At 38.9% G+C, this 144,179-nt stretch overlaps 2 protein-coding genes across 3 annotated transcripts; one reads left to right on the forward strand and one right to left on the reverse strand.

Annotated features, from left to right (window-relative positions):
* Positions 1-26,581: 26,581 nt before the first annotated feature.
* LOC128648202 (structural maintenance of chromosomes protein 5-like) lies at positions 26,582-31,568 on the reverse strand. Its single transcript, XM_053700848.1, has 2 exons — positions 31,475-31,568; positions 26,582-26,926 (listed from the first exon to the last, which is right to left on the reverse strand). Exons 1-2 carry the CDS (start codon positions 31,532-31,534, stop codon positions 26,657-26,659), a joined length of 330 nt encoding a protein of 109 aa, XP_053556823.1. The 5' UTR covers positions 31,535-31,568; the 3' UTR covers positions 26,582-26,656.
* A 172-nt stretch (positions 31,569-31,740) lies between these two features.
* On the forward strand, positions 31,741-74,785 carry CDKN2AIP (CDKN2A interacting protein). Of its 2 annotated transcripts, none has more exons than XM_053703862.1 (3): positions 31,741-32,148; positions 50,962-51,092; positions 72,203-74,785. In XM_053703862.1, exons 1-3 carry the CDS (start codon positions 31,901-31,903, stop codon positions 73,066-73,068), a joined length of 1,245 nt encoding a protein of 414 aa, XP_053559837.1. In that variant the 5' UTR covers positions 31,741-31,900; the 3' UTR covers positions 73,069-74,785. The 2 variants fall into 2 exon arrangements, with proteins under 2 accessions (XP_053559837.1, XP_053559838.1); XM_053703863.1 differs by having other exon boundaries at positions 50,962-51,061; positions 72,203-72,333.
* The last annotated feature ends 69,394 nt before the right edge of the window (positions 74,786-144,179 follow it).

The raw sequence follows: 144,179 nt of genomic DNA on the forward strand, positions 1-144,179 counted from the left end.
TGGGTGTCCAATCATGGTTTTTTTTTCAATTTCCCGGTTCCTAAAAATTATCTCCGGGTTCCTAAAATCGATGCCATACCTGTACTCTATTGTGCAAAAGGATGGCATAGGTGGTGTTTCATGCTGTTGTGTCTGTTGAGGGTCCTGGACCCTCGTCTAAAAAGGCGGAAGGAGAACGACCTGTACTGGATGTCAAAGCATCTTTTTCCATCTCCCGGTTCCTAAAAATTATCTCCGGGTTCCTATAATCGATGCCATACCTGTACTCTATTGTGCTAAAGGATGGCATATGTTGTGTTTCATTATGTTGTTTCTGTTGAGGGTCTTGGACCCTCGCCTAAAAAGGCTGAAGGAGAAGGACCTGTACTGGGTGTACTGTCCAAGCATCTTTTTCCATCTCCCGGTTCCTAAAAATTATCTCCGGGTTTCTAAAATCAATGCCATACCGGTACTGGATTGTTCAAAAGGATGGCATATGTGGTGTTTCCTGCTGTTGTTTCTGTTGAGGGTCCGGGACCCTCGTATAAAAAGGCTGAAGGAGAACGAAGTGTACTGGGTGTCCAATCATGTTTTATTTTTAAATTTCCCGGTTCCTAAAAATTATCTCCGGGTTCCTAAAATCGATGCCATACCTGTACTCTATTGTGCAAAAGGATGGCATAGGTGGTGTTTCATGCTGTTGTGTCTGTTGAGGGTCCAGGACCCTCGTCTAAAAAGGCGGAAGGAGAACGACCTGTACTGGATGTCAAAGCATCTTTTTCCATCTCCCGGTTCCTAAAAATTATCTCCGGGTTCCTATAATCGATGCCATACCTGTACTCTATTGTGCTAAAGGATGGCATATGTTGTGTTTCATTATGTTGTTTCTGTTAAGGGTCCGGGACACTCGTATAAAAAGGCTGAAGGAGAATGACCTGTACTGGATGTCAAAGCATCTTTTTCCATCTCCCGGTTCCTAAAAATTATCCCCGGGTTCCTAAAATCGATGCTCCTTTCAGGCAGGCCAGCTCTTTCCATACCAGCCCAAAGATTCTGTAACAGATCTCTCTTGCAGGTAGAGTTGCAGCAAGAATGCAGGGTCAGAACCACTGCATTCTGGTATACCTGAAAGAATTAGACGGTCTCAGACCACATGTATGTCCTATTGTTGTACTTTGTTAGTATAATTATAGATCATGATGGCCATATAGACCTCCCCCGATAGGTGGGAGTAACAGGGATGAAAGTGCTAAGCATAGTACTACTTAACACAACCTTACCATGGGTCCCAGGACGCATGTTTGATTATTATAATTTGTAAGGGTAATCATGCAGGCCATATAGACCTCCCCCGATAGGGGAGTAAGAGGGATTAAACTGCTAAGAATAGTACTACTTAACACAACCTTGTTACCGTAGGTCCCAGACCACATGTCAGATTGTTGTACTTTGTTAGGCTAATTATATATCATGCCGGCCATATACACCTCCCCCGATAGGGGGAGTAACTTGTATTAAACTGCTAAGAATAGTACTACTTAACACAACCTTACCATGGGTCCCAGGCACATGTCTTATTGTTATACTTTGTAAGGGTAATTATATATCATGCAGGCCATATAGACCTCCCCTGATAGGTGGGAGTAAAAGGGATGAAAGTGCTAAGAATAGTACTACTTAACACAACCTAGTTACCCATGGGTCCCAGGCCCAGACCGCATGTCTTGTTGTTTTATTTGGTCCGGGTAATCATGCAGGCCATATAGACCTCCCACCATTAGGGGTTGTAATAGGTATTAAACTAATAAGAACAGTACTACTGAAATAAACCTAGTTACCATGGGTCCCAGACCGCATGTTTTATTGTTGTACTTTGTTAGGCTAATCATGATGGCCATATAGACCTCCCCCGATAGGTGGGAGTAACAGGGATGAAAGTGCTAAGAATAGTACTACTTAACACAACCTAGTTACCCATGGGTCCCAGTCCCAGACCGCATGTCTTGTTGTTTTATTTGGTCCGGGTAATCATGCAGGCCATATAGACCTCCCCCCATTAGGGGTTGTAACAGGTATTAAACTAATAAGAACAGTACTACTGAAATAAACCTAGTTACCATGGGTCCCAGACCGCATATTTTATTGTTGTACTTTGTTAGGCTAATCATGATGGCCATATAGACCTCCCCCGATAGGTGTGAGTAACAAGGATGAAAGTGCTAAGAATAGTACTACTTAACACAACCTAGTTACCCATGGGTCCCAGTCCCAGACCGCATGTCTTGTTGTTTTATTTGGTCCGGGTAATCATGCAGGCCATATAGACCTCCCACCATTAGGGGTTGTAACAGGTATTAAACTAATAAGAACAGTACTACTGAAATAAACCTAGTTACCATGGGTCCCAGACCGCATGTTTTATTGTTGTACTTTGTTAGGCTAATCATGATGGCCATATAGACCTCCCCCGATAGGTGTGAGTAACAGGGATGAAAGTGCTAAGAATAGTACTACTTAACACAACCTATTTACCCATGGGTCCCAGGCCCAGACCGCATGTCTTGTTGTTTTATTTGGTCCAGGTAATCATGCAGGCCATATAGACCTCCCACCATTAGGGGTTGTAACAGGTATTAAACTAATAAGAACAGGGGGGGCGGAGCCTGCTCTCAAAGCGGCAAGACATGTCTCTGTGAAGCTCTGTGAGGTTGAGAACATTTTTGCAGATTATCTACATCAAACTTACAAAATACTTTGCTATTTGGATATATCTGAATCTATATACTACTTTAGTTTGCATATACTCTAGGAGCTGATATTTTGATTCTGTTTTGGCCTATGTTCTCTGAGACGGCTGCGTGATAGTCCTCTTACAGGCCTGGAAGCCATTTTACTTCGGGTCTCGTGGAGATTACAGAACGCAGGACCGGGGCTGCCGCATAATACCCCCCCCCCATTGCCGGGGTTACGGTGTCCTATTCCAGGACTCTTATTGACAGACAAGAACATTGTAAGAAAATAATGGCGCGCACGCAACTGATCGCTGCATTGAGCTCGATTCTGGAGGCACACAGGATTCGCCTCTGTGGGGTTCTGGAGAGGGCCTTCCGCCCAGACTATAGGAGCTGCAAGGAACCGGAGGAGCAGCCACAAGAAACAAACCCTCCTGGTCTTTCCCAGGAGTCCTGCAAGACAGAGGGTAGGAGCGTAGAAGTTTGCAGAATTTCGACACAAGTAGGAGCACACGTCGCTCCTGACGGGATTATTACAAATGCTCAAGGAGAGGAGAATATGCAACGACGAGGACCGCATGGCCAGGACCTTGCTTTCACTTACCCTCCAAGACAGCACAGAGTTCCTGATCACGGCTCACACTTGACAGCGGCAAGCCATGTAGGAGGGGGCGTACGGAGTACAGTAGCTAGCCGAAACAAGAGAATGCCATGCCCGATATCGGAAGATGCCTCCCTGATAACATTGGCCCCATCTGGGTCGGCAGGTTATGTTCACCGCACTCAAAGTCTTGCTGGAGCTGGTAAATTTTCGGTGCATAACCCGTGCAGCATCATTGAACTCTGGTCTCCAGTACATGGCCCCCCTCCACCTGGGTCACTCCACATTAGGCTCCTTAGGGTGGGTCACCAAGAGAGATTGGACTGGCCACTAGATAGAATGGGGATAGGCTGAGGCATTCATCTTTAACAGTGCAAGAGGCAAGATCCTCTATAAATCTTCATCCCGATCTCTGCTATATACTGTTTGTTATTCAGTATTTTTTTTTTTATTTTGGGGCCAACAAGTTTATTTAAGTTTGGATGTTTAATCTTTTATCTGTGAACATTCAGACTTTTCACGGGATGTAGCAGCTCCAGCATCCAGGTTAAAAATGTTTTGTAGGTGCTCTGACTACTGGTGTACTGGTATCTCTATCCCCTAATGTTTAACCATATATGTATATACCCACCATGCATTTATCTATGATATTGGTACTCCCCTGTCCCATTGCAATTTGTTCAGTTTCTTAGTATGTAAACTAACTTTGGTGAGCTCACAGACTCTACAGGTTTGTCTATACATAAATGTATATACCTGATTTTCCTCATATGTCACAAAAAGAGTAGGACAGAAATTTTCACTATAATACACAGTAAGGTGCCTTAGCATATTTGTTAGGCTTTCAACGCTTGTTTTGAGGGACTTCTGTTAGAATGTAAATAATTAATATAGGCTGTTACTGCCCCTATTCAGCTTAGCAGAAGCCTCTACATTGTATCGCCATTAAATCACTCAGCCATACCAATCCTTTCATTATTTTTGCGTTGTGTACCCAGTTCAAATGGTATGACTTAGCCCATATATGAGTTTAATGTGTCGCCACACTTATTCCTACAACGCTAAGGTTATGCTTGATAGAACACCCCAAGTTTCTGTATTAGTAGTAAATTGGTCCGTTAAGCTCCTGCTTTATTTTTACATTATACCTAGCATGGTCATTAACATAATGGCAGCCTTACTTATTGGCTCTAGATGTTCTCAGGAGGCTCTTGTTTACAAGATTATGGGGAGCTTAACTTCTTTCTCTAAAATATTATATACTGCTGCTTACTGTTGAGATGTCTTATTATACTTTCTCATTCCTGCTCCCCCGAACGGCCATATAAGGTTCTATATTTATATTTGCTGCGATACACTGCTGCATACTGTTGAGATGGCATGTCTTATTATACTTCTCCATCCCTGCCCCCCCTGAATAGACATATAAGTTTCTATATTTATATTCACTGAGCCCTGAAATACAAGAGACCTACCTTTACAATGAGTTATATTGCTTCAGGGGCTCCTATAACATCTGGACTAATACCAAGCTGCTCATACACACACTCTACTTAACTTTTATGATATATGGGTTGCCCTCCATGTGCCATTATGATCACTTTGTTACTTAATTATTTGCACTTTAGCTACTCAAAAGTTTGCTTATTGGATCTTTGTATTGAGTTAGTTAGTTTGCTCTTTATGCTCTGTTCACTGTATATTATGTTGCACTGTATATTCTGTTGCACTGTATATTATGTTGATCAATTTTCATATGTACAATATCTTGGGTCCAAGAGTGGCCCGGTTTGTTATTTTATTTCTTCCCCACAGTCCCCCAGTTTGTCATTACTCCAGGGGGTCCAAGAGAGGCCTCTTTATATATTAGGGGGATATTATTTACTCGAATGTTTTATTATATTATAAGGGGAATCGCCTTAACAGAAAATATGAGGTTTACTTTTTCACTTGTTTTTTCAGGCATTATTTGTATAGTTGCTTTGATATATCTTTGGGGATTGTGTATATGTTAGTACTTTTTGTTACTGCTGACGCTGGGAATTTTGAGATATCAATTGCCTGTTATATATGTGTTATACCTCAATAAAAAAAAATTATTTAAAAAAAAAAAAAAAAAAAAGATGATTCTGCATGTGAATATTGTGAATATGATTTAATGTAATTAAATATACTAACATTAAAAAAAAAAAAAAAAAAAAAAAAAAAAAAAAAAAAAAAAAAAAAAAAAACTAATAAGAACAGTACTACTGAAATAAACCTAGTTACCATGGGTCCCAGACCGCATGTTTTATTGTTGTACTTTGTTAGGCTAATCATGATGGCCATATAGACCTCCCCCGATAGGTGTGAGTAACAGGGATGAAAGTGCTAAGAATAGTACTACTTAACACAACCTAGTTACCCATGGGTCCCAGGCCCAGACCGCATGTCTTGTTTTATTTGGTCCGGGTAATCATGCAGGCCATATAGACCTCCCACCATTAGGGGTTGTAACAGGTATTAAACTAATAAGAACAGTACTACTGAAATAAACCTAGTTACCATGGGTCCCAGACCGCATGTTTTATTGTTGTACTTTGTTAGGCTAATCATGATGGCCATATAGACCTCCCCCGATAGGTGTGAGTAACAGGGATGAAAGTGCTAAGAATAGTACTACTTAACACAACCTAGTTACCCATGGGTCCCAGGCCCAGACCGCATGTCTTGTTGTTTTATTTGGTCCGGGAAATCATACAGGCCATATAGACCTCCCACCATTAGGGGTTGTAACAGGTATTAAACTAATAAGAACAGTACTACTGAAATAAACCTAGTTACCATGGGTCCCAGACCGCATGTTTTATTGTTGTACTTTGTTAGGCTAATCATGATGGCCATATAGACCTCCCCCGATAGGTGGGAGTAACAGGGATGAAAGTGCTAAGAATAGTACTACTTAACACAACCTAGTTACCCATGGGTCCCAGGCCCAGACCGCATGTCTTGTTGTTTTATTTGGTCCGGGTAATCATGCAGGCCATATAGACCTCTCCCGATAGGGTGAGTAACAGGTATTAAAATGCTAAGAACAGTACTACTTAACACAACCTTACCATGGGTCCCAGACACATGTCTTATTGTTATACTTTGTAAGGGTAATTATATATCATGCAGGCCATATAGACCTCCCCTGATAGGTGGGAGTAACAGGGATGAAAGTGCTAAGAATAGTACTACTTAACACAACCTAGTTACCCATGGGTCCCAGTCCCAGACCGCATGTCTTGTTGTTTTATTTGGTCCGGGTAATCATGCAGGCCATATAGACCTCCCACCATTAGGGGTTGTAACAGGTATTAAACTAATAAGAACAGTACTACTGAAATAAACCTAGTTACTATGGGTCCCAGACCGCATGTTTTATTGTTGTACTTTGTTAGGCTAATCATGATGGCCATATAGACCTCCCCCGATAGGTGGGAGTAACAGGGATGAAAGTGCTAAGAATAGTACTACTTAACACAACCTAGTTACCCATGGGTCCCAGGCCCAGACCGCATGTCTTGTTGTTTTATTTGGTCCGGGTAATCATGCAGGCCATATAGACCTCTCCCGATAGGGTGAGTAACAGGTATTAAAATGCTAAGAACAGTACTACTTAACACAACCTTACCATGGGTCCCAGACACATGTCTTATTGTTATACTTTGTAAGGGTAATTATATATCATGCAGGCCATATAGACCTCCCCTGATAGGTGGGAGTAACAGGGATGAAAGTGCTAAGAATAGTACTACTTAACACAACCTAGTTACCCATGGGTCCCAGTCCCAGACCGCATGTCTTGTTGTTTTATTTGGTCCGGGTAATCATGCAGGCCATATAGACCTCCCACCATTAGGGGTTGTAACAGGTATTAAACTAATAAGAACAGTACTACTGAAATAAACCTAGTTACTATGGGTCCCAGACCGCATATTTTATTGTTGTACTTTGTTAGGCTAATCATGATGGCCATATAGACCTCCCCCGATAGGTGTGAGTAACAGGGATGAAAGTGCTAAGAATAGTACTACTTAACACAACCTAGTTACCCATGGGTCCCAGTCCCAGACCGCATGTCTTGTTGTTTTATTTGGTCCGGGTAATCATGCAGGCCATATAGACCTCCCACCATTAGGGGTTGTAACAGGTATTAAACTAATAAGAACAGTACTACTGAAATAAACCTAGTTACTATGGGTCCCAGACCGCATGTTTTATTGTTGTACTTTGTTAGGCTAATCATGATGGCCATATAGACCTCCCCCGATAGGTGTGAGTAACAGGGATGAAAGTGCAAAGAATAGTACTACTTAACACAACCTAGTTACCCATGGGTCCCAGGCCCAGACCGCATGTCTTGTTGTTTTATTTGGTCCGGGTAATCATGCAGGCCATATAGACCTCCCACCATTAGGGGTTGTAACAGGTATTAAACTAATAAGAACAGTACTACTGAAATAAACCTAGTTACCATGGGTCCCAGACCGCATGTTTTATTGTTGTACTTTGTTAGGCTAATCATGATGGCCATATAGACCTCCCCCGATAGGTGGGAGTAACAGGGATGAAAGTGCTAAGAATAGTACTACTTAACACAACCTAGTTACCCATGGGTCCCAGGCCCAGACCGCATGTCTTGTTTTATTTGGTCCGGGTAATCATGCAGGCCATATAGACCTCCCACCATTAGGGGTTGTAACAGGTATTAAACTAATAAGAACAATACTACTGAAATAAACCTAGTTACCATGGGTCCCAGACCGCATGTTTTATTGTTGTACTTTGTTAGGCTAATCATGATGGCCATATAGACCTCCCCTGATAGGTGGGAGTAACAGGGATGAAAGTGCTAAGAATAGTACTACTTAACACAACCTAGTTATCCATGGTTCCCAGGCCCAGACCGCATGTCTTGTTGTTTTATTTGGTCCGGGAAATCATACAGGCCATATAGACCTCCCACCATTAGGGGTTGTAACAGGTATTAAACTAATAAGAACAGTACTACTGAAATAAACCTAGTTACCATGGGTCCCAGACCGCATGTTTTATTGTTGTACTTTGTTAGGCTAATCATGATGGCCATATAGACCTCCCCCGATAGGTGGTAGTAACAGGGATGAAAGTGCTAAGAATAGTACTACTTAACACAACCTAGTTACCCATGGGTCCCAGGCCCAGACCGCATGTCTTGTTGTTTTATTTGGTCCGGGTAATCATGCAGGCCATATAGACCTCCCCCGATAGGGTGAGTAACAGGTATTAAAATGCTAAGAACAGTACTACTTAAGACAACCTTACCATGGGTCTCAGACACATGTCTTATTGTTATACTTTGTAAGGGTAATTATATATCATGCAGGCCATATAGACCTCCCCTGATAGGTGGGAGTAACAGGGATGAAAGTGCTAAGAATAGTACTACTTAACACAACCTAGTTACCCATGGGTCCCAGGCCCAGACCGCATGTCTTGTTGTTTTATTTGGTCCGGGTAATCATGCAGGCCATATAGACCTCCCACCATTAGGGGTTGTTACAGGTATTAAACTAATAAGAACAGTACTACTGAAATAAACCTAGTTACCATGGGTCCCAGACCGCATGTTTTATTGTTGTACTTTGTTAGGCTAATCATGATGGCCATATAGACCTCCCCCGATAGGTGGGAGTAACAGGGATGAAAGTGCTAAGAATAGTACTACTTAACACAACCTAGTTACCCATGGGTCCCAGGCCCAGACCGCATGTCTTGTTTTATTTGGTCCAGGTAATCATGCAGGCCATATAGACCTCCCACCATTAGGGGTTGTAAAAGGTATTAAACTAATAAGAACAGTACTACTGAAATAAACCTAGTTACCATGGGTCCCAGACCGCATGTTTTATTGTTGTACTTTGTTAGGCTAATCATGATGGCCATATAGACCTCCCCCGATAGGTGGGAGTAACAGGGATGAAAGTGCTAAGAATAGTACTACTTAACACAACCTAGTTACCTATGGGTCCCAGGCCCAGACCGCATGTCTTGTTGTTTTATTTGGTCCGGGTAATCATGCAGGCCATATAGACCTCCCCCGATAGGGTGAGTAACAGGTATTAAAATGCTAAGAACAGTACTACTTAACACAACCTTACCATGGGTCCCAGAGCGCATGTTTTATTATTATATTTTGTAAGGGTAATCATGCAGGCCATATAGACCTCCCCCGATAGGGTAACAGGTATTAAAATGCTAAGTACAGTACTACTTAACACAACCTTACCATGGGTCCCAGGGCGCATGTTTTATTATTATTTTTTTTTGTAAGGGTAATCATGCAGGCCATATAGACCTCCCACCATTAGGGGTTGTAACAGGTATTAAACTAATAAGAACAGTACTACTGAAATAAACCTAGTTACCATGGGTCCCAGCCCGCATGTTTTATTGTTGTACTTTGTTAGGCTAATCATGATGGCCATATAGACCTCCCCCGATAGGTGTGAGTAACAGGGATGAAAGTGCTAAGAATAGTACTACTTAACACAACCTAGTTACCCATGGGTCCCAGGCCCAGACCGCATGTCTTGTTGTTTTATTTGGTCCGGGTAATCATGCAGGCCATATAGACCTCCCACCATTAGGGGTTGTAACAGGTATTAAACTAATAAGAACAGTACTACTGAAATAAACCTAGTTACCATGGGTCCCAGACCGCATGTTTTATTGTTGTACTTTGTTAGGCTAATCATGATGGCCATATAGACCTCCCCTGATAGGTGGGAGTAACAGGGATTAAAGTGCTAAGAATAGTACTACTTAACACAACCTAGTTACCCATGGGTCCCAGGCCCAGACCGCATGTCTTGTTTTATTTGGTCCGGGTAATCATGCAGGCCATATAGACCTCCCACCATTAGGGGTTGTAAAAGGTATTAAACTAATAAGAACAGTACTACTGAAATAAACCTAGTTACCATGGGTCCCAGACCGCATGTTTTATTGTTGTACTTTGTTAGGCTAATCATGATGGCCATATAGACCTCCCCCGATAGGTGGGAGTAAAAGGGATGAAAGTGCTAAGAATAGTACTACTTAACACAACCTAGTTACCCATGGGTCCCAGGACCAGACCGCATGTCTTGTTGTTTTATTTGGTCCGGGAAATCATACAGGCCATATAGACCTCCCACCATTAGGGGTTGTAACAGGTATTAAACTAATAAGAACAGTACTACTGAAATAAACCTAGTTACTATGGGTCCCAGACCGCATGTTTTATTGTTGTACTTTGTTAGGCTAATCATGATGGCCATATAGACCTCCCCCGATAGGTGGGAGTAACAGGGATGAAAGTGCTAAGAATAGTACTACTTAACACAACCTAGTTACCCATGGGTCCCAGGCCCAGACCGCATGTCTTGTTGTTTTATTTGGTCCGGGTAATCATGCAGGCCATATAGACCTCCCCCGATAGGGTGAGTAACAGGTATTAAAATGCTAAGAACAGTACTACTTAACACAACCTTACCATGGGTCCCAGAGCGCATGTTTTATTATTATATTTTGTAAGGGTAATCATGCAGGCCATATAGACCTCCCCCGATAGGGTAACAGGTATTAAAATGCTAAGTACAGTTCTACTTAACACAACCTTACCATGGGTCCCAGGGCGCATGTTTTATTATTATATTTTGTAAGGGTAATCATGCAGGCCATATAGACCTCTACCGATAGGGTGAGTAACAGCTATTACAATGCTAAGAACAATACTACTTAACACAACCTTACCATGGGTCCCAGAGCGCATGTTTTATTATTATATTTTGTAAGGGTAATCATGCAGGCCATATAGACCTCCCCCGATAGGGTGAGTAACAGGTATTAAAATGCTAAGAACAGTACTACTTAACACAACCTTACCATGGGTCACAGACCGCATGTTTGGTTGTTATACTTTGTCAGGGTAATCATGCAGGCCATATAGACCTCCCCCGATAGGGTGAGTAACAGGTATTAAAATGCTAAGAACAGTACTACTTAATACAACCTTACAATGGGTCCCAGAACGCATGTTTTATTATTATATTTTGTCAGGGCAATCATGCAGGCCATATAGACCTCCCCCGATAGGGGGAGTAACAGGGATTAAAGTGCTAAGAATAGTACTACTTAACACAACCTAGTTACCATTGGTCCCAGACCGCATGTTTTGTTGTTATACTTTGTCAGGGTAATCATGCAGGCCATATAGACCTCCCCCGATAGGGGGAGTAAGAGGGATTAAACTGCTAAGAACAGTACTACTTAACACAACCTAGTTACCATGGGTCCCATACCGCATGTTTTATTATTATACTTTGTCAGGGTAATTATTTATCTATCAAATCGATCTATTTATCTTCTATCGATTCTATCTAACTATCAATCTATGTATATCTATCTATCAAATCTATCAATCTCGTGGCCGGACTGTTTTGAGACAGCCACTTGTGTTTAGGACAAATTTGAAGTAGGAGGACAGATCAATCATCTTCTTCCATCTCCCTGTTCCAAAAATGCAGGCCATATAGACCTCCCCCGATAGGGGGAGTAACAGGTAGTAGTAAACTGCTAAGAATAGTACTACTTAACACACCACGGGTCCCAGACCGCATGTCTTATTGTTATACTCTGTCAGGGAAATTATATATCTTTCAAATCTATCTATTTATCTATCGAATCTATCTAACTATCAATCGTATCTATCAAATGTATATTGCATCTATTGATCTATGTAATTTGTATCTATCAAATGTATATTGCATCTTTTGATCTATGTAATTCGTATCTATCAAATGTATATTGCATCTATTGATCTATGTAATTCGTATCTATCAAATGTATATTGCATCTATTGATCTATGTAATTCGTATCTATCATATGTATATTGCATCTATTGATCTATGTAATCTATGTATCTATCTATCAAATCTATCTCGTGGTTGTGCAAATGGACTGTTTGCGGTTGTTTGCGGTGCGTTACACAGAGAGTTTGGTCTGTCACTGTGAAGCGGGCGTAACCCTTACACTACCTGATCGATACAACATCATACCTGATGTTTTAAAGTACGTTATTCCAAACAATTTAGGAATGTTAGGTGATTTAGGCCCTTTATGGGTTAAAAGCAGACTCTGCATCAACTATGTAATTTTCCATGGGAGTTTTGACATGGATCCCCCTCCAGCATGCCACAGTCCAGGTGTTAGTACCCTTGAAACAACTTTTCCATCACTATTGTGGCCAGAAAGAGTCCTTGTGGGTTTTAAAGTTCGCCTGCCTATTGAAGTCAATGGCGGTTCGCGAACAATAGCGGAAGTTCGAGTCCGCAGTTCGCGAACCGAAATTTTTAAGTTTGCAACATCACTAATCGTGAAATGGTTAAGTATGAAAAGAGAACTACTACTTGGGTGTGACCTCATTAGTGAAATGTTTGGTAGTGTCTTAGGCAGGAAAAAATGGAAAATTGTATAGTTTATATGGATGTTATATATGATTCCCAAAGTTATTGCATCTGTGTGTATATATATCAATTTTTTTAATTTTCATTAAGCGAAACTCCTCTTATGATAGTGAGTGATGAATTTATTGGTGCCATTGTGTTATAGTGGGTATTTTATCGGATTTCCAATTTTTTGCTATCATTATTTTTAAACTGTTGCTTAAGATATTGAATAGCTTTTTTGTGGTATATTAAAATCTTTAGGGGTTTTACTAAAAAGGCATAGACATGGGTCAAGTGATATTGGTTTCTAAAATTTTTCTTATTTTGCGTGCTATCTGGGCCCAAATGTCTGAATTTTAGGGCATTGCCACCATATGTGAGCCATATGTCCTGTTGGTGAACCGCATCTCCAGCATTTTGCTGTATTAAAATTATATATTTTCTTACATCTTGCTGGTATCAAGTACCATCTATGGAAGATCTTGGTGTTGAGTTCTATGTATTTACATGAGATAGAGGATTTTTGATGCTGGTATAAATAGTAATGCATCTGCATATGAGATGTCTATTCCAAGTTCTGTATTCCACCTGTCTATATAATAAGGTGTATTTCCGGGAAGTGTTTTTTGTAGTATATTATATATTATTGATAGAGTGTGTCTAGTTGGAGTGGATTTAGTACATAGGGATTCGTAGGGAGTCAATGATCTGATCATATTCCTATTTTGTGGGTAGGTTGATATGTATGAAAGGCATTTTCTGTAAAAAATAAAGTAAATTGTTAAATGCTGAGAAGCCCATTGTAACTAAATCGGTAGGTACAGCTAATTGTTGGTCATTTCCCAAATGGAAGACCTGTAGTGATCTATTATTCTGACCTAAATTTTTGGGGGGTTTGATAGTCCTGGCATTAATTCTGGATTGTGAGTTAAGGGTGTGAGTGGAAATATTTTAGAGGAGATGTGGGGATAAGCAATGATAATTTTATCCCAAACAGAGATTTATTTTATAATTTTTGTAGAGTCTTTTAGTAATTTATCTCTCTCGCACAGTGCTCCTAAATGGGTGGATTGTGTTATGTCATGTTCCAGTTGGACCCAGATTTTGTTTTGTATGTTAGTGAACCAGTCTATGATGTGCTGGAGGAAAATCGCCTGTCTGTTTTTATGAAGGTCAGGAACTCCTACGCCAGCCATTGTTGTTGGGAGAAGCATAATTTTCTTATTAATCCGGGCTCTGGAGTTTCTCTAGTAGTTTTTTCTGTGATGAACCTATGAAAGTGTTTGGGAGTGGGATGGGGAGGGTCTGAAATATGTAAAGCAGTCTAGCAGTCTAGGATGTTCATTTTGATCAGATTGATTCTGCCCAATCAAGATATACATTGCAGCTTTTATCTGAAGCATCTTTGATACAGCATTTTTTAACCCGGGTTAATCGACAAACTGCTTCATTGGAAGTGAGGAAGAATCTGCATATTCTATCCTATGCTGTAAGCCCATAATATACCTCTAAAGGGCCGAACATACACCTCTTTGGATAACAGAGTTACAAAGTAGAAATTTCCAAACAGCTGTTGGAATACGCGCAGCAACACCTCTTTGATTTCGAGGAGTGAGGTGTGACGTCAGACGCCGTCCGACACGTGAGCAGGTTTGCAGAGAACAGCTTGGGAGAGCGGCTGTTAGCCGCAACAACGGTCCAAGATTTGACCGAGACCTACCATCGGAATCCGGTAAAGTACCACTTACTAATCCCTGAAGGGCTGTCCGCACACGGTCACCATATATGAACTAGATGCCGTATATGAACTCTGGTTATTATATTGCATATATTACCTAAGTGTTTTTACCTACGAGTGTTCCTCCTTGTCTTCATACCATTGCCGCCCTGTGTAAGATATACACGCTGCACAAACAGGACACTGTGCACGATTACCAGACCCATGATCTAGCAATGATCTAGCAAGGATTGTGCAAGATTGCTTGGCTCTTAATCCTTTAAAGCTTTATTAACGTCTAAGAAATAACTTGCTATTTGCTCATTTTTTCTAAATCGCTTTTTAATAGCTATAATCCATTTGTTTGCATTTACAGTATAGGGAGACGTCCCTTTTTATTTTGTATCTACATTGTATTTTATTAAATATATATGTTTATTTTTATATTGGTGTTGTGATACTTTTAGCCTTTACAGGCGCACTTCTCTATCTTTAAGCTTAGCTTAACTTTTGTGTGTACAATCAAGATATATGTTTTCTCATCCATGAAGAAAGGTCTGTGGTTATGGCTGTAAGGAGTGGTTTGCAATTAAGGTTAAAAAAGTCCTCTGGGTTGGAGGTTAGTTGTATTCCTAGGTATTTGAGGGGTGTTTGTTGCCATTTAAATGGGCATATTTTTTTAACTGCCTTTTCTTTATTGAGAGGTAGGTTAATCTTTAGTATTTCGGATTTGCTTTTGTTGATTAGAAAGTTAGATATTTGGCCAATTTCTTCTAATTGCTGTAAAATATGAGGTATAGTAGTTAGGGGGTTAGTAATTAAGAATAATATGTCGTCTGCGTATAGCATTAGTTTGTGTTGTGTGTTTGCTATCTTCAATCCTGTGATGTCAGGGTGGTTTCTTATTTTCAGGGCAAGTATTTCGATAACACATGCGAATAATATTGGGAACAAGGGGCAGTCTTGTCTAGTGCCATTTAATATATTAAAGGGGGCTGACAGTGAACCATTAACTCTTACACGGCGGTAGGGGTGTACACTGCAAAAACTTTGGCTAAAAAATTAGATCCTATTCCCATTTTGAATAACACATTCTTCAGGAACTGCCAACCAACGCGGTTGAAGGCTTTCTCCATGTCAGTCGCAGAACCAGGAGAGGTATGTGGTGTGTTGTGGCGTGTTCTATTCATTGAGTAGCTCGAATTGTGTTGTCTTTTGCTTCCCTGGAAGGGACAAAGCCAACTTGATCCTTATGGATTAGTTCTTGGAGGACCATGTTTAATCGGTTAGCTAAGAGTTTGGCGAAAACTTTAAGATCAGTGTTTAATAGGGAAATTGGTCTATAATTTTCCACATTTAAGGGGTGTTTGCCAAGTTTGGGAATGATGGAGATATGTGCTTCTATCGCTTGTGGGGAGAATGACTCGGTATCAGTTATAGAGTTAAAGAGGGTTAATAGATAAGGGGATAGTACATTTAAATATATTTTGTAATAGAAATTTGTATAGCCGTCTGGGCCAGGAGCCTTGTCGGTGGGTAGGTCTTTGATAACTCTTTGTATTTCCTCAAGGGAAAAGGGGCTATCTAAGAGGTTCTGTTGTTCTTGAGTTATTTTTGGAATGTTAATGTCTGATAGATATTGGTCTATGGGAGTCTTGTTTTTCTTAGGGTTTGGTGATTGGTTATTGTAGTATGTGCTCAGGAGGTTGTATAAGGTTTGATAGTAATTTAGAAAGGTTTCTGCGATTGATGTAGTGTTATTTGTGTGTAGTGTGACGGTGAGATTTGATCGAGAGAATGTGTGATCTATTTATTCTACGTTTTATTTTTCTCGCAAAGACTTTTCTACACTTATTGTTACCTTCATAATAGGTTTGACGGAGTTTAAAAGCTAATTGTTTGCATTCTCTTCCCAAAAAGTGGTTGGATTTGTGTCTTTCTGTTTTGAGGTTTTTATTTGTAGGATCTAATTTAAGTTTAGATTCTAAGTCTGAAATTTTATTGAGGGAATCATGTAGTGCTATTCTTTGTTGTTTATGATAATGCGAGTGGGTACTTATCAGTTCCCCTCTCATGTTGCTTTTGTGGGCTTCCCATATTGTTTGAAAATCGGATGTAGAACCTATGTTGATGGAAAAGCATTCTATTAATGATTTTTCTAATTTTTCACTATAAAGTGGGTGGTTCAAAAGCTCTTCATTAATCCTCCATATATATGGTGTTGTGTTGGTGATGCTGAAGGCCATCTTATCGTGCATAAAACCATTGAGTGGTCTGACCATGTAGTGGGTTGGATGGTGATGTGGGTTGCTAATGCTAGAGTATTGACATCTAAAAGAAATTAGTCAGTTCGGGAGAATCGTGCATCGGGCTGGGGAAAAAATAATAATCCCTAGAATCAGGGTGATTAATTCTCCAGGTATCATGGACGGCAAGGTCTTTTAGTTGACGTTTAATTTTGTTAATTATTCTATGAGGAGTGGAGGTGCCTAGTTAGCTATTAAGGGTTCTAAAGTTGTATTGAGATCACCTCCTATAATCAGTAGGCATTTTGTCATTTCTAGTATTTTGTCTGAAAAGGTAGTAATAAAATGTATCTTGGTTTGTGTTTGGGGCATAGATACATGCCAGTGTATTGATTGTGTTATATAGTTTCCCGATTAGGATCAGGTATCTGCCTTCATTATCTCTAGGAGCATTGTGTAGTTGAAAAGGGATTCCTTTTTTAATAAGTATTCCTACTCTGTTAGTTTTAACGGCGTTTGAGGCGTAAAATGCAGTGCCAAATTTATATAGAAAAGTCTTGGGTTCTTTACCCTTTATGAAATGTGATTCTTGCAAGAAGATTATATCTCCTTTTTTATTGGCAAAATCTCTAATAGCTACGTTTCTTTTACATGGGCTGTTTAAACCCTTTGAGTTAACTGTAAGGATTTTTTTTTTTAATCTAATGCGGCCATAGGGTTATTGTGTTTAGTTGAAGTGTAGTAGTAGTGTTAAATATGTCATGTGCTTGTTTTAGGTTATATGAAAGTTTAGCGGATATATGTTGCCATACAATACGAAAAGTTAAACAGATAATACAACAAATAAAACAGTAACAATAAAACAGTGGTTCTTGAATAAGAACCGTAAAATGATTTATAACAACAATTATTTAAAGGGGTGAGGTCCGACAACTATTGGGACCTTTAATAATATTTTTAGCAGGTAACATTATTAATTTAACTCTGTAGCTACTAAACATATTAACCCCTAAACCGCCGCCCTCCTGCATTGCAAACACTAGTTAAATATTATTAACCCCTAATCTGCTGCCCCCAATGTTGTCGCCATCTACATACACTTATTAGCCCTAATCTGCTGTCCCTAACATCGCCGCAACCTAGATTACTGTTATTAACCCCTAATAACTACACTTATTAACCCCTAATCTGCTGCCCCCAATGTCGCCGCCACTATACTAAAGTTATCAACCCCTAAACCTAACCCTAAGTCTAACCCTAACGTATCCCTAACCCTAACACCCACTAACTTTAACCTAATTAAAATAATTCCAAATAAAAATTACAATTAACACCTAAATTATTCATATTTAAAACTAAATAAATACCTGTAAAATAACACCTAAGCTAGCTACAATATAACTAATAGTTATATTGTATCTAGCTTATGTTTTATGTTTATGTTTTTAACTAGGTTGATTAGTTAGTAAATAGTTATTAACTATTTACTAACTACCTAGTAAAAATAAATACAAATTTACCTGTGAAATAAAACATAACCTGTCTTACAGTTAAACCTAACATTACAGTAAAATTAAATAAATTACATTAATGAAATACAATTAACTAAATTACAAAAAAAACACTAAGTTACACAAAATAAATTATCAAATATTTAAACTAATTACACCTAATTTAATAGCTGTATCAAAATAAAAAAAGCCCCCCAAAATAATAAAACCCCTAGCCTACACTAAACTGCCAATAGCCCTTAAAAGGGCCTTTTGCGGGGCATTGCCCCAAAGAAATCAGCTCTTTTACCTGTATAAAAAAATACAAACAACCCCCCAACAGTATAACCCACCACCCACACAACCAACCCCCCAAATAAAATCCTATCTAAATAAACCAAAGCTCCCCATTGCCCTGAAAAGGGCATTTGGATGGGCATTGCCCTTAAAAGGGCATTTAGCTCTTTTACATTGCCCAAAACCCTAAGCTAAAAATAAAACCCACCCAATAAACCCTTAAAAAAACCTAACACTAACCCCCGAAGATCCACTTACAGTTTTTGAAGACATCCATCCTCATTCAGCCGGGAGAAGTCTTCATCCAAGCGGCAAGAAGTCCTCAACAAAGCCGGAAGAAGTCTTCATCAAAGCGGCAAGAAATCATTATCCAGGCGGGCAATAGTCTTCATCCAGATGATATCTTCTATCTTCATCCTTCTGGCGCGGAGCGGGTCCATCTTCAAGACATCCGGCGTGGAGCATCCTCTTCATACGGTCCCAGCCGTGCACCGAAGGTTACCTTTAAGTTCCCACAGTGCTCTGATGACTTATGTCCCAGCGTTTCAAGCATGTTGGAAAAGCTGGGACTTTTCAGAGCAAGCTCAGACGCTTGTAAACATGGAAGCCTCCACAAGCAACACGTGTATGTGTGTATATTTATATACAGTATATATATATATATATATATGCACACATACACACATGTTGCTCGTGGAGGCTGTAATGTTTAATATATATATATATATATATATATATATATATATATATATATATATATATATATGTTCAAGAGAGCACTCTCACCTCCAAAGACAAATGCCAGGGTGCCAGCAGGTAAGTATATAGAAAAAGGGAAGGCACTCTCTGGTCTTTTTAGTGAGTAACTTTAATGAATAAAGTGTGACGTTTCGGGGACACACTCCCCTTCCTCTGAGGACCATGTGCGCAACGGCATTACCTGTCACCCGTGACATGTGCAAGGAGGTGGGCTGTGAGCGACGGTGTTGTAAATAAGGGAGCTTATAATAAACGTTTGAATGCGCAAATCCATTATTATGCAGCAGATCCCTTTGTGCATGCAAACTTTTTTTTTCTAAGCTCCCTTGCTTGTGACGTCTCCTAGCGCCACATCATCGCTGGAGAGAAGTAGAAGTGCCTCCGCTGGCTCCTGAGCGCTTACAGAACGCGGCTTAAGAGACCTGGAGCAGTTGGCGAAAGAAGAGTAGTCCAAAATTCCAGGGTGCTGTCACATTATAAGGTCTGAAACGTAAATCAATGAACTAACTTTACAAAAATAGATTTTATAAAAAGTATTTTATTTTACCTATAAAATACTATATTTTTTAGAGAAAAACAAGTATAACATACAATGCAAAATTAAATAAATATTTTATTATCTAACGATACTATAATTACAATAATTTGGTCAGATAACAAATTCCTGCTTTGCCCACATTTGGAGAAGGGTCCAACTGCAGAGTGGAGCTCCACTCTAGACAGGAAGCATGTGACCTCCACTCAAAGCTTTTTTTTTTTTTTTTTTAATCAACTTTAATGTAACAAACAAGCTATAGATTGTGACAATGATTATGAAAACGAAACATTTTGTAGCTTTCTTGTTCTTCTTGTTGTTCATTCACAGTGTTTTATGCAGATTGTGATTTATAAGGTAACCACTGTGAATGAACATTAACCCCTTAGTGACCAGACCATTGTTACATTTTCTTACCCTTAAAGGGACACTAAACCCAACAATTTTATTTCAGGATTCAAGTAGATAATACAATTTTAAACAACACTCCTATTTACTTTTATTATCTAATTTGCTTCATTCTTCAGATATCCTTTGTTGAAGAAATAGCAATGCACATGGGTGAGCCAATAACAGGAGGCATCAATGTGCAGCAACCAATCAGCAGCTACTGAGCCTATCTAGATATGCTTTTCAGCAAAGTATACCAAGAAAGTGAAGCAAATTAGATAATACAAGTAAATTAGAAAGTTGTTTAAAATTGCATGCTCTTTCTAAATCATGAAATAAAAAATTTGGGTTTCATGTCCCTTTAAGGACCAGGGCTATATTTTCCTCTTACTCATTTACTGTACCCACACATATTATATACCATTTTTCTCACCACTAAATGGACTTTCTAAAGATACCATTATTTTCATCATATCTTATAATTTACTATAAATTTTTTAATAAAATATGAGGAAAAAATGAAAAAAACACACTTTTTCTTACTTTGACCCCCAAAATCTGTTACTCACCTACAACCACCAAAAAACACCCATGCTAAATAGTTTCTAAATTTTGTCCTGAGTTCTTTGCTTTATTTGCAAGTTATAGGGAAATAAATACAAGTAGCACTTTGCTATTTCCAAACCACTTTTTTTTTTTAAATTAACGCTAGTTACATTGGGACACTGATATCTGTCAGGAATACCTGAATATCCCTTCACATGTATATTTTTTTGTTTGAAGACACCCCAAAGTATTGATCTAGGCCCATTTTGGTATATTTCATGCCACCATTTCACCGCCAAATGCGATCAAATAAAAAAAAATTGTTCACTTTTTCACAAACTTTAGGTTTCTCACAGAAATTATTTACAAACAACTTATGCAATTATGGCATAAATGGTTGTAAATGCTTCTCTGGGATCCCCTTTGTTCAGAAATAGCAGACTTATATGGCTTTGGCGTTGCTTTTTGGTAATTAGAAGGCTGCTAAATGCCACTGCGCACCACATGTGTTTTATGCCCAGCAGTGAAGGGGTTAATTAGGGAGCATGTAGGGAGCTTTTAGAGTTAATTTTAGCTTAAGTGTAGTGTAGTAGACAACAAACAGCTTATGCAATTATGGCACAAATGGTTGTAAATGCTTCTCTGGGATCCCCTTTGTTCAGAAATAGCAGACATTTATTGCTTTGGGATTGCTTTTTGGTAATTAGAAGGCCGCTAAATGCTGCTGCGCACCACACTTGTATTATGCCCAGCAGTTAAGGTGTTAATTCATTAGCTTGTAGGGAGCTTGTACGTTTAATTTTCACTTTAGTGTAGTAGACAACCCAAAGTATTGATCTAGGCCCATTTTGCTATATTTCATGCTACCATTTCACCGCCAAATGCGATCAAATAAAAAACATGTTTTACTTTTTCACAAACTTTGGGTTTATCACTGAACAAACAGCTTGTGCAATTATAGCACAAATGGTTGTAAATGGTTCTCTGGGATCTCCTTTGTTCAGACCCCCCCCCCCCCCTTCTACCTTTTAGCGTACATGTTATGTACTTTCAGATGTCTGCCAGTAGCTAATATTTATTTGCTTTTATTTTTTATATACAGTGGATATATAAAATAAAATCTGTAGTGTATTTGCCCACCCTCATTCCCCTACCACTCTACCCTCTCCCAGTTTATTTTACTAATCTATTATCCCCCTCTCCCTCCTTCCAGCTTCCAACTTTTTCCGTAGTATAAGCGTTCCCACCCGCTCCTGCCCCTCTCACACACCCTACTGCCTTCTTCCTCCTACCGCCAGTGATGGGCCACCCACCTGCCTCCCTCCTATCCTTCGCATGCCACCAACGATCGGCACCATCACTGGCCCTCTCTGCAACGGTTGCTTAGAAAATGGTAATGCACTATGCCTCAATATTGAGGCATTTCTGCAATCTGTGTCCCTTTCTGTATTGTGCAGCGGTGGCGTGGGAGGGTAAGGAGGGAGGCAGGTGGGAGCCCCATCGCTGGAGGGGCTGGAGAGGCTGGGACCACTGTGCTGCATAAAAAAAATATGTTAAGATAGGGATAGAAGGATAGTGATAGATGGATAGAGATAAATGGATATAGGTATAGGGAGATAGGGATAGAGATAGAGGAATAGAGATAGAGGGATAGATGGATAGGGATAGATGGACACAGCAATAGAGGGATAGAGGGATATATGGATAGTGATAGAGATAGAGGGATTGGTGATAGATATAGACGGGAGCGGGTGGTACCTCTGCACTGCAGAAAATTAGATGTTGAAAGTGGCAGGGAGGGTGAAGGAGGGAGGGGGGATAAGAGAGAGGAGATCTGAGTGGATGGGGGGGTCAGATGGTAGGCAAAGGTTCTTGGAGGGAGAGGTGGGTAAATAAGGGAATGGTTAGTAAGTTGGACACATTTTTGACCGTCTACACGGACTTTAACACTAGTATTGCAATAAACAGATAGCAAATGTGGAACAAATTTGGTTATGTTTTCAAAAAGTAACTGTTATTTTAAAAAGAGTTAAAATCCTTTGAGCCACTTATTTATTTGTGGATATATACACGGCATGAACCCCATCATATGACAGACATGTTATCAGACTTGCCCAACGCTCTTTATGGAAAACATTGGTGACAACCTTGCTACTTCATATATTTTACCTTTTATGAATAATAAACAGTTATTTTAAAAGGGTTAAAATCCTTTTGGGTCACTCATTTCTGTGATGATAAATACTCGGCATGAACTTCATCATAGAATAGACAAATATTGTCAGCATGGCCCAATGCAAACAATCTGGTGCCAACTTTGCAACTTCATATATTTTATCTTATCAAGTAAAGGTATTTAAAAAGGGTTAAAATCATTTGGCCCACTAATTTATGTGTGGATATATACAGGGCATGAACCCCATTATAGAATAGACATGTTATCAACCTGGCCCAACGCTTTTTAGAGCAAAAAAATTGCAGGCAACCTTGCCATTTCATATATTTTACCTTTTCTAAATAAGTAATTGGTATTTAATAACTTTTAAAATCCTTTGGAACGCTCATTAATGTGTGCTTATATACATGGCATAAGCCTCTCTATAGGACATACATGTTTTCAGCCTGTCAGAATGCTTTTTATATCAAACAATCTGGTGCCAACCTTGCCACTTCATATATTTTACCTTTTCTGAATAAGTAACTGGTATTTTAAGTGTTAAAATCCTTTTGGTCACTTATTTCTGTGATGATATATACTCGGCATGAACATCTTCATAGAATATACATATTTTCAGCCGTGCCCAATGCTTTTTATAGCAATTTTTTTGTGCCAACCTGGCCACTTCATATATTTTACCTTTTCTGAATAAGTAACTGGTATTTAAACTGGTATTTAAAAAGGGTTGAAATCCGATGAGTCACTCATTTCTGTGTGCATATATACAGGGCATGAACCACTTCATATTTTTAAGTTCTAAGCCTGACCCAATGCTTTATATGGCAAACAAACTTGTGCCAACCTTGCCACTGAATATATTTTACCTTTTTTAAAAGTAACTTGTATTTAAAAAGGTTTAAAATTATTTGCGACACTCATTTCTGTGTGGATATATGTTCTAAGCCTGAACCAACGCTTTATATGGCAAACAAACTTGTGCCAAACTGGAGCTCCACTCAAGATAGGAAACATTTGACCTCCACTCAATATTTTTTTTTTTAAATGGACTTTAACGTAACAATCAATAGACACAATAATTCAGAAAACTAAATATTTTGCTTTCCTGTTCTTAATGTTCATTGACAGTGGTTTATGCTGATTGTTATTAATAAGGTTAAATAAGCACATTCTTTACATTAACTTATGTTCTGTTAGGGCAAAAGTATAAGCAAAAGTAATGATAATTGTAAGTTATAAATACATCATCTCCGTAAATCACACCTGGGTGCCATCAGGGGGTTACAGGGGTGACTCCTGTCAGGGGCCAAATGGGCCAGGGTTCCCCATGAGGCAAGAACAACTATTATTTTCTTTAAACAATTTTGGCAGCCACCAGAGGGTATTACAGCAGAGTGCTACTGAGTGTGGTCAATTTTATTAAAATGAGTAAAGCATTAGCATTTGAGAGGATTTTTGAGTGTGCACTAAACCACTATGCGTAGTGAGACAGACTTGGCACTTAAAAGGATACTAAACACAATTTTTTTTCATTCTAGATTCAGATAGAGCATGCAATTTTAAGCAGCTTTTTAATTTACTTCTATTATCAAATTTTCTTCGTTCTCTTCCTATATTTATCTGAAAAAGAAGAAATAAAAGCGTTTGAGCCGGCCCATGTTAGTTTGAGAACCTGGGTTACGCTTGCTTATTGGATGGCTAAATGCAGGCACCTATTAGCAAACTCTATCCAGGGTACTGAACAAAAAATAGTCATGCTCCAAAGCTTCCATTCCTAACTTTTCAAATAAAGATAGCAAGAGAACAAATAAAAAATTATAATAGGAATAAATGATAAAGCTGCTTAAAATTGCATGCTCTATCTGAATCATGAAAGAAAAAATGTGGGTCCAGTAGCCCTTTAAGTTTGTACAGTGTGTGTCTGAGTCAGATGGCAGAGCACTTTCATTTGCAGAGGAGGTAGGACTTACATAGTAATTTTTTTTATTTCTTTGTGCAATTTTGGATTGTAACTTCAGTGTGGTAGTAGTATGGTGGGGCCAGGGGTCCATAAAAAACATTTATTTTTTTTAGCAATCTGCAGCAGTGTATTTATGATTATTTGACAATGCTGTAGAAATTCTATATTTAAAGCCATGCATAAAGGTTTCCTCCTTAATACACAAATGGTAGTTGCCCTTTTGAAAGATATTTTTTTTGTAATATATACATTTTAACTACATTTTCAGTTTACTGCCCCTTTATGCAAGGACTTTACAGATGCAAGGAGGCATTTTATCTATGATTTTTACATATGCATAAAAAGTTATACTTTCAAACTAAGATTTCTCAGTGTTTCAAATGATACAGGTTAACTTAACACTGTTCATTTTACAATACAGCTGACTTAATTTTGAAATACATACAAACGAGCCTAAATCATGCATTTAACCATATCTAATGGTATGAGACCTAGTGCCACGGCTTATGGTTCCACCAAGACCATATAGAGTACAGCATTTTCAAATCCATAAGTACAGCTGACAGATGGGAACATGTTTACACCATAATTGAAGTGTTGATCTTGTTTGGGGGAAAAAACACAAACATATGTCAACCTTTTAAAAGTACTTTTCTTCATCTAACCATCTACTGATAACATTAATCTACAATTTTGAATTCATAGAGTTTAATTTTTGTTTGCACATTTGCAAATCTGATTGTTTAAAAAGTGATCTCTTAATTTCTGCAATTTTTTTTATCATGCATGTCACACACTGTTTTGTTGTTGTTGTTGGTCTCTCTGTGAGAGTGGGTGTATATGTCTTTGTGCATTATCGATGTATGTCTGTGAGGGTGTGTGAGTATGTCTTTGTGCTTTTTCTATTTGTGTCCCTGTGAGGGTGTGTGTATGTATGTCTTTGTGTATTTCCTCTTGATGCCTCTGTGAGGGTGGATGCGTATGACTTTTTTTATAAATGTGGATGTCTATTTGAGGGTGGGTGAGTATGTCTGTGTGTTTTCTTTGGTTGTCTCTGTGAGGGTGTGTGTATGTATATGCAGTTTCTGTGGGTGTCTCTCTGAGAGTGTATGTCTCTCTGTTTTCTCTGGATGTCTCAGTGAGGGTGTGTGTGTGTCTCTATGTCTTTGTGTGTTTTATGTGTCTGTGTGTTGATGGGTATATTATGTTAGTGGGTGACTTGTAATCGACACATGAGGGCATTTTGAAACTCATATGATTGTCTGTAATACAGCAAACAACACCCACAACTTCCTTTAACATGTTTCTTAGATAGACATATATGGACATTTTATTTTACTCCTCTAACTGCATTTCCTGTAGCCTCATGATGCGAGACTGCTATATAACTGCTGTGTATACTTACAGTAAACGGAACTAGTGAGAAACACTCTCTGTTCTTGTGTGCTTTCTTGCTGTTCCCCGGAGCTCTGGAGAATCGTGTTCAATCAAGGTCAGAAACCATTTGAACTTATAACCCTAACCTTATACTATGAAAGCAGAAGCAACAATAGGCTACTGCTATATATATATATATATATATATATACTGTTACCTATAATTATCTTGTACCTTCATACTTGTGGTAGTGTGTTATTAAAGCACTGACTCAGAAATGGTGTTAATTATCTTATTTTTTTATTATTATCAATAATTTAAACAGAAACACACCACCACCCCTTGTCCATCAGTCATTTGTTGAACATGGCATTAACTTGGAGGCCCTGTTGGTCAAGACATGCCTGCAAAAACAACTCCATATCTTCTCTGTGCTGAAATACAAAGAGGAATGGCTCCCTTGCTTCTGGTTCTTCTCTTTGCATCACGTTATCTATGGGCTTCTGGCGGTCATCTTCATTCATTGACACATAACTTGGCATGGTTATGCACCCACAGAACAGTGCCTCATTCTTGACAACCCATTGTATAGCAATGTGTAGATCTTTAATGATTGCTGGCTCCTGTGTCAAGCACATGGGAGGAAACTTAGTCATAGTCAGAATCAAAATTGTTATTTTCATAATAAAAAAAAAATCATTTAAGGGACACTCAAGTCAAAAACAGACTTTTATAAATCAGAAAGAACATGCAGTTTCCAATTTACTTCCATTATAAAATCTGCTTCGTTCTCTTGTTATCCTTTGCTGAAGGAACAACATTGCACTACTGGCAGCAAGATGAACACATATAGGTCGCGTTCGGGCAGCGCTCAGGAGCTAGTGGAGGCGCTTCACTTCCAGCGATGACGTGGCGCTAGGTGACGTCACAAGCAAGGGAGCTTAGAGAAAACTATTGCATGCGCAAAGGGATCTGCTGCACAATAATGAACGTTTTTAAATAAGCTCCCTTGTAGCTGACTGTAAAAAATTTTAAATTGTGTCTCTCTTTATTAGTGGAGGATTATTTTTATTTAAGCTGTTTACACAACACCGTTGTTCGAGAATGGTTTCCCCTGCCTCTCGGCAAACATTGGAACTCTGACCCACCTTCATTCAGCTGTTCTCAGCTCAGCCCCTGTAGCTTATCCTGCCCCATTCAGCTAATAATACTACAGGTGCTGAGCTGAGAGCAGCTGAATGGAGGTGGGTCAGAGTTCCGATGTTTGCCGAGAGGCAGGGGAAACCAGAGACACTGGGGAAACAATTCTCAGCATAACACCGGATAATCATGACAGCAGCATTTAGTACAGGGCAAATTGGAGATAGGTTACTTAGCCTATCTCCAATTTGCCCTGTACTAAATGCTGCTGTCAGACTTATCCGCCTCACCTGTCCCTCCTCTGCTGCTTATAAAAACATGGCAGCCTCCACAGCAAAACGTGTGTGGAGGCTGCCATGTTGCCAAGCGTCTGAGCTTGCTCTCAAAAGTGACAGCTTTTCCAGTATGATGGAAGCGCTGGGACTTATATCATCAGAGCACTCAAAAACGCCAGGCATCTCACTTGCAAATGTGAGGAAAACGCTACAAGCGAGTCCCAGTTTGCTTGGAGCGCTGCCCGAACGGAGCCATAGTCATCCAATCGCAAAAGACAAACGAGTGCAGGCAAAAATCAGCAGCTAGCTCCCACTAGTGTTGAATATGTGTGTATTCTCTTTCAGCAAGGGATAACAAGAGAACAAAGCACATTTAAAAATAGATGTGAAATTATAAGTGTCTTAAAATGACATGTTCTATCTGAATCATGCAAGTTAAATTTTGAATTTACTATCCCTTTATCTCCTTAAGGACCGCAGTTGTAACAGATGAAAAAAAATTAAATAGTAAAAATAATAAAAATAAATAGTTATGTAGGGTTAGGGTTAGATCTAGGCTTAGTGGTAGATCTAGGGGAAGGGTTAGATCTAGGGGGAGGGTTAGATCTAGGGGAAGGGTTTGATCTAGGCTTAGTGGTAGATCTAGGGGAAGGGTTAGATCTAGAGGTAGGGTTAGATCTAGGCTTAGTGGTAGATCTAGGGGAAGGGTTAGATCTAGGGGGAGGGTTAGATCTAGGGGGAGGGTTAGATCTAGGGGGAGGGTTAGATCTAGGGTGAGGGTTAGATCTAGGGGGAGGGTTGGGGTTAAAAGGTCACTGAAGGAGAAAAAGGTTAATCGTAAAAATTGAAAATTGGGTATTTCAAAACTCAGGACAAAATGAAGAAACTGTTTAGCCATCTTGTTTTCTTGCGGGTTGTAGATGCGTAACAGATTTTGGGGGTAAAAGTAAAAAAAAAAAGTGTGGTTTTTAATATTTTTTAATCATAATTTATAAAAATATTTATTAAAAATTATAAGATATGATGAAAATAATGGTATCTGTAGAAAGTCAATCTTATGGCGAGAAAAACGGTATATAATATGTGTGGGTACAGTAATGAGTATATAATATGTGTGGGTACAGTAATGAGTATATAATATGTGTGAGTACAGTAAAGGAGTAAGAGGAAAATTACAGCTAAACGCAAACACCGCAGCAATGTAAAAACAGCCTTGGTCGCTAACGCTAAAAAATTGGTACAACAGTCAGGTCACTAAGGGGTTAAACATGGTAAAAAAAAAAATAAGTAAGAGGGAAATTACAGATAAACGCAAACACTGCAGCAATGTAAAAAGAGCCCTGGTCGCTAACGCTAAAAAATTGGTACAACAGTCAGGTCACTAAGGGGTTAAATATGGTAAAAAAAAAAGAAAGCAGCAAACCTTCTTCTTGTTTAACCCCTTAACGACCGAGGACGTGCAGGGTACGTCCTCAGAAAAAAGGCAGTTAATGCCTGAGAACGTACCCTGCACGTCCTCGGTGTGGAAAGCAGCTGGAAGCGATCCTGCTCGCTTCCAGCTGCTTTCCGGTTATTGCAGTGATGCCTCGATATGGAGGCATCCTGCAATAACCTTAAATGGCCATCCGGTGCAGAGAGAGCCACTCTGTGGCCCTCTGTGCACCGGACATCGGTGGCCGGTAACGTTGGTGGGTGGGAGCTGACTTGGGAGGCGGGTGGGCGGCCATCGATGGGCCGGGTAATGTAGAGGGGGGCGGGATCGGGGGCGGGGGCGATGGGGGCGCGCACAGGCGCGCGCGCGTGCACGCCGGGTGGCGGGCGGGCGCGTGCACGGGGCGGGAGCGGGTGGGAACCGCTACACTACAGAAAAGTTTCAGGTACAGCTTTTTATTAAAAACAAACAAAACAACAGTAAAGGTATCTAGGAGGGGGTGGGGGTTTGTTCTTTGGTGGGTAGGGGAGCTACACTACAGAAAATGGGGAAAAAATGAAAAAGCAACTGTTTTTTTTTTATAAACTGGGTACTGGCAGACAGCTGCCAGTACCCAAGATGGCGGCCATTAAGGCAGAGGGGGAGGGTTAGACAGCTGTTTGGTGGGGGATCAGCCAGGTTGGGGGCTAAGGGGGGCTCCTACACAGCAGCATATGTAAATATGCTTTAAAAAAAAAAAAAGCCTAAATATATATTTTATTTTAGTACTGGCAGAGTTGCTGCCAGTACTTAAGATGGCGGGGACAATTGTGGGGTGGGGGAGGGAAGGGAGCTGTTTGGGAGGGATCAGGGGGTCTGATGTGTCAGGTGGGAGGCTGATCTCTACACTAAAGCTAAAATTAACCCTGCAAGCTCCCTACAAACTTCCTAATTAACCCCTTCACTGCTAGCTATAATACACGTGTGATGCGCAGCGGCATTTAGCGGCCTTCTAAGTACCAAAAAGCAACGCCAAAGCCATATATGTCTGCTATTTCTGAACAAAGGGGATCCCAGAGAAGCATTTAGAACAATTTGTGCCATAATTGCACAAGCTGTTTGTAAATGATTTCAGTGAGAAACCTAAAATTGTGAAAAATTTAACTTTTTTTTTAATTTGATCGCAATTGGCGGTGAAATGGTGGCATGAAATATACCAAAATGGGCCTAGATCATTACTTGGGGTTGTCTACTACACTACACTAAAGCTAAAATTACCCCAAAAAGCTCCCTACATGCTCCCTAATTAACCCCTTTACTGCTGGGCATAATACACGTGTGGTGCACAGTGGCATTTAGCATCCTTCTAATTACCAAAAAGCAACACCAAAGCCATATAAGTCTGCTATTTCTGAACAAAGGGGATCCGAAAGAAAAATTTACAATCATTTATGCCATAATTGCACAAGCTGTTTGTAAATAATTTCAGTGAGAAACCAAAAGTTTGTGAACAAATTTGTGAAAAAGTGAACGATTTTTTGTATTTGATCGCATTTGGCGGTGAAATGGTGGCATGAAATTTACCAAAATTGGCCTAGATCAATACTTTGGGATGTTTACTAAAAAAAAATATATACATGTCATGGGATATTCAGGGATTCCTGAAAGATATCAGTGTCCCAATGTAACTAGCGCTAATCTTGAAAAAATAATGGTTTGGAAATAGCAAAGTGCTACTTGTATTTATGGCCCTATAACTTGCAAAAAAAGCAAAGAACATGTAAACATTGGGTATTTCTAAACTCAGGACAAAATTTAGAAACTATTTAGCATGGGTGTTTTTTGGTGGTTGCAGATGTATAACAGATTTTGGGGGTCAAAGTTAGAAAAAGTGTGTTTTTTTCCATTTTTTTCTCATATTTTATAATTTTTTTTAAAGTAAATTATAAGATATGATGAAAATAATGGTATCTTTGGAAAGTCCATTTAATGGCGAGAAAAACTGTATATAATATGTGTGGGTACAGTAAATGAGTAAGAGGAAAATTACAGCTAAACACAAACACCGCAAAAATGTAAAAATAGCCTTGGTCCCAAACGGACAGAAAATGGAAAAGTGCTGTGGTCATTAAGGGGTTAAAGAGAACTGGAGGTTGTGGATGTCACATTTTTGTTGTGTAGAGTGGAGCTTTAAATAGTTCAGTATTGTTCATATAAAACAGTAGATAATACATAAAAAAAAACTAAAGAATTACTCCTGTGATTTCCTGAGATGATCTATTTATAACTTAGAATAATCATTACATTTGCTTATACTTTGCCTTAACCTTATAAATGTCACTCACCATAAACCAAAATAATGCAATTGTGTTTTCAGAATTGTGCCTATTGGTTGTTTGATACATTAAAGTTTATTTAAAAAAAAACGTTTTCTGAATGATTGTGCATATTCGTTGTTTGATACATTAAAGTTTTATTGAAATAGAAAAAAAAATTGCAGTGGAGGTCACATGTTTCCTGTCTAGAGTGGAGCTCCACTCTGCAGATAGACTACTTTGCACATTTGCGATGTCTGTCAACCCAAGTACTTCCGCTGAGCACGTCTGTTGATTCCGGTCACGTGGATACGGAAGTGCGTAGTGATCTCACATTCAGTGGCGTGCGTACCGGTTTGCTTCTTGTTGTTGTTCGGTGTACGAGAGTGCTGGAGCGGTACCGGGCGTGCGATTTCCACAGGTGTCAGAGGTCTGTGCCCTACAGCAAATCAGGAAATGGCATCTGAGGACGCTGTGTCGGATTATCTGAACCAGAACCCCCAGACTGCCGACTGGGTAGAGAGTGTCCGCGGAATGTGCGAGTCAGACAAGTTGTGGAGGCACCGCAGGGAATTTATCTTGCGAAACTTGAATGAAGTGTGCGAAGACAAAGAGCCGCCTCTACCAGAGACTGATCACCCGGGCCTAGACCGGTTGATCGCATACTCCATGGTGTGGGCAAACCACGTCTTCACGGGCTGCCGGTGAGTGGGATGTCATGCGCATGGTATCTAAGTTGTCAGAGAGGACTTGTTGCGATGCGAGATCACTCTATGGCACCAAGAGACGTGTTGTAACAGGTGGCTGAATTAATTTTGAAAAAATCTTATATATTTTGCAGCATGTGAAGCTTTAAAACACGTTTGCAAAGAAAATGAAAACTATCTTTGTGTTTGCACAACCTATTGAGAGAGAGCACACAGAGTAAAATTCATATGAAGTTTATTGCCTGGATGTGGAAAATACAGATTTTAGCACCTTGCTGCAAACAACTGTTGCTACATGGTTTTATCAATGAAGGTTTATTATAATTCGTTTACACTAATGCACCAAAATATTATGCAGTTGTGACATTGCGTATAATTTTGCAAAGTAAAATAATCAAGGTATTTACATAAGCAGCAAAGGGTAGAGGGTACTTGCTGCATGATTCACTGCTAGCTGTCAACCACTTTTTATGAGATGGGCCAGATGAACTTATGAGCTTGTATTTTTAACTGTTTCACTGTTTAATGCATGATTTTGCAGTTTTGCCAGATCCTAATCAGGTGTTATAACATACAACAATGGCAACATTGGTTACCTGGCAGAACCATATAAATGTAGAATAAAATCATGGCAGACACAGCTAGCCCTAAGTTGTACCCCCTCTGAAATGTATACATGAAAATGGTTCTCCTTTTTGAAACCAGCAATTCTATTCTTGTATCCTTACATCCATCAAGTTGCCAGGTATTTGTTACACTGACAGATATTTCACAACATTAGCCCTATTTGGACGACAAGGAAGTTGGTTTCTTATTCAAGCTGTTTCTTATTCGTGAAATTCTGTTTCTTATTCATGGAAGTTGGTTTCTTATTCAATTTTTTTGTCAGACTGCTTTAAATTGACTTTAAAATAAAAAAATAGGTTTTATTAAAATAATAATATGATTCATATAATGTAGTTACACAGAGGTGGAATCTCTTTATATAACAATTAGATATACAAACTTGAAAAAAGGGCATACGTTGGCACCACTACAAATATTACTATTTTGAATAAGTAACATAAATTTTCAAAGGGTTAATAGCCATTGGGCCACTGATTTCACTATGCATATATACAGGATAGATCCCCCTCCATGCCATGCAATTGTTTTTAGCCTGGCCCAATGGTGTTTTTGGCACAGAAATTGATGCCAACCCTGGCATAGATAACATAATTCTCATTTTTGAATAAGTAACAGATATTTTCAAAGGGTTAATAACCATTGAGCCACTGATTTCACTATGAATATACACAGGAAAGATCCTCCTCCATGACTTGCATTTGTTTTTAGCCTGGCCCAATGGTGTTTTTGGCACAGAAATTGATGCCAACCCTGGCATATATAACATAATTCTCATTTTTCAATAAGTAACAGATATTTTCAAAGGGTTAATAACCATTGGGCCACTGATTTCATTATGAATATCTACAGGGTAGATCCCCCTCCACGCCATGCAATTGTTTTTAGCCTGGCCCAATGGTGTTTTTGGCACAGAAATTGATGCCAACCCTGGCATAGGTGACATAATTCTCATTTTTGAATAAGTAACAGATATTTTCAAAGGGTTAATAACCACTGGGCCACTGATTTCACTATGAATATATACAGGGTAGATCCCCTTCCATGACATGCAATTGTTTCTAGCCTGGCCCAATTGTGTTTCGGGCACAGAAATTGATGCCAACACTGGCATAGGTGACATAATTCTCATTTTTGAATAAGTAACAGATATTTTCAAAGGGTTAATAACCATTGGGCCACTGATTTCACTATGCATATATACAGGGCAGATCCCCCTCCATGACATGCAAATGTTTTTAGCCTGGCCCATTGGTGTTTTTGGCATAGAAATTGAAGCCAACCCTGGTATTGGTGTTGTAATTCTCACTTTTGAATAAGTAACTGATATTTTCAAAGGGTTAATAACCATTGGGCCACTTATTTCACTTTAAATATATACAGGGCAGATCCCCTTCCATGCCATGCAATTGTTTTTAGCCTGGCACAATGGTGTTTTGGCACAGAAATTGATGCCAACCCTGGCATAGGTGACATAATTCTCATTTTTGAATAAGTAACAGATCATTTCAAAGGGTTAATAACCATTGGGCCACTGATTTCACTATGAATATATACAGGTCAGATCCCCTTCCATTACATGCAATTGTTTTTGCCTGGCCCAATTGTGTTTCGGGCACAGAAATTGATGCCAACACTGGCATAGGTGACATAATTCTCATTTTTGAATAAGTAACAGATATTTTCAAAGGGTTAATAACCATTGGGCCACTGATTTCACTATGAATTTATACAGGGTAGATCCCCCTCCATGTCATGCAATTGTTTTTAGCCTGGCACAATGGTGTTTTTGGCACAGAAATTGATGCCAACACTGGCATAGGTGCTCTAATTCTCATTTTTGAATAAGTAACATATATTTTTAAAGGGTTAATAACCATTGGGCCACTGATTTCACTATGAATATATACAGGGTAGATCCCCCTCCATGCCATGCAATTGTTTTTAGCCTGGCCCAATGGTGTTTTTGGCACATAAATTGATGCCAACCCTGGCATAGGTGACATCATTCTCATTTTTGAATAAGTAACAGATATTTTCGAAGGGTTTATAATTAGAATTAGAGCACCTATGCCAGTGTTGACATCAATTTCTGTGCCCAAAACACCATTGGGCCAGGCTAAAAACAATTGCATGTCATGGAGGGAGATCTAACCTCTATATATTTATATTGAAATCAGTGGCCCAATGGTTATTAACCCTTTGAAAATATCTGTTACTTATTCAAAACAAGAAATATTCACCTGTGCCAGGGTTGGCATCAATTTCTGTGCCAAAAACACCATTGGGCCAGGCTAAAAACAATTGCATGACATGGAGGGGGATCTACTCTGTATAAATTCATAGTGAAATCAGTGGCCCAATGGTTATTAACCCTTTGAAAATATCTGTTACTTATTCAAAAATTAGAATTATGTTATCTATGCCAGGGTTGGCATCAATTTCTGTGCCAAAAACATTGGCCCAGGCTAAAAACAATTGCATGACATGGAAGGGGATCTACCCTGTATAAATTCATAGTGAAATCAGTGGTCCAATGGTTATTAACCTTTTGAAAATATCTGTTACTTATTCAAAAATGAGAATTAGAGCACCTATGCCAGTGTTGGCATCAATTTATGTGCCCAAAACAACATTGGGCCAGGCTAAAAATAATTGCATGTCATGGAGGGAGATCTAACCTGTATATATTTATATTGAAATCAGTGGCCCAATGGTTATTAACCCTTTGAAAATATCTGTTACTTTTTCAAAAATGAGAATTATGTCACCTATGCCAGGGTTGGCATCAATTTCTGTGCCAAAAACACCATTGGGCCAGGCTAAAAACAATTGCATGGCATGGAGGGGGATCTACCCTGTAGATATTCATAGTGAAATCAGTGGCCCAATGGTTATTAACCCTTTGAAAGTGTCTGTTACTTATTCAAAAATGAGAATTATGTCACCTATGCCAGGGTTGGCATCAATTTCTGTGCCAAAAACACCATTGGGCCAGGCTAAAAACAATTGCATGGCATGGAGGGGGATCTACCCTGTATATATGCATAGTGAAATCAGTGGCCCAATGGTTATTAACCCTTTGAAAATTTATGTTACTTATTCAAAATAGTAATATTTGTAGTGGTGCCAACGTATGCCCTTTTTTCAAGTTTGTATATCTAATTGTTATATAAAGAGATTCCACCTCTGTGTAACTACATTATATGAATCATATTATTATTTTAATAAAACCTATTTTTTTTATTTTAAAGTCAATTTAAAGCAGTCTGACAAAAAAATTGAATAAGAAACCAACTTCCATGAATAAGAAACAGAATTTCACGAATAAGAAACAGCTTGAATAAGAAACCAACTTCCTTGTCGTCCTATTTGGGGAGTTTTGTTTACTGTAAAGAAACCATTAACACCACCTCATTCTAAATATATATCACAAGACTCTATATTTCCACCATTCAGATAGGTGTCAGCTGATCCTGTCAGCAACCACTGGCTTTCCTTTTTTTGTTTATGATAGATCCTTGTTTCTTTGAACTAAAACAAAAATGCAGGTTAAATAAGTTATGTTTTGAATGGGTAAAAAGCCAAATAAAGCAAATTAATGGAATCAATGTGTAAATGCAATGAGTACAAAGTATTTAAAATAGCTCCATCACATGGGTGAGATATGGCTCAGCAGAGGGAGAAAAGAAAAATAGAAAGCCACATCAGCTCTTCTGGTTGGGTCTTTTGTTCTTTATTTATACTTACGTTTTAATTAGTAAGAGCCTATGTAATTTGTTGGTGTCTACACATCCCATAAAGCAGGGTATGGCAAATTATATATGCTAGAATTGTTTGCATTGTAAATATATCTACAGACATCATCTGGAAGATGTGTTGTAGGCTATTGAATATTGTTGGCCTGTAAATTTGAAAAACATTTGTTAGTGTCATAAAAATTATCAGGTATTTGTAGAGCGCCAACAGGTTCCGCAGCGCTATAAACATGGGTGGTATATAAAAAAAACTATTACAGGGATCAAATGGGGAGAGAGGGTCCTGCCGAGAGTTGCACTGTTGTAGTCGGCTCTTATGAAGGTGAACTACAAACAGCTGGGTTCATAGGCTTACATGCTATGGGGTTTTGGGTAGCAGTGGAGATAGGAAGGTTAGTGTAGGTTGTAAGTGTCTCTGAATAGTAGAGTCTTCAGGGAGCACTTGAAGCTTTTAAAACTAGGGGAGATTCTTGTGGAGGTGAGGCAGAGAGTTCCATAAGATGGGAGCCAGTCTTGAGAAATCTTGTAGAAGGGAATGTGAGGAGCTAACAAGAGAGGAGAGTAGGAGATCATGAGAAGAGCGAAGGGGATGGGAGGGAGAGTATCTGAAGACAAGGTCTGAGATGTAGGGGGAGCAGTGCAATTGGGGGCTTTGTGTGTCAGAGTGAGAAGGTTGTGTTTAATCCTGGAGGCAAGAGGAAGCCAGTGAAGGGATTGGCAGAGAGGTGCTGCAGATGAAGAACAACATGCAAGGAAGATGAGCCTGCCAGAGGCATTCATTATGGACTGTAAAGGAGCTAGGCGGCAGCTAGGGAGGCCAGAGAGGATAGAGTTGCAGTAGTCAAGGCGGGAAAGGATGAGATAATTAATTAAAATCTTTGTTGTGTCTTTTGTAAGAAAATGTCTAATTTTAGCGATGTTTTTAAGGTGGAAGCTGCAGGCTGTAGCCAAGGACTGAATGTGAGGAGTGAAAGAAAGATCTGAGTCAATTGTGACCCAAGACATCAGGCATGTGAGGTTGGGGTAATGATGGAATTGTCAACAGTTATAGAGACATGGGGGGTGGAGATTTTGGAAGAAAGGGGGAAAATAAGGAGCTCAGTTTTGGAGAGATTTAGCATGAGGTAGTAAGAGGACATCCAAGATGAGATATGAAAGAGACAGTGACACGGGTTAGCAAGGAAGGGGATAGTTCTGGTGCAGAGAGGTAGATTTGGGTATTGTCTACATACAAATAATGAAACCCGTTGGGCTTTATTAAGGAACCTAGTGAGGACGTGTAGATTGAGAAGAGAAGGGGACCGAGGACATTGCCTTGCGGTACCCCAACAGAAAGAGGTAACAGGGCAGAGGATACCCCAGAGACTGCTACACTAAAGGTACAGTTAGACAGATAGGAAGAGAACCAAAAGAGAGCTGTGTCACAGATGTGGGGGTGGGTGTGATTATGGTGTATACACTGGCTGTACATGAACCTGCCCTCATGCACACTGAGTAAGGGCAACAAACACAGCAACACCAGCTTCTTAAAGACACTGCTGAAAAATTTTCACTAAAAAAAAAATCTCATTGCAGAAAATGAAAATAATTTCTGCCTCTGGGCTTTTTGGATAATTTCTCTGCATATGAGGACAATGTCAAGGCATATATCTGCACTATCTTAGGAAATTATGGGTTAGTACAAATTCTAACATTCAATGATAAATTGTATCTTCAATGTTGCAGAACAGCGATGGGGGCGAGATTCGCTCCCTGTTTCGCTAATTTGTATGTAGGATTCTGGTAAATGAAGTATATGTACAACAATGAGTACAGAAAACATACTAATAAGATTCTTTATTACAAGAGGTTAATTAATGATCTTATCATGATCATAGATGAGCCTCTAGATAAAGTTGGATTTGAATTGTTTCTTGCTTTCCTAAATGGAAATAACATGTGTTTGGAATTTGTTGGAGGACATGATTCCAAACAAACTGACTTCCTGGATGTGACACTGGAAGGAGATATTGTAAATGGAAAAATAGTGTCAAAAACTTTTAGGAAACCCACAGCGGGGAACACTATTCTTCATGCGAGTTCATGTCATCCTCCTCACCTTATCCATGCCATACCGAGAGATCAGTATATCAGATTGAGGCGTAATACCAATGATGATTTGATATACTTACAGCAGACTGATGAACTCACTAAAAGATTGTTTGTAAGGGGTTATGATCCAATAAAATTAGAAAAAAACAAGTCGGAAATCAGCACCATGGTTAAAAGAAAAGACTGAAAGTAGTACTCTTAGTTCTTTTAGTGATAGCATTGTATTCACGACTGAATACACTAATCAATTTCCGCAGATAGTTAAAGGGACATAATACTCATATGCTAAATCACTTGAAACTGATGCAGTATAACTGTAAAAAGCTGACAGGAAAATATCACCTGAGCATCTCTATGTAAAAAAGGAAGATATTTTACCTCACAATCTCGTCAGCTCAGCAGAGTAAGTTCTGTGTAAAAAGTTATACTTCACCTGCTCCCAGCTGCAGGTAAAAATAAAAAAAAATGAAGAAATGAACAGCAGCCAATTGGCATCAGCAGTGCTGAGGTCATGAACTCTTACTGTGATCTCATGAGATTTGACTTAACTCTTATGAGATTTCATAGTAAGCTTCCTTTACCTGATTGGTGAAATAATATGAGAGTTCACGAGGCTCATCCCCTAAGCTGTCCCAGGACAGACACACTAAAATGCTGCTTAGAAATCCTTTACAATGGGAGGTGGCTACTGAGGAACTTTTGAGGTAAAATATCTTTCTTTTTTACATAGAGATGTTCAGGAGATATTTTCTAGTCAGCTTTTTACAGCTATGCTGCATCACTTTCAAGTGTTTAAACATTTGGGTATTATGGCCCTTTAAGATTCTTAAGAAAAATTTGCCAATACTTAGGGGTGACAATATTTTACAAGGTCATATTAAAAAATGCAAATTTGTACCAAAAAAAAACATTAACCCTGGCATCCAAATTAGCTCTTAGTCTGGTTCCAAATGCAATGGTTACCAGGGGTGATAATTGGTTGAGAAGGAGAGGGAACTTCAAATGTGGAGTAAAAACATGCCTAACATGTAGCATGATGGAGGTAACTAATATAATATAATACATTTAGATCATTTGTTGATGAAGCGACTTATGAAATTGTTTTTTACTCCAATTGTAAGACTTCATTTGCAGTCTTATTTGTTAGTGTAACATTTGCTATGTCCAATATGTTGGGAAAACGACAGAGGTCAATGTAAGGGTAAGGGAACATGTCAACAATGTCAAAAACTACTGCGAAGATTCAACAGTGGCGAGACACTTTAACCTCACACACTTTACTAGTATTGGGGACTTTTCTGTAAAAATCATTGATGTGGCAAAAATTCCACCCAGAGGTGGAAATAAATACAAGATACTGGGAAAAAAGGAATTGTATTGGGATATACCGACTCAAAACTAGAGTTCCCAATGGCCTAAACTTAGAATGGGATATTAGTTATTTTGTTTTGAATATTTTTGTTTATATTCAATTTACATATCAGTTCACATGCCTCTGATTTAATCAAATGCATGTTTTTTGGTTTTTTTTGTTTTTGAGAAAATGCCATGCACTTATATGCGCACAAGTACATATTTTATGTACATCAGTGTACAATTAAGCATATGTTTGGTTCATCAAGTTTTTTCATATGAATTATGTCAATGTATTAACACCATGAGTCATGTATCCACTAAGTGGTGAATGAGAAATGTTGACTGTAGACGCAAAGTCGGGGGCTGATATTGTTTGCCTCCTTAATTGGTTATGATAATATTAGCGAGAACATTGTCATTTTGTTTATTAATTATTATTTATTTAATTTTTTTGCCTTGTGATATTATGATGCGGTATAGGAATTATTTGAACCTTTATTGTACCAGGTTTTGTGTGGTACCAATACCTCGTCTTTGCCGCATGATGATATACATACACATTCTAGGCAGTGTAGTGTGTTCCTGCTATATGGGATTTAGTTGATGATTTGTGCAGTATAAAGCAAAGCAATAAATATGAATATAAGTATACTTAAATTATTAGTTTGTCATTCTGCATATTGAGAACATACTAATAACCGTGGCATATTTTATTTCAAATATATTCTTTTAATGTTTTTGTTGTAATTAAGTTTGACATTAAAGCGATGGTAAACCCCAAAATTTTATTTTATGATTCAGATAGAACTTACAATTTTTTTTTTTTTTTTATATCATTTATTTTATTACCGACAATGAGTACAAGTTTCATGAAAACAAGGATCACAATATTATGATTCATAGACAAAAAATCAAAAGGAAAAAGAACCATTAACAGTCAAAACCAAACATTGCATATTACCCGTCATATACCTAATCGGCTGAGCTTAAACCATCTGTCTATCCTCTCTTTACTCATTGTTGGAGTGTTTTTATTTATATATTTAAAAAACAAAAAAAAAAACAAAGCAACAAAACAAAACAAAAAAAGAAAGAGGAAAAAAAAGGGGGGGAGGGGGGTTTTTCCTAAGGGAAAAGGAACGATAAGGAGATAAAGGAAAAGATAAGGGGTGGGGGAAAATCCCGGTTCTCTCAAAGTACCTTTAAGTCACCAGATACCCAATAATATTATCTCGGAATTCTTAAAAGGGGAAATCAAGTAGTCAATTTCTCTTTCAGGGAAGATCTTAATAAATGGCGCCCATTTATCAAAACATTTCTTAACATCAAGTTCCTTATCTATATTGGTATTTTTCTGATCTAAGGAGAAATAAAGGATTGAAGCTCACCAATATGCCAAAAAGTAATTCACTTTATTGTAGAGACAGGCAGGGTCCAAATACCACGACGTTTCGGAGCCGTATGCCCCTTATTGGTGAGCTTCAATCCTTTATTTCTCCTATTGATATATAGGAGGTTGGTAGTTACTCCCTGGAGCCTGCACCATTGGCCTGATTGCTGGATAACACTGACTTTCTATTTTTCTGATCTAAGACACATTGTTTCTTTAAGTGATCCCTGATTTCGGCAATGGTTGGTACCGTCCTCAGTTTCCATTTCTTGCATACCAGATACCTGGTAGCTAAGATAGATAGGTTAACTAACTTCTCGTTAGGCTGTTGCCCATCTTCAGGTTTTAAGCAAAATATGATCTGGAACAGTGAAAGAGCTATTTGCTCAATTTTAAGTTTATTCTTTAACCAGTACTCCAACTTGCTCCATAAATTTCTCAGTCTAGGGCACTGCCAAAACATATGAATTAAATCCGCAGCTGGAAAAGAACATTTATTCCGGGGTGAAATATGCCCTATGTAAAAGTTTTATGTGAGCATCTCGCCAGTTAGAAGAGAGTGTCGTTTTTATTACTTTATTCACTGAAAGTTGAATAATTTCAGAATCGATATTGCTATGTGGAATTAAACTATTCCAGGTCAGGGCCATTTTTTCCAACATTGGAGTAGCTCTGTTAAGGTTCAATGTATAATAGCACGGAGCAATGGACATGGAGGAATTCTTAGTTATTGTTAACCAGGTTTCTAAACTACCCAAAGTCCAGTTCCACCCAAACTTATGAGTGAGATCTGCAATATAGTGTCTTATCTGTAAGTATGCGTAAAAATCTTTACTTGGCAAATTAAATTCAATCCGCAGCTCCTCAAAATATTTAACACATTTTCTTTCCTGGTTAATTTAAATGAATAACTCTATCCAACCCATTGTTGTGCCATCTATTAAAAACAACGGAGTCCAGTCCTGGTTGGAAATTTGGATTTCTGATTAAAGGGAGGTATTTTGATACCATAGGGCATATTGAGAGAGATTTAAATAATTTAAACCATGCTTTAAGCGGGTTCAAAATGAATTTAAATTCCTTTATAGTTGTTGGGAGATCTCTGAGATCCATAGGTGCCAGGGCTATTAGAGTACGGTTCACAGATATTGAGTTCAAGATCATTGTTTAGAACATAGTTCTTGGTAGAAAACCAATCTGCCAATATGCGGGCTAAGAAGCAGAGATTATAATATTTTAAGTTTGGCAAAGCCCATCCTCCCAATTCTCTTGACGCTGTTAGTTTAGAAAGAGCTATCTTAGCTTTTTTCCCCTGCCATATGAATTGCCCAATTGATGAATTCATTGACCGTATATCTTTCTCAAATAAGATCAGTGGGACATTTTGTAAAATATATAGCAATTTAGGGAGGAGTACCATTTTAAATAGGGCTATTCGACCAGATATTGAAAGTGGTAAATTTTGCCAGGCCCTAAGCCTTTCTTTAATGTATCCTATCATTGGGGTTATGTTCACCCTATAGAGATCTTTTAGATTAATTGGTATTTTAATTCCTAAGTATTTCATTGAGTCCGACACCACTCTCAAAGGTAAATCTGTCTTACTAGTCGCATTTTTCCTAAGCCAGATTAGTTCGGATTTTGTAGCATTTACTCTATAACCCGCGAACACCCCAAAATTATCGGTAATCTGCAGGAGCTTTGGGATGTTTTGTGCTGTATTAGATAAATATATAAGTAAATCATCCGCATATAAACAGACTCTCATTACATGGTTTCTAATTTTTATACCCTCCAATGAGCTCCTGATCCTAATTGCTAAAGGTTCTATGGCTAAATCAAAAAGAAGGGGAGAAAGAGGACAGCCCTGCCGAGTGCCCCTCTTTAATGCGATTGGGGGGGAGATGTCATTATTAACAATCAAGCTTGTGAAAGAATGATTATATAGATTCTCCACAAATTTGGGGAAATTACCTTTAATCCCAAACCTTGCTAAAGAAAAGATTAAATGTTTATGAATTACTAAATCAAAAGCTTTTTCTGCGTCAATTGACAGAACGGCCAAGTCTGGGAGATCTTCCTCCCCCGCCCCCAGTATAGATTTTTCCTGAGTATATTCCATAGTGACAAGTAGCTCCCGAATCTTTGCTGACTAATTGCGATTATTAAGAAATCCAGCTTGGTCCGGATGGATTACAATAGACAAAATAGACTGAAGCCTTGTTGCTAAGATGGAGGTCAGGATTTTATAATCTGAGTTTAACAATGCAATTGGTCTGTAGGACTCCTTATATGTAGGATCCTTCCCCTATTTTAGAATCAAGGTGGTAAGTGAAGATGCAAAAGAAGGCGTAGGCTGTTTGTGGTAAATGAATATATCATTGTATAAATTAGCTAAATAAGAAACAATCTCTGATAAGATTTTATAAAATTCATTGGGCAATCCATCCGGTCCAGCTGCCTTGTTTAGAGAAAGTTTTGTGATTACTTTTTCAATCTCTTCCTTTGTAATAGGAGCATTAAGTCTAACAACCTCCTCAGGAGAAACCATAGGAAAGATGATTTTACTATAGAATTCAGTCGCTTTGTCTATATCAAATTCCGAATTAGAATAAAGTTGTTGGTAGTATTGATGAAACATATTTGTAATTTCTTCAGACTTCGCTAAATATTTCCCATTATGTTGGATTTTATCAATATTGGGTTTTTTATTCTCGTTCTTAATTAATTTAGTTAGCATTTTACCAGATTTATGTCTAAGCTCGCTAAATATTTCCTGAGTTAGAAAAAAAAGTATCTCTTTCAGCTTTAGCTCGGATGTATCTAGCCCAATTTAGGGGAGTTCTTTCTAGTAAATAGAGATTATAAGAGTTAATCAACGAGTTGTAGACTTCCCTTTCCCTTTTCTTCTCTTATTTTGAATAACGGAGTATGCAATAATTTCCCCTCTGAGGACTGCTTTAGCAGTTTCCCAGAAGATATCTGTATGGTCCATATAGTTAATATTAAATTGAGCATATTCCGTGAATTTATTCCTAAGCCACTGTTTGAACTTCAGATCAGTGAAAAGGTAACGAGGAAAAAAGAATCGCAAGATATTGGATCTAGATTGAGCCAAATTAAATTCAAGAGATATAGGTCCGTGGTCCGATTAAAAAAAATGGGCATTATCTCAGATTTGATCATTGTGGAGCTCATATGATCGCTAATTAAAAACAAATCAATCCTTGACAAAGTTTTGTGAGCCTTAGATAGGCAAGTAAAATCCTGAGTATCAGGATTCTGATATCTCCAGATGTCTCGTAAAGAAAAGGGCCTGTTTTATATTCTTTATTATTTTAAAGTCAAGATTATCCTTCTTATGTTTCAGGAGCTTAGAGTCTTTTCTAAGCCTGTCTATAGGACATTGAGGGGACATATTGAAGTCCCCCCCCCCCCCCCCAAAATTAGATGACCTTCCGCACTAGATAGGAGTCTGACTTGTAATGAGTCCCAAAATTCAGGATCAGTTTTATTCGGGCCATAAACATTACAGATTGTGTATTATTCCTGACCTATTTTCATTTTAACTAAGACATACCTCCCCCCGGGGTCAGCCTCAGAGTGTAGAATCTCCACTTGGATTCTTTTGCCTATAAGTAATGCGACTCCCCTTTTCTTCCCTACACTCGGAGACGCGTAAACTTCTTTTACCCAGGTTGATTTTAATTTTAATGACTCCTCTAAGTTTAAGTGAGTTTCCTGTAGTAAACCAATATCTGTCTGAGCTTTCCGCAGATGTGATAAAATTGCCTTGCGCTTAATGGTGGAAGAGATTCCTCCTACATTCCAGGATACAATTTTAAAATTATTAGCTTTATGTGTCATATAACTCTAAATATGAGTGCAAGATAAAAATAATCAAAATATTGGGGAAAATGAGTGAGAGGAGAGAACCGGGCGGGAAAAAAAAGAGTGGGAAGAGGGAGGAAAAAAAAAAGGGGGGGGGGGAGGGAAAGAGTGGGGATTCCAATTCCCCTTTTTTTATATCTGTCATCTCCATATTAGTGCTTTCAGAAGATGCAACGTTATGGGCTGTGTTTATGTGTCTATGGTCTTAAAAAGATTTTCAGCTACATGGACATCTTCAGTAATATGTGTTGTCCCCTTTATTACCACTTTCAATTTTGAGGGGTATATCAGGGCCGCCCTATATCCTTGTTGTATGAATTTAGAGCAGATCAGAGCTAGCTCCCTTCTCTTTAAGGCTGTGTCTGCCAAAAAGTCCTGAAAAATCATAATTCTATTATCCTCTATCATAATTGGTTGGTTCTTGCGAAAATATTGGAGTAACAGATCTTTATCTTTATAATTAAGAAATCTTGCGATTATAGGTCGAGGTCTACTGATATTATTACTGTCTAGGCGTGGAGAACCTATTCTGTGGACTCTTTCGACTATAATCAATGGATGGGTAGAAGGGATTTTTAGAGCTTTAGTGAGTGTCATTTATAAAGGTATCAAGATTTTCAAATTTTTTTACTTTCAGGAAGGCCAATTATTCTTAGATTATTCCGTCGAACGGTTTTCAAGGTCTTCTACCCTGTCCAGCATTTTTTGTAGTTTTTTAATTGATGTCTCAATTTTAGTACTATGTGTAGTAGCTTGATCTTCTAGGTCCGAGACCCTCTGTTCTACTTCTTGCAGTCTGCTCGAGAACTGCCTCACCTCATGAGTTAAGGAGGAGATGTCCTGCTTAATTTCAGTTTTAAGTATTTCAAATTTAGGGGCAAGTGCCTCCGAGATACTGGTCACTAGTGTCTGCATGTTAAAAGTTTCTGGTATTGATGTCACATTGATGGGATTTATTTGTTCGACAAGTGGGTCCAGCGTATTTTTAAGTTTCCTATCTCTGTGCCTTCCTGTCATATTTGGGGAAGGAAGTTTAGGGGAGTTAGAAAGGAATTTATCCATGTACCGCGTGGTGGTGAGTGAGTTTAAGTGCTACACAAGTTGGGGAGGGGAAGTGGAGTGTGAGTGATTAATTTAGTTGTGAAGGGAGGTGAGGATGTGGCGGTGATGGGAAGGTGACGGAGTAAGGGGGTGTTCGGGGGCTCCCAGAGCCCAGAAGTGCAAGGAGCTCAAGGCCCGTTTGGGAAAAAAAAAAAAAACAGCAGAAAAATAGTGAAAATGACAACAATTTATTGCAGCAACATGGGGTTGTTCCTCTCCAAATCTCCTGGGTCCAAGCCACGCTTCTACCAGTATTTAGTTTTACTATGTTTTTAATCTTCTATTAAAATTAGCCAGTAGTCCTGGTATTTACCAGGGCAAGTGGTTATTCCTCAGGAGGAAAAAAGGGGCCAGAAATTAAGTACCTCTCCTTCAGAGTCTCAGATGTGTACTATACACTTATAGTATACCTAGTGATATTTCTTTAGGGGTTTCAGCCTTTTAGAGTGAGAGCTTCAAAGGATACGCCTTTCTCCAGTATGTAAGAAGAAAAAATCAATATGAAATAAAATCTACTTCTTTTCTTTTTATAGGATATTGATTTTGAACCTAATAAACCTACATAGTAATGTACCCCAATATTCTATTTTTAAAGGTGATGAGAGTATAATTAAATTTTTTGATTATATCAGATTATGTTTTTAAAGCAACCAATTTAGCTTCAGATTTTCAAATTTGACCACCGACACAATAGGTGCAAGGAAAAAGGGAATAAAGTACAAAGATGCGTCAAGATCCTTACACTTTTACTAACAATAAGGAGGAGACATTTTGATACCTCCAAGTTTTACCCAGGTTAATAGTAGATTACTTTGACAAATATCTTGGTTTTAGAATAATTGTGTCTGTGAATTAAAACTACCAATAAATTTAATTATTTAGGGAATTATATGTCAAACAGATAAAGACTATGTATAGCTTCCTGGGACTGGTTAAGTGTTTGCAGCTGTTTGCAGCTTTAGTTTTTAATTAAGATACCTAGTATTATTAATGGTTACATCTACTTTATATTAGCCTAAGAAGACTTTAGTAACTTCTTCTATATTAATCAAACTGCCCAGGTAATGTCTAAGTATGAAAAGACTCAAAACAAAAAAAAACATCAAGGTCATTTCTTAGATCACTACTAGATATCTAACAATATGCCTCAAAACATTTTTACCCATATCTTTTGAATTTTTATGTTTACATTTTTATAATTAGGCCGAGATCCTTGAAAACGTAAAAAAGTCTGGGAACTAATGGGTCATAACTTATGGTATAGTTTTTCAGCAATCACTCTTCTCCTTAAACTCAGAAGAAAGAGTTATAGGTTTAAGCCTACCAAACAATAAAAAATCTTGGTGTGGAAAATTATACTGTATACAACCAAGGCTAAATCCACCAGACCCTTTACATATCAATTGCAGTAATGAACCTTAGGAGTCCGAGATACATAGATTTTGTAGCCCAGCAAGGACAAAGAGAGGTAACCTTCAAAAATCTCTTATATAAGATCAGAAACAAACCCAGAACATTAGGCTCAGTATGCCAGGTAATTTTACAACAAATCTGCAACTATATAAAATAAATGGTTATTGGTAGATCTGTAAATATTATAACAATAGAAACAGTGTTATCCATAATAGTCCAGAGAAAAAAAAAAGTCCTAAGGGAAAATGCTGTAGCTTGTAAATCCACTGCTTAAATGTGCTTGTCCCTTTCAATACTTTTTGCTGTTGGTATTAGGACTTAAGGACTTCTTAGCATCTTTTATGACCAGAGATGTATACAGGGATCTTTTACATAGACATATTGTAGGCGAAATTGTAACGCCAGCAGTGAGGAAAAAACAATCTTAAAGACCAATGTAACAACTGAGAATCCAAAAAAAATAACGTTCTTGATGTTATTTTCCTTATTCTCTCTCCCCCTTCTCCTTTTCCTGGAAACGGATTGTTTAATTGCTGAAAGCCCAGCTCCAGATTCTAGAAAGAGATTTATACTAACACAGGATCCTTTAGTAGTAGAAAAAAAGAGTTTTTCTGCGCTGTTAGCACCTTTTCAGTTTGTGTTATCAAAAAGAGAAACGCTCTTATTTTTCTCTGAAGTCCCTTAGTGGATAGTAGTATTGAGTTTTACCCCTTCTGTATGTATCTAGCAATGAGGCTCCAGGCCGGCAATTAACAAACCTTCAGACCTATATTTCCCAGCTTAGTCTCCCACTCAAAGGTACAAGTCTCTACTTTTCCCCTTAGCCGAGTATGAATTTAAAACCATAGATGATATGGCAGAACTCACCCCTACTCCCGCAGTCTGGCCACTCACCGCTCCCGCCGTCTTGGTTCAAACCCCTGCCAAGGGGAGTCAATCACAGAGGCAAATTTTCTTCAGGAGCTCCTGCTCCACAGCGGTATGTGTCAGTCAGCTTGCAACTCCCCTCACGCAGCAACGATGGGAGGGGAGAGAACAGCGCTTCACTCGGAGCCCACGTCGGCAAAGGAGGGACCTCCAGCAGGTCGCCAACAAGGGAGGTCGAACCCGTCTCCCTCCCACGCAGCACCGGTGGGGGAGGGGGCGGGGCAGCCACCGAACAACGGACCGAGCCAACCGGGGAACACCACTCCCGGACAATGCAGCAGGTGAGGCTGTAAAAGGTCCTAATAGATTCGAGACTTGAGAGTGTGTGTGCTGGGGGAGCGGGAGGCAGACCCGGGGAGAGGGGGCCAAACCAGAAAGCCGGTCGCCTCGGGGGGAGTAGGGGGAGCACGTATCTTAAACCTCGCTTTATTTAGGTTAGTTAATCTGTAGGCACACTGGAGATAAGTCGAGGCAGGTGATAACAAATATACCCAGTGGGATGGCAGACCACTGGTAAGGGTTCCAGAGGCGATTTTGTTGTCTGTCCAAGGCAGCAGCCTCAAGGGTTGAGGCTAGGCGCAAGGGGTTTCTCCGCCAGAAGCTGTGGGACTGGAGGTGCGAGCTGAGCAACACCTGTCTAGCTCCTCCTCCACCGGAACCAGAGCATGTAATTTTAAACAACTTTCCAATTTACTCTAGAACTTACAATTTTAAACAACTTTCCAATTTAATCCTATTATCAAATTTTCTTCATTCTCTTGTTATCCATTGCTGAAGGGACAGCATTGCACTACTGACAGGAAGCTGAAAATATCTATTTAGCCAATCACAGGAGACCAATTAGCAGCAGCTCCCACTAGTGTATGATATGTGCATATTCATTTTTTAACACGGGATACTAAGAGAACGAAGCACATTTGAAAAAAGAAGTGAATTTTAAAGTGTCTTAAAATGACATGCTCTATCTGAATCATGCAAGTTTAATTTTGACCTTCCTATCCCTTTAAATAGTTAATATGTGATCACCTATGACTAGTATATAAGAGGGTCATATGTGTACTATCCTCAGTCTATGAGGAAGCGCCACTAGGGGGCGCGAAACGCGTCCATGTTTGTACGTTTTGCCATCCTGTTGAATAAATTCTTTTTTTTTTTATTGTGCTGCTGGACTTTTTTGATAAGGTTATTCTCCATATATCTATATACATGTCCAACTGTCTGGCTCCTAAAAATATGCCTGGCAGATTTGTCAAGCACTGATCTAGAAGTAAAAGTTTAGTATAAAAAAGTTTTTTCACATATAGATCTACCTAGTGCCCATGATGTAAAAATTAGAGAGCACATCAACAAAAATAAATCCTAATAGGGAATATAAAGATTGTGAGATTCCTGTATCCTCTTATATTTTAAAGATGGTACATTCTATTGTTCATTGGAGCACTTAGAGTTGTGGTGCTGCTAGTGTTATAATTGCATGTTCCTAGAGCATTTCAAGTTTCATTATTATTATGATCATTTAGTTCCTGTATCAATGTTCAAGGGACATTATACACTCATTTTTTCTTTGCATAAATGTTTTGTAAATGATCTATTTATAAAGCCCATAAAGTGTGTGTTTTTTTTTTTTTTTTTAATAAATGTATAGTTTTGCTTATTTTTAAATAACATTGCTCTGATTTTCAGACTCCTAACCAAGCCCCAAAGCTTTATGTGAATACCGTCAGCTACCTTCTCCAGCTTGCTCCTGTTTGTGTAAAGCAGGGGTGTCCAAACTTTGCTCTCCAGAGGTTTTGGAACTAAATTTCCCATGATGCTCAGCTAGATAAAATGCTGGCTGAGCATCATCGGAAATGTAGTTCCAAAACCTCTGGAGAGCAAAGTTTGGACACCCCTGGTGTAAAGGGTCTTTTCATATGCAAAAGAAGGGGGAGGGGGAGAGTGTCTTATTTGCCACTTGCAGTGGGCTTTCCAGCTACCTTTTCAACAGAGCCAAACTGACAGCTTCTAAGTAAGTTTTTAAACAGTTTTATACTGGATTTTTATATCAGTATCCATGCATCTTATTCTTTATAGTAGTGTCTATTACATGCAGTTATATGAAAATGAGTGTATACTGTCCCTTTCACTGTACCCTTTTTGATTGAAAACTTTTTAGTAAAAAAATAGTCGTACAAATCCTGTTGAGTCACACAGTTGAGTTTTTTTCGTAAAATAAAAAAAATACTCTTAATAGCTTGTTTTTTCTTTTAATAATTTTAGGTATCCAAATCCAGTGATGGAAAAAGCCCTTAAAATGGCAGAACACATTAAGGTGACAGATGCTCCCGTTCATACTACACGAGATGATCTGGTTTCCAAGGTGAAGAAAAGAGGGATTTCAAGTAGCAATGGTTAGCAAACACACATGCAAACCCTTAGGGTTTTATTGTGACAAATTCTTCAATGTGATAGTAATGTGCGTAGCCGATATCTGTTATCTCTTTATACAACTTCGTAACTAGAAACTTTTTTTTTCTTTCTGTAATTACAAAGCTTTGCAAAAACAAATTGTGTTATCATGTATTTAACCCCTTGCACCATATGGATGCCACACAGTACTTTTCCAAGCGTACTGTGCAACCAGGTTCCAGAAGGCATCTGCCTTCATATGGTAAGGGAGCACTGATCATGCTTCTTTACCAAATGAAGCCAAATCGCTGATAGGTACAGAGTCTGTATCACTCTCTATAATCTTCCATTGGTGCCGAGTTGGAGCGGTCAGAGGGAATGAGGGAGGCGGGTGGGTGACCCAGCGGACGAGGAAGGCGGGTGGGTGACCAGCGGACGAGGGTGGGGCGGAACACTACAGAAAACGGTTATGAAGGAAGAGGGAGGGACAGAGGTTATACTTCAGAAAACTGTCAGCTGTGAATAGAGAGTCGGGGTCCCTACAATATAGACTGGCTGCCAGTAACAAACATGGCATGGAGCAGTGGTGGGTTAGAGAGCTATTTCTGGGGGTATCGGGGAGGTGTGAGGGTGAGGAGGGATGCCTACACTGCAGAGATTAAAAAAATAAATACATCAAAAGCCCTAAAATGCAAACTGTCAGACTGTCAGCACCTAAAATTGTGGTGACCATTGGGAGTTGGGGAAGAAAACTGTTTTGGATCTATCAGGGTGGTAGGTGCCAGATTGAAGGGTAATCCCTACACTACAGCAAATATTAACCTTACAAGCTTGCTGATTAACCCATTCACTGCCAGGGATTTCAGAAGTGTGGTGCACAGCTGCAATTAGTGATCTTCTAATTGCCAAAAAACAATGGGAAAACCATGCATGTCTGCTGCTTCTGAACAAAAGGGATCCAAGAGAAGTTTTTACAACCATTTTTCTTATGACTGCAGTAGTTGTGTGTGGGTAATTTTATAGTGAGAAACCCAAAGTTTGTAAAGATGTTTTTTTTTTTTTTTTCTTTTTTGTTATTTTTAAATGATTAGCAGCCAAAAAGTGGCATCAAATATACCAAAAATGGTCTTAGGAAAATAAAAAAACAAAGGCTCTATATATTTTTTTTGTTTTTTTAAAGGAGTGATAGCAAAAATGCTAAAAAAATTCTCTGATACTTTGGGCAAGTTGTTGTTGTTATTATCCGATATTTGTAGAGCGGCAACAGATTAAGCAGCGCTATAAACATAGGCGGTATACAAGATAACATTTATAGGGATCAAATGGGTAGAGGGCCCTGCCGAGAGTTGCACTGTTGTAGCCGTTTCTTATGAATGCGATCTACAAGCAGAAGGGCTCATAGGCTTACATTCTAAGGAGTTCAAGGGGAAAGCAATGGAGTTAGGAAATGTTAGTGTAGGTTGTATGCATCCCTGAGTAGTAGAGTCTTTAGGGAGCACTTGAAGCTGTTAAAACTAGAGGAGTCTTGTGGAGCGAGGCAGGGAGTTCCACAAGATGGTAGCCAGTCTAGAGAAGTCCTGTAAACGGCTACACTAAAGGTACGGTTAGATAGATGGGAAGAGAACCACAAGAGAGCCGTGTAGCAAATGCAGAAGGATTGGAGGGTCTTGAGCAAAAGAGGGTGGACGACAGTATCAAAGGCTGCAGACAGGGGAACTTCCGGGCAGCGGCCATGATCAGTCGCATAGCTGCATGCTCCCACAGCTTTTCTTTACTTATCTTGAAACATCTCCTTTTAGCTCCTTAATTTATATGACTTTTTATAGAAATTGTTCTATACTCTGAAAGCCTCAACTTTTATACACATAATTATTGGAATAGCTGCTAGCATCGGCGCCCGGAGCCATTTCAAGACCTTGGCCTCTACTATACCCCCCAGCAGGGCGTCTTGGCCCTGTCATAAGGCAGCACTGTGTGTGCTTTAAACATATATCTCGTTACTTATTGCCGCTATATTTCTTGAAGGATCGGGGGATTTCCCCACCATCTTCTACAATATGGAGCCCTTCGCAAGAGATTTAGTTGATGCCATGGCGCACTTACTAGATCAACATTTTCAACATCTTGCGGACAGCGTATCTACAGCTCTGAATACCATAACTGTGTGCAAGCCACAAAGAGAGGAGCTACCAGGTCGGATAAACAAACAGATCCAGGTGACCGCAAAAGATTGCAGTAAGCTAGACCACTCAAAAGAGCTACGCGTGAACGTTCACCCATCTCGAGGAGGAGAGGAGCGAACACACTCGAAGCTGCAGACAAGTAATACTGGAGATCACGCTCCTGTCTCAGAGACTTACCCTGTTTTAGATCTCTTTGAGATTACAACAGCGCTAACGAAGGCTCTTGAAGTAAGGCGCAGCACTCTCCCCATTTCATGGAGTGATACCCTTTTTGTTTTGAAGACTCCAGCCTCCGTGACTGGTCTAAGGGCAGCTAATTTTGTTGACTTGGGGACATCAGAAATCGCTGGAGACGCTGGCAAGTTGCTACCTTCTAGTCCCTATTACCAGACTTTACCACCTCACCTTGGAGCCTATCATTTGAAAACAGAAGTTGGGTAAATAGGACTTTTAACCAAGTGCTCTTACCATCCTCTGCTTTAACTTTTATGGCGATGGTGAGCTTTGTTGGCGGAGAGAGAGGAGGGGGGGGAAATAAAAAAATACAAAGGAACTGTGACTGTTCATCTCCCTTGCACCCAACAGGGGATTTCCCTTCTGATATCTGCGTTCGCCAGCCCTGTGTTGCCATTACTGTCTATTGCTTATGTTTTCTTTATTTTTTTCCATCTTGGCAGGCTGATCGCAAGACCTATATATATGTGTGTGTGTGTATTTTTAATAGCATTGCCATTGTTATTTAAGTTCAGACTTGTTAAACATTATGTTTGTCAGTGTTATACCGATATAGTTAATATTTACGTTGCTGCCCCACAATTACAGTAATCACACTTCTTTCTCCCTGCTGTGCGGCCATATGACTGTACAGTTTATAGTTCAGAATGCTCTTAGTGGCTCCCTATTATATGATTTTTACCCTATAGGGTTGCGTTTTGGTGTGCTGTCTTGTCGGCGGCCGGGCACTATGTATATCCTAAAATAAGATCGAGGTGGGAGCTCACTTTACTTTTGTTATTTCCTCCTCTGGGGAACTACTCTCATATTAATACATATAGCCATGTATGTGCGCTATGCTAAGTCGGCATGTTTATAGTCAGCGAGCTGCAACCTAACCTTTGCAGATTATACCCTAATTTATCTATTCTCCCATCAGTTTTCCTAGTTGCACTGTCCCATAATCTTTTTAGAGGCTGTGGGGATATCCTTACACTTCCTGATGGCTTGACCAGATAGATTTTACAGTTACAGGTTTATATGTTAAAGGGGTGTCATAGGACTGGTGTACACACATCAAATAGCGTTCTAAAATTCATAAAGCTGCCTTTTGTTTATATATGCTATTACCCAGTTTGCTCCCTTTAAACTGTGATTTTTCCACTGCTCTATTTCCATATTGGAGGGGATTGCTGTGATTCCTGAGCAGATAGATTGTATAGCCTAAGGGTTATTCCCCGTAACCCATCTAACTGCTATAGGCTTATGTGTTAAAGGGATGCTATAAGACTTTATTTGCCCATATCAAAAGCTGTTCTAGAATCTATGCAGCTGCCTTTTATCTTTATATGAAAATACCCGGTTTGCTCCCTCTATACTCTGAATAAGCAATACTCCACTGCTCTATATCTAAAACAGTAGGGATTACTTCAATAGCTACACTGATAGACTAGATAACTCATAAGATTACTCCCTGCAATCCTTCCCTTGTCTTAAGCCCTTAACCTTTAACAGCGGCTTCATATACCATCAATCCTGTCCCTTTAGCTTATTTTTACAATAAAGCGATGTAATTAGTAACATTAGAATATCAACATACTCACTAAAGCATTAATCTAGTCTTATAAAATTAAAACCGAGGTTCCTGTTTGGAGACCCAAAAGTGGTTTCCTCCATTAACAATAGTCTCCTATGTTTTTTCTTATACACACATCTGGGGTCCAAGAGTGGCCTCTGGTATCAATTGGGAGACACCTATGAATTCTAGGCATTCTACCTGCATATTATATTTTTCAAATGTATTTTTGAAACATACTATGTATCTATGGTTTATACTATGTGAAGTTTACATGACACTGTTATTCTGTTTGGGTTTCTTATTGTCCCATGTATGCCTTGCTTTAAACCTCAATAAAAAAAAAAAAAAAAGCTGCAGACAGATCAAGGAGGATAAGCAGAGAAGTGGCCTTTGGATTTTGCTGTAAATAGGGTCGTTGGTAACCTTAACAATTGCTCTCTCTGTGGAGTGATGGGGACAAAATCCAGATTGCAGTGGATCAAGGAAGGAAGGAGGGAGTTTAGTGTAAGGAAATGGGATAGACGTGCATATACTAGCTTTTCAATTAGTTTTGAGGCAAGAGGGAGTAGGGCAATAGGGCGGTAGTTGGATGGGGACATTGGATCGAGAGAAGGTTTTTGAGGATAGTTGTGACCAGTGCATGTTTTAGAGATGAGGGAAATATTGCAGTGCTGAGGGAGAGGTTGAAGATGTTTAAATATAGGGGTAAGGGTAGAAGAGATGGAGTGGAGTAGCTGTGAGGGGATGGGGTCAAGGGGACAGGTAGTGAGGTGGGAGGACAGTATAAGGTCAAATACTTCTTCCTCTGTAACGGGCAAAAGACCTAAATTTATGGCTATTTGGGTTTTGGATGATTGTGAGCTTTTTGGTAAATATGTTGAGAGCTGATTTCATTTCTTATGGAGTCAATTTTGTTATTGATGTGGCTGGCAGAATCTTGAGCTGAGAAAGAAGTTGTATTAGGAGGTGGGGGTGGGCCGAAAAGAGTATTGAACGTGGAGAACAGACTTTTTGGGTTAGAGTAAAGAGTAGAGATGAGTAGAGAAGTATTTATTTCATGTAATTAGCAAGAGTCCATGAGCTAGTGACGTATGGGATATACATTCCTACCAGGAGGGGCAAAGTTTCCCAAACCTCAAAATGCCTATAAATACACCCCTCACCACACCCACAAATCAGTTTTTACAAACTTTGCCTCCTATGGAGGTGGTGAAGTAAGTTTGTGCTAGATTCTACGTTGATATGCGCTCCGCAGCAGGTTGGAGCCCGGTTTTCCTCTTAGCGTGCAGTGAATGTCAGAGGGATGTGAGGAGAGTATTGCCTATTTGAATTCAATGATCTCCTTCTACGGGGTCTATTTCATAGGTTCTCTGTTATCGGTCGTAGAGATTCATCTCTTACCTCCCTTTTCAGATCGACGATATACTCTTATATATACCATTACCTCTGCTGATTTTCGTTTCAGTACTGGTTTGGCTTTCTACAACATGTAGATGAGTGTCCTGGGGTAAGTAAGTCTTATTTTCTGTGACACTCTAAGCTATGGTTGGGCACTTTTTTTATAAAGTTCTAAATATATGTATTCAAACATTTATTTGCCTTGACTCAGGATGTTCAACATTCCTTATTTCAGACAGTCAGTTTCATATTTGGGATAATGCATTTGAATCAATCAATTTTTTCTTACTTTAAAATTTGACTTTTCCCTGTGGGCTGTTAGGCTCGCGGGGGCTGAAAATGCTTCATTTTATTGCGACATTCTTGGCGCTGACTTTTTTGGTGCAAAATTTTTTTTCTGTTTCCGGCGTCATACGTGTCGCCGGAAGTTGCGTCATTTTTGACGGGGTTTTTTGCGCCAAAAGTGTCGGCGTTCCGGATGTGGCGTCATTTTGGCGCCAAAAGCATTTAGGCGCCAAATAATGTGGGCGTCTTTTTTTGGCACTAAAAAAATATGGGCGTCACTATTGTCTCCACATTATTTGTCTCATTTATTGCTTCTGGTTGCTAGAAGCTTGTTAACTGGCATTTTTTCCCATTCCTGAAACTGTCATTTAAGGAATTTGATCTATTTTGCTTTATATGTTGTTTTTTCTATTACATATTGCAAGATGTCCCACGTTGCAACTGAGTCAGAAGATACTTCTGGAAAATCGCTGCCTGGTGCTGGAACTACCAAAGCTAAGTGTATCTGCTGTAAATTTTTGGTAGCTGTTCCTCCAGCTGTTGTTTGTATTGAATGTCATGACAAACTTGTTAATGCAGATAATATTTCCTTTAGTAAAGTTACATTACCTGTTGTTGTTCCATCAACATCTAATACTCAGAGTGTTCCTGATAACATAAGAGATTTTGTTTCTAAATCTATTAAGGAGGCTATCTATGTCTGTTATTCCTCCTTCTAGTAAACGTAAAAAGTCTTTTAAAACTTCACTTTTTTCAGATGAATTTTTAAATGAACATCATCATTCTGATTCTGATAATAGTTCTTCTGGTTCAGAGGATTCTGTCTCAGAGGTTGATGCTGTTAAATCTTCATATTTATTTAAAATGGAATTTATTCGTTCTTTACTTAAAGAAGTCCTAATTGCTTTAGAAATAGAGGATTCTGGTCCTCTTGATACTAAATCTAAACGTTTAGATAAGGTTTTTAAATCTCCTGTAGTTATTCCAGAAGTTTTTCCTGTTCCTGGTGCTATTTCTGAAGTAATTTCCAGGGAATGGAATAATTTGGGTAATTCATTTACTCCTTCTAAACGTTTTAAGCAATTATATCCTGTGCCATCTGACAGATTGGAGTTTTGGGACAAAATCCCTAAGGTTGATGGGGCTGTCTCTACTCTTGCTAAGCGTACCACTATTCCTACGGCAGATGGTACTTCCTTTAAGGATCCTTTAGATAGGAAAATTGAATCCTTTCTAAGAAAAGCTTACTTATGTTCAGGTAATCTTCTTAGACCTGCTATATCTTTAGCGGATGTTGCTGCAGCTTCAACTTTTTGGTTAGAAGCTTTAGCTCAACAAGTAACAGATCATAATTCTCATAACATTATTATTCTTCTTCAACATGCTAATAATTTTGTTTGTGATGCCATCTTTGATATTAGAGTTGATGTCAGGTATATGTCCCTAGCTATTTTAGCTAGAAGAGCTTTATGGCTTAAAACTTGGAATGCTGATATGTCTTCTAAGTCTACTCTGCTTTCCCTTTCTTTCCAGGGTAATAAATTATTTAGTTCTCAGTTGGATTCTATTATCTCAACTGTTACTGGAGGGAAAGGAACTTTTTTACCACAGGATAAAAAATCTAAAGGGAAATTTAGGTCTAATAATCGTTTTCGTTCCTTTCGTCACAACAAGGAGCAAAAGCCTGATCCTTCATCCTCAGGAGCGGTATCAGTTTGGAAACCATCTCCAGTCTGGAATAAATCCAAGCCTTTTGGAAAATCAAAGCCAGCTCCTAAGTCCACATGAAGGTGCGGCCCTCATTCCAGCTCAGCTGGTAGGGGGCAGATTACGTTTTTTCAAAGAAATTTGGATCAATTCCATTCACAATCTTTGGATTCAGAACATTGTTTCAGAAGGGTACAGAATTGGCTTCAAGATAAGGCCTCCTGCAAAGAGATTTTTTCTTTCCCGTGTCCCAGTAAATCCAGCGAAGGTTCAAGCATTTCTGAAATGTGTTTCAGATCTAGAGTTGGCTGGAGTAATTATGCCAGTTCCAGTTCTGGAACAGGGGCTGGGGTTTTATTCAAATCTCTTCATTGTACCAAAGAAGGAGAATTCCTTCAGACCAGTTCTGGATCTAAAAATATTGAATCGTTATGTAAGGATACCAACATTCAAAATGGTAACTGTAAGGACTATCCTGCCTTTTGTTCAGCAAGGGCATTATATGTCTACAATAGATTTACAGGATGCATATCTGCATATTCCGATTCATCCAGATCACTATCAGTTTCTGAGATTCTCTTTCCTAGACAAGCATTACCAGTTTGTGGCTCTGCCGTTTGGCTTAGCAACAGCTCCAAGAATTTTTACAAAGGTTCTCGGTGCCCTTCTGTCTGTAATCAGAGAACAGGGTATTGTGGTATTTCCTTATTTGGACGATATCTTGGTACTTGCTCAGTCTTCACATTTAGCAGAATCTCATACGAATCAACTTATGTTGTTTCTTCAAAATCATGGTTGGAGGATCAATTTACCAAAAAGTTCATTGATTCCTCAGACAAGGGTAACCTTTTTAGGTTTCCAGATAGATTCAGTGTCCATGACTCTGTCTTTGACAGACAAGAGACGTCTAAAATTGATATCAGCTTGTCGAAACCTTCAGTCACAATCATTCCCTTCGGTAGCCTTATGCATGGAAATTCTAGGTCTTATGACTGCTGCATCGGGCGCTATCCCCTTTGCTCGTTTTCACATGCGACCTCTTCAGCTCTGTATGCTGAACCAGTGGTGCAGGGATTACACAAAGATATCTCAATTAATATCTTTAAAACCGATTGTACGACACTCTCTGACGTGGTGGACAGATCACCATCGTTTAGTTCAGGGGGCTTCTTTTGTTCTTCCGACCTGGACTGTCATTTCAACAGATGCAAGTCTGACAGGTTGGGGAGCTGTTTGGGGGTCTCTGACAGCACAAGGAGTTTGGGAATCTCAGGAGGTGAGATTACCGATCAATATTTTGGAACTCCGTGCAATTTTCAGAGCTCTTCAGTCTTGGCCTCTTCTAAAGAGAGAATCGTTCATTTGTTTTCAGACAGACAATGTCACAACTGTGGCATATATCAATCATCAAGGAGGGACTCACAGTCCTCTGGCTATGAAAGAAGTATCTCGAATTCTGGTTTGGGCGGAATCCAGCTCCTGTCTAGTTTCTGCGGTTCATATCCCAGGTATAGACAATTGGGAAGCGGATTATCTCAGTCGCCAAACATTGCATCCGGGCGAATGGTCTCTTCACCCAGAGGTATTTCTTCAGATTGTTCAAATGTGGGGACTTCCAGAAATAGATCTGATGGCCTCTCATCTAAACAAGAAGCTTCCCAGGTATCTGTCCAGATCCAGGGATCCTCTAGCGGAAGCAGTGGATGCATTGTCACTTCCTTGGAAGTATCATCCTGCCTATATCTTTCCGCCTTTAGTTCTTCTTCCAAGAGTAATCTCCAAGATTCTGAAGGAATGCTCGTTTGTTCTGCTGGTAGCTCCAGCATGGCCTCACAGGTTTTGGTATGCGGATCTTGTCCGGATGGCCTCTTGCCAACCGTGGACTCTTCCGTTAAGACCAGACCTTCTGTCACAAGGTCCTTTTTTCCATCAGGATCTCAAATCCTTAAATTTAAAGGTATGGAGATTGAACGCTTGATTCTTAGTCAAAGAGGTTTCTCTGACTCTGTGATTAATACTATGTTACAGGCTCGTAAATCTGTATCTAGGGAGATATATTATAGAGTCTGGAAGACTTACATTTCTTGGTGTCTTTCTCATCATTTTTCCTGACATTCTTTTAGAATTCCGAGAATTTTACAGTTTCTTCAGGATGGTTTGGATAAAGGTTTGTCTGCAAGTTCCTTGAAAGGACAAATCTCTGCTCTTTCTGTTCTTTTTCACAGAAAGATTGCTAACCTTCCTGATATTCATTGTTTTGTACAAGCTTTGGTTCGTATAAAACCTGTCATTAAGTCAATTTCTCCTCCTTGGAGTTTTAATTTGGTTCTGGGGGCTCTTCAAGCTCCTCCGTTTGAACCTATGCATTCATTGGACATTAAATTACTTTCTTGGAAAGTTTTGTTCCTTTTGGCCATCTCTTCTGCTAGAAGAGTCTCTGAATTATCTGCTCTTTCTTGTGAGTCTCCTTTTCTGATTTTCTTCTTCTGAAGCTGTTTTTGGTAGAAAAGTACTTCAGGCAGCTGTTTCAGTTTGAATCTTCTGCTTATATTTTCAATTTAAATTTTATTTTGGGTGTGGATTATTTTCAGCGGAATTGGCTGTCTTTATTTTATCCCTCCCTCTCTAGTGACTCTTGCGTGGCAAGATCCACATCTTGGGTAGTCATTATCCCATACGTCACTAGCTCATGGACTCTTGCTAATTACATGAAAGAAAACCTAATTTATGTAAGAACTTACCTGATAAATTCATTTCTTTCATATTAGCAAGAGTCCATGAGGCCCACCCTTTTTTGTGGTGGTTATGATTTTTTTGTATAAAGCACAATTATTCCAATTCCTTATTTTTTATGCTTTCACACTTTTTCTTATCACCCCACTTCTTGGCTATTCGTTAAACTGATTTGTGGGTGTGGTGAGGGGTGTATTTATAGGCATTTTGAGGTTTGGGAAACTTTGCCCCTCCTGGTAGGAATGTATATCCCATACGTCACTAGCTCATGGACTCTTGCTAATATGAAAGAAATGAATTTATCAGGTAAGTTCTTACATAAATTATGGTTTTTGCTTATAAAGATTAAGGGCAGAATAGTAGGAGTTCAAGATGAACTTGTAGTGAAGAAAGTCAGCTGAACTCCGAGATTTTCTACAGTGTAGCAGTACGGGAACATCTGCGTAGGTACCGTGTCAGAGGAGTGTGCCAGGGCTGAGAGTGAGTGTGTGGTTTCTGAACTATAGTTAGGTGGGGCCAGATTGTCAAGTACCGATGTAAGGGTGGAGTTATAGTGGCAGATAGATTTGTCAGGGCAGGAAAAGGAGGGGGATGGAAGAGAGGAGAGATTTGAGAAAGCTAGAGCGCTGTTGCTGATCTAATGACTTAATGTTTCTGTGAAGTTTGGTGTGAGGGGTAGAGGGAGGGGGAGTTGTAGGGAGGGATGTGATCTTGCAAGTGAGGAGAAGTTGTTCTCTGAAATTCCCTATAGCTAAGGGGTTAAAGGGACTAAAAAAACAATAATGCTTACTAAATGTACTATGACATTTTTATTCTTGCATTATTGCTTGAACAGTACTGTGTGTTTAACCAACTCAAAGGGGTTAACCACACAGTTAAATAAACTCAGCTTTGCAACTAAGTACTGAACATGGGCACTTAGACAATCAGGAGTAGCATATGTGTACAGCTGCCAATCTGGTTCACAAGGGCATTGCATTAGCTGAACACAGCTTTGGATTGTCAGATATGCATATATGCCACCCCAACTGTCTTTAGCTCCAGATTAGTTGAGCCTTGCTGCTATTTTTGTAAGGGTTAAACACACCATTCTATTCAAGCTTTAGTGCAATACTAAAAGGCTCCATCATATTAGAGCATTTTATTTTTGTCATTTTTCTCCCTTTAACTGCAATTTTCTTAGTTGTTAAAAATGGGTAAAGTTTAGAAAGGTCTGAAAACTTCTTGACCAAAATAACATTTAAAACTAGGGGGAGAACTATTTTAACAAGCATCTGAGACAGACCTTAAATTTATTTTGCCGAACTGGCATCCCTTGTTATACATACATACATGCTGTTTTACATGTATATAAAATACAGGTTTTACACAAAGATGTTCTCATTTTATTGTATAGAGTTGCACAAGCTCAAGAGTATTTTTTTTTTTAATAACTTCTGGCACCTAACATTTTGAATGATTCTACATTTAACCATACGAAAAGCCTTGATTGGTTCCTCAATATATTTGCTGGTTCTAAGTTTGATAAACATTTGTCTACCCCAGTTATAGAGGTCTTTCTATAAGAGCAGAAAATATCCAACCATTTTTTTATAACACTGTAGTCAATAACGTTTTAAATTAAAAATGCCCCGTTATTCTCTTCAATTCAGGCAACGATTCCATGTCCATGGACTTCTGTTTTGTTTGTTTTTTTGTTTGTTTCAATGAACATATCCTTGTTATCTATACTGTTACACCTGTAAACGTATGTGTACATGGCAGGTGCTGTACAAATAAAAATGATGCAACATACCACATGCATAGACTCTTCCCCTCTCATTAATAATCTGAAACATAATCACCATTTTCTCTCTTACTTGTTCATTAAGCACTATAAACATTCAAAATTACACAGTATATTTTAACTTTTCCTTTAAACAGTTAATAGTATGTAGAATAGCAACTTCACGTTCTTGTTATACTCACCTTCTGAAAGCTCTTCTGCCTGCCCACAAACCAGGTGGAATTTTTAATTCTTACTAGGTGGTACTATCAATCAGAATGCGACCGCCTGCCCCTTTCAATTGCTTTATTGCATGTAGCTAACTTTCCAAAACAGACAGTGGGTCACAATGCTTACTGTATCCTGATTCACTAATTTCGGTGTGAGAGTGTGTGTGTGTGTGTGTGTGTGTGTTTTTAGAGCTTGTGCTAGAAAAAAAGCAGTTTAGTTAGGTATATCGGAATATACAGCTTGAATAAATGTTTTCTATTAAAAAAACATACATTCTAATGTTTTAAACAGTCTATTCTGATTTACTTGCTATTAAACTCCTTTTTCCCCCCCTTGTTCTTCATTAGGTCTAAAGGGTTAAAAATATTCTTGCTAGCACAAGCTCAAAATACACACTGTTTCGCCATGAAATCCGTGAAATTGCAATGCATTGCCACCCACTGTTCATATTGGGGAACTGGCTGTAATTATAGCCAAACAGTTCATAAATCTAGAGACAAACCGTACCCATCCATTTGGCAGAATTGTCCTCTGCTGTAAAGAAGAAAAAAACACTCAAGCTTTGTCTAGTGAATGTAAAGGTCATTTTTAAGACATTGAATCTGCAATTGAAACTAAGAAATATTACATTTTAAAGTAACCTTTTTTTTTGTTAAGCTTTACTAAGTAATTCTGAGCGTTTACTTTCCCTTTACCCTTTCTTGCTGTGACACCTCTGATACATTTCTGAAATTCATAAAAAACAAAATGTATGCTTACCTGATAAATTTAATTTCTTTAATGATGGCGAGAGTCTACAAGATCTTTACACTACAGTCCACTTGGAGGAGGCAAAAAACACCTCTGCATTCCAGAGCTTGAGTCTCTCACACTATCAGAATACCTAAGTCATATATATAGCCGAATAGACAAGGAAAATTAGAAATGCAGGCAAGAACAAAGCAGGGCAGATGGAAGTGCAAATAAATCCTGCAGCCAACTGTATAGAATAATAAGGGCAGGGCTTGTGGACGCTAACCATAGCGAAATAAATTAATTTAACAGGTATGCATAAATTGTGTTTTCTCATAAAATTACTGCTTGTCTTTAAGACACACATGTAATGAAGTCCATGAGCTCACCATGAAGTAGGGGGAACTAAACAGGTTATGCAGGTATGTTACTGAACAGGCACAGTGGCCTGCAGACTTTTCTGACGTAAATTCCCTTTGAAGACATACACCTCAAATCCTAAAAATGTAAGAACAAGACTAAATAGCCTGGCTTTATTATGAAAAATGGGCAAAAAGGCAGAAAGGTCCAAAGGACAAACTATCATTTAACATTTGAGAAGTTTAAAATCTCAAAATTGTTCCTTAGCACATGTATTAAAGGGATACTTAGTTCTCTTGCTATCTTTATTTGAAAAGCAGGAATCTAAACTTATGAGCTGGCCCTTTGTTTGGTTCAACACCCCGGGTAGCGCATGCTGATTGGTGGCAAATAAATGTAGCCACCAATCTGCAAGCGCTACCCAGGGTGCTGAACCTAAATGGGCCGGCTCTTTAGCTTAGATTCCTGCTTTTTATTTAAATAAAGATAGCAAGAGAACAAAGAAAAAATGATTATAGGAGTAAATTAGAAAGATGCTTAAAATTTCATGCTCTATCTGAATCATAAAAAATTGGGTTTAGTATCCCTTAAACTGGCAGAAGGAAAGACCAATTTCCAAGATCAAAAGTATCCTTATAAAGCTTTCTAGGAAAAGGAAACTGTTAGCCGCAACCTGTCCTTCAGAAGGGACCTACAGAGCAGAAGCTGAGGCACATTCCTAGCTGAAGGTAAGACTTGCAGGACAGGTCAACCCATGCATGTGTTCAAATGGGTAGGTATGTATAAATGTAAAACCAAGACTGACTCCTTGAGGAGTAATTGGTTGTCTTTATAACAAGTTCGGTTTTAATGAAACCTGCATTATAATAGATTTGGTTAACGTCCTGAAATACAGAACAGAATATCTTCTATAAGAGTATTGGATAACCACCAGATTAAGACTCCAAGGAGGGAGTAACTGGACAATAATAGACCTAATTCTTATTAGCACCTGTTTGGAAGTCTCATTATCAGGAATTTTATATAACTTTTTTATATAACTTCCTTTTGCAAAGCATAGAGTAGAAGCTGTCCTGTACAAGAGTACCTGACAAGCCCTTCTTCAAAAGAGTCCTATAGGAACTCAGACTTAAAGGGACAGTATACACTCATTTTCATATAACTGCATGTAATAGACACTACTATAAAGAATAAGATGCACAGATACTGATCTAAAAATCCAGTATAAAACGGTTTAAAAACATACTTAGAAGCTTTCAGTTTAGCTCTGTTGAAAAGGCAGTTGGAAAGCCAACTGCAAGTGGGAAATAACACTCCCCCCCTCCCCCTTCTTTTGCATATGAAAATACCCTTTACACAAACAGGAGCAAGCTGGAGTTGGTAGCTGACGGTATTCAAATAAAACTTTGGGGCTTGGTTAGGAGTCTGAAAATCAGAGCAATGTTATTTAAAAATAAGCAAAATTATACATTTTTTTAAAAAACAAACTTTATGGGCTTTATAAATAGATCATCTGCAAAACATTTATGCAAAGAAAAAATGAGTGTATAATGGCCTTTTAAGGAATTCAACAATAGTCTCTCTCATCACCCCACACCCCAGGTTGTTCAGACTTTGTGGAAGCAATGCCTAGAACATACGTTCCAGCTTGAAAGGTTTCTGCACCTTCTCAGACAAACCTCTGTTGAACAAGAGTAGTCAATCAATTGCCAGGCCATCAAACTAGGAAGTTGAGACCCTGAGGAGAGAAGAATCCCATTCCTGAATTGGAGACGACCAGTGAATAAAAGAATATTTAAAAAAGGTCCTCATTCCAAGCTCTGCAAGAAAAAACAAGAAACGTCAATGTTGCTAAAACATATTCTTGCTTGAATAGCAACACAACAGAGGAAAATATAATTATAAGCTTAATGACCAAGAATCACTAAAGCATGAGACTAAGAAAGTTTGTGAAACAAGCAAGAAGCCATAAGCGGTATCTATAATCAATGCCAACTTCTTACTAACTCCTAATGCAGAGAACACTTCCCAGATGAATATTGTTAAAATCGGGTATTAATGGCCCAATGGCAACTTGATTATGCAAGAAAACTGTCATTGGTAGAAAGCTTGGCGTTCCTCCTTGAATGATAAATGAAAGCCACGGATGTGACATTATTTAACAGAATAATTTATTCTGAAAATTATGTGCCCAAGAGTAGAGTCAGCTTAACAGGGCCCTGAAGATCACATGTAGATTTAGAATATTAATAGGTTATTTCGCCTTCCCAGGAACCAAAACTCCTGAGTCTTTAAAGACTCCCAGACAGCCCCCCAACCCAATAGGTTCCTGACAGAAGATTAACATCCAGACTGGCCAAGGAAACAGACCCCTTGGACAAGATAGAAAAGTCTGGCATCATCACCAAACTAGTCATGTCTCTTGAACTTTTAAAGATTTTCTGAGACACATTTGCGCAATGCCTTTCCCCTGCCAAGAGAAAAATCTCTCTTTGGCAATATTAACCAACCTTGGCTTAGTGGTAGCAAAAGCAAGGCCTCTGACTGATTCACAGCCTGCTTATCAATGGGGCCTAGAGTAGGCTATTATAGCGTATGGCGGTATAGCGATGCCCTGGACTCAGACTACCATTAGATTACCGAAAACTGGTAAACACCATAGAGGCTATGAAAGAAGAAATAGAAGGCATATCAGGCCTGTTCCATTCCTTAGTTATCATTTTGGTGACTGAGGTGTAAGGAATCTATCCCCATAGAAGTTAGCTTGTCGGGAATGATGTAGCTTTTACTACCCACAAGCACTAAACAATTCCTGTAACAAAAAATGATGGCTGCTGCCTGAATTATGTACACAACTCCCATCTTGGGAGGGGGAAGCCCTTAGTATCAGAAACACATCTTCTGAACAGAAAACGTCTGATTGCAATGCACCCATATATGCTGGGGGTTAAACTGGTAACTCATTAAAGGGACCATTTACTTAAATTTTCTCCCCTTTTAATTTGTTCACAATGATCTACTTTACCTGCTGGAGTGTATTACATGTTTTACAAGTATTTACATTACCTTTATATTGGCATTTGAAATAGTTTATTTAGCCTGTGGTTTCCCCACCCATCCTGAAAGGCCAAGCTGTATTAGCACAGCCAGTAGAAGAAATTACACTCCCAGTGGGTTATAGAAGATATAAGGTAATGTTAATTTTCCATTGTTCTCTCCAATATTGGTGATTGGTTTATGGATAGATATAAGATAAAGAAGCAGGTATATGTGCACAATGTGATAAAGTAATGAGATCTGATTATACCTACAAGCTCAACCCATTTTATTAGGTTGTGGCTTCAAAACACAAAATTAGCTAATTCATATACACAAATAAGCCTTTAAAAAAGCAAATTTCAAACATTTTATACTCTGTTGATGGTTAAAAAAAAAAATAAAAAAAATTGGAAACACATTAGGGGAAAAACAATTTTATAGTATACTGTCTCTTTAAGGAAGATCCTGGTGAGATAGGGCCTGCAAAGGTTCAGCTTCTGCCACATGCATGTATCTGCATATAAACTGGATGAGGCACAACAGCCGTCAGCACGGTATGCCAGTTAATATAACTTTTCAATTTATGGAGTTATCTATTTATCTAAGATAAGAAACTGCTCAGTGCAGAAGTACTGCTGACCAGGGGTGGGGGTACACAATAATATCCTTACAAGTAAGCAGTAATATGAGGAGCTTACGTGATCTAGATCTGCCCTATGCAAGTAATGGTCAAGAGACCCGAGTTACACCTGTAGACGCAATTTTAGTAGAATTATTGTAATATGAAGGAATTTTATTAAATAAGGATAGTAATACTGATTATCTCCCAAAAAGATATTTAAGCACCAGTTAGCAGTAAAAGGCACACAATAGAACTGTTCCAAGAGAAAATACTGATAATTACATTAACCCCTTATAAAAACTGTATTATGGAAGTGTTAATAATGCCCACTTTGAGATAAAAACATTCTCGCATACACCTGTACAGGTAGCAGTACATATCCTCAATTACGTAATGGCTACTGCACCTCAGAGAGAAGGTAATAAGGTAAACACCATGCCAAAAGTTTAAAGGACCATAGTAGTCAAACACAGGCTTTGTGAATCATGGATATATGTTCATGCTATAAGCCAGTCAATTGTACTTGCCTGTCAACACCTTTGTCTACTGTGCTTAACAGATGGCTGCATTCAGTAGATGGGCACATCCATGTTAGTAAAAGCACTGTCCCAAGGGTCTTACAAGGTGCAGCACACTGTAGAGCAGGGAATTGGCAGACAAATATGCATTTCACCTGGGAGGCCTGTGACATTACCTGACTGTTCTCTGTCCTTTTGTAGGCACTCTGAGGGGGGATATTGGGTCTCTGATTGGTTAGAGATCCACTATCAAAGATGTGTAATCGGCACTTAGAATTCACCTCACTCATCATCTTGGATAAAAAATTTGAATGAGGCACTCTTGGATAGTGAGAGGGATTAGCGCTCTGGAATGTAGGGTTGATTTTGCCTCCTTTTAGTGAAATGGATTATAATTCCACCTGTAACAATCTCATTGACTCTCACCATCTTGTGAAAGCAATAACCTTTTAATTCTTAGATGTCCGTAACAGTCATACATCCATGCAGTTTTATGTACTGTAAAGCCTTTCAATAATAAAACAATTTGTTGAAATTGTGTTAAGAAGGAATTGTAGTGCAGCTGCTTAAAAAAAAATAATAGAAAAATAAAAGCATGGAAGGCATATGAATGCCAGATATGTGTCACTATTAATAATATTTCAGTGATGGATCATTTGTAGCATCTACTCTGCATAGTTTTCTTTGTGATGTAATCTCTTTAGGTGCTGGTAAAGTATTACATATGATATAGCCTCATGTCACTTAAAGGGATAGGAAATTCAGAATAAAACTTGCATGATTCAGATAGCATGTAAATCTAAGACACTTTTAAATTCACTTCTATTTTCAAATGTGCTTCTCTTGGTATCCCCTGTTGAAGAAGAATATACACATATCTTACACTAGTGTGAGCTAGCTGCTAATTGGTGCCTGCACACTTGTTTCTTGTGATTGGCTAACTGTATGTGATCAGCTAGCTGCTAGTAGTGCAATGCTGTTCCTTCAGCAAAGGATAACAAGATAATGAAGCAAATTTTATAATAGAAGTAAATTATAAAGTTGTTTAAAATGTTATGTTCTATCCAAATCATGAAATACATTTTTGAGGTTTCCTGTTCCGTTAACGTTATATATATATATATATATATATATATATATATATATATATATATATATATATATATATATATATATATATATATATATATATATATATATATATATATATATATATATATATATATATATATATATATATATATATATATATATATATATATATATATATATATATATATAAAGAAAATAGAATGTCAGGGGATAAAATCCACAGACAAGCCTCAATAGAGCACCCCTTACAGGGAAAGCCTAGAAAACTAGTATTAGACACACAGATTATAGCTGCCTGTCCTAAAAAGAGTGGTCCCTCAAAACCTCTCTAAACATAAAGGTACAGAAAGGGGCAGGATGGCGCTATGCAAAGTGTATTACACAGACTGATAAACAATAGTAGGGGAAAGGATAGCGCTAAATATAATTATTAAAATCAATCAGCTCAAAACCCACACATAAAAAAACTCCCAGCAAATACAATTACAATTAATACAAATACAATTAAAATAAAGTTCATAGAAAAGTCCATGGAAATAAAATATGTGATATTAAAGGGACACTCAGGTCAAATTAAATTTTCATGATTCAAATACAGCATGCAATTTGAAACAACTTTCCAATTTACGTTCATTTAAAAAATGTGACACTTTTTGAGTCACCAGCTCTTACTGAGCATGTGCAAGAATTCAGACTATACGTATATGCATTTGTGATTGGCTGATTGCTATCACATGGTACAGGGGGAGTGGAAATAGACATAACTTTGAAATTTTTAGAAAAAAAAACCAAGACAATGTGACACACCAGGGTGAGAAGTCTTCACGCCCAACTAGATGTGCACTTACTTTAGAAACCCTCAATCAATATGAGGTAAGTAGATTGTATCGGTCTGACACCTCCCAGAGTATGGATCAGGATGTCTGTATATAGAATAATCATTTGATTCCAATGCTTGGAATTTCAGATACTTTCAATTTCAGAATATTACGCTCTAATGCCTCCCCTCCGTATTTAGCCAATCATATCAGCAGACAGGGAAACAAAAGCACAAGCCAGGAAAGGCTAATAGCGTTATACCGTTTATTGGAATATAAAATAGAATAAAAAGGATTATTCAACTCACACTTATTAACCTCAGCAATATGAGGTATATATAAAGCAATGATATCCTCCTGACAGTGAAAATATACAAATTATGTCAGCGAACAAAATAGACATACAAAATAATCCCAATCTGGGTGAGGCCTTATGCCTCTGAAACCTGGTAGGTTTGTATATTTTCACTGTCAGGAGGATATCGTTGCTTTATATAAACCTCATATTGCTGAGGTTAATAAGTGTGAGTTGAATAATCCTCCTTTTTATTCTATTTTGTATTCCAGTAAACGGTATAATGCTATTAGCCTGTCCTGGCTTGTGTTTTTGTTTCCCTGTCTGCTGATATGATTGGCTAAATACGGAGGGGAGTCATTGGAGCGTGCTATTCTGAAATTGAAAGTTTCTGAAATTGGAATCAAACGATTCTTTCATATACAGACATCCTGATCCATACTCTGGGAGGTGCCAGACCGATAAGATCTACTTACCTCATATTGATTGAGGGTTTCTAAACTAAGTGAACATCTAGATGGGTGTGAAGACTTCTCACCCTGGCGTGTCACATTATCTTGGATTGTCATTTTTTAATATTTTATTTCCATGGACTTTTCTATAAACTTTATTCTTTTTTAATTGTATTTGCTGGGAGTGTTTTTTATTTGTGGGTTTTGAGCTGATTGTTTTAATTCATTTTATTTAGCGCTATCCCTTCTCCTACTATTGTTTATCAGTCTGTGTAATACACTTTGCATAGCGCCATCCTGCCCATACACACACACATATATATATGTATGTGTGTGTGTGTGTGTGTATAATTTTTTTTTTTTCATGCTTCAGACACAGCATACAGTTTTAAACAACTTTACAATTTATTCTATTATCAAATTTGACTAATTCTCTTGGTCTTCTATGGGGAATGTGCAGCAATGCACTACTGGCAGCTAGCTAGACCCATGGGGTTAGCCAGTGATAAAGGGTATATAAGTACAGCCACCAATCAGTAGCTTCTTCCAGTAATGTATTGCTTCTCCTGAGCCTACCTAGGTATCCTTTTAAACAAAGTGTAGCAAGAGAACAAAACAGACAATAGAAGTAAATTAGAAAGTTGTTTTAAAATTGCATGCGCTCTCTGAATCATGAATAAAACAGTTTTTTTTCCTAACCCTTTAAGTTAAAATAATAAATAAGCTTTTCTACCTAACTCAAGAATATTTAGCACTCCTCCAGTTGACTACTCTATCCTTTCATGTGTATGAGATCATGTTGCTAAGCACAAGAGAGGTAACTTGTCTGTAGCTTAACACTGGGGTGTGAGAGGGGTCGTTAAAATTATTTTAATGTTTTTTTAAAAGGCAATTGTGCTTCAGAGGTAGATACAATATCAAAATAGGACTGTTTTATTATCTTTGGGTTTTTTTGGGGGGGGTGCTATGGTCAGTCAGTAGCTTATAAAATTGTCAATACAAAGATGATTGGAGATTTAAAGAAAATACTTTGAATTTATAAAGCAATATGTAATTTTGTTTGTCTGATACTTATATGTTGTTTTCACAGAAGAGATAGTGGAGAATTGCAAGATACAGAAATCTTGTGAAGACAGAGTGGGCAATAGCTCAAATAATGTCAAAGAGGAGGCTCGGGGCGAGCAAAATAACACAGTGGAGAAATTAGCAGGGGGACATACTGATACCTTTGTCCCTTCAACTAATGTAAGTCTGATAGATGTTCATCCCAGTGGAATGCAAAGGACAAATGCAGTGCTAGGTCATGTTGAAAAATCAAGCAATAATCAGAATGCATCTGAAACCAAACCTACTTCTAGCTTCAATGTTCCTGCTGATGTTCGGGGAGAAAGTCAGGCTCCAATGGAAATGGAAAATAGTGCTGAAAGCATGCCACAAACTACTGCCAAAGGACCTTCACAGCTGATCGTCGATACTGTTAAACCTCCTCGCAAGCTGACTATTGAAGATACCAAGGAGAGACAGATCTTCTTTAACAGGCTCTACAAGACTGTTGCTTGGAAACTAGTTTCCGCTGGTGGTTTCAGTCCCAACCTAAATCATGGAGAGTTACTAAATAACTGTATTGAATCTTTAAAATCCACACTGGATATTGCTTTTGTCCCTTTAAATGAATTGGCAGATTTACCACAGAACAAAACGTCTCAGGAAAATATAGTATGTGAATTAAGATGCAAAGCTGTTTATTTAGGCATGGGTTGTGGTAAAACAAAGGAGACTGCAAAAGCAGTGGCTTCCAAGGAAGCTATGAAACTGTTTCTAAAGAAGAAAGTTGTTGTTAAAATATGCAAGAGGAAATACAATGGAAGTGAAGTGGAGGACTTGGTATTACTTGATGAGGACTCTCGGCCTGTGAACTTACCTCCAGCTCTAAAAAACCCACTGGATCTAATTTAATGCATTGACCTTATTTAGTGGTTAGAACAAAACAAAAGACATACTTTGTACTTGCATATTAAAACACTGAGATTTTTCAAATATTTTGTATTTTTGATTCGGTTTTAATAGAGGAATGGTCACCTTTTGTTAACTGAAATTTATTTTTCATCAGAAGGTTAGATTGTGTTAATGGGTTGCCTTAAAAATGCTCTTCTATGCTTTTATGTAAACAATCATTGGTATGATTTTAGTAATTTTTTTAATTACAGAATTCATAGTCATTACATTCTTCAATACTTACAAAGTTTAATGTACTGTTTTTGCCATATTTGTTAACCTTCTGCAAAGATCTTTTAGTTGACATTCAATTACCATAATCTGTATCATTAATTGACTATCTGGAAATGTGACAAAAATGTTTTACTTACATTGCTATTTTGCAAATTCTTTCTTTTTATGTACCTTGCTAAAAAAAAAAAGTTGAATAATTTTAGTAATATCTATGTTACATTGTTTCAGTATAGTTTTTTGTTACATTGCAGAGTTTTGGGGTTCCGCACTTTAAAAAAAAAAACTGTTCTAACCTCTGCTTTCTCACATGTTTTGCTATTCATTAAATCTGTTTTATTTTTGGGTTGTCTTTGTTTCCCATAAAGTCCTTTTTGACTGCCATCAAGTATCCAAACATATGTGTATGCAGTGCCTATTATTATATTTATAAACTGAGGCTAAGATAATAAAAATTCAAAACAGAGAAACATGGATCAAGAAGAAATAATAAAACTATATAACCTTATTCAAATGCAGGGACAGTGGACCATATTTAAAGATCCATATTTTTAAAACATCTACTAAAATGTACTACTTAATTACTGATTTCTGTTTTTATTTTTCCTTTTAAATAATCTCAACATCCCTTTATTATAAAGGCACAGTAAAGGTGAAATATATTTTTCTATATCTAGAGATTTGCTTGCAAATTATCTCTCTGTAGTTACTACACAAATTTGCATTCTTGCTTGTTAAAAATACCTTTATTTGGTCATAAAAATGTCCTTCCTTTTGTCATTACTTTGTCTACTTGAGGGAAGCAATGGGGAACACATGCTACAGAAAATATATTTGGGTGAGCGTTTGCCTTGAGGTTTGCTGAACCATTGCTTATTAAAAAAAAAAAAAAAGGAAGGAAAAAACATGGAGGCAGAGGGAGGAGGACCCCTCAACATGACAAAATAGGTATTTTCAAAATGCAAAATTGAATAGTAACTATAGAGTTATTATAATTGTCAAGCATACTCTATAAATACAAATATCATATCCTCCCTTACTTTCCAATCATTAAAGAGTCAGGTGTCATAAGGAAAATGGTTACTGTTTCTATTCAGTTTTAATATGGAAGCAAACAGCCAAGTAAAAACTATTTAAATTTAAGCTAGTATACTAAACAGTCTTAACCGTTTTAAGAAGAACATTAGAGCTATCGAATAGTTAAATAATTTTTTTTATTATTATTTCAGTATCACAAAAGCATCTTTCTAGAGTCTAATGGAACAAAGCTTTGACATATAGTCTTAAGGTATAATTGAAGCTAATTTTACTTTACATTGTAAAATGTAAATAAACGACTGCAATATTCCAAAGTTCACGCTACAGATTGTAATGTGTCCGTAATAATGTGCCCATTCTTTAGTTCTTCTAAATGCTTTAACAAACCCAATAAAAATAAGTAGTTACAGTTTGTGTCAAAATCTTGTGTATTCTTGCCTTCTCTGTATCTGGCAATTAAAAAAGTAACATTACAGGGTTGATAGAATAGTAAGCTTTGTTCCAAGGCTACTTGTCATTTTTTATATTTTTTGTAATCCTATTCCTGTAAAGTTCATCACATTTTAAAAGTACAATAAAGTAAAACTTAAACTCAAGTAGAGCATGCAATTTTAAACAACTTTACAGTTTACTTTTAATAGTCGAATTTGCTCTGTTCTATTGGTCTCATTTGTTGAAAAGCATACTTAGGTAGGTTCAGCAATGCATTTACTGGGAGCTGCAAAAGCCTCTTGTCATCGGCTCACTTGATGTGTTTAGCTAGCATCCAGAAGTGTGTTACTGTTTCTTTAACACTTGATACCAAGAAAATGAAGCAAATTTAATAGAACTAAATTGGAAAGTAGTTTATAATTGTATGTTCTATCTGAATCATGAAATAAAGAATTTGGGTTTCGTCTCTTTACAGGGATAGTAAACCCCTTGTAATGCCAAGATTTGTATGCAGTCTTGCCATGAATTAACAGTGTTTTGATAAATGTTTTGTTTGTTTTTACTTTGAGTTTTTAAAACATTGCAAGAAAACTAAAAGAAGAAAAAACACCAAGCATCATAAACCAAAGAACAATCTTCTATACAAAACAAATATTTAAAAAAAAATATGAAATATAAATATTTTTTAATCTCCTCCAATTACATTGACTAAATATTTTTTATTCTACCACCGAAATTTAAACAAAACATTCTCCTTTGAGAATAACTAAGAATTCAGATTTTTCAAAAGGTAAGAGAATCTGATGTTGAACAGAGAGTTTCTTTTAATAAATATCCCCCATTTTTATAAGAATTTTTGAATGCCATATTCTATAGTAGTGTGCATATCAAATGGTTCAATTAACATTTGATTATATGTTTTGTTTTAAAAAATTTAAATAAAATAGGTATTTTTTTAGAAGTCCAAGATTTTAATGTATTAATTATAACAAGAACATTTGTATAACATTCATGTATTTCTCTTTGTAAAAAGCAATTTGTTTAGTATTAATTGGTCCAATACAATAGTGTGTCCGTTTCTTTACCCAATAAAATATTTTAAACCAAAATGTATTAATGTTTGGACAATCAAAGAAGCAATGCCCATCACTGGCATTTTTATGACCACACTTTTTGCACATTGCCTCATCTGTTTGTCTTCTAGACATTTCTTTTGGTGTAATATAAGATAAGTGTAATAATCTTATATGAGATTCTCTCCATGAAGTAGAAAGTGTAACTTTTTTTTAACTGATAAAACTCTTGTAAGTACGTTTGTATTGATGCAATAGATTCCAGTTTTTAGTTAATAAATCTAAAACAGATTGTCCTATTTTAGTTACCAGACTATTTTATATAACAAATAAATGTTTTCTTTCCTAATGATAATATATTTCTAATGACACAGTGAGTCCATGGATCATCATCAATTACTGTTGGGGAATATCACTCCTGGCCAGCAGGAGGAGGCAAAGAGCACCATAGCAGAGCTGTTAAGTATCTCTTCCTACCCACAATCCCCCAGTCATGCTCTTTGCCTTAGGTGCAAGGAGGAGGTGAATATTTAGGTGCCTGTTAATGATTCTTCTTTCAAGAGTTTTTTATTTTGAAAAATCTGAGCAAGCTTGCTCTGATCTTCCCTTATGTGCTGGGTGTAGCCGTACTCTACATTAGTCTCTTCAGCAGGGCAGTGGTGGCTTTAAAGCAGTTAGCAATTTGTGGAGAAGGCTTCACTGCGTTTTGCTAACATTGCTGCCCTGGTATAGAAAGTATAAGTAGGTTTACTCTATCCTTTCTTTGGTTACAGGTCTCTGTGAGGAGTGGCATCCTCTCAAGCTTTGTAAGTCGTCCTGCCTGGATACCAGACTGCAGGTAAGTGCCTTTTTGTCTTCTGGGGCTAGGAGGCTGGCACTGAAGGGTTTAAGCGCCCTGTCTGCTCTTTATGTGGGACACATTCTTATGAAGGATAGGTAGGCAGTGCACAGGCACTTTATTTGCATGTGTATGGAGACTTAGGGGTTAATCCACTTTATGGAAGGGGTTAACCGTCTATGGAGTTTAAACTGTAACCTAAAATAATTTAATTAACTTTTTGAAGTTTTATGATTTATCCCTGGTTCGCCTATGGTTCAGTTCCATGGGAAGGGGGGAATTTTATTTCCTCTGAGATAAAGTCTTAGGGGTTAATTTCTTAATCTTGCAAATTTAAGCCAAACAACTAACATATTAAAGTTAATAAACATTAATTAAAACCTACTGACCTATATTTTCTCCAAAACGAAGTTTCATAACGTTATAAAAGTTATATCTTTTATTCCCCGATGATGTCACATTATCCTGCCCACTATTTTCAGCACTGTGTGTTCAAAATACTTAAACCAATGAAATTGTGTTTAAAGCGCCATTTTGAAACCTAGGTATTGTAAACGGATTGGTACAGAGCAAAGGATACCCACGGAGTGGGTTTGGAAAACAATTAAATTTGCAGACAAGATTTCTGATGTACGGTAGAGATATGTTAATGAAATGCTATTGATAAAAAGCGTATTTGGGGTAGTTAGTAACAGGCATAGAAAATATTTACTTACAGTGGCCCTTTAAGGCACTGCCACAGCTTTCTCCCTTAACGTCCCAAGCCTCTGTGTCACCTGCAGTGCCCTGCGGTTCCTCTCAATCTCCTGGAGGAGTGTATTTGCATACAGAAATTGTAAGCTCAGGTATCTTCTGTGGTATCTGCGGCTTGGTCTGTTTTTTCCTTTCCTACAGGGAAACTAACCGCCGGGCTTTGTGGCTAAAATTTTGTCGGATGAGAAGCCTACCTGTGACTTTAGGCCCTTTTTGTCTGCAGTTTCAATATCTATTTGTTCTCCAAATCCACACTTCTGGCATTTCCTTTCTAGGATCAGATTTTGATCTGCCTTATTTTTCTGTCGTTGTAAGGGAGACTTGGTGTAGTGGTTTGATCCACTTCACCTGAGGCAGGAGGTTGTGAGTTTGAACCCAGGTAAAGCTCCTGCTTTCCCATCCAAGAACGTCAAGAGTCTATGGGAAAGTCTCCTTTTCCTGCAGAGTCAGTCATGCCCTTTTTGGAGTACAATTTAGGATTGCTCCTGAGGGCAGTTTTTTTTTTTCTAGAGTACCTACATTACAGGTGTGATAAGAGACATCCCTTGAACTAGATCAGGACCTTCCTCAATGGGAGCGATAGTTCCGTTCCAATTTGGAAGCGGAGTTTAGGCGCTTGCCTCATATAACTCGGGAGTATCCTTCTCCTTTAGCGAACTAAGGACCTTAAGGATTTATTGTTTTCATGAGAGGATCTTCTCAAGTCTGAGTTCCTTCATCTTAGACAGACTTTTAGGTCTTGAAGTATTGCAAGGCAATATTTTTCAAGTATCTTCCTTTGAGGAAATTCTCTTTAAGAGATCCTGTCCAATCTTCTTCCCCAGGGTGGGGAAATGAATCAGACGAGAGTCCCTTGTTTCTTTTCCAGGGGTGATAAATTTGGGTTTACCGCCTCAATTTCCCTGATTGCAACAGTTCTTTTCTGTTTTCGGAAGTTATGTGGGGCCAGGTCTAGTCAATACCTGGATGGGAGTCCACTTGGGACTACCAGGTGCGGTAGGTTTGATCTCACTAGATTCTCTATCTAGGAGAAGGAATTTAATTTCCTTTTTCTTTCTCTGCAGTGTCTGTCCGTCCATCAGCAAGTGCTGGTAATCCAGTACATAGTTTATCCATCTTACAACCAGTAGGTTTGGAGTTTGGATATAGCTGCAGTTGATTTTACCTTCACTTTCAGTGACTCACGGTAGGAGGGTATTGGTTGGTTGTTTATCATGGACATCATTCCCTTTAATAATTCCATAGAATGGAGATCATTCGGATCTGTCTCCATAGATAGATCTAGATCAGTCGTTGAAAGACTTCTCCCGAGGTGGTTTCGAGAGTACCTGCATCAGGGCACGTGCTTCTAGAGACATTCCTGGGTTATGTGTCCTTGGAATTCATTCTGCTGGGCTGGTGAAACAGTATGAATAAGTGTCTGCTCTCCTCTTTAACATCTTGGAGTTGAGAGCGTGTTTAATGGGCTGATTAATTGGCTTCTGTGGTGCTAGCTTCAGCAGCACTTATACTAAAATTGGAACGATCCAGAGTAGATTAGCATGGCTTTCTTTGGCTCCAGTCGCTTTATGTCACCTTAATGGTTTTTATCTACCATCCGGGAGGATCTCTGAGTTCCTTTGCCATGTAGGAGGTGACTTGGTTTGTTTACTGGGAGGAAGCTCACAATTGTTCTCTCTACGTTCAACTTTCCTGGAGCGGAAGCTTCAGCTGGTGGTGTTCTCCTCCCCGACAGCTCTGATAGTTGCTTGGGTGGTTCCTTGGGAATTCAGGCTGATATCCTGTTCTCTCCATTTGCTCTCTGCCACGAGGTGTTGCTTGTATCAAATAGGAGAGAGTATTGGGGATTCTATTAGCTCCTGTGTGGCCTCGCAGGATCTGGTATGCAGATCTAGTAGAAATGTCGTCCCTAACTCTGTGGAAACTTCTCAGGGAGGACCTTCTACTTCAGGGGCCCTTCCTTCACCCGCCTCTCGCTTCTCTGAAGCTAACTGTTTGGAGACTGAACGCTTGATTTTTCCAGGCGTGTTTTTTCTGAGTCGGTTTTTGAGTCCTTGGTTCAGGCTTGCAAGCCTGTTACTAGGTGGATTTACCATAAGAGATCTAGAGGATATTCCTGGAGGGAGGTCAGGATTCCAAGGAATTGTCTTTCGCCAGGAAGGCCTTGAGAAAGGGTTGTCTTTCTGCACCCTCATAGGTTAGATCTCTGCTCTTTCCATTTTTCTACTCAAGTGTCTGGCGGAGGTGCCAGTTGTACAATCCTTTTTCAGGCTCTGGTCAGTATCAGGCCTGTGTTTAAATTAGTTGCTCCACCTTGGAGTCTTAACCTTGTTCTTAAAGTTATACATCAGGCTCCGTTTGAGCCTCTGCATTCCATAGATATTAAGTTATTATCTTGGAAGGTTTTTGTTTCTTACTGCTATTTCTTCTGCTCAGAGAGTTTCTGAACTTTCAGCCTTGCAGTGTGATTCTCCTGATCTCTTATTTCATTGGATAATAATCGGACAGTTCTCCGTGCCAAGTTTGTTTTTCTTCCTAGTGTTGTTCGGACAAGCATATTTATCAGGAAATTGTTGTTCCTTCTATCTGCCCTAGCCTTCTTATACGGAAGGGTTGCTACACAACTTAGACGTTGTGCGTACTCTTAAGCTGTTTTTTTTTTTTTTTTTTGCAGGCTTCAAAGGATTTTTGTAAGTAGCTCTACTACTTCTGTGGTTGAGAAGTATTATTCATTTGGCATATGAGTCTGCTGGACAGCAGCCTTTTGAGAGAATTACGGCTCATTCCACCAGGAAGGTGTCTTCTTCTTGGGTCTTCAAGAATGAGGCCCCAGTGGAACTGATTTGTAAGGCTGCAACTTTTTTTCTAAAATCTATGAAATTGATACTTTTGCCTCGGCTGAGGTTTCTTTTTGGGAGAGAGGTTCTGCAAAGCAGTTGTGCCTTCTGTTTAGGTTACCTGTTTTGTCCCTCCTGTATCATCTGTGTCCTCTAGCTTAGGTATTGATTTCCAACAGTAATTAATGATCCATGGACTCACTGTGTCATTATAAAGAAAACAAAATTCATGCTTACCTGATTTCTTTCTTGACACGGTGAGTCCACGGCCCACCCTGTATTTTTCAAGACGGGTTTTTTTTTATACAAACTTCTGCACCTTGTGTTACTTCCTTTCTCTCCTTTCCTTTGGTCAAATGACTGGGGGATTGTGGGTAGGAAGTGATACTTAAAGGGGCATTAAACCCCAAAAAATTATTTCATGATTCAGATAGAGGATACAATTTTTAAAAAGTCTTCAATTTACTTATATTATCAATTTTTTTTCCCTTCTCATGTTCTTCTTTGTTGAAGAGATACCTAGGTAGGTAGCGTGAACATGCCTAAAGCGTTACATGACAGGAAATAGTGCTGCCATCTAGTGCCCCTGCTAATGTATAACATTGTTGCAAAACTGCTGCTATATAGTGCTGCAGACACGTGCACAGTCTTGGGCTTACATTTCTGCTTTTCCACAAAGGATAACAAGCAAACTAAGAAAATGTGACAATAGAAGTAAATTATAAAGTTCTTTAAAATGTTATGTTCTATCTAAATCATGAAAGAAAAAATTTGGGTTTCTTATCCCTTTAACAGCTCTGCTGTGGTGCTCTTTGCTGCCTCCTGCTGGCCAGGAATGATATTCCCCAACAGTAATTGATGATGATCCGTGGATTCACTGTGTCAATAAATAAATACATTTATCAGATAAGCATACATTTTGTTTTTCAAGAATAGACTATTTCCAATTTTCTTTAAAAATTTGAACTAGAGAAGTACAATACTTTCTTAGCTGGAAACGAAAAGTGATCAAATGTGGGATCTTAAACCTTTGCTTAATACTCTCAAATGAATCAATAACTTTCAAATCTGGATTAGTAATTCGATATACATATTTAGATTAATAATTAGATATTCATCTTTAAAACACCCCCCAAATTTTAAAAGTTTGAATAGTTTTAATTAAAACCCAAATATTCTTCATGGAGTCTGGAAAGTCTCTTATATGAATAAGAGCTTTCAAAGAATAATTAGCAATCATATAATTTTCAATATTATTGAATGTGCAGTAGTTAATCCATTTTTATAACAAATTTACTTAAACTAGGTTATGCTATTCAAGATCCGGGAGTGCTATGCCACCAGAGAAAGTTGGTGTTTGTAGATTTTTAATAGCAATTCTTGGTTTAGTTCTTCCCCATAAAAATGTAATAGCCTTGTTCAACAATATTTTGAAGATAGTATAATATTTTAGATAGAATTACAATTTTAATAAGATTAATATCAGTCAAAGAGATTGCCAAGTGATATTATTAATCTCTTTAAAATGTGTCCAAACAAGTTCTGATTAATGTAACATGTTTTTTTATTTGATGTAAAGATAATACCTATATATTTAAAGATTCTGCCCGCAGTCTTCAAATTATGAATTGATAAAGAATCTTTGTTCTTGTAGGGATAAATTACCTTGATTTTATTATAGATATTTTTTTAAGCCAAATTTATGCTTGTGAAACAGCAACACGCTATCTGTGAAAATCTAGGTTTCAAGTATAAATTTGGCTCCGAAAATAGCCTTTATCTAGTGTAAAAAAAAATTATATAAGAACACGCTGAAATATTTTCCCCCTTCCTGATCATCGTCTTGATATTTTCCCCCATGGGAATTAATATTTCTTACAGTTAATAAGGTAAACAAAAATATGAATGTTTTAGAAGTTCTACCATTACTAAACCTCGCCAGATCAGACAAGGTTTTCTTTCATACAGGTGGTGAGAGACCACAATCCATTACTCCTGTTAATTACCCTTCCTTACCATTAGGCGGAAGCAAAGATTCCCAAACCTCAAGAATTCTATAAAACCACTCCCACCTTACAGGCACCTCAGTCTTTACTTTGTCTCAACTGGAGGTGGTCAAAGAATGAAGATGTGTATTTGATTATTCAAAGAGAGGGGTTCTCAGTCTATTGAGGACCGGTTTCCCCTCAGAGAACAGTGCTTGTCCAAAAGATGTATATGGGGTATGGTTTGTGACTTCTTTTTCACCTCATGGGAAATCTATTACAGACCCTCCACAATTGCTTGCAGTTACTTGTCCTTTGCATCCTTCCATGGATCTACAATATACTCCTATTCCATAACCTCTGCTGATATGTTTTAGTAATGGTTTGGGTGTTTGCTGGTGGATGAGTGTCTATTGGTATAATTTTTTAACATTTAGACTGTGGTCTGTGGTCCTCAAATACCCCCAATAGGCCAGGTTTTCATTATAGCTTAACCAGTGCACAGGTGAAGTAATCAACGGGTCAGCAACACCATGGTTATGAACCTGCTCTCGCCCATCAGCTGATTATTTCACCTGTGCACTGGTTTAGCTATAATGAAAACCTGGCCTGTTGGGGGTACTTGAGGACTGCGGTTGAAAAATAATGCTCTATAGTTTTATTATGGGCATATGTTGTTTTTGAGTCCTTGGTTCAGGCTTGCAAGCCTGTTACTAGGTGGATTTACCATAAGAGATCTAGAGGATATTCCTGGAGGGAGGTCAGGATTCCAAGGAATTGTCTTTCGCCAGGAAGGCCTTGAGAAAGGGTTGTCTTTCTGCACCCTCATAGGTTAGATCTCTGCTCTTTCCATTTTTCTACTCAAGTGTCTGGCGGAGGTGCCAGTTGTACAATCCTTTTTCAGGCTCTGGTCAGTATCAGGCCTGTGTTTAAATTAGTTGCTCCACCTTGGAGTCTTAACCTTGTTCTTAAAGTTATACATCAGGCTCCGTTTGAGCCTCTGCATTCCATAGATATTAAGTTATTATCTTGGAAGGTTTTTGTTTCTTACTGCTATTTCTTCTGCTCAGAGAGTTTCTGAACTTTCAGCCTTGCAGTGTGATTCTCCTGATCTCTTATTTCATTGGATAATAATCGGACAGTTCTCCGTGCCAAGTTTGTTTTTCTTCCTAGTGTTGTTCGGACAAGCATATTTATCAGGAAATTGTTGTTCCTTCTATCTGCCCTAGCCTTCTTATACGGAAGGGTTGCTACACAACTTAGACGTTGTGCGTACTCTTAAGCTGTTTTTTTTTTTTTTTTTTTGCAGGCTTCAAAGGATTTTTGTAAGTAGCTCTACTACTTCTGTGGTTGAGAAGTATTATTCATTTGGCATATGAGTCTGCTGGACAGCAGCCTTTTGAGAGAATTACGGCTCATTCCACCAGGAAGGTGTCTTCTTCTTGGGTCTTCAAGAATGAGGCCCCAGTGGAACTGATTTGTAAGGCTGCAACTTTTTTTCTAAAATCTATGAAATTGATACTTTTGCCTCGGCTGAGGTTTCTTTTTGGGAGAGAGGTTCTGCAAAGCAGTTGTGCCTTCTGTTTAGGTTACCTGTTTTGTCCCTCCTGTATCATCTGTGTCCTCTAGCTTAGGTATTGATTTCCAACAGTAATTAATGATCCATGGACTCACTGTGTCATTATAAAGAAAACAAAATTCATGCTTACCTGATTTCTTTCTTGACACGGTGAGTCCACGGCCCACCCTGTATTTTTCAAGACGGGTTTTTTTTTATACAAACTTCTGCACCTTGTGTTACTTCCTTTCTCTCCTTTCCTTTGGTCAAATGACTGGGGGATTGTGGGTAGGAAGTGATACTTAAAGGGGCATTAAACCCCAAAAAATTATTTCATGATTCAGATAGAGGATACAATTTTTAAAAAGTCTTCAATTTACTTATATTATCAATTTTTTTTCCCTTCTCATGTTCTTCTTTGTTGAAGAGATACCTAGGTAGGTAGCGTGAACATGCCTAAAGCGTTACATGACAGGAAATAGTGCTGCCATCTAGTGCCCCTGCTAATGTATAACATTGTTGCAAAACTGCTGCTATATAGTGCTGCAGACACGTGCACAGTCTTGGGCTTACATTTCTGCTTTTCCACAAAGGATAACAAGCAAACTAAGAAAATGTGACAATAGAAGTAAATTATAAAGTTCTTTAAAATGTTATGTTCTATCTAAATCATGAAAGAAAAAATTTGGGTTTCTTATCCCTTTAACAGCTCTGCTGTGGTGCTCTTTGCTGCCTCCTGCTGGCCAGGAATGATATTCCCCAACAGTAATTGATGATGATCCGTGGATTCACTGTGTCAATAAATAAATACATTTATCAGATAAGCATACATTTTGTTTTTCAAGAATAGACTATTTCCAATTTTCTTTAAAAATTTGAACTAGAGAAGTACAATACTTTCTTAGCTGGAAACGAAAAGTGATCAAATGTGGGATCTTAAACCTTTGCTTAATACTCTCAAATGAATCAATAACTTTCAAATCTGGATTAGTAATTCGATATACATATTTAGATTAATAATTAGATATTCATCTTTAAAACACCCCCCAAATTTTAAAAGTTTGAATAGTTTTAATTAAAACCCAAATATTCTTCATGGAGTCTGGAAAGTCTCTTATATGAATAAGAGCTTTCAAAGAATAATTAGCAATCATATAATTTTCAATATTATTGAATGTGCAGTAGTTAATCCATTTTTATAACAAATTTACTTAAACTAGGTTATGCTATTCAAGATCCGGGAGTGCTATGCCACCAGAGAAAGTTGGTGTTTGTAGATTTTTAATAGCAATTCTTGGTTTAGTTCTTCCCCATAAAAATGTAATAGCCTTGTTCAACAATATTTTGAAGATAGTATAATATTTTAGATAGAATTACAATTTTAATAAGATTAATATCAGTCAAAGAGATTGCCAAGTGATATTATTAATCTCTTTAAAATGTGTCCAAACAAGTTCTGATTAATGTAACATGTTTTTTTATTTGATGTAAAGATAATACCTATATATTTAAAGATTCTGCCCGCAGTCTTCAAATTATGAATTGATAAAGAATCTTTGTTCTTGTAGGGATAAATTACCTTGATTTTATTATAGATATTTTTTTAAGCCAAATTTATGCTTGTGAAACAGCAACACGCTATCTGTGAAAATCTAGGTTTCAAGTATAAATTTGGCTCCGAAAATAGCCTTTATCTAGTGTAAAAAAAAATTATATAAGAACACGCTGAAATATTTTCCCCCTTCCTGATCATCGTCTTGATATTTTCCCCCATGGGAATTAATATTTCTTACAGTTAATAAGGTAAACAAAAATATGAATGTTTTAGAAGTTCTACCATTACTAAACCTCGCCAGATCAGACAAGGTTTTCTTTCATACAGGTGGTGAGAGACCACAATCCATTACTCCTGTTAATTACCCTTCCTTACCATTAGGCGGAAGCAAAGATTCCCAAACCTCAAGAATTCTATAAAACCACTCCCACCTTACAGGCACCTCAGTCTTTACTTTGTCTCAACTGGAGGTGGTCAAAGAATGAAGATGTGTATTTGATTATTCAAAGAGAGGGGTTCTCAGTCTATTGAGGACCGGTTTCCCCTCAGAGAACAGTGCTTGTCCAAAAGATGTATATGGGGTATGGTTTGTGACTTCTTTTTCACCTCATGGGAAATCTATTACAGACCCTCCACAATTGCTTGCAGTTACTTGTCCTTTGCATCCTTCCATGGATCTACAATATACTCCTATTCCATAACCTCTGCTGATATGTTTTAGTAATGGTTTGGGTGTTTGCTGGTGGATGAGTGTCTATTGGTATAATTTTTTAACATTTAGACTGTGGTCTGTGGTCCTCAAATACCCCCAATAGGCCAGGTTTTCATTATAGCTTAACCAGTGCACAGGTGAAGTAATCAACGGGTCAGCAACACCATGGTTATGAACCTGCTCTCGCCCATCAGCTGATTATTTCACCTGTGCACTGGTTTAGCTATAATGAAAACCTGGCCTGTTGGGGGTACTTGAGGACTGCGGTTGAAAAATAATGCTCTATAGTTTTATTATGGGCATATGTTGTGTGTATGTATATATATATATATATATATATATATAGTATATACTGTATAATGTGTGTGTTAATATATATAGCCCTTTACATGATTCCCCTTGTTTTGCACGCGCTTTGTTTAAATTTTGCATGTCAGCCTTTGGGATTACGCTCCTTGGGATAGTACACGTCAGTTTAATGCTTATTGGGACAGAGCACATCTGTGTTACACTTCCCCCCCCCCCCCCCCCCCCACTTCAGCTGGATTATGCACATTGGGTTATTGCACGTATATATGTCCTCGGCTATGTGCACATCGGGTTTTGACACGCTAAATTCCTTTATAACAGTCAGGTTTTTTTGCGTGTGTTATTTTATACTGCTGAACATTATCTAGGCTTCCGATGTGAAGTTTTCATGTCTCCTGTTTTGTTTTGCAGTTTGGCTTAGCGCGCATTATACCTGTACGTTTTTTTTTTTATTCCTCAAGAGCTTTTTATGGGGTTTTAGTGTTTATTGCTTTGCTTTGTCAATGCTTTAATGGAGCTGTCTGATTATGTCCCTAAATTTACCTTAGAAGCCAAGTCTCCTGAACACCTTCCTACCATTATTAAGTGTGTTTATTGTAAAAATACTGAGATCTCTCCTTCAGCTAATTTATGTGACTCATGTTTAAAAATGTTAATGCTTTAACCTAATGCTACTTCTATGGGTATTACTGCTTCTTCTGTCTGTTCATTACAGGGGTATGCTATTTCACCCAATGTGAAAAATTACAATAAAGCTGCTGTTTCTGAGGCGCTGGCTGCTCTTCAGCCTTGTAAACAGTCAGTTCAGATTTTACTTTCTACTAGTACTGTCTTCTGAAGTCAGGGATGCTGTTATTTCTTCAGTAGGTAAGTTTTCCTCTGGTAATGAGGAGTCTTTCTCTGATGTTTAACATGACACTTCCTCTTTTTTGTTAAAATTGAACATATTCGTTCTCTTTTGAAAGAGGTTTTACTTACTTTATGTATTAAAGTTTCTTAAGATAAGCCTTGTATTTGTTTAAATTTAGTTTGTAAGAAGTTTGTTAGCAGGAAAAAATGTGTGGTTTGGAGATATACCGCAAAAGAGTGCTTAAACCTCTATAGATTTACTCTGAGAGGAAATCAAAACTAAAGTTACTATTAGTGTGTATAAAATTCAATATATTAGGACAAAAAAATGTACCAAGGTATTAAAATTCATATATATCTGTGTGTTTCTAAGATTGTCTATTCAATATAAAGATACACAGTTTGAAATGCATTTATTGTATAAAAACAATTAAAGTCAGATAATCTGAGTATTTTGAATCATATGAATAAAAAGCGGTCGGCCAACCTATTAAGCAAAAAATGTTCAGGGTACCCGACTAGTTAAAAAAGTGACCTCAATCTCTGTAATCGTTTGAAGTTCTGTATGATGGGTTAAGTCTATATTATAAACATATTCATCAAGTCTAGAGAGATAAAGTACAAACTATAGAGAGTAACTACATATAAGACGGATTTCAGCACAACATTTTATTAAATTTATTTAAATGGTCAAAAAATTAATTAACCTCATTTTATAGATACCACAGTGCTTTCAGGATCGTACATCCACTCAACAGACAGGGTACCTAAAATTCATAAAAAGACAAGTGAACCATAAAAGTACTCAGGAGCAAAAACTCATTGCAGACCTACATAACATTATATAGGGAGATGTGAAAACACATTCCCAAATTACTAACAGAGCAACACCTCCACTAGAAGATAGCTGCACCTTAGACGCATTCATCGGCTATCATAGTGATCCATGTCTGTTATTAACACTTTAGATGTCCTAATTAGTGCATACAATTCAAATACAAAAATAGGGAACGTACATTAATTAGTAGTACATAAAAGAACCTACTGGTCCGGTATGATAACAGAGACTAGGGGGTTGTGTACAACACCTACATCAGAGGACACCACTATCTCACAATATAGTATTAGGTGTCATGAAGTGTAAATACATAACAGGATCTATGTACACACTCCCAAAGCAAGCCTTGTTTATACCATAAGTATACTTGATGATAATAACAGTATTGGTATATAAAACATTGTTATCAAAAAATGGCAGCAAGAGATGGAAGAGGAATAAAATTAGCAGTTCATATATTCCCGGTTGTGAACCTGGAGCTATAGCTCTTCATGTCAGATGCAAGGGCTTAGGTGTGAAAAAAGTCCCAATAACAGTTCACATACTTCGGTTTATAACTCCATATACATTACGTGTTTCACCATGTGCTAGCCGAACAATCTCCGTAAGCAAGAAAGGGCAAAGTTTTTTGCATCATAAATACGAACGTGACGGCTTATCTCCTCCGTAATGTCGGTTCGTTTTACAATCAGGCACGGCCATCGAAGGCAGGCATTGAGCCTATGGTGATCCTCCTTAGTTGCTGCACATTCAGAACTAGTATAGCCGTCTGTAAAGTCTGCAACAGAGTATCTCACTCCGAGCACGTTACTGCCGACGCGCGTTTCGCCGCCCACGTGACACTACGTCATAGGGGTTTCCTCAGGGCAAACGGTTATGACCAGTAGGTTCTTTTATGTACTACTAATTAATGTACATGTTCCCTATTTTTGTATTTGAATTGTATGCACTAATTAGGACATCTAAAGTGTTAATAACAGACATGGATCCTCATGGATCACTATGATAGCCGATTAATGCGTGTAAGGCGCAGCTATCCTCTAGTGGAGGTGTTGTTCTGTTAGTAATTTGGGAATGTGTTTTCACATCTCCCTATATAATGTTATGTAGGTCTGCAATGAGTTTTTGCTCTTGAGTACTTTTATGGTTCACTTGTCTTTTTATGAATTTTAGGTACCCTGTCTGTTGAGTGGATGTACGATCTTGAAAGCACTGTGGTATCTATAAAATGAGGTTAATTAATTTTTTGACCATTTAAATAAATTTAATAAAATGTTGTGCTGAAATCCCTGTCTTATAAATAGTTACTCTCTTTAGTTTCTACTTTATCTCTCTAGACTTGATGAATATGTAATTTTCAAGGGTCTGCACTACGTTCCGTTATATAAGGTTTAAAGACCTGAGTTAAATTATTTACCCGGGTTAGTTTATGAGTGCAATATAAGAGGCTGGTCTCCCTGCTTACTTTTATATCTATATTATAAACAGTTCCAGTAGTATTTGTCTCCTTTTCGATGTTATTGCAATGACAAAGTGTTGTCCATGTTTTTATATCTATTGTCGAACAACCGGAGGTTTTTTGTGTTGTGAAGTTTTTTTCCTTTTTAATAGCAATATCCTTAAGGTTTTAAATTAAGAAGTCAATACTCACTGTCTGCCGTGAGCTTACCACGCACACCGGTCCTAGAGCCTGTCAGTTGTCTTCCTTTGTATCTGCCGTAAGGTGTAACAGGTCTGTGTCCCAGGAGGAATTCCTCTAAACTGTTTCTTCTGCTCTGCGGTCCTGCGTGTGCTCACTTCGGTCAGAGCAGTGTCTTTTTGTCCCCAAAATATCTTCAATATATTTTCAGCAGTTCAAGCTATGCGTTTCAGCTGAGTAAACCAGCCTTTTTCAAGCTATACTGCTATATGTTCATACTCGATCACTTTATACCCTTTCTGGGCTTTCATTTTAATGGCAAACAGCTGAGCTGGAGAAAGTAATTAGCGAACAGCTGTAAACTCTTGAAGTACAACTGCATGTTGCAAAGCAAGAGAGTTTCAAACAATACTTTGGACCGTATATTCAATCCCCGTCTAACTTCCACAAATTAACCATGCAACTCTCTATCACCAAGAAAAAATAAATAAAAGGAAAAATATACAAAGCTCTTATAAACTAACTCTCAATAGAATTAAGTGAACATCTCGCATAACCACACAAGTTAAGTGCACCTTTTATGGTCAATTTCAAAAGGTTAGAAAATACACAGATATAGTGTTTTTTCTGTATCATTCTCTGAGGTGTGTATTTCCTTTTGGTTGGGGGAAATATAACAGTTGTGTCCTAACATATATTTGTCTTAATATATTCCCATTTAAGGGGATCTAGCTGTCTTTAAGGAAGCTATTTAGATTAAAATCTATATTTAATCCCTTAGGGTGTAGTGTCTGTAGCTGAAAAATTCATTTTGCTTCTGATTGCAGTAGTATTTTTGTTTGATTACCCCCTGTACAGTCTTTCTTAACTTTCTCTATTGCAGAGAAGTGGAAGTATTTGAGGTTACTATTATTACAGATTCTAAAGTGTTTAGGTACTGGAAGCTCTAAGTTTCTTTTTTCTCAATTGAGTGGATGTGTTCTTTTAGACGCTCCCTTGCTGTTCTTTCTGTCTCACCTGTATATTGGATTTTGCACTTTTTACATTCTATCAAGTATATTACATGTTTGTCCATACATCTGATCGTATTTTTTATCTTGTTCTCTTTTCTAGTAATATTGGACTGAAAAGTTTTTTTAGAATATCTACAGATATGGCATGGAAAAAACCCTTTTAGTTCTTGGCCTAGTATTCCTTTTTCTACTCCTCCCTTACAATGACTGTTTCTCATGGAGGGGGCTAGTCTACTTTTTAAATTTCTGGCCTTTCTTTAAATAAATCTGGGTTTGTCGGGTAATTTTGGGCCTAAATCTGGATCATAGCTTAAAATATTCCAATGCTTTTTTAATGATCTTCTCTAAATTAGATTTGTCCTCACCATATTGTGTAATAAATGGTATATTGATTTTCTCACTTCCCTTATTTTCAATACTTGTTACTGCTTTAGTTTTATAACTTAACAGATCTTTTCTTTCAATTTTTCTTACTGAGTCTATATCTTGTTCAATCTTATTTCCATCATATCCTCTATCTAAAAAATTTTGTTTTAATGTTATTGATTGTTGTTCAAAAGTAGTTTGCTCTCTGCAATTTTTTTTTAGTCTGAGGAATTGCCCTTTAGGAATATTTTGTTTCCATTTTTTAAGATGGCAGCTATCCCAATGAATATAGTTGTTGGCATCAACTTCTTTAAAATAGGTTTTTGTGTTAATTTTCTAATTTTCAATTAAAATTTCCAAATCTAAATAGTGTATCTCTTTCCTATTATAAGCAGGGCCGTCTTTAACAAAGGGCAAAAGGGGCAGCTGCCCAGGGCCCAGTTTCTGTTGAGGGGCCCAAGAGTCCTAAAAAAAATATATATATATATATATATATATATATTTTTTTTTTTAGGTTCATACCAGACTGCTGATGTGACATGGGGAACACACACATTCAGTCCTAATACTGTCACAGTCAAAAGTACTCTGTTTATATATATTTTTTTTTAAAAACTGTGCCAGACCGTGCCAGTGTCATGTGACGTGCCAAGCTATTGCCATGTGCAGCACTGAATGCAAAGCCCTAACTCGGAATCCAGCCATTCCCACTGCATCAGAAAAGGTCCTACTGGGGTTACCACTGTTACCAGGTCACTGCTCTGGTGGTGGGGATTGTTTCTGGGTAGGGCTGACTGTAGGCGAATGCAGCAGAAAGCTAGAGTGGCAAGGATGTGAGGATTTGAGCATCTGTGCAGCTGCATACACTGCTCTCTTCAGTCTTGAGGCTGTGTGACTTATCCCACACTGTATCCATGCCTTGGACAGACAGCATCCAGTCTGCTGGTCCCTTTAGCCTTGCTCTTTCTGCTGTGGCCCTAAGATCAACTAACTGGAGTTTGTTAGGGGAACTGTGCTTTGTAGAAAGGTGTCAGTGAGAAGAATATGTGAGTGCACACACACCCTCCCCATGCAGCATTGCCTAGTGCAGGGTGAGAGGGAACTTGTACCTAGCAAAGAAGTGACATGTGCTGATGTGGCTGATGTATAGTGTCATGCTGATACTTCACACATTAATGTAAGGTTTATTTTTATAGTTTTTGTTTTCTCTTTGTCTCAGATTTTATAGCTCCCCATAGTAGTTCTGCTGTTCCAGTCAGTAAACCTATATTTGTCTGTACCTCCATGCTTCCTCCTCAGTCTTTACCTTGCTTTGCTCCTGTTGGCTGCCCTAAATCTCTTTAACCAGCTAACTTCACACCAGAATCACATTCAAAAGAATATTAAATTAATCCACAGTGGATGAATTTATATATTTATTTACTTATTAGTACTGCTTAGGTCCAGTTTCCCATATTGCAAATTATTTCATTTTTTTAAAAAAAATTATTAGCCCAGCAGTGGATGACCCACTGCTGGGCTAATAATTAATAAAAAATTGATTTAGTTGTTTTTTGGGATGTTGGGGTGGAGAGCAAAATTGCATGGGGGACCCAAGAAATGTTTTGCCCAGGGTCCAGTCAATATTAAAGACGGCCCTGATTATAAGTGTATGTGAACACTACACTTTTGTCATTTATATTCATGTCTTTAAGGCAACAGATAAGATCATTTTCTGTGCCATTCCAAATAAAAACAGGTAATCTATATACCTTTTATAGATAATAAAGTTATCTTTGTATATAGTCTTTTTCATGAAGTCTTCTTCCCAAAGACCCATGAACAGGTTTGCGTAACTGTGGGCAAATTTCGTCCCCATGGCAGTTCCGAAACCTGCTCATAGAACATCCCTTCATACAGAAAATAATTGTGTGTTAAAATGAAGTTTATGCCTTCCAAGATGAACTCAATCTGTTTGGAAGGCATAGCTCCATCTTTATTTAGAAAATATTTAGCTGATTCTATTCCATCTGTATGTTTAATGCAGGTATAAAGTGAGGACACATCACAGGTAACTAGTAGATAGTTAGATTGCCATATGAGGCCCTCTGGAATTTTTAATAGGCTGGTTGAATCTCTTAGGTATGAAGTTAAACTCCCTGAAGTTTTTTTTCTATCCCTGATGCTGTCTCTGACATGGTTTATAGGGAATGGTCTAATCCAGGTGATTCATTTAATCCTTCTGCAAGGTTTAATAAGTTATATCCTTTACCTAAGGTTGATCGGGCCATTTTTTCCCTGACTAAATGTTAGATTCGCATTTGGAAGGTAGTTCTTCTTTTATATTCCTTCTTTAGGAGGACTTATTTACAAGCAAGTTATCTGAGGTTAATGATCTTAGCAGATGTAACTAAGATCCACGTTAATGATCTTAGCATTAACCTGAGGTTAATGATCTTAGCAGATGTAACTAAGATCCACGTTGGTTCCCACAGAGCTTCTGAAGGTAATACTAGAGACATCTTCAGTGCGGAGAACGGTTTCATGCTACAAGCAGCATTGAGCTATGTGCAGCCCTTTATTTCTGAGGAGACTTGGTATATCAGAACTGGCTGACATTTATTTCCCTGCAAGGGAAGGCGTAAGCAGTAGAACTGTAAAACAATGGGGGTGTTACTGAGAAACCTGTGCTTTATTTATTTCATTTGACATATTGGGCCAAGCATTATAATGGGATTCACTACATTATAAAGAGACACTGGGAGAGGCAGGAATATGCTTAACGTTTTTTTTATTCAATTGAAACAGTTTGACCGTATTGGAAGTATACTTAGGGGTTAAAGTGAAGTTTATGCCTTTCAAGATGAACTCAATCTGTTTGGAAGGCATAGCTCCATCTTTATTTGGAAAATATTTAGCTGATTCTATTCCATCTGTATGTTTAATGCAGGTATAAAGTGAGGACACATCACAGGTAACTAGTAGATAGTTAGATTGCCATATGAGGCCCTCTAGAATTTTTAATAGGCTGGTTGAATCTCTTAGGTATGAAGTTAAACTCCCTGAAGTTTTTTTTCTATCCCTGATGCTGTCTCTGACATGGTTTATAGGGAATGGTCTAATCCAGGTGATTCATTTAATCCTTCTGCAAGGTTTAATAAGTTATATCCTTTACCTAAGGTTGATCGGGCCATTTTTTCCCTGACTAAATGTTAGATTCGCATTTGGAAGGTAGTTCTTCTTTTATATTCCTTCTTTAGGAGGACTTATTTACAAGCAAGTTATCTGAGGTTAATGATCTTAGCAGATGTAACTAAGATCCACGTTAATGATCTTAGCATTAACCTGAGGTTAATGATCTTAGCAGATGTAACTAAGATCCACGTTGGTTCCCACAGAGCTTCTGAAGGTAATACTAGAGACATCTTCAGTGCGGAGAACGGTTTCATGCTACAAGCAGCATTGAGGTATGTGCAGCCCTTTATTTCTGAGGAGACTTGGTATATCAGAACTGGCTGACATTTATTTCCCTGCAAGGGAAGGTGTAAGCAGTAGAACTGTAAAACAATGGGGGTGTTACTGAGAAACCTGTGCTTTATTTATTTCATTTGACATATTGGGCCAAGCATTATAATGGGATTCACTACATTATAAAGAGACACTGGGAGAGGCAGGAATATGCTTAACGTTTTTTTATTCAATTGAAACAGTTTGACCGTATTGGAAGTATACTTAGGGGTTAAAGATTTCCACATGGCTTATACTTTAAAACCGCTTCACCATGCAGTTGTTCAGGCCTACACGATCATCGGACATGGTGGGCTTGTCTTATTTTCTCTCGCTCAGACGCGCACTTTACTTGGGCTGAGAAGCAGCAGGCATTAGCTCTGGTTGAGCCTAAACAGGGGTTCTCTTATCCGGATCATTGTCGAGTCATTTTGAAGTACCCTGGGGGCAGGTAGGCGCCACAGCAGAGCTGTGGCGAGGTGCAGAGGGTATTTTTGTCAACTTTAACATATTTGTGTCTTTAAATACATTTTAGAGCTTAATTCTCCCCTTACTCTTGGGGTGCAATAATTTTTGGAGCCATTAGTTAGGTATTGTTAATTTTAAAGAGTAAATTAACGTTTTAAAGCAGTTTTGGAAAATTTGTGCGCTTTTTTAATCCTTAAAGGCGCAGTACACGTTTCTCAAAAAATTGTTTAAAGCAATAAATAAAGTGTTTAACGACTATTGTGGTTATTACTAGTCTGTTCAACATGTCTGACATTGAGGAATCTCATTGTTCTATGTGTTTAGAAGCCATTGTGGAACCCCCTCTTACATTGTGTACCTCTTGTACTGAAAGGGCCTTACATTGTAAAAAGCATATTTTAGGTCAAGAAAGTGTGCCTAAGGATGATTCTCAATCTGAAGAGAATCAGGATATGCCATCCAATTCTCCCCAAGTGTCACAACCTTTAACACCCACACAAGCGACGCCCAGTACCTCTAGTGCGTCTAATTCTTTTACTTTGCAGGAGATGGCTGCAGTTATGTGAACTACCCTTACAGAGGTATTATCTAAATTACCAGTGTTACAGGGTAAACGCAGTAGGTCAGGTATTAATGTGAATACTGAATCCTCTGTTGCTTTATTGGCTATTTCCGATGTACCCTCACAATGCTCTGAGTTGGGGGTCAGGGAATTGCTGTCTGAGGGAGAACTTTCAAACTCAGGGAATGTATTACCTCAGACAGATTCGGATGTCATGTCCTTTAAATTTAAGCTGGAACACCTCCGCCTGTTACTTCGGGAGGTTTTAGCAACTCTGGATGATTGTGACCCTATTGTGATACCACCAGAGAAATTGTGTAAGATGGACAAATATCTAGAGGTACCTACTTACACTGATATTTTTCCAGTTCCTAAAAGAATTTCGGAAATTGCAAAAAAGGAATGGGATAGACCAGGTATTCCGTTCTCTCCCCCTCCTAATTTTAAGAAAATGTTTCCCATATCAGACGCCATTCGGGACTCTTGGCAAACGGTCCCTAAGGTGGAGGGCGCTATATCTACCCTGGCTAAGCGTACAACTATACCTATGGAGGACAGTTGTGCTTTCAAAGACCCTATGGATAAAAAGTTAGAGGGTCTTCTAAAGAAATTATTCATTCATCAGGGTTTTCTTTTGCAACCTACGGCTTGCATTGTTCCATTTACTACTGCTGCAGCTTTTTGGTTTGATGCTCTAGAAGAGTCTCTAAAGGTTGAGACTCCATTAGATGACATTTTGGATAGAATTAAGGCTCTCAAGCTAGCTAATTCTTTTATTACTGATGCCGCTTTTCAAATTGCTAAATTAGCGGCAAAAAATTCAGGTTTTGCCATTTTAGCGCATAGAGCGTTATGGCTCAAATCTTGGTCTGCGGATGTGTCATCAAAATCTAAGTTTTTATTCCTTTTAAGGGTAAGACGTTATTTGCACCTGAATTGAAGGAAATCATTTCTGACATTACTGGAAGTAAAGGTCATGCCTTACCTCAGGATAAGTCGGTTAAGATGAGTGGTAAACAAAATAATTTTCATTCCTTATGAAACTTTAAAGGAGGACCCTCTGCTTCCTCTTCCTCCACAAAACAGGAAGGGAATTTTGCTCAATCCAAGTCAGTCTGGAGACCCAACCAGGCTTGGAATAAAGGTAAACAATCCAAGAAGCCCGCTGCTGCTACAAAGACAGCATGAAGGGGCGGCCCCCGATCCAGGACCAGATCTAGTAGGGGGCAAACTTTCTTTCTTTGCTCAGGCTGGGGCAAGAGATGTTCAGGATCCTGGGCACTGGAAATTGTGACCCACGGGTATCAACTGGAATTCAAGGATTTTCTCCCAAGAGGGAGGTTTCATCTTTCATGATTATCTGTAGACCAGATAAAAAGAGAGGCGTTCTTATGCTGTGTAAAAGATCTCTCTACCATGGGAGTAATTTGCCCCGTTCCAAAATTGGAACAGGGGCAGGGGATTTACTCATATCTTTTCATGGTTCCCAAAAAAGAGGGAACTTTCAGACCTAATTTAGATCTCAAGTGTCTAAACAAGTTTCTCAGAGTTCCATCATTCAAGATGGAGACTATACGAGCAATATTACCTATGATCCAGGAAGGTCAATATATGACTATTGTGGACTTGAAGGATGCATACCTTCATATTCCTATTCACAAGGATCATCATCAGTTCCTAAGGTTTGCCTTTCTGGACAAACATTATCAGTTCGTGACACTTCCTTTCGGGTTGGCCACAGCACACAAGATCTTCACAAAGGTTCTAGTGTCCCTTCTGGCGGTTCTCAGACCGCGGAGCATAGCAGTGGTGCATTATCTGGACGATATTCTGATCCAGGCGTCAACTTATCAACTGACAAAATCTCACACGGACACAGTGTTGTCTTTTCTGAGAACTCACGGCTGGAAGGTGAACATAGAAAAAAGTTCACTAGTTCCACAAACAAGGGTTCCCTTCTTGGGAACTCTGATAGAGTCGGTAGACATGAAAGTATTTCTGACAGAGGTCAGAAAATCAAAGATCCTAAATACTTGCCGAGCACTTCAGTCCATTCCTCGGCCATCAGTGGATCAGTGTATGGAGGTCATTGGATTCATGGTAGCGGCAAAGGACATCATTCCATTTGCTCGCTTTCATCTCAGACCACTGCAGCTGTGCATGCTCGGACAGTGGAATGGGGACTATGCGAATTTATCTCCTCAGATAAATCTGGATCAAGAGACCAGAGACTCTCTTCTTTGGTGGTTGTCGCCGGATCATCTGTCCCAGTGGACTTGTTTCCGCAGACCCTCGTGGGTGATAGTGACAATGGATGCCAGCCTACTGGGCTGGGGTGCAGTCTGGAATTCCCTGAAGGCTCAGGGTGTTTGGACTCAGATGGAGTCTCTACTTCCAATCAACATTCTGGAACTGAGAGCAATATTCAATGCGCTTCAGGCGTGTCCTCAGTTGGCTTCGGCCAAATTCATCAGATTCCAGTCAGACAATATCACGACGGTGGTGTATATCAATCATCAGGGGGGAACAAGGAGTTCCTTAGCGATGATAGAAGTATCAAAGATAATCCTATGGGCGGAGGCCCACTCTTGCTATCTGTTAGCGATCTACATCCCAGGAGTAGAGAACTGGGAAGCGGATTTTCTAAGTCGTCAGACTTTTCATCCGGGGGAGAGGGAACTCCATCCGGAGCTGTTTGCCTCTTTGACTCGCCAATGGGGCAGACCAGAATTGGACCTGATAGCATCTCGTCAGAATGCCAAGTTTCCATGTTACGGGTCCAGGTCGAGGGATCCTCAGGCCGAACTGATAGATGCCTTGGCAGTACCTTGGTCGTTCAGCCTAGTTTATGTGTTTCCACCGTTTCCTCTTCTTCCACGTGTGATTGCTCGGATCAAGCAGGAGAGAGCTTCGGTAATCCCGATAGCGTCTGCGTGGCCACACAGGACTTGGTATGCGGATCTAGTGGACATGTCCTCTCTGCCACCGTGGAAACTTCCTTTGAGACAGGACCTGCTCATTCAAGCTCCTTTCCTGCATCCAAATCTACATTCTCTGCAGCTGACTGCTTGGGGATTGAACGCTTGATTTTATCTAAGCGAGGATTCTCTGATTCGGTCATCGATACTTTGATACAGGCTCGAAAGCCTGTCACTAGAAAAATCTATCATAAGATATGGCGTAAATATCTTTATTGGTGTGAATCCAAGGGTTACTCATGGAGTAAAGTTAGGATTCCCAGGATTCTGTCTTTTCTCCAAGAAGGATTGGAGAAAGGGTTATCAGCAAGTTCCTTAAAGGAACAAATTTCTGCTTTGTCTATTTTACTTCACAAGCGTTTCGCAGACGTGCCAGATGTTCAGTCATTTTGTCGGGCTCTAACTAGAATTAAGCCTGTATTTAGACCAATTACTCCTCCCTGGAGTTTGAATTTAGTTCTTCGAGTTTTTCAAGGGGTTTCGTTTGAACCCATGCATTCCATAGATATTAAATTGTTATCTTGGAAAGTTCTGTTTTTAGATGCTATTTCTTCTACTCGAAGAGTTTGTGAGCTATCAGCGTCGCAATGTGATTCGCCTTATCTTATATTTCATTCTGATAAGGTAGTTTTACGTACTAAACCTGGATTTCTTCCTATGGTTGTTTCAAATAAGAATATTAATCTGGAAATTGTTGTTCCTTCCTTGTGTCCTAATCCTTCTTCTAAGAAGGAGCGTCTGTTGTCCTTGTCCGTGCCTTGAAGTTTTACTTGCAGGCGACTAAGGATATCCGTCAATCATCTTCATTATTCATTGTTTATTCTGGAAAGCGTAGGGGTCAGAAAGCTACGGCTACCTCTCTTTCTTTTTGGCTGAAGAGTATCATCCGCCTGGCATATGAGACTGCTGGACAGCAGCCTCCTGAAAGAATTACGGCTCATTCTACTAGGGCTGTGGCTTCCACATGGGCCTTTAAAAACAATGCTTCTGTTGAACAGATTTGTAAGACTGCGACTTGGTCGTCACTTCATACTTTTTCCAAATTTTCCAAATTTGATACTTTTGCTTCTTCTGGGGTTGTTTTTGGGAGAAAAGTTCTTCAAGCAGTGGTGCCTTCCATTTAGGTCTCTGTCTAGTGCTTTATCAATGAGGATATAATATTCACGCACAAGATAAATGCACACTTACAAGATTCAAAGCACTTGAGAAGTGCCACAGGTGCGATCTGAACTCTTACAGCTGTTCAGCAAGCTGTCCTTTCGTGTGAGCTGCAACGCCAATCTCGCTGTTCCCCTCAGAGGTGGCTAGTCAGCAAATGGTGCAGATACTTTGAGTAAGTATGTACCAAGCTCATACAGGATAGTAGAAGAAATAAAGCTTGTGATGGCCCAAATAAAATCAACTGCAATTTATTGTTGATACAAAAACACAACACGTTTCCCGTTCTCCTGACCGTTTCATCAGGTGTATACGTAGAGTGAAACATCACAGCTTATAAACAATCTCACGGCGTCTAACATTAGTCAGTGCGCTTGCGTGCAAACCTCAGTATCCAATCAAATAACCAAACCACCCGGCAATCACCGGATAGGACACAAAGGTAGGTGTATATTCAAATTAGTACCACATTCAAAAGCGCATGCGTGACCCATACTATGTCCTAATTATAAACAATGCAAAATCGGCAAATTTACAATAGAACAAATAAATAAAATAAATACCTATACAAAGTTTAATGATCTACCACAGATGTCTTAAATACTAAACAGTTGGTATTTCCATACGTATTCAACTCTGCTCACGGATTAAATTTATCCTTATCCAGACACATAAACAAAGTGTCAAAGATCCGTATTTAGATAGCAGGTATAAGTACAAATGGATACCAAGTTTCAAAGAGAATCAATGAAACTAAATTACTATGTTACATAATTAAACAGTAAATGTTGCAAAAAACAGATGATCAAACATATCCTCACTTATATTAATCTCGCATTAGCAAGATACTGAAAATAACATTTCTGATAGCATATTTAGAAGGATATAAGAATCAAAATATTTCATAGTGATACGCATATTAGTAAAATTACAAAAATATTTCCTAGTGTCACGATTGGACATAAACACCGTGTAAACTAAAAGCATATCTGCATATTACAGAAAACAAAAATAATTAATTTGAATAATATTTAAAAAAAAAAAAACTATATTAAAAATATATTAAAAATAAACCCTCCATGGTGCATTGGATTGCAAATCAAATAAAATATAAAGGTTTTTTTAGCTGTAATAAAGCTAATTGTGGTCTGTGTAGTTATACTCAAGGTAATGTAACAAGTTTTTCTTCATTTTCTACCAATGAAATGTTTAATATTGCTTCCCACTTCACATGTGACTCTGCATTTGTGGTTTATATGCTACAGTGCAAATGTGGGGTTCAATACATTGGAAGAACATCAAGACCCATTAAAAAGAGATGGGGTGAGCATCAGAGAAACTTAAAGAAGCCCATAATGAACCACAGTATACCACGCCATAAAATTTTACACCATGTAGATTAATCTGATATTTTTAAAATTATCCCTATTGAACTAATTCCACCCAAGTGGGGTAGAAACAGGCTCATACATTTACGGCAAAGAGAAACCTATTGGCTATGGAAGTTAAAAACCCTTAATCCATATGGTCTTAATGAAAATCTTGATATGGCTGCTTTTAATTGATTTTTATATTGGACAATATATGTATTTTATTCATTGTCTTTTTAATATGGTTTTTGATATATTTATATTCACATATTTATTTTTTTCAGAAATTGTTTTTATTATCATATGTAACATATAACATATTGTGCTTGCATATTTTGCACATCATAACAGAAAGATTAAATTATACAATGCAAAAAAAATAAAATAATAAATTTAAACAATAAAGTCTGTGGTCCATTCTTGTTTTCCTGAAAACTTTGTATGAATTATAATCAGATATAAAAGGACAACAAATAGATATAAACTAAGAATAGTTGACTTGTACATTCAAAACTTAGACATCTCTCCTAAATCAGTAACTCTCCTGATATGGTCTGTGTTGGTATACTATTAGCTTGTCTTTGGCTATTTAGCTTGTACACCAGGGTTGATATGGAGCCGGACAGTTGTTATGGTGTTGGCTTGCTCTCTATGTTTTGCTTCTGTGTACATTATCCAAGGTTCCCATATTTCTATGAATGTGTCTTTAGTTGCCATTAAACCCGCTACTGAACTAAACATTTTGTATAAATACTCTATTTTTTGTTGTATTATGTAGAACCCTGGTGGTTCATTTTTCCAGTATCTAGCAAGGCATAATCTCGTGGCTGTACATAATTGAGCAATTAATTTATTTTGTTTTGGTAGGAATCCTCTCATTGGGAGGTGTAGCAAAGCATGTTCCAGTAATAAAGTTACTTCTCTGTCATATATGTCTTGCAATAATTTGTTTGTTTCTTGCCATAAGTGTTGTATTTTTTCACAGTGCCACCACAAATGCATATAGGTGCCAATCTCTCTGCATCCTCTGAAACATAAATTACTATTTTGGTTTCCTAACTTATGTAGTCTAGTGGGGTATAAATACCATCTATAGGCTGATTTTAGGTAATTTTCCTGTAATGCGGAGTTAATCGTGAACTTTGTACCCTGTCTGAGTGTCTGAATCCAGTCTGTAATTGCCCATTCCTTTCCTAAATCAGCTTCCCATTTGTCCATTGTTGATGTTTTGTTTGTGTTATTATTTATATTGAATATTAGATATAATTTAGTTATGGAGCCTTTTGGCCTAGTTTTAGAAAGACATATGGATTCAAAGGGGGTGGTAACGCGTGTGGTTGATGTACCCATAATTTCATGTACTCTAGAGCGTAACTGGAAGTAGTGGTACCTCGTATGCGTGTCTAAAGGGTCTAGTTCATTGTATTGGTTATGTGTCATTAATGTCCCATTAATGAGGGTGTCTGCTATCCTGTACAGTCCTCTGTTAGCCCATTTATCCTGTACTATCTTATCTATGGAGGAGTTGAGATCAATTAGAGGGGTTATCGGGGATTTGGTGTTTGTGATTTGATAACAATGTGTTAATTTGTCCCAGATATATAATGTGTGTGTAATGTATATGAATCGCTTCCCCTGCTGGGGCCTGCTTTGTTTTGTGGACCATAGAAGTTTGGCACCCATTGTATGTTTTTATCTCTTGTACACCATAAAGCTGTTTGTGCCATTCTGGCGGCGTTGTAATATGATATCAGATGGGGTATACCCATTCCTCCCCCATCTCTATGTCTGGTCATAATATGCTTGTTAATCCTCGCTTTTTTATTTTGCCAAATAAAAGAGAGAATATTGTTTTGTAAAATATGTAATTCCCTTATTGGGATGGATATAGGTAAAGATCTGAGCAGGTAAAGAAGTTTTGGTAGGATTGTCATTTTAGATACTATAATCTTTCCCAGGAATGATATTTTGTATTTCGTCCATTTGGACATAATTTGCCGTATTTGTGCGAATAGGGGTTTGTAATTATATTTAAAAAGTGCATAGACATCAGTCGTGATGTGAATTCCCAAGTATTTTATAGTTTTGCTTGCCCATTTAAAGGAGAAATTTGCCTCTAACAATTTTTTAGTATGCGATGGTAGATGGATTCCTATGGCTTCGCATTTATCTTCATTTATTTTATATCTTGACACCGCTCCAAACTGTTGTAGGATATTATATAAGGGTGGTAAAGAAAGTGTAGGTTTTGTAAGGGTTAAAATGACATCATCTGCAAATAATGCAAGTTTGTATATTGTATTAGTTACTTTAATTCCTGAGATATCTGTACATTCCCTAATTTTAAGTGCTAGGGGTTCTATGCACAAGGCGAACAACAGTGAGGAGAGGGGGCATCCTTGTCTTGTTCCATTTCGGATTGGTATTGATTTAGAGTTATATCCTGCTAGTCTAATTTATGCTTCAGGAGTTGAGTACAGTAATGAGATAGCGTTTAAGAATTCTCCTCGTATTCCTACTTTAGTCAATAAGGCGGTCATATATTCACATATTTTTAACCAAATTTTTGATTAACCCCTTAACGACCGAGGACATACAGGGTACGTCCTCTAAAAAAATACCCTTAACGACCAAGGACGTACCCTGCACGTCCTCGGTGTGGAAAGCAGCTGGAAGCGATCCTGCTCGCTTCCAGCTGCTTTCCGGTTATTGCAGTGATGCCTCGATATTGAGGCATCCTGCAATAACCCTTAGTAGCCATCCGATGCAGAGAGGGCCACTCTGTGGCCCTCTCTGCACCGGATATCTATGGCTTTTATCGTTGGTGGGTGGGAGCGTGGGTGGAGGCGGGTGGCGGCCATTGATGGCCCAGATGATGTGGAGGGGGGCGGGATCGTGGGCAGGATCGTGGGCGGGGATGCCCGGACACGCACACGGACGCTCGCACGGGGAGGTGGGGGCGGGCGCGTGCACGGGGAGGGAGCGGGAGGGAACCGCTACACTACAGAAAATAATATAAGTAAAAAGGGGAAAAAAAGGGAAAAAACAGGTCATCAGTGAATGTTGGGTGCTCTGTGGAGGGAGGGAAGCTACACTACAGAAAAAAAACGGGTGAAAAAAAAAATAAAACCATTTTTTTCTGCAAACTGGGTACTGGCAGACAGCTGCCAGTACCCAAGATGGCCCCCAGTAAGGCAGAGGGGGAGGGTTAGAGAGCTGTTTGGGGGGGGATCAGGGAGGTTGGGGGCTACGGGGAGATTCTACAAAGCAGCATATGTAAATATGCCCCCCCCCAAAAAAAAACTTTTATTTTAGTACTGGCAGACTTTCTGCCAGTACTTAAGATGGCGGGGACAATTGTGGGGTGGGGGAGGGAAGGAAGCTGTTTGGGAGGGATCAGGGGGTGTGATGTGTCAGGTGGGAGGCTGATCTCTACTCTAAAGCTAAAATTAACCCTGCAAGCTCCCTACAAACTACCTAATTAACCCCTTCACTGTTAGCCATAATACATGTGTGATGCGCAGCAGCATTTAGCGGCCTTCTAATTACCAAAGAGCAACGCCAAAGTCATATATGTCTGCTATTTCTGAACAAAGGGGATCCCAGAGAAGCATTTACAACCATTTGTGCCATAATTGCACAAGCTGTTTGTAAATAATTTCAGTGAGAAACCTAAAATTGTGAAAAAAATTAAAGTTTTTTTTTATTTGATCGCATTTGCCGGTGAAATGGTGGCATGAAATATACCAAAATGGGCCTAGATCAATACTTGGGGTTCTCTACTACACTACACTAAAGCTAAAATTAACCCTAAAAGCTCCCTACATGCTCCCTAATTAACCCCTTCACTGCTGGGCATAATACACGTGTGGTGCGCAGTGGCATTTAGCAGTCTTCTAATTACCAAAAAGCAAAGCCAAAGCCATATATCTCTGCTATTTATGAACAAAGGGGATCCAAGAGAAGCATTTACAACCATTTATTTCATAATTGCATAAGTTGTTTGTAAATAATTTCAGTGAGAAACCTAAAGTTTGTGAAAAAATTTGTGAGAAAGTGAACAATTTTTTTTATTTGATCGCATTTGGCGGTGAAATGGTGGCATGAAATATACTAAAATGGGCCTAGATCAATACTTTGGGATGTCTTCTAAAAAAAAATATATACATGTCAATGGATATTCAGGGATTCCTGAAAGATATTAGTGTTCCAATGTAACTAGCGCTAATTTTGAAAAAAAAAAGTGGTTTGGAAATAGCAAAGTGCTACTTGTATTTATGGCCCTATAACTTGCAAAAAAAGCAAAGAACATGTTAACATTGGGTATTTCTAAACTCAGGACAAAATTTAGAAACTATTTAGCATGGGTGTTTTTTGGTGATTGTAGATGTGTAACAGATTTTGGGGGTCAAAGTTAGAAAAAGTGTGTTTTTTCCATTTTTTCCTCATATTTTATATTTTTTTTATAGTAAATTATAAGATTTGATGAAAATAATGGTATCTTTAGAAAGTCTATTTAATGGCGACAAAAATGGTATATAATATGTGTGGGTAGAGTAAATGAGTAAGTGGAAAATTACAGCTAAACACAAACGCCGCAAAAATATAAAAATAGCCTTGGTCCCAAACGGACAGAAAATGGAAAAGTGCTGTGGTCATTAAGGGGTTAATAGTTTATAGTATTTTTTGCATATTTTTTATGTCGATAAGGGGTTTGTTTGCCTATTACCATTGGACAATTTAAGACTAGAAATCGGTATCCCTTACTAAGACAGTGAAGTGGAATATATTATAAAAACCCTCCAGTTATATTTTATTTGATTTGCAATCCAATACACCATGGAGGGTTTATTTTTAATATATTTTTAATATAATTTTTTTTTTTTTTAATATTATTCAAATTAATTATTTTTGTTTTCTGTAATATGCAGATATGCTTTTAGTTTACACGGTGTTTATGTCCAATCGTGACACTAGGAAATATTTTTGTAATTGTACTAATATGCGTATCACTATTAAATATTTTTATTCTTATATCCTTCTAAATATGCTATCAGAAATGTTATTTTCAGTATCTTGCTAATGCGAGATTAAAGGGACAGTCAACACCAGAATTTTTGTTGTTTTAAAAGATAGATAATCCTTTTATTACCCATTCCCTAGTTTTGCACAGCCACCACAGTTATATTAATATACTTTTTACCTCTGTGATTACCCTGTATCTAAGCCTCTTCTGACAGCCCCCTGATCACGTGACATTTTATTTATTATCTATTGACTTTCATTTTAGCCAATTAGTGCAGTGTCTGCCACAATTCACATGCGTGCTCACAATGTTATCTATATGGCTTACAGGAACTAGCTCTCCCCTGTTGGGAAAAGCAAATACAAAAGCATGTGATTAGAGGCGGCCTTCAAGGAGTTAGAAATTATCATATGAGCCTTCCTAGGTTAAGCTTTCAACTAAGAATACCAAGAGAACAAAGCAAAATTGGTGATAAAAGTAAATTGGAAAGTTGTTTAAAATTACATGCCTTATTTGAAACATGAAAGTTTTTTTGGGACTTGACTGTCCCTTTAATATAAGTGAGGATATGTTTGATCATCTGTTTTTTGCAACATTTACTGTTTAATTATGTAACATAGTAATTTTGTTTCATCGATTCTCTTTGAAACTTGGTATCCATTTGTACTTATACCTGCTATCTAAATACGGATCTTTGACACTTTGTTTATGTGTCTGGATAAGGATAAATTTAATCCGTGAGCAGAGTTGAATACGTATGGAAATACCAACTGTTTAGTATTTAAGACATCTGTTTTAGATCATTAAACTTTGTATAGGTATTTATTTTATTTATTTGTTCTATTGTAAATTTGCAGATTTTGCATTGTTTATAATTAGGACATAGTATGGGTCACGCATGCGCTTTTGAATGTGGTACTAATTTGAATACACACCTACCTTTGTGTCCTATCCGGTGATTGCCGGGTGGTTTAGTTATTTGATTGGATACTGAGGTTTGCACGCAAGCGCACTGACTAATGTTAGACGCTGTGAGATTGTTTATAAGCTGTGATGTTTCACTCTATGTATACACCTGATGAAACGGTCGGGAGAACGGGAAACGTGTTGTGTTTTTGTATCAACAATAAATTGCAGTTGATTTTATTTGGGCCATCACAAGCTTTATTTCTTCTACTATCCTGTATGAGCTTGGTACATACTTACTCAAAGTATCTGCACCGTTTGCTGACTAGCCACCTCTGAGGGGAACAGCAAGATTGGCGTTGCAGCTCACACGAAAGGACAGCTTGCTGAACAGCTGTAAGAGTTCAGATCGCACCTGTGGCACTTCTCAAGTGCTTTGGATCTTGTAAGTGTGCATTTATCTTGTGCGTGAATATTATATCCTCATTGATAAAGCACTATTGTGGCACCTTCTTCTCCTCTTCTATCATTATCTACAGATCCCTGCTTGTTTGTCTAACTACATCGGAAGAAGTTTTGCTGCCATATTTCCACGTTGACTGGAGACCCAAATGGAGAGATCCCCCACTTATGATCATCAAGGACTCATTTCACTGTTTACCGGACTTGGGGGACTATGTTTATGGTTTGATTAATACTTTTTTATTGCTCTGCATATGAACGTTTTATTGCACTGTATCACCTATTAATAGTATATTTCCCTATATATTTGTGTTCTAAGAATTGGACACTCTCATATATATTTATATGCTGTGTGGTCTATTACCACTACTATATATTATTTCATTTTTTGTTCAATTTTATGGGAATATTTTACCTATGTGCTTATAGGCGCCTTTAACACACACGATAACAATTTATCAGGTAAGCATACATTTCCTTTTTGTGATGTCTTTTTTGTCACATCATTCATTTATGCTAGAGTATGTCTTTAGCTGTTCTTTCTTGAAAAGAATTATAACTAGAATCTTGGTCTGCTAACATGATTTCTATTTCCAGACTTTTGAACTGTTTTTACAAGGAAGTTTTTATTCCTGGTTTGGTTTTCCATTATTTATATGGTTGTTTGTGGGTTAAGGAGCTTTTTTTCCTCAGGACTAAAAGTCCAAACTCAGATATCTCTCCACCCAGTATCAGAGTTCTTCTGGTTCTGTCTGGAAATAATTGAATAGTATTTGTTTTGCTTCAGTGCTTTTAACTGAGTTTGAGCACTTATCCTTCTGATTGTAAGGCTGCTAAGCCAATTACCAGGTCTATTTATATGCTCTGTAGATTGCTGTCGGGTCTGTTCCCAGTAATTTCTCAGTCGCAGTTTTATTATCCTTTCCCCCGTCCAAGTCTGTGTAGATAAACTCTGGTAGGGGTTAGGTTAATCTTCAGAAAGCTTATTTTTAGTCTGCTCTAGTTTCCTGGGTTGTTATTAGTCCCAAGGATATTTAATAGGTTTCAGATCAAGGCCTCCCAAAGGAATGTTTTTTTTCTGTCCTATTTTCCTAGGGTCCCTGTTAGTCTTAGGTAGATGGGAACTCAAGTCTTTTTGTTGTTCCAAGAAATAGGGAGAACTTTCGGATCTTTTCTGACCTAGAAAATTGTGAACAAGTTTATTTATTTAGTTCCTACTCATGAAATAGGAACTTTCAGACTATTCTGTGAGGTCAGTTACATCCTCTATTGTTTTGAGAATGTTTACCTTTATGTTCTTATTTCTTGGTCTCTGAGATTTGCTTTTCCATTTGGTCTGGCTGCAGTTCTCAGAATATTCTCTAAAGTTTTGGGTACCCTCTTAAATGTAATCAGGTTTCAGTGAATTGCTTGGCCAGGAGGATATCTTGGTCCAAGCAGTATTTCTCTTCTAAAGTCAGTTGTTGTTTTCTTTAACAACATTGGTTGGAAAATCTTTGTTTTAAACGGTCTTTTGGTCCCTCAGATAAGGGTTTCTTTTCTGGGGCTTAGACGGTTGAAGCTGGGGTTTTGCCTGTTAGAGTCTTCAGTTTCTATTTTTTCCTTCAGTTGCTCTTTGCATGGAGGTGTCAAATCTTATGTTTTGTGGCTTTGGTTGTTTTTCTGTCTGCTCGCCTTTATATGAGTCTTATTTACCTATGTATCATTTACAATGATACAGGGTTCTGAGTATTTATTTGTTTTTCAGAACAAGTCTGTTTCTGTCTTAGTGGCTGAACTATTAGCTTTATATGCTTGGGGGCTTCTTTTGTTAATGCTTCTTGATCTGTAATCTTACAGATACAATGGATGGGGGGCCGTCTGTATCATTTACAATGATACAGGGTTCTGAGTATTTATTTGTTTTTCAGAACAAGTCTGTTTCTGTCTTAGTGGCTGAACTATTAGCTTTATATGCTTGGGGGCTTCTTTTTGTTAATGCTTCTTGATCTGTAATCTTACAAATACAATGGATGGGGGCCGTCTGGGGGTATCAGAAGGGCATAAGAAGTTTGGTCTCCTCGGGAGATGAGGTTACCTATTATTTTTAGCTCCATGCATTATTTCAGTTTTGGCCTCTTTTGAAGAGAATCTTTTCTCTGTTTTTAGATTGGACTGTTACATCTGTAGCTTATGTATATTATCAGGGGGGAATTTACTGTTCTTATTCTAGGACCGAATAACTGGGAAGCAGTTTTTCTCTATCAGTATTTTATGCCTGGAAGAGTGGTCTCTTAACTTGGTTATGTTCTATCGGATTGAAGTTCTTTTGGATTGCTTAGATATATTTCTTATAGATTTGTGGTTCAATTTTGTTTTTCCCAGGTACTGTGTAGGTCCAGGTATCTTTGAACTGTGTTTTTGGAAGCTCTGGTAGTTAAGTGGTTATATTGGTTAGCCAATATTATTTTTCTACCTCTGGTTATATTCCCAGGGTGATTGTCAGGATTTGATAGGAAGAGTTTTGTTTTTTCTATTTACTCCAACTTGTTCTTGCAGTATTTGGTTTACAGATCTGGGTCTGATGTCCAGTTTCTTTTACAGTTTTCTTAGAGGCAAGCTAGCCTTCAGCCAGATGTCTTTCTGTTCTTTTTTTCAGTCCAATTTTTTGTTTTTGTTTCTGATTGTTTTATCAGTAGAACAATTTCTTAGTTATTTGGTCTTCCTTGCTTATTTATTCTAAAGGGAGATTACAGGATTTCACCAAAAAAGTACTGATGAATCAATACAACTGTGCTGCCAAAAGCAGTTAAATATATGCAGTATCCGGCTGATATATAGTTAAAGGACCAGTCAATGCAGTAGATTTGCATAATCAACAAATGCATGATAAGAAGACAATGCAATAGCACTTAGTCTGAACTTCAAATGAGTAGTAGATTTTTGTTAAATAAATTGTAAAGTTATGTCTATTTCCACTCCCCCTGTATCATGTGACAGCCATCAGCCAATCACAAATGCATATACGTATATGCAGTGAATTCTTGCACATGCTCAGTAGGAGTTTGTGACTCAAAAAGTTTAAATATAAAAATACTGTGCACATTTTGTTAATTGAAGTAAATTGGACAGTTCTTTAAAATTGCGTGCTCTATCTGAATCTTGAAGTTTAATTTTGACTTGAGTGTCCCTTTAAAAAAACATGTAACATAAATAAAAAACATATAGTAATTTTCACAGTAGAAACAATTGTACACATACAAAAGTCCAAAATGGACAGATGTTAAAGCGTAGGTCATAATAAAGCAAGCAGGTCCATCAGGCTTTAGTCAAAAACAGTAATGCTGCAAGGGCTTAGTGGCGGTGAAGTCAGATGTTAGCTGTTTTTGCTGCAGACAGAAACAACAAGAAGACAGAGGTCCTTTTAAAACAGACGAGTCCAGTTCGTAGGCAAAGGTGCACAATTTTACTTACACCAAGTGCCGAAAGTCTTTCATCAACGTCTGTCAGGATCCTCTAAGACACGGAACCGCTCCAATAGCTTTGCCCCCCGAGATTTTTCCAGCATCTATTGTAACATGCAGAATATGGCTGTGTGATCCATATACAACTACGGTGGCCCAACAGGTACACAATTTGAGTTGCTTATTTATTCTACCATTTTATTGTTTTTGCTTCTTCTGAGGCAGCCTTTTGTAGGATGTCCTTTAGACAGGTTTTCAGGTTAATTTGTTTTTACCTGTTGTTTAATTTGTTTTGCCTTTTTAGGCTCTATTGGGGTTGTAGATTTAGTTTCTCAGTGAAAAAAGATGTTTCTTAGATACCACCAATTTCTATTATTACTCATAGACTCCACAGCTTGGCTATTTGTTCTCAGGAGTAATTGATTGTGGACTCTCACCACCTGTATGAAAGAAATCATAACTCATGTTTACCTGATAAATTAATTTCTTTAATGGTGGTTAAAGCCCCCAAGACTCAAACTGTTTTTGTTCCAGGTTGTTTTTTTCCCTTTTTTTTTTAGCACATCTTTTTTTTCCCTGCTCCTTTTTTGGCTCTTATTCCTTTTTCCTACATCATTTTGCTTGGTTATATGTTAGACTGAGGTGCCTGTGAGGTGGTAGGGGTTTTATAGAGTTTTTGGTGTTTGGGAATCTTTCCCTCCTAATGGTAATTGCCAGGAGTAATGGATCGTGGACTCTCATCACCATGAAAGAAATGAAATTATCAGGTAAGCATAAATTATGTGTTTTATGCTGACCCTTGAAGGGGCAACCATGGTGGATATATTGTAAAAAGGGGGCAGTCCCTGCAAGTGGCAAGATGGCTGATATGTAAAGTAATGGAGCTTTCTGTAAAGGGACAGTTCGTTCCATAGAACAAAGGGAGCAGGGGGGAGCACTTTAAACTTAAATTCTTCAGCCAATATAAATCACATTACACTGCATTCTGCGTGTAGCATCTTACCATTGCTTCTTTTTTTTGTATGCATATGTTTTCTATTAGGGTATTAAGTATTTTGAGTGTTTTGAAAAAAGCTTGCCACCTTCTAACTGGTGAGAAAAAAACAGATTTGCAGTGAGAAAATCTTCACAGAATTACACTGGGATTTGAGAGACAATTTCATAAACGCCACTGGAACTCCCATGTTCAGCCCATTTTTCATAAAAAGATTACGCTTTGTATTTTATACTTATAAGTACGAATTTCTGGGGGGTTTTGCACATCCAGTGTACTTAAATTACGATTTACAAATTTAATACAATTTATTATTGTGCAATTCACATACAAATTTTACATTTTTGATCAAATATAATCAGCTAGATTACGAGTTTTGCGTTATGAGTGAAAAAGCATTTTTATGCTTCATAACGCTGCTTTTTCCCTAACGCCGCTATTACAAGTCTTGTAGGTATAGGTTTTGACTGGATTGTCCTTTAATTCTTATTGGCTGATAGAATTCTATCAGCCAATCGGAATGTGAGGGACGCCATCTTGGATGACGTCACTTAAAGTGAACTCCATTTTCCAGCGTCGAAGAAGAGGATGCTCCATGCCAGATGTCTTGAAGATGGACCCGCGCCGGATGGATGAAGATAGAAGATGCCGTCTGGATGAAGACTTCTGCCTGCTTGGATGAAGACTTCTGCCGGCTTCGATGAGGACTTCTGCCCCCTTGGATGAGGATGGATGTCCGGTCTTAGAAAACTGTAAGTAGATCGTCGTGGGTTAGTGTTAGGTTTTTTTAAGGGTTTATTGGGTGGGTTTTATTTTTAGCTTACATTTTGGGCACCGTAAAAGAGCTCAATGCCCTTTTAAGGGCAATGCCCATCCAAATGGCAATGGTTAGCTTAGGTTTATTTAGATAGAGTTTTATTTGGGGATTTGGTAGGGTGGGTGGTGGGTTTTACTGTTGGGGGGGTGTTTGTAATTTTTTTTTTTTTTATATTTTTATTGAGGTATAGTTTTGGCAAACAAATATAGTATCATAACATTATAGAAGTATATTCCAAGTAAACAGGATTTATCCTAAGATTTACATATTGGATTTGCATATGCAATAAACAATGTCTTCTAAGTCCATGTCATGGAGTCAATAATATTTACAAATACTGTAAGAAGAAGCACACATATTAAGGCAAGGTTCCTGGGTATACCTATCAAGCAATTAAGTTTTGGCAAAGAGACATAATATTACAGTATTATATAGATAAATTCCAAGTTAACAAGATTTATCATAAGAGTTGTATAAGAAACTTGCATATGTAATAAACAATGTTTGCTATATCCAAAACATGGAGCCTAAAATGTTAATAGTTGCTAAAAACAATTATGCATCATGCCAATAAAAATTTTAAACCTTCTTATTTATCTGGAAAGGCCTCTCTTGGACCCTACACCATGTGTGTTAAATGGCACTTACAGAAGGTTGCCTTGACTCAGAAGAGACCACTTGTGGATCTCACTTTCTGTACCTCAGAGTTTTATTTTATTTCTGTAACATTTTTATGGTATATGTAGCCGCTACTAAAAAACAAGGGCTCAAAACGAGGAGGGGATTACAGGGGATAACCTTAAGGGTGGTACAACTTGGCAGCTCAGCTTATCAAGACGTTCCCCGCTATCTTGGGGATAGAACAGTGGAGAGACACCAGTTTAAAATATGCAAGTAACAGACCGGCAGTAGTATATATATATATATATATATATATATATATATATATATATAAATAAAAGGTAGCTGAGTGGAACTACTTTATAAGTTATAATGGAGACTAGATGGGTTTGAGAATATCAGTTTATATACATAGGTAAGTCCTATTTACGCTGCATCACACTATATATACATAACAGTAAAATCTACCTGTTCAAAACACCTAAAGATATAGGGATTTCTCAGCTGTATTTAATAGAACATGGGATAGGAAAGCCAATATGAGTGTTGTTGTGGGTCATTAACTGTAAAATAAATTAGCATTTAACGTTTAATTTACTAGTAAAGAGGTACAGCTCACTAACTGCTAGAATGCTGATTGAGCGCAATGCATATGCGTGACCTTTCTACAATAATTAGTAATAGATGAATAACTCTTCAAAGAGAAAAATATTAAGAGTAAAATGAGCACTTACCTCTGATTTATATTAAGATAAATAAGATAAATAAAGTGTCCTGCCCCACCTCGGCCGCCGACAGGACAGGACACTACCTAGCAACTTAGGAGGTTAATAAATACAAACCAGAAGACTTCTAAGAGCATTGTTGGCTAAAAACTATGAGATCAATAACTTGTCCAGTATGGGATAAGGAGAAATGGGATTATCAAAGTAGCGATGTTGTAACTTGAGTAATAGTAGTTACCCCCTACTGATATGACATGTTATAGCAAAAAATTTTAGTAAGACTAAACCAAAGCAACAATGGAAAATCTGCAGTTAGCCATAATGCATAAATAAACATGTAAGTGCTGCTACCAACCCACACAAACAAAAAAAAGAAGATAACTACAGCACAGATCTGTAGGGCTCAGAAATCAGATAGGAAGTCCCTTATTAGCTATAAGAGAGATGAACAGTCACAGTTGTTCCATCAGGGCTCACCATTTTCATAGAGGTTGGAGTGAAGACGGTAAGAACCTCCAATTAGTGTCACATTTAACCTATTCCCATTTTCAGGGCATAAATACCCAAGTGGAATGATATAGCCTGTAAGCAAAGTCTATAGGTTAGTAGCATGTCATCGCCTCCATCGGCTTCAGATGGCTCTAAGTCTGCAAAGTCAATTGCCCAAAGTCCAGCTTTGAAAACCTGACTTCTTGCGGCGGAACAATTATCACTCCATGAGGTGATGAGAATGCTGCATCCTTCTATAGAGGCTTTCGCCTGTATTGGAAACTCAGGTAGGTCTGAAGCAGAGCAAGTCTCGGAAATGGTTGGATGATCCTCAGCCTGAATTGCCTGTCGCTCCGGGAGTACTCGCTGTTCTCCATCTCTAACTGGGTGCTCGGTCATACACAACTTGTTTGAGTGACTTATCACTTTGCAGTCCATTTCAATAAGTGGGATCTGTAAGTTTACCTGCCCCAGTAGCTCCTCGCTCCGTGGTTGATATGGCGCGGGACACCATGCTGCAGTTACGCTGGCTATGAGGTGCTGAAAATGTAGGTCCAGCAAGTGCGCCACAGCCTCAACAAAGTCTCTGCCGAATGTCTCCATTTTGTAGATGATAAGCAGTGTAATCCCTTAAATCCTCAAAAGATGTAGCGGCAATAGATGCTAAAATATATAAGTTGAAAGCACACACAGTGCTGCTTAACGACAGGGCAAAGGCGCCCTGCCGGGGGGTTGAATGAGGCCAAGGTCTTGAAACGGCTCCAGGCGCCGATGCCAACAGCTATCCTCACACTTTTATGTATGTTCAGTATTTGCTGCAAAATGTAGAGTAGGTCTTGCATAGAGTTATACGGATCAAGCATCTAAAAAGAGATGTTGTTATTTTAAAGTAAATAAAAAAAAGCTGCAGCAGCATGCGGCTTTGCGACTGCTCATGGCCGCTGCCCAGAAGTTCCCCCCGTGTTTGTAATTTTTATTGCCATGCAAAAAAGCTGATTTCTTTGCGGAAATGCACCACAAAAGGCCCTTTTAAGGGCTATTGGCAGTTTAGTGTAGGCTAGGGGTTTTATTATTTTGGAGGGGCTTTTTTATTCTCATAGGGCTATTAGATTAGGAGTAATTCATTTTTTTTTATTTGATCATTTCGTTTTTTATTTTGTGTAATTTAGTGTTTTGTTTTTTGTAATTTAGATAATTGTATATGATTAATTTAATTGATTTGATTTGATTGTAATGTTAGGTTTTATTGTAAGGCAGGTTAGGTTTTATTTTACATGTAAATTTGTATTTATTTTAAATAGGTAGTTAGTAAATAGTTAATAACTATTTACTAACTAGTGTACATAATTAAAATAAATACAAACTTACCTGTGAAATAAAAATAAAACCTAATTATTTATTTTACAGGTAAGTATGTATTAGTTTTAAATAGGAATTATTTAGGTAATAATTGTAAGGTTTATTTAGATTTATTTTTATTATTTTTAAGTTAGGGGGTGTTAGGGTTAGACATGCTTAGGGTTATGTTAGGGTTAGGTTTAGGGGTTAATATATGTATGTAGTGTTAGTGATGTGGGAGGCCAGAGGTTTAGGAGGTAATAACTTTAGTATAGTGGCGGCGACATTGGGGGCAGCAGATTAGGGTTAATAAGTGTAGGTAGGTAGCGGCGATGTTAGGGGCGGCAGATTAGGGGTTAATAACTGTAATGTAGGTGGCGGCGATGTTAGGGGCTGCAGATTAGGGGTTAATAACTGTAATGTAGGTGGCTGCGATGTTAGGGGCGGCAGATTAGGGGTTAATAACTGTAATGTAGGTGGCGGCGATGTTAGGGGCAGCAGATTAGGGGTATTTAGACATGGTTTTTATGTTATTTCTTGATGTAAGGATCATGGGTTTTTCCTGGCCTTCTTTTCAGAACTCCTAGGTTTTTTTTGCCGTTTTTGCAGGATGGTTTGGATAAGGGTTTATCCGCCATTTCTTTCTGAATGGTCAGATTTCAACTCTTTCAGTTCATTCCCTTTGCACGATTGCTAATCTTTCAGAAATTCACTGCATTGTTCTAGCTTTGGCTAGAGTTACGTCTTTTGTTAAACCAATTTTCTCCTTCTTGGAGTCTTATTTTGGTTTGAGGTTTTTGCAGGCTTCTCTTTTGAGCCTATGGAGCATATTTATCAAGGTCTGTCGGACCTGATCCGACAGTGCGGATCAGGTCTGCCAGACCCTGCTCCGCACTGTCGGAGCTTGATAAATATGCCCCTTTGCATTAGGTTTTGGGTTTTTTTGCCTGTTTTTTTCTTCTAAAAAGATTTTTTTCCCTGAGGTATCTGCTCTTTTATATGATCTCCCTTGTCTTATTTTTTTAGGATAAGGCAATTTCTTAGAAATAGTTTTGTTTTCTTTCCGAGTGTTTTATCTTCTGCCTGTATCAGACGAATTTGTTGTTAAGGTGTCAAAGTATTAAATTGATGCTACTATAGTTTTCAGACAAACTTCTAGTTTGTTTGTGTTCTTTTCTGGTTACAGAAAGGGCAGTAAGCTTCTGCCATTTCTTTGTCTTCTTGGATGAGACGTCTGCTCCATAAGACTTTCTTGGAGGCAGGTTAGACTCCACCTTAACAGATTACTGCTCATTCTATTAGATTGATTGTAATTCTGTGGTCCTATAGGAATGATGTTGCAAGGCAGCTATTTTTTCTTACATATTTCCATTTTGGTGTTTTTGCTTCTTCTGAGGTGGCCTTTGGTAGGAAAGTCCTTCAGGTAGTTGCCTCAGGATTATTATTTGTCTGATTTTTTTTTTCTTGGGGTTGTGGATTTATTTTTTCAGTGAAAAAAAAGATGTTTCTTAAATCCCACCCTTTTTGTTTTGTTACTCATAGACTACACTGCTTTGGTATTAGTTCCCAGGAGTAATGGATTGTAGATTCTCACCACCTGTACAAAAAAAACATACTTTATGCTTACCTGATAAATTCATTTCTTTCATGGTGGTGAGAGTTCATGAGACCCCACCCTGTGTTTTTCTGGTGCTGGTTCTTTCACACATTTTTTTTCCTTGCTCCTATTTATTTGTTCATGATTCTTTTCCTACCTCTTTGGCTTGGCTATACTTCAGACTGAGTTACCAGTGAGGTGGGAGGTGTTTTAAAGAGTTCCTGGGGTTTGGTAATCTTTGCCTCCTAGTGATAGGGAAGAGTATTTCCCAGTGGTAATGGATTGTAGACTCTCACCACCATGAAATAAATTAATTTATCAGGTAAGCATAAGTTATGTTTTCGTTTTAAAAACAGGTTGTTCAGGTTACAACTGGTTAATTTGTGACATTTTAATTCTGGGCCCAAAGTCATATTTATTTATTAATTATTTGCCTGAATAAATATTCTCATAATATGATGTGAACTCCTTAATTATATGATTTGGTTTTGAAATTGGCCCTCTATTATCCAATTATCCATATATTTTTTTTTAAATTAAATTAGCTAACTATTTACCAGAATTATTGCCATACCTACAGTATAAAATCTGCTTCTACTTTTAATATCATCTTATGTCGCACTTTGCAGTTGAAATGTATCACTTTCAGTTTTAATTTGAAATATAGATTCCAATTTGTTTAGCAGGAGTCCCTATGTATCTATTGTATGCTTTCATAATTCTGTCCATTAGCTGTAGTTCATTTTCTTTTTTTCTTTCTCATATAAAAGATTCCACCCTACACACATTGCTTTAAATGTCTTCTAAAAGATTTCTATCTTTCCTATAGAATCTTTATGAAATTATATTATTTCCACTTTACCTGCAAAAAAAACTAAACATTAGCAAGTAAATATCTGGGAAAGTATAAACTATTGCCTTTCTGTGCATCATTTTTTATAAATTAAACTAATGCGTGATGCGATATCTTTATAGGATGGATGATTTTATTCCCCCTCAGAGAACTACTGTCTAGATAGAGGGGTGTCTTTGGAGTATGGATGATTTTATTTCTTTCATAAATGTGGTTAGAGGAGTCCAGACCGATTTAAGGCACAGTTTCACCTCAAAGAACTACTGTCTAGATAGAGGGGTGTCTTTGGAGTATGGGTAGTAGCATATATATGGTATACAGTATATATATATATATATATATATATATATATATATATATATATATATATATATACAGGGAGTGCAGAATTATTATGCAAATGAGTATTTTGACCACATCATCCTCTTTATGCATGTTTTCTTACTCCAAGCTGTATAGGCTCGAAAGCCTACTACCAATTAAGCATATTAGGTGATGTGCATCTCTGTAATGAGAAGGGGTGTGGTCTAATGACATCAACACCCTATATCAGGTGTGCATAATTATTAGGCAACTTCCTTTCCTTTGGCAAAATGGGTCAAATGAAGGACTTGACAGGCTCAGAAAAGTAAAAAATAGTGAGATATCTTGCAGAGGGATGCAGCACTCTTAAAATTGCAAAGCTTCTGAAGCGTGATCATCGAACAATCAAGCGTTTCATTCAAAATAGTCAACAGGGTCGCAAGAAGCGTGTGGAAAAACCAAGGCGCAAAATAACTGCCCATGAACTGAGAAAAGTCAAGCGTGCAGCTGCCAAGATGCCACTTGCCACCAGTTTGGCCATATTTCAGAGCTGCAACAGCACTGGAGTGCCCAAAAGCAGAAGGTGTGCAATACTCAGAGACATGGCCAAGGTAAGAAAGGCTGAAAGACGACCACCACTGAACAAGACACACAAGCTGAAACGTCAAGACTGGGCCAAGAAATATCTCAAGACTGATTTTTCTAAGGTTTTATGGACTGATGAAATGAGAGTGAGTCTTGATGGGCCAGATGGATGGGCCCGTGGCTGGATTGGTAAAGGGCAGAGAGCTCCAGTCCGACTCAGACGCCAGCAAGGTGGAGGTGGAGTACTGGTTTGGGCTGGTATCATCAAAGATGAGCTTGTGGGGCCTTTTCGGGTTGAGGATGGAGTCAAGCTCAACTCCCAGTCCTACTGCCAGTTTCTGGAAGACACCTTCTTCAAGCAGTGGTACAGGAAGAAGTCTGTATCCTTCAAGAAAAACATGATTTTCATGCAGGACAATGCTCCATCACACGCGTCCAAGTACTCCACAGCGTGGCTGGCAAGAAAGGGTATAAAAGAAGAAAATCTAATGACATTGCCTCCTTGTTCACCTGATCTGAACCCCATTGAGAACCTGTGGTCCATCATCAAATGTGAGATTTACAAGGAGGGAAAACAGTACACCTCTCTGAACAGTGTCTGGGAGGCTGTGGTTGCTGCTGCACACAATGTTGATGGTGAACAGATCAAAACACTGACAGAATCCATGGATGGCAGGCTTTTGAGTGTCCTTGCAAAGAAAGGTGGCTATATTGGTCACTGATTTGTTTTTGTTTTGTTTTTGAATGTCAGAAATGTATATTTGTGACTGTTGAGATGTTATATTGGTTTCACTGGTAAAAATAAATAATTGAAATGGGTATATATTTGTTTTTTGTTAAGTTGCCTAATAATTATGCACAGTAATAGTCACCTGCACACACAGATATTCCCCTAAAATAGCTAAAACTAAAAACAAACTAAAAACTACTTCCAAAACTATTCAGCTTTGATATTAATGAGTTTTTTGGGTTCATTGAGAACATGGTTGTTGTTCAATAATAAAATTAATCCTCAAAAATACAACTTGCCTAATAATTCTGCACTCCCTGTATATATATATATATATATATATATATAGATATATATATATATATATATATATATATATAGGACTATCTATTTATATTTAATACTTAAAACATATTCCCCTATGTGCAGAACACTGGAATGTGAAATATTTACAGTAAATACACAGTATAACACTTTATTAAATATGAATACTGCATAAATATGATTTGTCATGTTTTATCTACTTAACTGCAAAGGGCTCCAATGCACTTATATATATGCCTATATATGTCTACATATGTATTTATGTGTTTGTGTATATATATATATATATATATATATATATCAATAAATACATATATACACATATAAATACATATTTACACACATATAAACACACACACACGTACAGTATATATATATATATATATATATATATATATATATATATATATATATATATATATATATATATATATATATATATATATATATATCAAAATAACAAGAGTATTGCATTGAGAAATGATAATTTTTTATTGGACTAACTATACATTTATAAGATGACAAGCTTTCGGAAGAATGTCTTCCTTTTGCAAGTCTGAAGCAACACTGACCAATTTGATGGAATTTACAGATTATATCTTAATACATAGGATGCCTAAAAAGACAGAAAGTGTTACAGAGGTCAAAATGTGAAAATATGGGGCCTAAATAAATCAGTAACATTTTTGCTCTTGCTGAGGTGAATACTTATATTCGTGAACGGAATCTAATTCACTCCGTTCACGAGTATAAGGACACAAAAAAATGCTGTTTTTGTCTTAAAAACCTTCAACATATGAAAGGGGGGCAAAACAGATGACAATTTATAATGTGTTCCTAAGAAAAAATGGGGCCCAAATAAACCAGTAAAATTTTTGTAAAGTGAATATTGAAAACATTAGTGCATGAAAGGGGGGCAAAATAAATATATATTTATACAGACAGTTCATGTTATATCATCACACTTAATGTATATATATACACATATTGTACAAAAGAATATAACTCTCACACTTAATTTCAAGAAATTATACGCAACACACAAGTCGCTGTGTCAATATTTAACATTCAATAAGTATAGAAGTCTCTTTATAATATGGATGTTTAATTATACAAAGTATCTATTCTAACTTGTAACAAACTTCTAAGTGGCACTTTATTCTACCTTCTTTAAATATTTGGACAAGTAGAATTCATATAAGAAACTTTGTATCTGTGAATAACACTTATGTCTCTTTATTTTGAAAAAAAGGCAATCAACATCACTATATCAGAAACTGTTTTTCATTGGACATTCTATAACATGTGATCCTCACTGATATATCAGACCTGAATGGGAACTTAAAATAGAGAACTACCTGAAAGGGAACTACAAAACATCAGTATACCAGAAACTGAATTTCATTGGATAACCTATAACATGTGATCTTCACTGACATACTGGACCTGAAAGAGAACTTAAAACAGAGAACTACATGAAAGGGAACTACAGAAATTTTATATTGTAAAACAAACCTATAGTTTCTAATACAATTAATATTTTTTTTATGTTCTTTTAGATGTTTATTTTAAACTCACAATTGAAATTTTGAATCAGGTGTAAACCTGCTCTCCTGCAATGGGGAAGCAGGTAGCGTTACTGATATGTATTTAAAGGCCGCCTGTGCAGCGGAAAGGTATGCTTTGGTTTGTAAAGCACTTTTATTGCTCTTGAGAAAGACGGCTGGGACCGTTGAAACGCGTTGAGCCAAATAAAGACACACTTTTTTACTGAATCTGTGATATTGTCTTTTCATATTGGGAAGGAGCTGGTAACCTGCAATATACACTGTGAGTAGATATTCACCTTTGTATGGTGTATTGCCTGATATTTCAGCACCACTATTTTGCACCTAGAGTTATACAACCGAGGAAAGAAAGGAAGACACCAACGACCGATACAAGTTTGCACTAAGCTGAACCCGCGCCTCCAGCTAGCACACCTGATCTATTCACACAGACCTTGGGAGAGACTGTGGGACGGCTGCGGTTCACCAGAAGGGGAAAGTATTAACACATATTATACACCTTTTTGCATGCAATTGGAATTAAGGTAGGAAAAATAATATTGGCCAATCAGCCAATAGGATTGAGCTTGCATTCTATTGGCTGTTCCAATCAGCCAATAGAATGCCAGCTCAATCCTATTGGCTGATTGGATCAGCCAATAGGATTGAACTTCAATCCTATTGGCGGATGGGGGGGGATTTGTACTTTTTTTACAGGTAAAAGAGCTGATTACTTTGGGGCAATGCCCCGCAAAATGCCCTTTTAAGGGCTATTTGTAATTTAGTGTAGGGCTTTTTTTATTTTGGGGGGGCTTTATTATTTTGTTAGGGGGATTAGATTAGGTAAAAATCTTGTAATTATTTTATTATTTTCTGCAATTTAGTGTTGTTTTTTTTGTACTTTAGATTAATTGTAATTAATTGTTTTTAATTTATTTAATTATAGTGTAGTGCTAGGTGTAATTGTAACTTAGGTTAGGTTTTATTTTACAGGTAAATTTGTCTTTATTTTAACTAGGTAGTTATTAAATAGTTAATAACTATTTAATAACCATTGTACCTAGTTAAAATAAATACAAAGTTGCCTGTAAAATAAAAATAAACCCTAAGATAGCTACAATGTAACTATTAGTTATATTGTAGCTATCTTAGGGTTTATTTTATAGGTAAGTATTTAGTTTTAAATAGGAATAATTTAGTTAATTGTAGTAATTTTATTTAGATGTATTTAAGTTATATTTTAGTTGGGGGGGGTTAGGGTTAGGGTTTGACTTAGGTTTAGGGGTTAATAACTTTATTATAGTGGTGGCGACGTTGGGGGCGGCAGATTAGGGGTTAATAAATGTAGGTAGGTTGCGGCGACATTGGGGGCGGCGCTGTCCGGAGTGGCAGATTAGGGGTTAATAATATAATGCAGGTGGCGGCGATGTCGGGGTGTAGACATAAATGTATTTTCCCCATAGGAATCAATGGGGCTGCGTTAGGAGCTTTACGCTGCTTTTTTGCAGATGTTAGGTTTTTTTCAGCCGGCTCTCCCCCATTGATTCCTATGGGGAAATCGTGCATAAGCACGTTTAGCCAGCTCACCACTAACGTAAGCAGCGCTGGTATTGAGGTGAGATGTGAAGCAAAATTTTGCTCTTCACTCACTTTTTTGCGGTTAACCCCGGGTTTGTAAAAACCCGTAATACCAGCGCTGTCTGTAAGTGAGCGGTGAGTATAAACTGCTCGTTAGCACCGCACCCCTATTAATGCCAAACTCGTAATCTAGGTGAAATTAAGTAAATTAGATAATAGAAGTCAATTAAAAAGTTGTATAAAATTGTATTCTCCATCTGAATCATGAAGGAAAATATTGGTGTTTCATGTTCCTTTAAGAATAATAGATAGAAAGGAAATATAGAATTAAGTTAATAAAATACTTTAAAAAAAACCTTAAATCTTCTGTATGTCTATATATTTTATGTTTATTTTTTACATGTACAGCATCTGAAGTGATCACCTTACCTCTAGCAAGATATACAGTTTTAGCACTTTTCCCTTCCTGAATTAATTTAGTGCATAGTGGGATCCATTCCCTTGTTTTGTTTGAAGTTTCTGTTGAGAAATCCTGAATAAATCTGCATTATATTCTCTTCTATCTTTACTTTCTCTACTTATATTCTCTAAGAATCTTTATTTTGTCTTGAAAATGTAGATATTTTATAATCCCTTAGCAATATTTAATTTCTCTATTTTTATGTTTACCCTTTCTGGTCCTAGTCTATGGATTCTTTCAACACATAAAGGTAAACCACAAGTTATATTAAGGCCCTATGTAGATATTTTCCAGAAAATTTCATTAAATGGATATAAAACCCCAATTTTTTTTCTTTCTTTCAATTTTAAGCAACTTTTTAATTTACTCATATTATCAATTTTTTTTCATTCTGTTATCTTTATTTGAAAAGGCAGGAATCTAATCTTAGGATCCGGCCCATTTTTGGTTAAGCACCCTGGGTAGTGTTTGCTGATTTGCGGCTACATTTAGACACCAATCAGCAAGCGCTACCCAGGTACTGAACCAAATATGAGCCGGCTCCTAAGCTTATATTCTTGCTTTTCAAATAAAGATACCAAGAGAACAAAGAAAATTTGATAATAGGAGTAAATTAGAAAGTTTAAAATTGCATGCTCTATCTAAATCATGAAAGAAAAAAAAGAAAAAAATTAGATTTCATATCCCTTGAACTCCAACCATTATTTCAGACAATCCAACTATTCTCAAGTTATTTCTGCAGGAGTGGTTTTTTGAACCCTCACATTTACTAGAGAAAAGGCTTGTTTTTGCAGTTAGAAACACTTTCAACCTCATTTAATGTTTTCTCACTTTTAGATAAACTACTAATATGATTTATTATGTGATCTGTGTCTACACTAATCTGTTGAAGTTTAGGAAAAAACATAATTTATGTAAGTACTTACCTGATAAATTTATTTATTTCATATTGGCAAGAGTCCATGAGCTAGTGACGTATGGGATATACAATCCTACCAGGAGGGGCAAAGTTTCCTAAACCTCAAAATGCCTATAAATAAACCCCTCACCACACCCACAATTCAGTTTAATGAATAGCAAAGAAGTGGGGTGATAAAATAAGGAGTAAAAAAGCATACAAAAAAGAGGAACTAGAAATATAATTGTGCTTTTATACAAAAAATCATAACCACCAAAAAAAAGGTTGGTCTCATGGACTCTTGCCAATATAAAAGAAATGAATTTATCAGGTAAGTTCTTACATAAATTAGGTTTTCTTTCATGTAATTGGCAAGAGTCCATGAGCTAGTGACGTATGGGATAGAAATACCCATGATATGGAAGTCCACAGAAGAGTCACTAAAAACGGAGGGATAAAATAAAAACAGCCATTTTCCGCTAAAAAATGAAATCCATAAAAAATAAGTTTTTCTCATAAATTGAAAGAAAAAAAATTAAAACATTAGCAGAAGAATCAAACTGAAACAGCTGCCTGAAGAACTTTTCTACCAGAGACTGCTTCAGAAGAAACAAATACATCAAAATGGTAAAATGTAGTAAATGTATGCAAAGAAGACAAAGTTGCTGCTTTGCAAATCTGATCAACTGAAGCTTCATTTTTAAAAGCCCAAGAAATGGAGACTGATCTAGTAGAATGAGCTGTGATCCTCTGAGATGTGGACTGTGCCGCCTCCAAATAAGCTTTATGAATCAAAAGCTTCAACCAAGATGAAGCTTTCTGCCCTTTCCTAGAACCAGAGAAGACAACAAATAGACTAGAAGTCTTCCTGAAATCTTTAGTAGCTTCAACATAATATTTCAAAGCTCTTACAACATCCAAAGAATGCAAAGAGCTTTCAAGGAAGGAACAACAATTTCCCTACTAATGTTGTTAGAATTCACAACCTTAGGAAGAAATTTAAACAAAGTCCGCAAAACAGCCTTATCCTGATGGAAAATCAGAAAAGGAGACTCACAAGAGAGAGCAGACAATTCGGAAACTCTTCTAGCTGAAGAGATAGGCAAAAGAAACAACACTTTCCAAGAAAGTAGTTTAATATCCAAAGCATGCATAGGCTCAAAAGGAGGAGCCTGCAAAGTCTTCAAAACCAAATTAAGACTCCAAGGAGGAGAGATTGATTTAATAACCGGCTTGATACGAACCAAAGCCTGAACAAAATAGTGAATATCAGGAAGCTTAGCAATCTTTCTATGAAATAAAACAGAAAGATCAGAGATTTGTCCCTTCAAAGTACTTGCAGACAAACATTTATAGAAACCGTCCTGAAGAAACTGTAATTCTAGGAATTCTAAAAGAATGCCAGGAGAATTTATGAGAAGAACACCATGAAATATAGGTCTTCCAAATTCGATAAAAAATCTTTCTTGAAACAGACTTACGAGCCTGTAGCATAGTATTAATCACTGAGTCAGAGAAACCTATATGACTAAGCACTAAGCGTTCAATTTCCATACCTTCAAATTTAACGATTTGAGATCCTGATTGAAAATCGTCCCATCAGACAGAAGGTCTGGTCTTAGAGGAAGTGGCTAAGGCTGGCAACTGGACAGCCGAACAAGATCCACAAACCAAAACCTGTGAGACCACTCTGGTGCTATCAGAAACACATATGATTGTTCCATAATGATCTTGGAGATCACTTTTGGAAGAAGAACTAGAGGCGGAAAGATATAAGCAGGTTGGTAAAACCAAGGAACTGCTAAAGCATCCACAATCTCCACCTGAGGATCCCTGGACCTGGACAGGTACCTGGGAAGTTTCTTGTTTAGATGAGAAGCCATCAGATCTATTTCTTGAAGACCCCACATCTGTACAATCTGACAAAATACATCTAGATGGAGAGACCACTCCCCCGGATGTAAGGTCTGACGGCTGAGATAATCCGCTTCCCAATTGTCTACACAGAAATTAGACAAGAGCTAGATTCTGCCCAAGAAAGTATCCGAGATAATTTGTTTATAGCTAGGGGACTGCGAGTCTGTCAGGGTGCCAGGAATCAGACTGAGACGAGACGTGCAAAAATAATCACACCTTTATTAATAGCAAAAAATAATAAAAAGTCTACAAGTCAAATAACAAGCCAGGAGTCAAAACCAGAGCTGGTAGTCAGACAACCCAAGTCAGGAGCCAAAGCGAATAGTCAGATGAGCCAGAATCGGGAACAAGAAAAACAGCAGAGTCAGGAACAAGCCAGGGATCAGGAACCAGGAAGGATGTCAGGTCTGAGACAACGCAAAGGCAAAGCATACTGAACAGAGGCCCTTTAAATCAAATAAATGATGACATCACAATTCTGAGACTGCATCCTGTCTCACATGGATGATGCACACCAGTCTGGCCATAAAAGGAAGTGCAGGAAATGAGCAGCATCTCCCACAATGCACCATAGTCAGGTAGAGAGGTGAGTAAAACGGCTGCCAGCAGCACATGGCAAACAAAAAGGGAAAAAACCCTGACATTACCCTCCCCTCAACGACCCCTCCTCCGTGGTAGGACCAAAGGCTTATTGGGGAAACGGGCATGGAAGGCATGGAGGAGGGCAGGAGCATGAACATCAGAGGAGGGAACCCATGAATGCTCCTCCAGACCGTAGCCCCTCCAGTGAACCAAATACTGTACACGGCCCTTGGACATATGAGAGTTAATAATGCTGCTGACCTCATACTCCTCATGGTTGTCAACAAAGATAGGATTGGGACGAGACAACACAGTGGTAATCAGATTACAAACCAATGGTTTCAAGAGGGAGACATGAAAAACATTGGAGATGCGCATAGCAGGAGGAAGGTCAAGAGCATAGGCCACAGGATTAACCCGTCGGAGTATTCGAAAAGGACCAACATAACGGGGAGCCAATTTATTGGAAGGCACACGAAGGTTCAAGTTGCGGGAGGACAGCCAAGCTCTCTCACCAACCTGGTAGGAAGGTGTGGGCAGACGCCTACGATCAGACTGGAACTTTTAGCGCTGCATAGAACAATGAAGGCAATCCTGAATCTGCACCCACGTGGAACGGAGTTGCTGGAGATGCTCCTCCAAAGCCGGAATACCCTGAGACATGAATGAATTGGGCAACACGAATGGTTGAAACCCATAATTCGCCATGAACGGGGATAACTTGGAGGAAGCATTAATAGCACTATTACGAGCAAACTCTGCCAAAGGTAACAGTTCAGACCAATTATTGTGGTAATCTGAGACATAGCAACGGAGGAACTGTTCAAGAGCTTGATTAGACCGTTCCGCAGCCCCATTGGATTGAGGGTGATATGCCGAGGAGAAGGAAAGCTGGATCCCCATTTGAGCACAAAAGGAATGCCAAAATCTGGAGACAAACTGGCTACCCCGGTCTGACACTATCTCCTTGGGTAACCCATGTAAACGGAACACCTCCCGGGCAAAAATTGAAGCAAGCACCTGAGCGGTAGGCAGCTTCATCAATGGTCAACCACCATAAGGATGACAGTATTGTCATTGAAAACAGGGAGCTCGACAATGAAGTCCATGGAAAGATGTGTCCAAGGACACTCACCATTAGCAATAGGTTGAAGAAGACCCACAGGAAGACGTTGAGTCTTATTCTGTGCAAAAACTAAGCAGGAGGCAACATACGCAGCAACATCAGAATGAAGACCTGGCCACCAGAATTGTCGAGTGACAGACCAAATCATTTGGTTCTTGCCTAGGTGACCTGCGGCTTTAGGATAGTGGTAAGTGTGCAAAAGTTTAGTTTGAAGATTCTCAGGAACAAAACACTTACCACTAGGTTTCTCAAACGGTGCATTGGTTTGTGCAGCCAGGATCTCCTCCCCCAAGGGAGAAGTCAAATTAGTACGTATGGTAGCCAAAATATGGTCAGGAGGTATAACAGGAGTAGGTACAGACTCCTCCTTGGACAGAGGGGAAAATTGTCAAGAGAGGGCATCAGCCCTAACATTCTTACTACCAGGCAGCTAGGAGACCACATAATTAAACCGAGACAAAAATAGCGCCCATCTGGCCTGTCGAGGCAACAAACATTTTGCTTCAGGTAGATAAGTTAAATTCTTGTGGTCAGTAAGAATAAGCACTGGCATGCTAGTACCCTCAAGAAGATGCCTCCATTCCTTGAGTGCCAAAATTATGGCCAGTAATTCCCTGTCGCCAATTTCATAATTGCACTCCGCTGGAGAAAATTTCTTAGAGAAGAAACCACATGGATGCAAGGAACCATCAGGCGTAAGATGTTGAGATAAGATGGCACCTACTCCAGTCTCAGACGCATCAACCTCAAGAACGAAAGGCAGGACAGGGTTAGGATGAGCCAGAACTGGAGCGGAAGCAAAGGCATTCTTAAGACTATCAAAGGCCTTAATGGCAGTAGGTGACCAATGGAGTGGATCATTCTCTTTACGGGTCATGTCTGTGATAGGTTTGACCAAGGAAGAAAAGTTTTTAATAAATTTTCTATAGTAATTGGCAAACCCCAAAAAGTGTTGAATAGACTGAAGACCAACTGGGCGAGGCCACTGCAGAACTGCAGATAAAATGTCAGGATCCATGGAGAACCCTGCAACGGAGATAACATAACCTAGGAAGGTTACTTGAGTCTGATGGAACTCACATTTCTCGAGTTTACAAAACAGGCGGTTCTCAAGTAGTCTCTGAAGAACCCGTGTAACATCAGAACGATGAGCCTCAAGTGTGGGTGAGTGTATAAGGATGTCGTCTAAGTACACTACAACACACTGTTGCAACATATCTCGTAGGACATCATTAATAAATTCCTGAAAAACAGCAGGAGCATTACATAGGCCAAAGGGCATTAAAAGATACTCATAATGCCAGCTCCTGGTGTTAAATGCAACAGAAACAGGGTACCCCCGGCCCCGAGGAGGAATGGCTCCGGGTTGCAGGTCTATGGCACAATCGTAAGACCGGTGAGGAGGCAACGTACTGGCACGCACCTTGTCAAAAACGTCTAGGAACTCTCGGTACTCCTCTGGCAATTGAGATACGGAAGAAGTGCACAAGACTTTAACTGGTTTCTGAAGACAAGTGGAAATACATTGCGGGGACCACGACAAAATTTCGGACCTGCACCAGTCGAGACTGGGATTGTGCTTTTGGAGCCAGGGATAACCCAGAACAACCGGAAAATGCGGAGAGTTTATCACCTGGAACTGGAGGGTTTCAAAATGGAGAGCCCCAACAACCATGGACAACGGAGCAGTTTCGTGAGTAACGAGTGTGGGCTGAAGGGGCCTGCCATCAATCACCTCAATAGCAAGTGGAATGGACCGAGGCAAAACAAGAATAGAGTGCTTTGATACAAAAACAGTGTCAATGAAATAGCCCGCAGCACCGGAGTCAACAAGAGCCTGAGGGACTATGGAGGAGTCCACCCAGGAAAGGACAACCGTGACCAAAGGTTTCTCCTTAAGCAGTTCCGGGGACGAGGATAAACCACCCAAGGTCTGCCCCCAACAGGACCTTAGGTGTGAGCGTTTCCCGGCCGTATAGGACAAGACTTCAAAAGGTGGCCCTGTAACCCACAATAGAGGCAGAGCCCCTCCCTCCTCCTAAAGGCCCTCTCCACCGCGGAGAGACGTGGGAATCCCAACTGCATCAGCTCAGCAGTACCTGGTGACTCGGGACCAGGAGGCATGGGAGGAGAGGGAGGCATGGGTGGGAACAAACACGTAGGAGACAACGGAACAGGAGGCTTCCGCAAGCGCTCCTTGAAAGAGGGCCTCTCTCTGAGTCTGATGTCAATTAGGCTCAAAAAAGGCACCAATGCCTCGAGATCCTCTGGTAAATCTCTGGCAGCAACTTTGTCTTTAATCGCATCAGAGAGCCCATGAAAGAAGGCGGCAACAAGGGCTTCATTGTTCCAACCTACATCTGCGGCAAGCGTACAGAACTCAATAGCATACTGAGCAACAGATCTTGAACCTTGCTGAATGGACATGAGTCATTTAGCAGCAGAGGAGGAGCGAGCCGAAACATCAAATACCCTTCGAAAGGAGGCCACAAATTCAGGGTAATTTGAAATCACAGGTTTATTAGTCTCCCACAAGGGATTAGCCCAGGCAAGAGCTGTGTCAGAGAGTAACGAGATGAGAAATCCCACCTTAGCTCTGTCAGAGGGAAACGCCTGAGGTAACATCTCAAAGTAAATGCCCACCTGGTTCAAAAACCCTCTGCACTGAATAGGATCACCTCCATATCGCTGAGGTAGAGGTGCATAACAGGACATGCTCCTGGTAGGCATAGCTGCAGTAGCGGAAACAGGAGCAGCCATAACTTGCGGGACACTTTGGTCCAAATGTGCAGAGCGAGTCAGCAGGGTTTGCTGGACTAGTGCAAATTGATCCAAGAACATCAGAGGAGGGAACCCATGAATGCTCCTCCAGACCGTAGCCCCTCCAGTGAACCAAATACTGTACACGGCCCTTGGACATATGAGAGTTAATAATGCTGCTGACCTCATACTCCTCATGGTTGTCAACAAAGATAGGATTGGGATGAGACAACACAGTGGTAATCCGATTACAAACCAATGGTTTCAAGAGGGAGACATGAAAAACATTGGAGATGCGCATAGCAGGAGGAAGGTCAAGAGCGTAGGCCACAGGATTAACCCGTCGGAGTATTCGAAAAGGACCAACATAACGGGGAGCCAATTTATTGGAAGGCACACAAAGGTTCAAGTTGCGGGAGGACAGCCAAGCTCTCTCACCAGCCTGGTAGGAAGGTGTGGGCAGACGCCTACGATCAGACTGGAACTTTTAGCGCTGCATAGAACAATGAAGGCAATCCTGAATCTGCACCCACGTGGAACGGAGTTGCTGGAGATGCTCCTCCAAAGCCGGAATACCCTGAGACATGAATGAATCGGGCAACACGAATGGTTGAAACCCATAATTCGCCATGAACGGGGATAACTTGGAGGAAGCATTAATAGCACTATTACGAGCAAACTCTGCCAAAGGTAACAGTTCAGACCAATTATTGTGGTAATCTGAGACATAGCAACGGAGGAACTGTTCAAGAGCTTGATTAGACCGTTCCGCAGCCCCATTGGATTGAGGGTGATATGCCGAGGAGAAGGAAAGCTGGATCCCCATTTGAGCACAAAAGGAATGCCAAAATCTGGAGACAAACTGGCTACCCCGGTCTGACACTATCTCCTTGGGTAACCCATGTAAACGGAACACCTCCCGGGCAAAAATTGAAGCAAGCACCTGAGCGGTAGGCAGCTTCATCAATGGTCAACCACCATAAGGATGACAGTATTGTCATTGAAAACAGGGAGCTCGACAATGAAGTCCATGGAAAGATGTGTCCAAGGACACTCACCATTAGCAATAGGTTGAAGAAGACCCACAGGAAGACGTTGAGTCTTATTCTGTGCAAAAACTAAGCAGGAGGCAACATACGCAGCAACATCAGAATGAAGACCTGGCCACCAGAATTGTCGAGTGACAGACCAAATCATTTGGTTCTTGCCTAGGTGACCTGCGGCTTTAGGATAGTGGTAAGTGTGCAAAAGTTTAGTTTGAAGATTCTCAGGAACAAAACACTTACCACTAGGTTTCTCAAACGGTGCATTGGTTTGTGCAGCCAGGATCTCCTCCCCCAAGGGAGAAGTCAAATTAGTACGTATGGTAGCCAAAATATGGTCAGGAGGTATAACAGGAGTAGGTACAGACTCCTCCTTGGACAGAGGGGAAAATTGTCAAGAGAGGGCATCAGCCCTAACATTCTTACTACCAGGCAGCTAGGAGACCACATAATTAAACCGAGACAAAAATAGCGCCCATCTGGCCTGTCGAGGCAACAAACGTTTTGCTTCAGGTAGATAAGTTAAATTCTTGTGGTCAGTAAGAATAAGCACTGGCATGCTAGTACCCTCAAGAAGATGCCTCCATTCCTTGAGTGCCAAAATTATGGCCAGTAATTCCCTGTCGCCAATTTCATAATTGCACTCCGCTGGAGAAAATTTCTTAGAGAAGAAACCACATGGATGCAAGGAACCATCAGGCGTAAGATGTTGAGATAAGATGGCACCTACTCCAGTCTCAGACGCATCAACCTCAAGAACGAAAGGCAGGACAGGGTTAGGATGAGCCAGAACTGGAGCGGAAGCAAAGGCATTCTTAAGACTATCAAAGGCCTTAATGGCAGTAGGTGACCAATGGAGTGGATCATTCTCTTTACGGGTCATGTCTGTGATAGGTTTGACCAAGGAAGAAAAGTTTTTAATAAATTTTCTATAGTAATTGGCAAACCCCAAAAAGTGTTGAATAGACTGAAGACCAACTGGGCGAGGCCACTGCAGAACTGCAGATAAAATGTCAGGATCCATGGAGAACCCTGCAACGGAGATAACATAACCTAGGAAGGTTACTTGAGTCTGATGGAACTCACATTTCTCGAGTTTACAAAACAGGCGGTTCTCAAGTAGTCTCTGAAGAACCCGTGTAACATCAGAACGATGAGCCTCAAGTGTGGGTGAGTGTATAAGGATGTCGTCTAAGTACACTACAACACACTGTTGCAACATATCTCGTAGGACATCATTAATAAATTCCTGAAAAACAGCAGGAGCATTACATAGGCCAAAGGGCATTAAAAGATACTCATAATGCCAGCTCCTGGTGTTAAATGCAACAGAAACAGGGTACCCCCGGCCCCGAGGAGGAATGGCTCCGGGTTGCAGGTCTATGGCACAATCGTAAGACCGGTGAGGAGGCAACGTACTGGCACGCACCTTGTCAAAAACGTCTAGGAACTCTCGGTACTCCTCTGGGCAATTGAGATACGGAAGAAGTGCACAAGACTTTAACTGGTTTCTGAAGACAAGTGGAAATACATTGCGGGGACCACGACAAAATTTCAGACCTGCACCAGTCGAGACTGGGATTGTGCTTTTGGAGCCAGGGATAACCCAGAACAACCGGAAAATGCGGAGAGTTTATCACCTGGAACTGGAGGGTTTCAAAATGGAGAGCCCCAACAACCATGGACAACGGAGCAGTTTCGTGAGTAACGAGTGTGGGCTGAAGGGGCCTGCCATCAATCGCCTCAATAGCAAGTGGAATGGACCGAGGCAAAACAAGAATAGAGTGCTTTGATACAAAAACAGTGTCAATGAAATAGCCCGCAGCACCGGAGTCAACAAGAGCCTGAGGGACTATGGAGGAGTCCACCCAGGAAAGGACAACCGTGACCAAAGGTTTCTCCTTAAGCGGTTCCGGGGACGAGGATAAACCACCCAAGGTCTGCCCCCAACAGGACCTTAGGTGTGAGCGTTTCCCGGCCGTATAGGACAAGACTTCAAAAGGTGGCCCTGTAACCCACAATAGAGGCAGAGCCCCTCCCTCCTCCTAAAGGCCCTCTCCACCGCGGAGAGACGTGGGAATCCCAACTGCATCAGCTCAGCAGTACCTGGTGACTCGGGACCAGGAGGCATGGGAGGAGAGGGAGGCATGGGTGGGAACAAACACGTAGGAGACAACGGAACAGGAGGCTTCCGCAAGCGCTCCTTGAAAGAGGGCCTCTCTCTGAGTCTGATGTCAATTAGGCTCAAAAAAGGCACCAATGCCTCGAGATCCTCTGGTAAATCTCTGGCAGCAACTTTGTCTTTAATCGCATCAGAGAGCCCATGAAAGAAGGCGGCAACAAGGGCTTCATTGTTCCAACCTACATCTGTGGCAAGCGTACAGAACTCAATAGCATACTGAGCAACAGATCTTGAACCTTGCTGAATGGACATGAGTCATTTAGCAGCAGAGGAGGAGCGAGCCGAAACATCAAATACCCTTCGAAAGGAGGCCACAAATTCAGGGTAATTTGAAATCACAGGTTTATTAGTCTCCCACAAGGGATTAGCCCAGGCAAGAGCTGTGTCAGAGAGTAACGAGATGAGAAATCCCACCTTAGCTCTGTCAGAGGGAAACGCCTGAGGTAACATCTCAAAGTAAATGCCCACCTGGTTCAAAAACCCTCTGCACTGAATAGGATCACCTCCATATCGCTGAGGTAGAGGTGCATAACAGGACATGCTCCTGGTAGGCATAGCTGCAGTAGCGGAAACAGGAGCAGCCATAACTTGCGGGACACTTTGGTCCAAATGTGCAGAGCGAGTCAGCAGGGTTTGCTGGACTAGTGCAAATTGATCCAAGAACATCAGAGGAGGGAACCCATGAATGCTCCTCCAGACCGTAGCCCCTCCAGTGAACCAAATACTGTACACGGCCCTTGGACATATGAGAGTTAATAATGCTGCTGACCTCATACTCCTCATGGTTGTCAACAAAGATAGGATTGGGATGAGACAACACAGTGGTAATCCGATTACAAACCAATGGTTTCAAGAGGGAGACATGAAAAACATTGGAGATGCGCATAGCAGGAGGAAGGTCAAGAGCGTAGGCCACAGGATTAACCCGTCGGAGTATTCGAAAAGGACCAACATAACGGGGAGCCAATTTATTGGAAGGCACACGAAGGTTCAAGTTGCGGGAGGACAGCCAAGCTCTCTCACCAACCTGGTAGGAAGGTGTGGGCAGACGCCTACGATCAGACTGGAACTTTTAGCGCTGCATAGAACAATGAAGGCAATCCTGAATCTGCACCCACGTGGAACGGAGTTGCTGGAGATGCTCCTCCAAAGCCGGAATACCCTGAGACATGAATGAATCGGGCAACACGAATGGTTGAAACCCATAATTCGCCATGAACGGGGATAACTTGGAGGAAGCATTAATAGCACTATTACGAGCAAACTCTGCCAAAGGTAACAGTTCAGACCAATTATTGTGGTAATCTGAGACATAGCAACGGAGGAACTGTTCAAGAGCTTGATTAGACCGTTCCGCAGCCCCATTGGATTGAGGGTGATATGCCGAGGAGAAGGAAAGCTGGATCCCCATTTGAGCACAAAAGGAATGCCAAAATCTGGAGACAAACTGGCTACCCCGGTCTGACACTATCTCCTTGGGTAACCCATGTAAACGGAACACCTCCCGGGCAAAAATTGAAGCAAGCACCTGAGCGGTAGGCAGCTTCATCAATGGTCAACCACCATAAGGATGACAGTATTGTCATTGAAAACAGGGAGCTCGACAATGAAGGTCCATGGAAAGATGTGTCCAAGGACACTCACCATTAGCAATAGGTTGAAGAAGACCCACAGGAAGACGTTGAGTCTTATTCTGTGCAAAAACTAAGCAGGAGGGCAACATACGCAGCAACATCAGAATGAAGACCTGGCCACCAGAATTGTCGAGTGACAGACCAAATCATTTGGTTCTTGCCTAGGTGACCTGCGGCTTTAGGATAGTGGTAAGTGTGCAAAAGTTTAGTTTGAAGATTCTCAGGAACAAAACACTTACCACTAGGTTTCTCAAACGGTGCATTGGTTTGTGCAGCCAGGATCTCCTCCCCCAAGGGAGAAGTCAAATTAGTACGTATGGTAGCCAAAATATGGTCAGGAGGTATAACAGGAGTAGGTACATACTCTCCTTGGACAGAGGGGAAAATTGTCAAGAGAGGGCATCAGCCCTAACATTCTTACTACCAGGCAGCTAGGAGACCACATAATTAAACCGAGACAAAAATAGCGCCCATCTGGCCTGTCGAGGCAACAAACGTTTTGCTTCAGGTAGATAAGTTAAATTCTTGTGGTCAGTAAGAATAAGCACTGGCATGCTAGTACCCTCAAGAAGATGCCTCCATCCTTGAGTGCCAAAATTATGGCCAGTAATTCCCTGTCGCCAATTTCATAATTGCACTCCGCTGGAGAAAATTTCTTAGAGAAGAAACCACATGGATGCAAGGAACCATCAGGCGTAAGATGTTGAGATAAGATGGCACCTACTCCAGTCTCAGACGCATCAACCTCAAGAACGAAAGGCAGGACAGGGTTAGGATGAGCCAGAACTGGAGCGGAAGCAAAGGCATTCTTAAGACTATCAAAGGCCTTAATGGCAGTAGGTGACCAATGGAGTGGATCATTCTCTTTACGGGTCATGTCTGTGATAGGTTTGACCAAGGAAGAAAAGTTTTTAATAAATTTTCTATAGTAATTGGCAAACCCCAAAAAGTGTTGAATAGACTGAAGACCAACTGGGCGAGGCCACTGCAGAACTGCAGATAAAATGTCAGGATCCATGGAGAACCCTGCAACGGAGATAACATAACCTAGGAAGGTTACTTGAGTCTGATGGAACTCACATTTCTCGAGTTTACAAAACAGGCGGTTCTCAAGTAGTCTCTGAAGAACCCGTGTAACATCAGAACGATGAGCCTCAAGTGTGGGTGAGTGTATAAGGATGTCGTCTAAGTACACTACAACACACTGTTGCAACATATCTCGTAGGACATCATTAATAAATTCCTGAAAAACAGCAGGAGCATTACATAGGCCAAAGGGCATTAAAAGATACTCATAATGCCAGCTCCTGGTGTTAAATGCAACAGAAACAGGGTACCCCCGGCCCCGAGGAGGAATGGCTCCGGGTTGCAGGTCTATGGCACAATCGTAAGACCGGTGAGGAGGCAACGTACTGGCACGCACCTTGTCAAAAACGTCTAGGAACTCTCGGTACTCCTCTGGCAATTGAGATACGGAAGAAGTGCACAAGACTTTAACTGGTTTCTGAAGACAAGTGGAAATACATTGCGGGGACCACGACAAAATTTCGGACCTGCACCAGTCGAGACTGGGATTGTGCTTTTGGAGCCAGGGATAACCCAGAACAACCGGAAAATGCGGAGAGTTTATCACCTGGAACTGGAGGGTTTCAAAATGAAGAGCCCCAACAACCATGGACAACGGAGCAGTTTCGTGAGTAACGAGTGTGGGCTGAAGGGGCCTGCCATCAATCGCCTCAATAGCAAGTGGAATGGACCGAGGCAAAACAAGAATAGAGTGCTTTGATACAAAAACAGTGTCAATGAAATAGCCCGCAGCACCGGAGTCAACAAGAGCCTGAGGGACTATGGAGGAGTCCACCCAGGAAAGGACAACCGTGACCAAAGGTTTCTCCTTAAGCGGTTCCGGGGACGAGGATAAACCACCCAAGGTCTGCCCCCAACAGGACCTTAGGTGTGAGCGTTTCCCGGCCGTATAGGACAAGACTTCAAAAGGTGGCCCTGTAACCCACAATAGAGGCAGAGCCCCTCCCTCCTCCTAAAGGCCCTCTCCGCTGCGGAGAGACGTGGGAATCCCAACTGCATCAGCTCAGCAGTACCTGGTGACTCGGGACCAGGAGGCATGGGAGGAGAGGGAGGCATGGGTGGGAACAAACACGTAGGAGACAACGGAACAGGAGGCTTCCGCAAGCGCTCCTTGAAAGAGGGCCTCTCTCTGAGTCTGATGTCAATTAGGCTCAAAAAAGGCACCAATGCCTCGAGATCCTCTGGTAAATCTCTGGCAGCAACTTTGTCTTTAATCGCATCAGAGAGCCCATGAAAGAAGGCGGCAACAAGGGCTTCATTGTTCCAACCTACATCTGCGGCAAGCGTACAGAACTCAATAGCATACTGAGCAACAGATCTTGAACCTTGCTGAATGGACATGAGTCATTTAGCAGCAGAGGAGGAGCGAGCCGAAACATCAAATACCCTTCGAAAGGAGGCCACAAATTCAGGGTAATTTGAAATCACAGGTTTATTAGTCTCCCACAAGGGATTAGCCCAGGCAAGAGCTGTGTCAGAGAGTAACGAGATGAGAAATCCCACCTTAGCTCTGTCAGAGGGAAACGCCTGAGGTAACATCTCAAAGTAAATGCCCACCTGGTTCAAAAACCCTCTGCACTGAATAGGATCACCTCCATATCGCTGAGGTAGAGGTGCATAACAGGACATGCTCCTGGTAGGCATAGCTGCAGTAGCGGAAACAGGAGCAGCCATAACTTGCGGGACACTTTGGTCCAAATGTGCAGAGCGAGTCAGCAGGGTTTGCTGGACTAGTGCAAATTGATCCAAGCGGTGATCCTGTACATCCATCCTGGAAATGATGGCAGGTAAAGGTGGTTTATTAGCACCATCAGGATTCATGGCCTTTGCGTAATGTCAGGGTGCCAGGAATCAGACTGAGACGAGAAGTACAAAAATAATCACACCTTTATTAATAGCAAAAAATAATAAAAAGTCCACAAGTCAAATAACAAGCCAGGAGTCAAAACCAGAGCTGGTAGTCAGACGAGCCAAGTCAGGAGCCAAAGCAAATAGTCAGACGAGCCGGAATCAGGAACAAGGAAGGACGTCAGGCAGCCAGGTAATACACAGGAACTCTCACAAACAGGTCTGAGACAACGCAAAGTCAAAGCATACTGAACAGAGGCCCTTTAAATAATAAGTGATGACATCACAATTCTGAGACTGCATCCTGTCTCACACGGATGATGCACAGCAGTCTGGCCATAAAAGCAAGTGCAGGAAATGAGCAGCATCCCCCACAATGCACCATAGTCAGGAAGAGAGGTGAGTAAAATGGCTGCCAGCAGCACATGGCAAACAAAACAGGGAAAAAAACCCTGACAGAAATATCATTCTCCTCTTCTCTGTGCATTATTTAAAGCAGCTAGTGAGGGATACATTGCAGGCAGAGGAGCTGATGGGGCATTTTGATTTGGAGGGGACAGGGCGTTACAATCACACAGAAAGCCTAACTTCTCTGTACCTCAGCATTATATCAAACTTTTTTTGCTGTGAGCAGACCCCATTTTAACAGCTTAATAATGGCAGCAATAAAAATAATATCAGCAGGACTTCCGGTGGGCGGGTGAAAGTGTCGGTCGCAGCATAGAGAGCTCCGGAGCTTTGAGGCTTAAAACTACATTATATCGGTAGCGACCATCCCCAAACAGTGCTATATTCCTTGGCAGGAGAGGTAATAACCTGCCTGGACATCGGACAGCAAGGAATCTACCAACTGATTCCCCCGCCGCAAGTCGCAAGACAGAAGAAGAAGCAGAGACTAGCTGCAGCTGCAGCCCTACTCCCGGAGATAGGTAACTGTCTCCCAACTTATCACAAAATAAAACAAGTCACTTCCCACAATTACATAAGGGGATAGGAGACAAACGATCATCTCACCTACACATCTCTCTAGCTAACAAACTGACTTTAGCTACTGGCGGGAAAAGCCGCCATTACTCTCAAAATACAGGTGCGCCGCGGCACCCCTCCACCTCCTTTAAGAGAGACTGCAAAACAGATTGTAACTGGGGGCATTGAGGTTATTACTTAGCTCCACTTACCCTCAAAGGTAATCCAGGGGAATATTACTCAAACTAAACAGATAAACCCCAGCTGCAACAGTACATTTTAAACAGAGCGAGGGGGAGAGCACAGCTTGGGGAGCCCCGCATAGAGAGCTTAAGACTGCCAGTGCACTTTACATCAGAAAATATAACTTTTGCAATAGCGGTATGTGCACTAATACTATGCAAGGCTAGGTCTTAGACCCCATGCCTCCCCTCACACCCACCGCATATTGACCTCTCTACTAGTCCTGATCAGTTCAATACTTAAAAGCCCTGAGACATCCAATAAAGACTGATGCACTAATCTGCTTGAGATTCTGGGCTGAGAGACTCTTGGATCTGTATGCAAAACTATTATCAATCCTACACTAAAACAACAGACACTATGGCGAGCAGACTCAAAAATGCAGAAAAGAAAAAGACCCACTTAGAAACTACACAGACTGCAGACCTATTTTTGCCGAAGATAGACCAGCTCCAAACTGGAATGGATTCTCTCACTGCTGAAGTAAAATCTTTCAATGGCAGGCTAACACAAGTTGAAATGAAAGTAGCAGAAGGGGAGACCCGCCACAGAGAAGCTGCATCCAACATTCAAACATTACAACAGCAGACTGACCGTTTGTGGGCAAAGATAGATGACCTGGAAAACAGGTCGAGATGAAATAACATTCGGATAGTGGGTATCCCAGAGTCTCTCCCAGGGACACAGCTCATAGAGTTTGCGGAAAACACCTTGCCCAACTTACTACATATCCCCAGATCATGCTTGCCATGCACAGTAGAAAGGGCACACAGAATAGGAGATCCAAGAAGACAAGGAGACAAGAATCAACAGCCGAGGCAAGTAATGGTGAAGTACCTCAACTTTAAAGCGAAGATCACTATATTACAGGCATACAGAAAAATCCCATCCTTAGAATACGAGGGCAAAAAAATCTACTTGTTCCAAGATTACTCTGCAGTGGTAGCAGCCAGAAGGAAGGAATTCTCACCCTACTGTAGGCAACTAATGGAGCAGGGCAGAACAGCAGCTTTGCTCTACCCAGCGAGATTGCGCCTACACACAACGAAGGTACCACTGTTTTTCGAGTCCCCTCAGCAACTCAAGCTGCATCTACAAAGGGAGGAGAGTCGTCAGTCAAGAACGGATCAGGAGGGCTCGCCCTCCACCTCAGAAACCTGAGAATGGACCTCAGAGCTTTAAACACAGAACTTTGAACGTTTTACAGCATAGGCTATGTAGAGCCATATCCTTTACAAGTGGGGGGGGGGGGTTTCTTTTCTTGTCTTTAGAAGTATTTTATTGTTGATCTGCGGGGTGGGGTGGAAAGAAAGGGTAAGTTAATAGTTATACTACTGTTTTCTAACTGTTTTGTCTATAACCAGAGTTAACCACCAATCTTCGGGCGCTCCCCTGGGGGAGGACAGGAAACTATATAGAGGATAAACTCTAACTATCTTGCAAGTAAGTAAAAGAAAGAAAGTTTAGTAGACTCACAGAGCCACACACACATCAACATTATTCACTGACACATAGACATACAGCTGGTGGTCTGATTTGTGCTCCAAGGAGACAGGTAGAATGAGGATAACTTCCTGGAATGTAGGAGGGATCACATCCCCAATTAAGAGAAAAACCATACTACGACAGCTTAACTAAAAAAAAACTGACATAGCAATACTGGAGGAGACACACCTCTCACAAGCAGAACACAAAAAACTCAAGCAGAGTTGGGTAGGGGAAGTACTTTTTACTTCCTTTGAGGCAAAGAGAGCAAGAGGAGTAGCAATCCTGCTGCGTAAAAACCTACAATACAAAATTTTATAGACAGTTGAGGATCCTGAGGGACGATATTTAATTGTTAAGATACAACTAGATACACAATGTTTGATACTCTGCGGAGTGTACAGACCCCACACAAGAAAAAGAGAGTTTTTTAGACACCTACAAAGTCAGCTGTTACAGTTCTCAGATCTCCCTATAGTAGCAGGGGGTGATTATAACATAGCTCCGTACACGCCAGCAGACAGATTCCGTAATCCAGGCACAGTCACGCACCAAACACAACCATGGGCAGATTCGAAAAGAGAAACTTTAATTCTGCAAAATTTTAGAAATACACTGGCTCTTGCAGATGTTTGGAGAGAAAAAAACCCAGACACAAGAGACTATACATGTCTACACCCCTCCAAATCTACCCTCTCCCGTATTGATTATTTTTTGATATCCAGACACCTCTGCCCTAAAGTCAAAACGATAAGCATAGACCCCATAGCCATTTCATGCCAAGTGCCAGTTACACTGGAGTTAGACACTGACCGAGTAAATGGACAGGCTCGCAGATGGAGGTTTCCCACACACCTTTATCATGACCTAAATCTCAGGAAATACCTGATAGGAGAATGGGAAAACATCACCCTTCCACAGTTAGATGTAGAGCAACGAGACAGATTAAACGCCCCAATTCACCCCCATGAGGTAATTAGATCTATTGAAGCTATGCCCCTAGAGAAAACCCCGGGACCGGATGGTCTACCTGGGGAATTCTATAAAATGGCAAAGGAAGAAATATCAGACACCCTTACACTACTTTATAACGCTATCCTAGAAGAGAGGGCAAAATTATCAAACAGATTCACGGAGGCTAACATAACTGTCATCCCCAAGCCAGGGAGAGACCCACTCATAACCTCATCGTACCGCCCAATCTCCTTACTTAATTCGGACTACAAGCTGTTCACTAAAATATTAGCTAATAGACTGGCAGAGGCACTCCCATCACTGGTCCATGAGGACCAGACTGGATTCGTGAAGGGCAGATCCTCAGTTAAAAACATGAGAAAGCTGCAGTTGATACTTTCACACTATGGGGGGGGGAGATACTGATCAGACCCAGGGTACTGTTGACGCTTGCTTAGTACTAGTTGACGCAGAAAAAGCGTTCGACAAGATTCTATGGGACCACTTGTTCACCACATTAGACAGGTTTGGGATACAAGGAGCTTTTGTGAGGGCTATAGAAACTATCTATGACAAACCTCAAGCAGCGATTCTGGTCAATGACACCCCATCCAGACCTTTCTCGCTCATGAGGGGCACGAGACAGAGATGCCCCCTGTCTCCGCTCCTTTTTGACCTTGCACTAGAGCCACTCGCAGTAAGGATTAGGAAAGACTCGGAAGGTTTAACAATGGGTGGGGAGACTATTCACCTGTCGCTTTTTGCAGATGACATGCTCCTATACACGCAGAACCCCAGAAGAAACCTTCCCATAATAATGCAAATTATAGATGAATTTAGTGCGATTTCGGGATACTGCATTAACAAGGATAAGTCAGAATTATTATGGCTGCGTGACAAAGATCCCTCGATACCCCTTAGAGAAAAATTTAAAATAGTAACTAATACATTTAAATATTTGGGCATTACTCTATCAAAAGACCCTGCCCAATGGTACGAGATAAATTATCGACCATTATTCAGAGAACTGCGTAGGCTGTTACAGAACTGGTCCACGTTGCCACTGACGTTGTCGGGGAGAGTGGGCTTAGTTAAAATGATACTGTTCCCAAAGCTGTTGTACCCTTTACAGATGCTTCCAGAGCTTTTACGCAAACAAGACCTCACTAACTTGAATAGAGACATATTACACTTTCTGTGGAAGGGGAAAAAACACAGAATTAGCTACAGAAAAATGACATGTGTGCCCGCGATGGGAGGGTTCGGACTTCCAAACATTGAACACTACAACTGGGCAGCCTTAACTAAATACGTAATGGACTGGTTCTTAGATAGAGGACATTTCACTTATCAGACACTTGAAGCGGAGATTATCAGACCATGGTCCCTCAAAATGCTACCACATATGACAAAGGCACAACTTGACCCCATAGCGAAGGGGGTGACGCTTATACACCACCCAATAAGGGCATGGTGGAAAATCTGCAAGGCCCTAGGGACAT

Source organism: Bombina bombina, chromosome 2, assembly GCF_027579735.1.
Source record: "Bombina bombina isolate aBomBom1 chromosome 2, aBomBom1.pri, whole genome shotgun sequence".
In the NCBI taxonomy this organism is placed as follows: Eukaryota; Metazoa; Chordata; class Amphibia; order Anura; family Bombinatoridae; genus Bombina; species Bombina bombina.

Coding starts and splice junctions, on each gene's coding strand:
- LOC128648202 (XM_053700848.1), bottom strand. CDS start 31,534: ATGTATCAAACAACCAATAGGCACAATTCTGAAAACACAATTGCATTA. Junction 26,927..31,474: donor TTGCATTATTTTGGTTTATG/GTGAGTGACATT, acceptor TGCTTGACACAG/GAGCCAGCAATCATTAAAGA.
- CDKN2AIP (XM_053703862.1), top strand. CDS start 31,901: ATGGCATCTGAGGACGCTGTGTCGGATTATCTGAACCAGAACCCCCAG. Junction 32,149..50,961: donor CACGTCTTCACGGGCTGCCG/GTGAGTGGGATG, acceptor TAATAATTTTAG/GTATCCAAATCCAGTGATGG. Junction 51,093..72,202: donor AGGGATTTCAAGTAGCAATG/GTTAGCAAACAC, acceptor TTGTTTTCACAG/AAGAGATAGTGGAGAATTGC.